Source organism: Hoplias malabaricus, chromosome 3 (genome assembly GCF_029633855.1).
Source record: "Hoplias malabaricus isolate fHopMal1 chromosome 3, fHopMal1.hap1, whole genome shotgun sequence".
Taxonomy (NCBI): domain Eukaryota; kingdom Metazoa; phylum Chordata; class Actinopteri; order Characiformes; family Erythrinidae; genus Hoplias; species Hoplias malabaricus.
Window position 1 is genome coordinate 31484839 of NC_089802.1, and position 103314 is coordinate 31588152.

A 103314-nucleotide genomic window follows, 5' to 3' on the forward strand; every position below is an offset into this window, starting at 1 on the left:
GTCACTCTCACACTCAAAACCTGTGGACAGTTTCACACGCTCACCCTGTCACTCGCACACTCAAACCTGTGGACAGTTTCACACACTCACCCTGTCACTCACACACTCAAAACCTGTGGAAAGTTTCACACACTCACCCAGACACTCTCACACTCAAAACCTGTGGACAGTTTCACACACTCACCCAGTCACTCACACCTGTGGACGGTTTCACACACTCACCCAGTCATTCACACACTAAAAACCTGTGGACAGTTTCACACACTCACCCTGTCACTCGCACACTCAAAACCTGTGGACAGTTTCACACACTCACCCTGTCACGCACACCTGTGGACGGTTTCACACACTCACACCTGTGGACAGTTTCACACACTCACCCAGTCACTCACACCCATGGACGGTTTCACACACTCACCCAGTCACTCACACACTCAAAACCTGTGGACAGTTTCACACACTCACCCTGTCACTCGCACACTCAAAACCTGTGGACAGTTTCACACACTCACCCAGTCACTCACACCCATGGACGGTTTCACACACTCACCCAGTCACTCACACACTCAAAACCTGTGGACAGTTTCACACACTCACCCTGTCACTCGCACACTCAAAACCTGTGGACAGTTTCACACACTCACCCTGTCACTCACACACTCACACCTGTGGACAGTTTCACACACTCACCCAGTCACTCACACCCATGGATGGTTTCACACACTCACCCAGTCACTCACACCTGTTAACGGTTTCACACACTCACCCAGTCACTCACACCCATGGACGGTTTCACACACTCACCCAGTCCTTCACACACTCAAAACCTGTGGACAGTTTCACACACTCACCCAGTCACTCACACCTCTGGTCACTTTCAAACACTCACACCTGTGGACAGTTTCACACACTCACCCAGTCACTCACACACTCAAAACCTGTGGACAGTTTCACACACTCACCCAGTCACTCACACCTGTGGACGGTTTCACACACTCACCCAGTCACTCACACCCATGGACGGTTTCACACTCACCCAGTCACTAACACACTCACTCCTGCAGACAGTTTCACACACTCACCAAGTCATTCACACACTCGCACCTGTGGACGGTTTCACACACTCAGCCTGCCACTCACACAGTCACTCACACAATCACTCACACACTCAAAACCTGTGGACAGTTTCAAACACTCACTCTGTCACTCACACACTCAAAACCTGTGGACCATTTCACACACTCACCCAGTCACTCACACACTCACACCTGTGGACGGTTTCACACACTCACACCTGTGGACAGTTTCACACACTCACCCAGTCACTCACACCTGTGGACGGTTTCACACACTCACCCAGTCACTCACACACTCAAAACCTGTGGAGAGTTTCACACACTCACCCTGTCACTCGCACACTCAAAACCTGTGGACAGTTTCACACACTCACCCTGTCACTCACACACTCAAAACATCTGGACAGTTTCACACACTCACCCAGTCACTCACACACTCAAAACCTGTGGACAGTTTCACACACTCACCCAGTCACTCACACCCATGGACGGTTTCACACACTCACCCAGTCACTCACACACTCAAAACCTGTGGACAGTTTCACACACTCACCCTGTCACTCGCACACTCAAAACCTGTGGACAGTTTCACACACTCACCCTGTCACTCACACACTCACACCTGTGGACAGTTTCACACACTCACCCAGTCACTCACACCCATGGACGGTTTCACACACTCACCCAGTCACTCACACCTGTTAACGGTTTCACACACTCACCCAGTCACTCACACCCATGGACGGTTTCACACACTCACCCAGTCCTTCACACACTCAAAACCTGTGGACAGTTTCACACACTCACCCAGTCACTCACACCTCTGGTCACTTTCAAACACTCACACCTGTGGACAGTTTCACACACTCACCCAGTCACTCACACACTCAAAACCTGTGGACAGTTTCACACACTCACCCAGTCACTCACACCTGTGGACGGTTTCACACACTCACCCAGTCACTCACACCCATGGACGGTTTCACACTCACCCAGTCACTAACACACTCACTCCTGCAGACAGTTTCACACACTCACCAAGTCATTCACACACTCGCACCTGTGGACGGTTTCACACACTCAGCCTGCCACTCACACAGTCACTCACACAATCACTCACACACTCAAAACCTGTGGACAGTTTCAAACACTCACTCTGTCACTCACACACTCAAAACCTGTGGACCATTTCACACACTCACCCAGTCACTCACACACTCACAACTGTGGACGGTTTCACACACTCACACCTGTGGACAGTTTCACACACTCACCCAGTCACTCACACCTGTGGACGGTTTCACACACTCACCCAGTCACTCACACACTCAAAACCTGTGGAGAGTTTCACACACTCACCCTGTCACTCGCACACTCAAAACCTGTGGACAGTTTCACACACTCACCCTGTCACTCACACACTCAAAACATCTGGACAGTTTCACACACTCACCCAGTCACTCACACACTCAAAACCTGTGGACAGTTTCACACACTCACCCAGTCACTCACACCCATGGACGGTTTCACACACTCACCAAGTCACTTACATATTCACACCCGTGGAAAATTTCACACACTCGCAGTCACACAAATTTCACACACTCACACAGTCACTCACACACTCACCCAGTCACTCACACACTCAAAAGTTGTGGACAGTTTCACACACTCACCTAGTCACTCACACACTCAAAACCTGTGGACAGTTTCACACACTCACCCAGTCACTCACACCTGTGGACGGTTTCACACACTCACCCAGTCACTCACACCCATGGACAGTTTCACACACTCACCCAGTCACTCACACACTCAAAACCTGTGGACAGTTTCACACACTCACCCTGTCACTCACACACTCAAAACCTGTGGACAGTTTCACACACTCACCCAGTCACTCTCACACTCAAAACTGTGGACAGTTTCACACACTCACCCAGTCACTCTCAACCATGGACGGTTTCACACACTCACCAAGTCACTCACATATTCACACCCGTGGACAATTCCACACACTCACACTCACACAAGTTTCACACACTCACACAGTCACTCACACACTCACACAGTCACTCACACACTCAAAAGCTGTGGACAGTTTCACACACTCACCCTGTCACTCACACACTCAAGACCTGTGGACAGTTTCACACACTCACCCAGTCACTCACATATTCTCACCCGTGGACAATTCCACACACTCACACTCACACAAGTTTCACACACTCACACAGTCACTCACACACTCACACAGTCACTCACACACTCAAAAGCTGTGGACAGTTTCACACACTCACCCTGTCACTCACACACTCAAGACCTGTGGACAGTTTCACACACTCACCCAGTCATTCACACACTCAAAACCTGTGGACAGTTTCACACACTCACCCAGTCACTCACACCTGTGGACGGTTTCACACACTCACACCTGTGGACAGTTTCACACACTCACGCAGTCACTCACACTCATGGACGGTTTCACACACTCACCCAGTCACTCACACACTCACACCTGAGGACAGTTTCACACACTCAGCAAGTCATTCACACACTCGCACCTGTGGACGATTTCACACACTCACCCTGCCACTCACACAATCACTCACACACTCAAAACCTGTGGACAGTTTCACACACTCACCCAGTCACTCACACACTCAAAACCTGTGGACAGTTTCACGCACTCACCCTGTCACTCACACACTCAAAACCTGTGGACGGTTTCACACACTCACCTAGTCACTCGCACACTCAAAACCTGTGAACAGTTTCACACACTCACCCAGTCACTCACACCTCTGAGCACTTTCACACACTCACGCAATCACTCACACACTCACACCTCTGGACACTTTCACACACTCACCCAGTCACTCACACACGCACTGCTCAGGACAGTTTCACACACTTACTCAGTCACTCACACACTCACACCTGTGGACAATTTCACATACTCACCCAGTCACTCACACACTCCCACCTGTGGACTGTTTCACACACTCACCCAGTCACTCACACCTGTGGACCGTTTCACACACTCACCCAGTCACTCACACCCATGGACGGTTTCACACATGCACCCAGTCACTCACACACTCACATCTGTGGACAGTTTCACACACTCACCAAGTCACTTACACACTCACACCTGTGGACAGTTTCACATACTCACCCAGTCGCTCACACACTCACACCTGTGGACAATTTCACAAATTCACCTGGCCACCCATACACACACATCTGTGGGCAGTCTTTTTAATACCGAAATGTGTCATATCTAGACAGAAACAGCACAGCAAAAAAACTCCTCCATCAAGTCTCAAGTTTCCCATGAAAAAAAAAAACAGACGTCAGCAGAAAGGTCTTTCTCACGCTCAGGACAAAGTGTTTTCTCAGGTTAATCTTGTTATCTACTACTTGAATCTTGTCACTTAGGTGTCTATATGAGATGTTCAGTATGAGGCTATAGTTACAAACTGGCACTGTCCCTTAGCAACTTCTTTTAAGGAAGATTCTGAATCAAAGATTTCATGATGATAAGTAGTATCGCAGTGTAGTGTCTCAGTCACACAGCTCCAGGGACCTGGAGGTTGTGGGTTCGATTCCCGCTCCGGGTGACTGTCTGTGAGGAGTTGGTGTGTTGTCCGCGTGGGTTTCCTCCGGGTGCTCCGGTTTCCTCCCACAGTCCAAAAACACACGTTGCAGGTGGATTGGCGACTCGGAAGTGAGTGAATTCCCGCCTTGCGCCCAATGATTCCAGGTAGGCTCTGGACCCCCCGCGACCCTAAATTGGATAAGAGGTTACAGATAATGGATGGATGGTTCAAGCAGCACAGTGAGGAATCACAAATATGAATTGGATGAATTTCATTTTAAGGGGACAGATTCTACATCTGTGACATGCTTTGGTTAAAATAGCACAAGTATATGAAGTCTTACTTAGACTTAGGTGAAGCAAAGCTAAACTGTCTGCACTCTGTATAAAAGTAGCACAAAATCAGAATGACTTGTTTAATCTCATGTTTTCAGACTTTGTATCATAGTTTGTGTGTTGGGAGGCTCCTGATCCCCTAAATAATGTGTAAATGCACTGAACATGTGATTATTTTTTGTTTACTTAAAAATCAACATCAAGCATACATGAATTATTCTTGCCATAATGTGTTGTAGTTTTTTGTGAGAGTGGAAGGTGAAAGGTATAACATTGGTTAATCTTCAGTGAGATCTTGCCAACTCACTGGAAATATATAATGTGGAAAAATATAATGTTTCCTTTCCAAAGCACTTTGAAAGATAACACAAAGAACACCATAAGACAAACAAAAACACAAATACAGAGAGTACAGGACAGCACAGTTAGCAATGGTGAGAGTTGGTAGCCACCAAGCCGCAGCTGCATTAGTCACTATTAGCAGCAGCTAGTAGCAGTGTCAGCAGGGTGCAAGCTGCCAAGAAGTAGCAATGAAAATAGGCTCCCTTGGACAAAATAGCAGCAGCTAGCAGCAGTAATATCAAGCTGTTAGCTGCCAAGCAATAGTAATAAAACTAGCTACCTGTGTTGACCATAGCAGCAGTGATAGTAGGCCGCTAGCCACCAAGCCGCAGCTGCCTTAGTCACAATTAGCAGTGTCTGCAGGGTGCAAGCTGCCAAGAAGTAGCAATAAAAATAGGCTTCCTTGGACAAAATAACAGCAGCTAACAGCAGTAATACAAAGTTATTTATTATACAAAGCTACTGTGTTGACAATAGCAGCAGTGATAGTAGGCCGCTAGCCACCAAGCAGAAGCAATAACAGATTCCCTCAATCAACAATGTTATTGGACAGCTCAGCACACTTGGAGGAGATCCTTGAGAGCCAGTGCTGTCATGTTAGATAACAGAAGGCTGTTTTAGCTATCAATGAGCTGAGTAAAGGGGAAGAAGGAAGACCATTCTACTAACAAATGTGCAAATGCAAATGTAAATGCAAATAAAAAATGCAAATGAAACCTCAAAGAGTGATGCCAGTCATACTCTCTTGGACTGATATGAGATCTTGATTAGTGATTAACATGACCAGGGACATGAACTAACAAAGGGACATGAAGGTTAAGAAGGGGTCATTTGTAGGTTCCCTTTGAGAGACATATTTGTGAGAAGCCAGTTTCGTGTTGGGTCCTCGAGTGATGCGGGGATATTTTATTTAGATGTCAGTATAGACTTTTTTAATGTCAGTATGGATTTAGTACCATTATTGTCTGCCCTAGATCAAAGACAAACCATGTTCCAACAGTCACCTATTATTCTCTTCATTATAAAAAAAATATGTAAAAAAAATGAAGAAGAGTTTCTGAAAACACTGAACTGTTTAAGAAAAGGGTTCTTTCGCACTGCATGGTACCTACTTGACTTGCCTCTACACACATTTTAGTCTATTGTCTCTAATGAGAATTGTGTTCTTTGGAAACCACAACAATGGCAGCAGCAACATTAAGCATTGTTTACTCATTGCATACTTGTGTGTTGTTTGTGAGTTTTTTTGTTACTTGTTGCACAGTACAGCTCTCGTTGGAGTCTTTCGGCTTTTCAAAAGACCATGGCGTAAATGAGCTGCTGTAGTGAGCCGGATAAAAACTAATGTGATCATAACTGTAATTTGGAGATATTACAAATGCTTTGTTTGTGCTGGAGGTCTGCATTCCTTTTTGATTGACAAGTCTTTGTGGTGAAGTCTTCAGGTACCAAATGTGGCTATTGGAATAGCAAAAAAACCAAAACAAAACAGCTTGAGTAAGTAACATGCAGTGGAAAAGTGCCATAAGGTCTTAACCAAAAACAATAAATAAATAAATACAAATTTGAGGATTCTTAGGACACTGAGGTCTTAAAAAGACATTAAGGACATTCTAAAGATAAAAAAAATATATATGAGGAAGATATTCCGAAGACACTGAGCTCTTCAAAAATATTATGAGGACATTCTTCAGACATGTTGGTCTTGAGACAACTAGGAAGACTAGGAAACAAGAACGGTGGATAAAAACAGGATAAGATTGATTTTGAGTGTCAGTCACCATCAGCTTAATGTGGCACATGGACAGCAGCCTCTCTCTCTCTCTTTTAAACACACATACACACACACACACACACACTCTCTCTCGCTCTCTCTCTCTCTCTCTCTCTCTCTCTCTCTCTCTCTCTCTCACTCACCCCACCCTCTCTCCCTCCCACTCTCCCTCCATCCTCTGATCCCTCCTCTCACAGTGTGTTCTCTCCACTCTAAGAGAAGCAGCTCCTCTGGATTACTCCACAAGCCCGCGGCTACGAAGAGGAAAAACGAGAAGACGTGACTAAGTGGCAGCCAGAGAGAAAAAGAGAAAGAAAGAGAGAGAGAGAGAGAGAGAGAGAGAGAGAGAGAGAGAGAGAGAGAGATAGAGAGAGTTAAGAGAGAGAAGGGAAAGGAGAGCCACCCCTAACTGGAGTGTAAGGGCTCTTGCATCTGGAACAGTATTCGGCCTGTTTTTCAGTTCTGTTTCTTTTTTTTAACCAGAAGAAATGGAGGGAGAGATGAAAGAGAGGAGGAAGATCCAGTTCTCCGTCCCCTCGGCTGTGCCCACCCAACTGGACCCCAGACAAGTGGAGATGGTAAGAGGCTGCGAAACACGAGATGGAGATTTTGAACTTGTCGCTTTCTCTGAAGAGACAACTTTGTTAAAAGAATTGAAGTTTAGGGTTTTGAAGGGTTCTCTAATAAAGGCAGTGGTTCTGTTTAGAACCAGGGTTCCAATAAAGAAACCTTTTGCATGCTAAAATAATTCATTGGATAAGACTTGTGGAGAATGAGTTGTATATGAGTTGTATGTATATGATGATGTGGGCTGTATGGAACAATTTTCGATAAAAGTGCTATATATATATATATATATATATATATATATATATATATATATATATAACCATAAACATCTGTCTGATGGTCAACCATTTCACCATGCAAATAGTTCTAGGTAGAACACATAATTATAAAAAGGACCACTTCCTACACCAAAGAGCCCTTGGTGTGGCAGGGTCTTAATTAAAAATATGTAGAGATGCTGATTTTGAAATTGTGATGTCTTAAGAAATTAAATAAAAAAGTCAAATAAAAAGAGTCAAATTTATATACATTTAAATGGCAATATTAAATATTCAAAAATTGTAAAAATTGAATTGGTGGCATTGAGGTTGTGGGTTCGATTCCCACTCCGGGTGACTGTCTGTGAGGAGTTGGTGTGTTCTCCCCGTGTCCGCATGGGTTTCCTCTGGGTGCTCCGGTTTCCTCCCACAGTCCAAAAAAACACACATTGGTAGGTGGATTGGCGACTCAAAAGTGTCCGTGTGTGTGAATGTGTGTGTGTGTGTGTGTTGCCCTGTGAAGGTCTGGCGCCCCCTCCAGGGTGCATTCCCGCCTCGCGCCCAATGATTCCAGGTAGGCTCTGGACCCACTGCGACCCTGAACTGGATAAGGGTTACAGATAATGAATGAATGAATGAATATTAGTTTATATGTTTTCATAAAATGGAAATATTTCTTCTTAAACTTTTTAGTCTCCTCCTTCTTTTTTAATAATTTTACCGTAAAATTACACCACAAAATTTTTGTGATGCTCCACTGAGCTGAAATAGGGAGAACAGAGCCTTTACCATTGCTACTCCAGGCTCGACATCACAGAAACTGCACTATGTAACTTCTGGAATTCTATGTGATTAAATGAAATGAAACTGCAGTACATTTTAAAACCAGAGAAGGGGAATTGAGTTAATGACTCAGACTCAGGTTTCCATGTTGAAATATTCATGATGTATAACTTGTGAAATTTCTGTCTGAGGGAAAACAAATAAAAAGCTAAACAAACAAACAAAAAACAGAACTGATTAATTAGAATGGCCAGTCATATACACCTCTTCTGGTGAAAATGAAGTCTGTCGGATGTTGTGTGTGTTATACGCTAGAGAAGATGCATCATGCGTAAGTTATCAAACAAAAGCAGAATTTCCAGAAAGTGAGGAATCTACAGCTGCACGTTATTTTCAATAAGAAGCTTGACAAAGATATGACTTTTCCCCAGAAAACCATATCCACTGAGGTGAATGTGCAGATTCATATAAAATTCAGATGCTTTCAGCCTGTGTACCTTGTTGCAAGCAAAGCCAGGTGAAGTCAATATGGGAGCAGCAAGTGTGTCTATTTTGTAGTTCCCCCCATTTTGCATGAAAGACTTGTGTCATTGTTTTCTGACTCTCCGCCCACTTTCCCATCTGGCTGGCGATCATGGCATAAGAAAAGTAGCTTGAGCAGAAAGTGTTCAACGTTAATTTCCACTCTGAAACCAAAATGTTGGCACAGCGGTGCAGCCACTAATACCACAGCTGCATGGCTCCAGTGGGGTTGTGAGTTAAATTCCACCCTGGGGTAACTCTTTGTGAGGATTTTGGTGGGTTCTCCCCAAGTTTGTGTGGGTTTCCTCCAGTTTCCTCCAACAGTCCAGAAACAAATGTTGGTAGGTCGACTGGCTAAGGCTCCGGAATTTCTCAATCAAGTTGATGGAAGTGTTTGCTAATAGCTGTTGTTAAATGGTATGACATGCAATGGCTATGAATCAATAAGACTAGTTTGCCCTTTAGTGTCTTCTAGTGGCACGGGGGGTGAGGTGGTCACTGTCGTTTCAGGGCACTGGAATATCAAGCAGACGCATTATGTTTTCGCTTGTGTCTGAAAGCCTCGGATCTCACTTTATCTGAGCCATGGTGTTTTTTGTCACTTGTGGTCAGGGTGTCTGGACTGGGTAAAGATTTGCCTGACAACTGATTATGTAATGATGAGTCAAACAACTCAAATGCTATATGATAGCAGTATGTAGTTAATGGTAGACCACATATTACACTGTGTAGCTGCGATAGAGTGTTTGTTCTACTGACCACAGCGGTCGTAATGACAGTTTTCCAACCTTTAGTACTGACTAAAGGTGGAACACATCAGATGTTGATTATTATTATTATTATTTTTTTTTTTGCTCCTGAAATATGAATGCTCAACGAACTCATGAATTCTAGCTATACCTGTTCCTTAACACAGAGTGATGGTAACCATATCTTTATTAGAAATAATGGTTAATAAACACAGAAAGTGATGCTATCACCATGGCAACCATTTGACTGCTGCATGTCACTGTTGGTCAAATACCATCACCAGTACTGCTATCATCGCCTACAAGCAAATGCAGCATTACAGTGAGAATAGATTTGTTTGTTGACAGTGGGCTGACTACATGATTCAGTTGCCCTCTAGTGCCTTCTAGTGGCACAGGCCAAAGTGGCAACGATTATTAATACCATGCGGTATGTTCTGTCAAGTGTCCGAGAGTTTTGGACCTCATTTTATTTGACCCGTGGTGGATTGTGTCACTTGTGGTCAGGGTGTCTGGGTGGTGCATCAGTCTGCCCAACAACAGATTATGTAACGATGTGTGGAGCCACTCTGGGAAGACAGTGTAAGACAGTGAGAAAGTAGTTCAGCGACAGTAAGCAGGTGCCATGTCACGGTTTGACCCAATTAGACTGGAGATGAAGGGAAGAGAGAAAAGGAGATGGAGAGATGGTGTAGAAGGTTTTAGATACACACACACACACACACACACACACACACACACACACACACACACACACACATATATACCCCCACACATTTTTGGCCACTCTCCATCCAAAGGACACAAAGTTAAAAGAAAATAAGGTCAGTTCTCCCTCACGGGGGTGTATCTGTATGTGTGTGTGTGTATGTGTGTGTGTTTATCTTGTCTCCCATGAACCATGAAAACATGAACATTTTGACACTGTGAGGACATTTGACTGCTCTGTGTGGTTGTGGAGGTCAATAAAATATTTTACTTGTCCAGGACAAGTACAAGACTATGACTAGATGCGGCTGAGTCAAGACAGACCCCCCCCCCCCCAAAAAAAAAAAAAAACATAATTTCTGTGTGTCAAATGAGTGGAGCTTACCACATGACTAAAGGAATCTGGATCTTCTAATTATTGCTGTTGCTTTTGTGCTGCTGATTGATTGATCCATAGGTCGTTGAAAAGCGCTGACCTGCTGACGTGTCCTCCAGTGCTAAAGTTGCACATAATATTGATATCGCCCACTAGCAGCTTGTTTTGCTTGTAAATAATACATCAGACAGTGCGATAAACAAGTCACAACACGGCAATAACTTCTTTTATCACAAAAGTGATCAATGACATTTTTTTCACTGTTTAAAAAGAACACATTTACAAGCTTTGTTTGAAAGAGAGGGCTACAATCAGATTCATAGCCTTAAATTCATTACAATTTATGCTAATGACATTTTTAATTATTTAATATTTTTAACATTTATTTTATAAAATCTTCAGCCATGGTTTTATTTCTAGTATATTTTTAATTTTATATTTTATTAATTATAATTTTTTCATTCTTGCCTTATCAGCATTTTTCAGTCCCTTATTATGTATGAAAGAACAAATATGTATGGATAATTACATTTTAGAATATGAATCAATGATAATAAAAACATGATATGATAATGTTTCTACTGGACGTTCATAAACAAGGACTGATCCAAATTAAAACCAGCAAAATGAATGATTCTTGTTATAGTTCATTTGGAACTTTCTTAAGAGCAAATTACAAAAAAAAATTACTTATAATTGAATTGACATGGGCGGCACGGTGGCGCAGCAGGTAGTGTCGCAGTCACACAGCTCCAGGGGCCTGGAGGTTGTGGGTTTGATTCCCGCTCCGGGTGACTGTCTGTGAGGAGTTGGTGTGTTCTCCCCGTGTCCGCGTGGGTTTCCTCCGGGTGCTCCAATTTCCTCCCACAGTCCAAAAACACCCGTTGCAGGTGGATTGGTGACTCGAAAGTGTCCGTAGGTGTGAGTGTGTGAGTGAATGTGTGTGTGTCTGTGTTGCCCTGTGAAGGACTGGAGTCTCCTCCAGGGTGTATTCTCGCCTTGCGCCCAATGATTCCAGGTAGGCTCTGGACCCCCTGCGACCCTACAATTGGAGGAGTAAAAATAATAATAATATAATTGAAGAGTAAAAAACTGTGACTAAATTTAGCAAAGATGAAACAGAACAACATTGAACACCATTAGCTTCTGGTAGCTACATTCTTGAGTATGTATATTCCTGAGTACATAGGAACTTTTGCTAATGTCCTTATTTACAGTATTTTCTAAACAAAATGTGATTTTATTTTCCTTGCACAGCAATTTTTATAAAACAATAAAAATAAATAAATAAATAATCCATTCAAACGCACATTGGCTAGTAGTAGGGGCAGTGAGCAAATATGCACCAGTGTGAACTAGCAACCCTTCGATCCCAATTCTGCTCCTCTAGGCTTTAAGCCACAGCTGCCCTGGTGAAAAGAAATCTTTGAACCACAAATTGCCTCTATCCATGAATAAAGTATTACATGTATTTTAAGAGGTGTACATCATTTCACTTGGTTAATTCTCTTTGCCTCCTTCCTAAGATATATTTGACACCTTGGCTTAGGGGTCTCAAACTACTGTTTATTCCATTGCTAATGAGAAACACTTGGATGTTGTCCTTTTATTTTATCCATTATTTGCTCACTCTCCACCTCTCTCCATAAGATGCTAATTCGTTAGCGACGGTGTGTCACCATTCAATTTCCACATGAAAAGGCCCCCTGTTGGGTTGGCAGGGATGAAGTGGGGTCTCCTGAAGGAGGAAAGCTGTCTGATTGGTGGGAGGACTCTCTTTTTGTTTGGAGTGGATGTTGGCTGAATGCTAATGGCTTTGTAAAGCTGCTAAGTGACCCTGGCCGCTTTATGGGAACATCGTGTGTGTGCGTGTGTGTGTATTTAGGCTGATGCTTAACATTTCCATAGAAATGAACCCTGGTTGCATAAAGAGAACAGGTTGAAGGAGGTATTTATAGAGGAGAGGGTACTTGTGTTTGTACGTTTCAAGTATATACAAAGCTAAAGTGGGTCGGTCGTGAATGGAGGACCACCTAGCATGCTATGTGTTTTGAGCATAATCAAGATATTTACTTGCCGAACAGGAAGGGTATGATCTCACTAATGTTTATGTGGTAAAACCCTCACATCAATTTTCCATTAAAGTGTGTTAAGTCGTCTCTGAATTGTAGAAAATATAACTGAATCAGTGACTTGGGGCTTAGTATGAGGTGCTCTTTTGCTCAGTGAATAATATTTGAGACCAAGAGAGCTGTTCTATTTTGCTGGCCACACACTCTATCACCTACAGGGCTGGACATTGTTGAACGAATGTTGTGCTCCTGTACACACACACACACACACACACACACACACACACACACAGCATCAACCTATGAAAATAATTCATTCATTCATTCATTCATTCATTCATTATCTGTAACCGCTTATCCAGTTCAGGTGGCCCTGCAGTGTTGAGAACGACCCCCCCCCCTCTCTCACACACACACACACAATATCTTTTCTGTGGTGGTCTTGGCCATTAATGTAAAGGGTGAAAGAGGGCTAGCAAAGTGTCCAAAACAACAAATGGATACATACGGTCAGAGGAGCCTATAAATTGTGTGAAAAAAGAGTGTAAAAATAATGTCATTTAATATTATGGGTGACTGAATGAATGTATAATTATATTTCATGGGTTTTCTGGCCTTGTTTTACACTTCTGCTGCTTTTTAGAAACTGTTCACCAATTGCAATCTGTCTCATACACACACACACACACACACACACACACACACACACACACACACACATTTTCTGCCTGTCTCATCATCTGCAAAGGTGATGAGTCAGTAAGGTGATCCAGTGTTGCTGTTTCTCCTCTTCAGCATTAGAGGATTACTGCTACTGCCGGACTCACTCTGTGAAGGCTATGATTTAAACACTGTACTCTCCCTGGCCACACTGTTTGAAACCCTGCCTCTGTAGCCTTTCTAATGTGCAGTTGTGTTCACATATATACCATTCATCCAGAATGTCATATTGTTACATCATGTAAGACCCTTACAGAAATGATATAATGTGTATTTCCCAAGGGCCCTTGTTGGTTTGCCTGAGTGGGGCAGTGAACTCCAGTCCCACATGGAGGACAGTGCTGTTTCATGCTACACTATAGAACGATTGATTCCTTTTACAGGCCAAGTTTAGTTTCAGTGTAAGAGTGAGGCACGCTATGGATTTTATTCACACATTTGACAGATACACACATTCCAGATGTGGATTGATGTAGTGTTGGGAGAATTGTGTTGTGGTTACACAAGCAGGGAATCAAACCCTTAGAGCAGTGTCACCCGTACAATACACTGCACTATACTAAACAACAGCATTTTCACTACATAGTACAAATCAAGCTTCAAGTCGTATTAACTCTCTTCTGGGAAGACTATACATTATATGTTGGAATGTTTCTGTGATTGATTTGATTGCATTCTGACATTTAAACATTAGTGAAACTAGGCAGTGATGTTGGATGAATGAACCCAACCTCAACTCATCCCAAAAATGGAATTAGTTCCAGTGTAAAATCCAGTGTCTGAAAAATACGGGCGTAATTACCAGTACATCCCCAGCAGGAATGTTTTGTTTTTCATTATTATAATGTGTCAGGAACAGGGGTGTGGACCAAGAGATGAAAGTATGAGCAGAGACACATTGCATATTGCAAATACTAAAGACATACACTACCCAGGAAAAAATAAAACACAAGCAAAAAGTAAAACACTCAGGACAAAATAAAACACCTTAGGTTTTTTCCTTAAGTATAAACCTTAAGTGATTATTTTCCCTTAGCCAAGGGAATTACTTAAGTGTGTTGCATAAAACCCCTCAGACGTTTCACTTAATTAAGGGAGAACGATAAGGGATTTACTGCAGTGACTTAGGTCTTGTTGCAGTAAAGGTCTAAAGTTGCAAATTCAATCCAACTACAGCTGCAGGGAAAAAATGTGGCAAGATATAAAGGCTGTTGGAGTTTTTTTAACGTGGCAGTCAAAATATATTAATAGTCTTATTAAGGTTTTAAGTATTATTTGAAGTGGCCATTTATTTAATGTGGAAGTCTAAATAAAATATTTTATACATTAAATTAAAATGTAAAATACATTGTTTTAAGATGGATTTTTAAGGTGGATCTTTAATGGTTTTAGGGTTTATTTGAAGTGGCCATTTATTTGAGGTGAATGTCTCAATAAAATGGACATTTTTATTAAGGTGGCAGTCTAATATTGGCAGTTTTTATAAGCTGGCTGTATTTGAAAATAGTATTGGATTAATTGTTTTACAGGGCGGCACGGTGGCGCAGCAGGTAGTGTTGCAGTCACACAGCTCCAGGGGCCTGGAGGTTGTGGGTTCGATTCCCGCTCCGGGTGACTGTCTGTGAGGAGTTGGTGTGTTGTCCGCGTGGGTTTCCTCTGGGCGCTCCGGTTTCCTCCCACAGTCCAAAAACACACGTTGCAGGTGGATTGGCGACTTGAAAGTGTCTGTAGGTGTGAGTGAATGTATGTGTGTCTGTGTTGCCCTGTGAAGGACTAGAGTCCCCACTGTATTCCCGCCTTGTGCCCGATGATTCCAGGTAGGCTCTGGACCCCCTGCAACCCTAAATTGGATAAGCGGTTACAGATGATGGATGGATGATTGTTTTACAAATTTAAAATCATAGCTATTAAAGAGTATATAAGCTAATGTTGCAACGATGTTAGCAATATGTGACAAGCCAAATTCAAAGTTCCATGAACTTTCCCTCTCTAGTTATCATTATTATTGATGGATGATAAATTATATAATGGATGCTCTTTAATAACTGTTCATCATTCAGATGTTCTAGAGGATTTTCTTAAAAAAACTTTCCTAGGTGCAAGATCATGTTAAAAAAACAGATATGTTCTTCATCTTCTGAGTGTTAAAGTGAGGTTTTGCAGGGTGTGGTTTTTAAGGGATTACTGAAGGGACATTCAATACTTCAGGGGTTATGACGATTTCCTTTAAGAAAGTCCCTAGGTGCCACACAGAAACAGTAACACAATAACAGAGTAAGTAAACTTAACAAAGGGGACAGAGGAGACAGAAGACAAATAAATACAGGACATAAGGGTGTGCAAGACAAACTCCAGATTAACCAGATACAAGAAAACACACACAAAAAACCTCCAAGGCAGAGAATAGGCTAAGCAAGAACTATTCTAAACAGGAAAGAAACAGAACTAAAGACAAGACACGGGGCCAAACTGAAAGGCAGACAACAAGTATATCAGAACATGGACTATAAAAAGACATACCAGACAAGAAACACCTGGAACAGAATTAAGATATGTGACAAAGTGCAGGATGATCACATGACAAGAAGAACACAAGCAGGAACCGAAACAAAACAAGACACAGGGAATAAAACTGAGTAAATGCTACATAATGAGGACTCCCTTGATAACATTACAGAAATGACTAAGCCTAAAACATCCTGAAGGTGTTGCTGTGTCCACAATATGATTCAGTCTTATTATGTCAGGTATATGCTATATCATAACTGGCCCAAGAGGAGCGCCATCTACCTGTCAAATTTAATGTGGATTGCACTGAGGAAGGTATCATTGACATTCATTCCAGGAATTATGTTACTCTAAATATGGTGCATTTTGCACGAAATTCAAATCTTGGAAGTGTTGTTACGGAGTGGAGAGTCAGTAATGTGTACATATGCTTGTATTGATTCTAATAAAGTGGCCAGCAAGTACAGGGTCACTGTATTGAATTGTTCTTTAAATGATTTTAGCATAAAGGTCATTATTTAATAGGACGTACTGAAGGTGATACCCTTAGCATGGTATATTTATAACACCTCCATTAGTTACATAAGCCCAGCTTCTTCGTTTTATTACACGTCCTTCATTATGAACTCTGCTTAACTGGGTCAGTTATTTAATCTGCATCTCCAATCCACTCAGCTAATCATAGTCCAGTCTATAAAGACCCTGTCTACCACTCAATTCGATTGGACCACACTTTACCTCCTCATTCTCACTGCGATTAAAATATGATCCCTTTGTGAATCCATATCATAGTCATAGTGTAGTTTTGACAAGAGGAGTGCCATGTATTTGCCATATTTGAAGTGGTTATGTGCTAGGGAAGTAAAATGGCTGTAATTAAATGCAGTCTTTTAATACAGAGGATTGCTGTGAATGGTGCATTCTGGGAGACCCAAGAGCCACCAAACAATTAAAATGTTGGATGTGACAGTAATTAGCTGCTATCTATAAGTATACTGGGAAAGTATATTTTACTTAACTTACCTGCTCAGTGTTGGTCTTTGCTAGTTTCACCAGCCAGCACTTCTTTTCAAATTTAACAGCTCACCACCCTTATAAGAGTCCACATTGGCTAATAAATGGAGGGTAATCCTTCACACCCACAAAGACCATCCCAGACCAGAAAGATCCCACCAGCTATGGTTTATTTTCCAACTGCAACTAGTGGCACTTCTTTTCACTGAATGGTACCTACTTTACTGGACTCTACTCAGCTCTGTTTGCTTTTTGGTACCCGGTCCCTAATTGGTTTTCAACTAGCACTGCTCCACCTGAAACGTAACCTGTGATATCACAATACACTGTCTCTAATGGGAACAGGCTTTGTAAACCACAACAACAGACCATTAACATTTCTCATTGTGTATATGCATATTGTTGTTGTTTGGGACTGAACACAACTCAGTGCGAATCAGTTTTTTTCTTCCTTGTTACACCATCTCACTGGATTTTTTAATCTGCCACCAATCCAAGGAGCGTTCGAACCTCCTCAGAAGACCACTGTGTAATTTAAGAAGCTGACATTGTGAGTCAAATAAAATCAAATGTCTTCATTTCTTCATGATTTATTGGCCCCTCTGGCCAGTCTGCTCTCTGCAAAGTTTACACAGCACGCTTTAGTCTCTACTCAGCTCACTTAGAGCTACAAGTAAGTGTAAGTGTAGAGTCGTGTTGAGTACAGCACTTGAAAGGTTCACATAAGCTAGCATCACACGAAGGGGTGCTAGGAAATGCAGGGCCATCCTACACACCCAGATACTCCAACCCACAGCTTCTTTTTAAACGGAAGCTAATAGAAGGTTATTCAACATATTTATATATATATTATATAAATGTATTTCAGTTGAGTGCCACAGTGCACAGTGTAAACAACCTGCAAGCAGCATACAGTATTAGAACTGTAAATTTACAACGCTATAGCAGAGAAACTGGTGTCAGTTTAAAAATGAAATTCCACAGGTATCTGGAGATGTTTTTTTTTCATAGTGCAGCTATGGCTCCTTATGTCCATCCTGGTGGGATCTTAACCGAGGTGTGAATTGGAAAATGTGGCTAATAATAGCCACAAGTGAGCTTGTGTGTGAGAGGCAGTGTGGGAATGAGCGTAGGCTCATAGTGAGGTTATATATAGAGTGGTGTTTTTCACACTCTGTACAAAGACAGGGTAAAAAAAACAATCTTGATAAAGAAACTCTCCATTCTCACTCAGTAATCCACTGTATAAATGGAATTGTTTTTCCAAGAAGGACAAATATAGACAGAATCCCAACCTGCTCTACATTCAGATCTCCAGCTGTCTGTCTTCTGTTGGGGTGTATTTTCAGGCTGGGGGAGATGTGATATAATCTAATGTACACTGTGTATTTCAATGTACATTTCAGTTTTTGACTGAAAAGTCACGAGGTCAAAATGGAAGTGGTGCAATTGCATAAATCCGAAGACTGAGCACTCATGTCCGTCTGCTACCCTCTCAGAGTCCAAGCTTTGCCAAGAATCTCCAATGACCCAAATAAAATATGGGCAACATGAGTCCTCTGTCCAGAAACTGATCCATGACAAATGGAAAGATTTTATTTACAGATGCTCAAGCATCTGCCCAGACTTATTCCAGAGTTATTTTTAACCGTTCCCAAATCTGAAGGAAGATCTCGGTGGAAAGTGATTTTGTGATAATAGCAATAAATGACCATTTTTCGAGTAAAGACTAAATCATTTTATTTTAGAAAATCCATCCATCCATCCATTATCTGTAAGAGCTTATCCAATTCAGGGTCACGGTGGGTCCAGAGCCTACCTGGAATCATTGGGCGCAAGGCGGGAATACACCCTGGAGGGGGCGCCAGTCCTTCACAGGGCAACACCCACACATTCACTCACACACTCACACCTACAGTTACTTTTGAGTGGCCAATCCACCTACCAACGTGTGTTTTTGGACTGTGGGAGGAAGGTTTTAGAAAATTTTAAAACTATTTATTAGATCTAACATCTATATAGACGTTCAGTTGTATTATGTAGAAAAAAAGTATATAAAATTTTTCATAGTTTTTTTTATAAGTGTACAAATAACCTGTACACATGAAACATAGCTGATGTTGTCACAATACACCGTCTCTAACGGGAACAGCGGTGTTTGTAAACCACAACAACAGCAGCCATAACATTAAGCCTTTCTCATTGTGTATTTGCCTGTTGTAGTTGTTTGGGACTGAACACAACTCTTCCTTTTTTCTTCCTTGTTGCACTGTCTAGTGTCAGATTATAAAACAACATTCTAACTTGATTTGCTTGTTGCCACCATCAACCTACGACTCCTAAGGCTTACCCAGGACTAACAGCTGTTCATGGATTTTGGAAAGCTGGTCATATCAAATCCAAAACCTCAGCTAATATGTGTCATTTGCTGAAGAGATTTCATGGATCTCATCTATTTTGGAATCTGAGGCCTGGTTTACGATGATAATTGTTGTCTACACAAGACTCTATTCCTATTCCCACAATCCCTTTGCCAGGTTAAATACTGTCAAAAGGAGCAAAATCACCAAACAGAATTTAACTAGGACTGAAAATGCAACAGGGATTAAGCCAAAGAGACAAAACTGAGCTTGATTAGGGGACAAGAGCAACACAGCAGCCTGTCTAATCCCTCTATCTCTGCTCTGTTTCGCCCTGACACAGGAAGTCATTACAGATTTATGTAACCCAGTGTGCCGCAAACTGTGCACTCTTCAAAATGCGTCATTCTGCTTTTCCATATTTCCTGCCTGCATTGTTACCTTGCTGACTATGATTGATGGACACATTGATTGGATTCTGCCCACACACTGCTGGTCTGGATTATGGTCTTGTGCTTATGGATAAGTGATGACGATCTGTAAGCCTGATTTGGCGACTGGGGTTTAATTCATGCCCAGGAATATTTCAATGCTCCATACAGTGACATAAACACTACATAACCTAAATCAAGCTGGAGAAATCCAGATCATTTTTATGGACTTTAGTTCTGCGATTGCTTTCAGTTTTACGTAATGTAACTTTCTGTCCACTTTACTAGAAACACCTTGTTCTTTCACCCAATTTATGAGGTCCCTTAGCTGAGTATGAGGTGTGCAAAGAGATTTTAAAGTGTATTTAATTCCCTCTATTCCTCTATCAGAACACAGAACCACTATCCTGCTATTATCTTGGTTGTGTATAATTTTTAGCCAAGAGCTTATTTGTTGTCACTAGCTACATAGCTGCATTGACATATGGGCTACAATCTGTAACTGTGCAGCTGCAAGCTGGACCTACAAAAAAATAATAAAATGGCCCACAGTAGACAGATTAAACACTTTAAAAGTATTAAAGTGATTGGCCACTAAAAGCTGAATAAACATATTGTATGTGTATTAGAATGCCCTGCAAATTTCTGGAACTGTATTGAAGTGACAGAACATTGTTCTTCCATAGGATATTCCTTCAGTTGGTGTTTTTGTAACGATAGTGTTCAGACATTGAACTGATTTGCTGTAGTTCTTACATTTAGAGTGTCGGGAGGTCCCAAAAATGGGCAACCAGGGCCTAATATGTGGTATAAAGGGCTGGGGAGAGTTGAAGAGAGGGAAGAAGAAAGAGACACAGAGAGGGTTGTGTGCAAATGCTTGCACACCCTGATTATTGGTTTTAATCACAAAATTAAATAAAACAAAAATACCCCACTGTTTATTTTTATTTCAAGAGGAGGATGCAGGCTTTTGTGGATTTTATTTTTTCATAAAAAGAGATGGTTATCACAAGACAATGGCTTATTAGATAATTTTTTTACCATGTAATACATTTACTGCTGCAATAAAAGATTATTTCTGTTTTGAAATTAGATTCGAAGGCGGAGACCAACCCCAGCCACCCTGTTCCGCCTGACCGACCACCCGTCTCCAGAGGAAGAGAATCCGAGCCATCAGGTCAGACCATCCGTGCAGCCACAGAGTTATGTAATACCTCAGGGTAAAATCTAAGTTCAGATTCTGACATATCAAAATGCTATATTGAAGATTAGGGTGTGCTTTTGGAATATATCTCAATAGGGAGATGCTCATATCTGAATTCTGGGTAACTGGCAATATTTAGATTTTTCCAAAATGTGCATAAAATTACAGTAGCATATAAATACTAATTTGTATTTGATTAAAAGAATTAATGTGAAGGAGTGTCCTCTATGTTAAAGGATACAATATATAATATATAATAATGTACAATATATAAATGAAATGTTGTGGATACCAGCTCATCCAATGTATTAATAGAAAGCATGTTCCACTTTGCTGTAGTAACAGCTTCTATTCTTCTGAGAAGGCTTTACACTAGGTACTGGAGCACTGTTGTGATGATTTAACAGCAGTGAGCCAAAACAGCAGAGGTTGGATATAAGTGAGGAGTGGTGTTTGTGATCCAGAATCATACAACACTAAACAACTCAAGTTACTAATGAGTTTCTGTGGTAATTTAAAGAGTGAAAAAACTTACAGACAAGTTAAGCTTCATCAATGTTTAAAATACAGTAATTTTATCCCCTCAAACATACTATTCCACTTAAAAGAGGTGGAACTTCTAAATGTAAACAAACCAGAGAAGAGCATCCCCCCACAATCTGAGATGTTCCCTTTAAGATCCATTACAGTTCCATGACCCCACCAGACAGACTGTGTACTATTTGAAGTGTCCACAACGGGTGCACATAAAGCAGCTGCATTCACTAGTGTTTTGGACATATAGTTTATTTAGCGTTGTTATTACTTTAAAAAATACTTATTATCATAACAGCAAGGGGCTGAATGTGTAAATATGATTTTTTTTCAGTTGGCCATTTGTGAAAATGGAGGTTTGAAGTCAAAATCTGTAAACACAGCTGTCTACCAGCCCCCATCCTTCAAAGGTAAGGATCTCTGCTAAAATGTCTTCAATATTAAACACATAGAATTAATGTCATTAAATAGTGTGTGACTTTTTTGATATACATATGTTGAACATTTATAAAGTGCTTTCAGAAATCCATAGCACTTTATATTCTTTGGAACATTAGGAACCCACCACAAACACCAATGTATAGCATAAACGATGCAGCCAATAAGTACTTGTGCCATGTGCAAATCCAACACTAGCTCCAGCAGCAGCTTGGAGCTCTCCCCCATAAATACTGGGCAGGCAAATACTTGCTTATCTTCAACTGAGCTTTATAAAATATGTCATATTTTGCACTTCATAATCCACCACATGTCCTGTGAAGGACTGGTGCCCCCTCCAGGGTGTGTTCCTGCCTTGCACCCAATGATTCCGGGTAGGCTCCGGACCCACCGTGACCCTGAACTGGATAAAGGGTTACAGATAATGAATGAGCGAAAGAGTGCACCACATGTGCCACATATTTTTAATGTGATGGCAGGTAGATGAGATTAGCACCCATGTTAACACTCTTCAGCCAGAATGTAGCTCGATGTTGTCAAGCTGAAATATTAAAAAGATGTCATTTAGAAGGCAGCACACGTTGCTTAGATATGTGTAGATATTTGTCAGTGTTAATGATGTCAGTGTGGTTCAACGGTATCTGACGCTCACAAAATAGATTTTAATGTCACTAGTTGTTGTTTTAATAATAAAAACACATTACACAATACATTACATTCCTCTTGTAGTAGAGGAATCTATGGCTTCTGTATGTCTATGTCTATGTGTGTGTGTATGTGTGTGTGTGTGTGTGTGTGTGTGTCTCAGTATGTGTGTAGGGGGATTAGGAGGGTACAGCCAGCTGTGTAGTTGAAGTGTGACTTCATGCGACTCTGGATGATCTAGGATTAGTGCAGAGCACACACAGCTGACAGCTGGTTCTAACAACCCAGACATGCATCGCTTGCACACACACACACACACACACACACACATACTAAGTGAGAGGTGGTATACTTGTATGAATGTCAGTGCAATGGTTTTCTTTAATGTATATTTTACTATAGTAAATAATACACCATAAGGTCACTAGAACAAACTGCAAACGCAGCATGCTTAATCTCCATTAAAAATGCAACAGAACATCCTGGAGCCTCTGTACATGATCCTAAGGTCACTAAGCCCTATGCCAAGTGCTGGTTACTGGGGTTTATTGCCCCAGCACTGACCTCCCAAGCAATCAGAGATTGCAAAATTATTCTGCACTTGGTGTGGCCCACATGCAGTTTGCCATGGCCATTAAGGTGGGCCAGCTCTATTTGGAGCTTTGCGGCCAATATGTGGGTGACAATTGGTTCACATCTGGTTTGACAGCACCAGCTGTGGGCCAGCAGTGCCGCATCTCTGCCAGAGGTGGCTCACATCTGCATGCTATTTGATGTGGAAATGCGTTTTCTGGAGTTTTAGGGGCTGAATGCCATCAAACCTTACAGCCATGTTCTCACAAGTCTAAAGCTTTCTCACAGAGGCAGAAGCTGTTACTGCAGTGAAGAAGAACATAGTACATAATTCCCTTAATATCAGATGAAATGATTGGTGATGACGGATTGGGACGCAACACTTGGTTTCTGGCTGATATCTGCATTGAGATATAAGTCATATGACTTATGTTTCTCAGTTGATGAATAGATGAAGTACTGAATCGCAAAATCTGCTGTGATGAATCACGGTTAATTGCACTGTCTCTTCTTAAGAATGAAGATTTAACAATGTATATTTAAATGCAATACAAAAGAATGAATATATAATCAACACAATGGAATTATAATTATATTAGTAGCGTACGTCAAAACAATACAATAAAAGTGCTGCCATTTTCAGAGGAAGATAAGTATGTAGTGTGATATGCATGACACACTAGCTGGAGGAAACCATCCTTATTTACTTTATCCTAATATCTCAGTGTAGTTTTGGTGATTTTTGAATTGGAATCTCTTAATTTGCTGAGGTAAAATTTCAGGGGGAGGACACCATTAATGGAAAAAAATGAACATTGCAGAGGTAGCAGACAAATAAGGGGCTGTGTGTGTGTGTGTGTGTGTGAGCAAGAGAGAGAGAGAGGGATAGGAAGAGCTGGAAAGGTGAGCTTGACGCTGTGTTTACATCACTAGATAAATCCACTAATATATCACTAGGCTCTGTATAAAGAGTGAATTATGATATTGTGGCTAAATTTAGTAAAATTATTATTCATTCATTCATTCATTCATTCATTATCTGTAACCGCTTATCCAGTTCAGGGTCGCGGTGTGTCCAGAGCCTACCTGGAATCATTGGGCGCAAGGCGGGAATACACCCTTGAGGGGGCGCCAGTCCTTCACAGGGCAACACAGATACACACACACATTCACTCACACACTCACACCTACGGACACTTTTGAGTCGCCAGTCCACCTACCAACGTGTGTTTTTGGACTGTGGGAGGAAACCGGAGCACCCGGAGGAAACCCACGCGGACACGGGGAGAACACACCAACTCCTCACAGACAGTCACCCGGAGCGGGAATCGAATGCCCACAACCTCCAGGTCCCTGGAGCTGTGTGACTGCGACCGTGCCGCCCGTAAAATTATTAATCAGCATTAATAAAAAACAATACGTTAAATTTGTAGGTTAACACGTTAATTTTGACAGAATTAATCTGAATATATGTATTGGCTCATATTCAGCTCCTCAGACAGTGGTGTCTATGTATTTTCTTGATCATCTGAGTCATTCTTCAAGGTGACTTTCACCAGTGTCCAGTCTCGAGGTAATAAATGAATGGGGGAAAAAAGAGGAGAGGAAGGTAAAGCTGATCTGATAGAGTGCGTTAGTGTATCAGAGGCTGAGAGCAGCTCCACTGAGAGCTGATGAAAGAAAGTGATGATAGATTTGGTATGAGACTGTAATTAATAAGGAACCAAAGTAGCTCAGCGTTTTTCTACTGACCTTTCCTCTACTGGCTTTTTTTGTATTGCTGACTCTCTCTTTCTCTCTCTCACTCTCTTTCTCTCAAAAAACTGCAAACCAAACTGCAAAAACACTGGGACAGTAGAAAATATAATCACATACAGATCAACCATAATATTACAATGCCCTCCATTTCATCAGCTCCACTGACCCTATAGTTCTACAATTACAGACTGTAGTCCCCATTTCACCCTGTTCTTCAATGGTCAGGACCCTCAATTTTAGTATGACTAAGCAGGTATGACTTTCTTTGACTTTATCTCTTCAGTGTGGACCAATGAGGTAGACGTGTATAACAGTGAGTGGACACAATGTTTACAAATGTTTGATTCACTGCTGTGTCTGATTCACTTATACCAGTGTGAGACACACTAACACACTGTCACTGCAGTGATGGGAATGTGTGTTGCACTGATATGAGTGGATCAGACACAGCAGTTGCTGCTCAAGTTTTTAAATACTGTGTCCCTTCACTATCCACTCTGTTAGACACACCTAGCATGTTGGTTCACTTTGTAGATGTAAAGTCTGAGCTCATCTGTTGCTGCACATTTTGTGTTGGGCGCCTTCTAGTATTTCATCAATGGACAACGGACACACTTCCAAAACAGCAGTGTCACTGCAGCACTGAGAATGTTTCACCACCCAAATCATACCTCTGTGGGGGTCCTGCGGGTGTACAAGCTTTAAATGTTAGTTCAAAGGTGAATTACATTGATTAATTTTACCCCTACCCCTTTGTTTTCAAGTGTTATCTAGCTAGCCCCTGTGTTACAAGATGTAGTGGTTGAAATATTTTCCCTAGGAAATGGGACAACTCATCAAGAGTCTGATACATCATCAGAACACAAAAAAGTGCTGCTGAATTTTTCCCTAGTTAAATTGCGTTCAACAATCCTATATTATCACGCACTCCTAACTCTTCTGTGATGTAAAGCTGAAAACAGCTGTTTATTTGGTGGCTTTTCATTTGAAATTTCTAGTTCCACATTAAATTTTGCAGTAGCTGCAGGTGCTAGAATATTTTTGTTTCCAAGGTGGAACTGGAAATTCAGAGGCATCGTCATACTACTAGATATGTTTTATATGTTTTAAGCTTCATAATGCATTAATGCTACATTAAAACAAGATGATACAATTTTTTGCATAATTTTTAAAGAAACCGTACTGACATTTGTGGCTTTGCCAGTGATTCACAAGGCATTCACAGTCCGATTTTGGAAGTATGCCCCTAAAAAGTCTCAATTTCAAGGGGTATATAGCCCTACCACTTGGCCCTACCACTTTTTACAAACAAGACTTGAGACACCCTACCCCTAGGCAGAGGGGTAGGGCTAAGGGGTGAAATGGGATTCACTCTAAGTCTTTGTTAATACTTTTTAAGACAGTGTGAATGAGGAGAGCAGTATCATATAGCTCATATCAAGGGGCAGTATTAATGAGGTCTGGAATACATCTTCTGCACCCATTCATGAATTATAAAAAGCAACCTGAATTGGATGGATTATATTTAGTCGTAATACATACTGAGAACAGATCGGTCTGCTTGCTTTCCCCCAAACTCGTCCTTAATGATGTTTGCTGCCACTGTGGATGAGAGATGAGGAATGAGTTCTCCTTAATAATTAACCACAGCTCGTTCCTCATTTCACACTGTGTATTTTTCCGGGTCTCAGTGGAACTATTTGAAAGAGTAGTTCTTGTCTATTTTCAGTCAGCCATATTATTAAAGCCTTCTCCTTGTTTCTACACGTTGTTAATTTCGTCAGCTCTACTGACCATTTAGTTGCACTTTGTATTTCTATGGTTAGAGACTGGAGTCTGTCTGTTTACTCTGCATAAGCTGTAAGCCCCCTTTCATCCTAATCTTTAATGGGATTGTGAAAATATCACCACAGAGCAGGTATGATTTGGTGGATCATTCTCAGCACTGCAGTGGTACTGACGTGGTCGTGGTGTGTTAGTGTGCGTTGCGCTGGTAAGAGTGGATCAGACACAGCAGGGCTGCTGGAGTTTTCAAACCCCTCAGTATCATTGCTTGACGGTGAACAAGCCACCAATAACAAATATAAAATGTTAACAGTGTCCTGTGGCCAACATCTTGTGTCCACTGATGAATGATTAGAGGACAACCAACAAAAAATGCTGTGTTTGAAATGGCTTCCTATTCACTATTCCCTATGTTACTCACTATACAATGCACTGTTGTGTATGGAACTGACTTCAGGGAATAGTGAAAGATTTCAGACACTACCTCAAGCAGGTTTTTACTGAACAGCCCAGGGGATTATGGGTTTCCAATATCCACTAATGTGGGATTGTTTGAGCGCACTAAAAAATTATCCACAATGTTTTCTCACACTAATACAGAATGGCAGAACCCCAAAATAGTGCACTATATACTGAATAGGGCACAGTTTCAGACACAGAGAGACTGTGGAACAACAGGTGAGCTACTGCCCTTGATTTTACATCTGCAAAGTTGACCAACAACAAGGTATGTGTGTCTAATTACAGTGAATGGGCACAATGTTTCAAAATTTCAGCAGCAACTGCAGTGTCTGATCCACTCGTACCAGCACAACATACGCTGAGCTATGTCCAAACAGGTAAACACACTTCAGCAGATGTAGAAAAGCTCTTAAGGAACACCACTAGACTGAGACGCAATCGGTTCCATTAACATTACTAGTCCCTTTCTGTCTCTCTGCTGCAAACACACACATGGCTACATGCCCCTGAGAGTGGACCATCGTCCAGACACTGGTCAGTAACCTGCTCCTGTTTCTGTTTGTTCTTCAGCAGTTCAAAAGTTGGTGGAAGCTCACATGCAGTCGTCAGAAAAAGGCAACGACAGCCACTCCTCAGAGTCATCTGACAATGAAGAGACTGATAGAGGTGATCTGTCTCTCTTTCTATTCATCTATCAGTCCTTCAGTTCACCCATCCAAGCACAATCAACCAATCAAATAATATTGTCATTTACAAGTCTAGTCAATCCACCAACATTCATCCACCAACTAAGCACCTACCAGTTCATTCATCTGTAGTTCCATCCATCCATTCATCGATACATCCACCCATTCATTCATACATCTAACCATTCCACCATCCATCCATGCACCATCAACCCTTCACAACCACATCAAGCCATTGATCCAAACATCCATGCATTCATCCATTCAAACATCCATAAATCTGTTAACCCTTCATCAGCTATACACCATTCATTCATTCATTCATTCATTCATTCATCTGTACATTCTTCAATCCATCAATCCACCAATCCATCCATCCATGAAACACCAACCTGTAATTTCATCAACACATCTGTTCATCCATCCACCATCTACCAATCCACTGATTTATCTATGCTTCCATTCAATCATCAATCCATCCATCCATTCATTTATGCACACTTTCATCCATCCATCAGATGGGTTACTTGGCTCAGAGAAATATCTCTCACATAAAAATTTAGATTAAAAAAATCTGTGGAATTCTTCATTCGTTTACTAAGAATGTCCAGAGAGTAAAGTTTTTAACAGAGTTTATATTGGATACTAAAAACATATTTGAACTGTTTCCAAAGACCAAAGAGACGACCCGAGATCTGACCAATCAGTGCATCATTCAGGCAGTGAGGTCTGCGATGAGGTCACAGGCTCCACCCAACAGCAGGACATTCCAGGAGAAGAGGCTGAGGAGAGGGAGGAGTCAAAAGAAGCAGGAGACAAAACTACAAAAAAAACTGGTCAAGAAAAGAGTAAGTAGAAAATAAATAATGTTTAAAATGTGAGTTATTTTTATTAGCAGATAATTTGCCTGATATCTGTATACTCGAGCTGAAATCTGTAGCAAAGTCAGATTTAGGGTAATTAAAGGCTTTCTGACATTTTAAACCCATGTGTCCTTTGCTAGGTCTGGGTCTGCCAGATGACGTCAGGTGTGAACAAACGGGACAGCACTCGGTTCCTGAAATCTCACATGAGGTCCCTGGCTCCACCCGACTGCACGAGGTTCTAGGAGAAGAAGACAAGGACACGAATGAATCAAAAGGAGGAATGGACATAAGTCCAGAGAACACAGATCATGCAGAGTGTAAGGAGAAAGGGGAAGACTGATACATGCAAATGGTGTTGAAGAATCAGATGGTGACTTATATCATGTACAAATGAAACTTAAGTGAGTTATAAGAATTTTAAGAGATGTATTTTTAAATGATGACATTTATTAGAGAGAGAGAGAGAGAGAGAGAGAGAGAGAGAGAGAGAGAGAGAGAGAGAGCAGGGCCAGGACAGGGTCACAGTGAAGGTCAGTTTATGAACAAGTGAGGAATGAAGCTATTAACACAGCCCTACTGACAGAACAAAGATGACCACAGACAATTTAATGCTCGTCCAGAATTAATTCTTCACAATTCTGTGTAAGCCAAACTCTCACTAGCATATAATCGCACTGGAGGAAATTTCCTCTCATTTTAACAATTAATTGCTTCTGTGTCTTAAGTGCCTTGATCACAACTGATGGATCAATTTCCTCTGTACATTTCCATCAAATCCCTCGCTGATAAGGAGCATGACTTGTCACAGGACAGAGTACCAAAGTGTTTCATAAGTACCCCATGAAATTAGCATCTGCGTTCTTTTTTAAGGTGCAGCTTAATCAGAAATCAGTGTGGTGTCAATGTGGTGAGGAGCTGCTTATTCAATAGGAATGAGCTGTTGATTGGGTGTGCAAAAAACAAAGCAGCTGAGAGCTGAGAGAAATTTGTGTTACAACAAAAACAGACCCATAAGAAACTGGCACATACTAACAAGCAAGCAATTCCATTTGTTTATTAGCTTCTACACACTTCATATTTATAATTCAAAACAAATCCTGTTGATGTTAATGCATGAATCTTTCATGAGTTGTCCATTCCAATGTCTATATCCTTCTGCAAAATAGTAGTTATATGAAGTCTGAAACTACTAGAACCTCCACATAATGTGAACATAAGGTGAAAGTTTTTCTAGAACCAGTTACCTGAGCCAAGCATCATTTAGGAACTCAATTTTTTTTAGCAATACCACATTTGCTAGCCACTGTTGACATTTTAAGATACTCCTTTGTTTCTTTGTTTTTCTTTTCCCTGTCTGACGTTGTCTTGTTTTCATGAAATCAACTTTCCATTCAGTGCCAGCATTATAACTAAAGTTTCATGTCTTAAAGTTAAATGACAGAAATGTCAATAACCTGAATGAGGGATCACTTTTAATACAATTGTTTCAATCTAAATTTTTTGTACATTTGATCTAGTCATAGCTTTCAATAAGTAATCTTATTCTCATATTATTAAGATGATTTAACACAAGTGGACAGTGTGCTAAATGCAGGGCAAATTTTTCAAACAGTGCCAAATGGTTTGAGAGGAAATCAGTGGTCCACAGTTCCTTACAACCAGCCTGATCTCAGTATGAATTTGTCCATTTCTCTACAAGACCTTTCCCAAATTTTATACAGTGTGTACTGCATATAGCTTGCCATTTGTTGATGTAGAGGTTACGTTGTTTTTATAAGTGTCCAGCATGAAATATCACACTTAACCCTGTCGTTAACCCTAAACCTATGCTCTTGAAGGTCAGAAGTCTCAGGATTATCTGCCCCTAGAGCAAAAATGACTTTCCCCTACAGTTCCCAACACTGTCATGGAATAACATACGTTGTGGGGATTTACTGAAACAGCACCACCAGTGGACGGGAGCTCAGAGAAGTCTACATAGATATGTTATCAGTTTCTGCGGGTCTACTTTTGGTCATACGTGTACTAATTGTCCGAGATCTTGTTGTGAATAATATGAATGTCATGTGGTAGAATGTAGACTACAATAACAGATCCTCCTGACATAACCAAACCTAAATATTTGAAGGGACATGAAAACATCCTATGCATAGTCCACAACATGTAGCATATCAAAACGGATTCTCAGAGGGCTGTGACACTGATGTTTTTACTTTACTTTATAATTACTTATTAATTTACTAAAATTCAGTTGGAACTCACTGTAAAACTGTCCTTGAATTATTTTTGTCTGTAAGAATATTACAACTGCATTGCTGCAGTTTGATTCCCATAAGCTAGGGTAAAATTAATCAGATTTAAGTAACAATTGTGCTATGTTAGCTTTTATCTTACATATAGACTAGAAAAAGTTTGAGGATTAAAGCTGAGAGTTAAATAAAGCAATCAGAGTAATATGCATACATTTAAATGTATATATATATATATATATTGTACTGTGATTTTTTTAAATAAAAAATCCATCAAATTGGTTTGTTGTTCGGAATCTGATACTCATTCAAAAGGGCCATTTTGTGCCTCTTTTTTTCGTGGCTCTTTTCGGATAAGTAGCTGGCCGAGTTGGTCCCCGGGGATCTAAAAGCAGGTCTGCACATTCGTTAGGTCTGCTCCAAATAGAACTGCCCTCATTTGTCTCATACCAAACTTCTGTCAGCTGAGTCTGGCCTCTGGGGGATTTGGGCGAGGGCTTGTGTAGATCTAAGGCTTGGTGCTGGAACATCCACAAGCTCTCCTTCTTATTTTTGCCTCTATTTCTTATCTAGAGGTTTAGTGGAAAAAATTTGTCTCAGAATGATAGGATTATGCTGCATGGTTGAGCACTGAGGTTGTTCTTTTTTGCGGCAGAGAAATCCAGGCTTTTTTAGATATAGATACATTCCAGTGCTGCTCTTATTCCTCTGAACTAATTAAACATTATTAGAGTTCCATGTAACTGGTCAAACTGTCCACAATGGGTGCACCTTAAAGGTAATGTTCACTATTTTATAAATGTATGAATTTAAACGCATACTGAAAATGCTACAAAACTAAACGGAGTTACAAATGAGTTTCTCTGGTAATCAGTAATCAGTTCAATCTGTGAAGATTTAAGCCTCGAACTGTTGGCTTCTTACTCAAACATAACCTTCCATCAGATGTAGTGCTTTTGAATTAACCACATTATTATATAGTGCAATTAGCGGCACGGTGGCGCAGCAGGTAGTGTCGCAGTCACACAGCTCCAGGGGCCTGGAGGTTGTGGGTTCGATTCCCACTCCGGGTGACTGTCTGTGAGGAGTTGGTGTGTTCTCCCCGTGTCCGCATGGGTTTCCTCCCACAGTCTAAAAACACACGTTGCAGGTGGATTGGTGACTCGAAAGTGTCCGTGAATGTGAATGTGTGTGTGTCTGTGTTACCCTGTGAAGGACTGGCGTCCCCTCCAGGGTGTATTCCCGCCTTGCGCCCGATGATTCCAGGTAGGCTCTGGACCCCCCGCGACCCTAAATTGGATAAGCGGTTACAGATAATGGATGGATTATATAGTGCAATTTTATAGGGAACTGAATACAGGCAGGTAGTGAGTTGCTGTACTCTAGTGGTCATTGGTGGTATTGCTCCATGAAGTGAGAAAACAAACAAACAAGAACACTAGCTGACTTTAACTGGGATGGACTAGTGACCTGTCCAAAATCTGTAGCTTCCTTGCGCTCAATGACTCTGTGTAGGCTGTGGACACAACACAACCCTGGTTAGGATGAAGCTTATCATAATCAGGCAGCCTTTTTCAAGTACATACTATGTAGTTACCCTACTTAGACATCATTACAGTTGCAATTTTGGTGGCTCAGCTAACTTTATTTGAAGACTACCAATAAAGGGCCTTCATAACGCATCCAGATTAATTTCTTGCAGCTAGGCTTCTAAATATAAATTATTTTATATCATAGTAGCAAAGAAACAGAGGTGAACGTTTCTATGTCTGAAGTGTAACAAACAGCCGAAGCCCACAGCACCCCCTGCTGATTTAAAATGATTTAAAATGACCTGCCAAAATAAAAGTCTGTTGTTTGCCTTTTCAGTGCAAATTTTTTATTTACAAACAGACAATGCCAAAAACGATATTACACCTTATCTTAAATGAGACACAGCGAGAACAAATACAATCAGAATTTATATAATAACAGCTTCAATGAATTAATAATAAAAAGAGAAAAATAAAATACTTACCCTGCTTTTTGATAGAATGTAGAGGCAGAAAATGTTATGTGGTGCTGTAGCAGGATTTCCCACCACTAGATGGCAGTGTTATTGCAATGTCCAGTTTTTCTTGGCGTAAAAAACATAATCAGTGAGAGGAATGAAGCCTTATAAAGAACTTATAGAGTCATATGCAAAACTTTTTAAAAATGGTTCGTTACAGCACCTTTTTCTGAGGTTTGGTACAATGTCCAGCTTGTGCTAACAGAAGAACCCCCTCTTGTGTTATAGAAACATATACTACACATTCTCAGCCTAAATAACCATTTAACTATTAAAATGCTTCTGTACAAAACTCAAGGTTCTCTCCTTTAAAAAGTGACTCAACACATTTTTTCTGAACAATCTGAAAAAAAGCCCTGTGAAGGAATGGCGCCCCCTCCAGGGTGTATTCCTGCCTTGCGCCCAATGATTCCAGGTAGGCTCTGGACCCACCGCGACCCTGAACTGGATAAGCGGTTACAGATAATGAATGAATGAATGAATAAATGAATCTGAACAAAACCTCACTCTTGATCTTAAGGGTTTGCATCAGTGACACAAGTGAAACTAGAGTTTGTAATATGCAGATAATTAAAAGGTTTTTATACAGTGTATTAGTGGTAGTCTTCTCAAAATGTGTCTTGATTAGATTTGATAATAACCCACTGTGTATTGTGTAAAAAAATACATGTGAAATTTACTGTACAGTTAGTTAGGTGTATTGCTGGTTTTGGCATGTCTTTAAATGTCCATTCATTCATTCATTCATTCATTATCTGTAACCGCTTATCCAATTCAGGGTCGCGGTGGGTCCAGAGCCTACCTGGAATCATTGGGTGCAAGGCGGGAATACACCCTGTAGGGGGCGCCAGTCCTTCACAGGGCAACACAGACACACACACATTCACACCTACGGACACTTTGGAGTCACCAATCCACCTACCAGCGTGTGTTTTTGGACTGTGGGAGGAAACTGGAGCACCCAGAGGAAACCCATGCAGACACAGGGAGAACACACCACACTCCTCAGAGACAGTCACCCGGAGGAAACCCATGCAGACACAGGAAGAACACACCACACTCCTCACAGACAGTCACCCGGAGGAAACCCACGCAGACACAGGGAGAACACACCACACTCCTCACAGACAGTCACCCGGAGGAAACCCATGCAGACACGGGGAGAACACACCACACTCCTCACAGACAGTCACCCGGAGCGGGAATCGAACCAACAACCTTCAGGTCCGTGGAGCTGTGTGACTGCGACACTACCTGCTGCGCCACAATTAAAATATTGAATTAACACTAATACAAATAGTAATAAAAAAACACAAACGCAAGGGTACTAATAACCTAGTTAAATACTTTTTTTTCTTAATATTTATGGATGTTGTATGCTTTTCAGTTACAGCTAATGTGGTTCCAGATCTGGCAGCTTCTTTATTAATTTCATAACTGGAGTGTGGCTGTTGGTGGAGCCAGCAGAGGTCGCTCTCCCAGTGTTCTGTGCGGATCCCTTTGCACCAGTGCAGCGACCAGGACATTACTAAAGAGATGACACGTTATCCTGATCTCCGTCACCAAAAAAAAAAAAAAAAAGGCTCAGTCATTGTCTCCAGTCTCTTCCACTGGTTAGATGTTGGTCCTACAAATAAATAACCTCCAGAGACAGTGATAGGTCCAGGATGGATTAAACATAAGGGCAACCCACTTGAAATTACAAACCTTTAAATTAAAACAACCCACTATGGGCACATAGGGGCCCCATATAGAGTTACACAGCCACTCATTTGTTTGATGGAGGCCTCCAATAGCCAGTTTACCAACTCAACCAGTGGCCCATGTCCAACTTAATCCAGGCTAACCCATGTTCAGTCAGTGTGGGCCCCTCATATTAACACAAAGCATGTGTAAATTATTCTGCTGCTATGTTCTGAACAAGAAGTATTTTGTTTGCTGTGGTTGAAGGACGTCCTGCGAGCCATGCTTTCCAGTAATCCCACCCTGATATACCCTACATAACAAAAGAAAAAGGCAGACAGATTTGATTACGTGCACACTTATGCAATGTGTTTCAATTCAAAGATGAAACATAAACCACACAAGCTCATAGCAAGGTCTACAAATCTCTTCAGACATCAAACAATACAATAAGGTACAAAAGGCTGCAATACCTGATACTATCAGTCACAACACGCATGCAAGCATGAAAAAAGCCATTGCCCGCCAATACATAACTCAAAAACCAAAAAGGTTACATAGGGGTATGTGATACTGGATGTGATCAGCTTAGAACAGCAATGCTTATACCTTGTTGGAGCAGCATCAGAACAAAAAGAGACAGTAGGAAGGGACCCTTGACTCTTTGACCAGGTTATCAGTGTGCACAGTAAATTCACCAGTGTTAAATCAATGCTATTAGTGTTAAATTACCACTGTTAGTATAGTAATTTAACACTCTCAGTGTTACGTTAACACTAATAGTGTTGATTTAACACTGGAGAATTTGCTGTGTGTGTAACCCCACAGAACATTGAAGCATTTGGCACACATGCGGCAGCCTTTTCAGCAGGTCTAAAATGTGCATCCACCTTATTAGACGCACCTGTCATCTGATTTAGACCTGTGGGTAATGTCCTTTGTTTCAAACAACAGTGTGTATATATGACATAAAAGATCTATTTTGTTTGATGCAAAACATCATGTTTTCTACATAATAAAAGACAGTCTTTTCCTCAGAGTCTAGAAATGTAAACCTTAGATATAAATCATTATGAGGATTATATATGTGGAGGTCATTCATAATTTGTTGTGTAGTTGTTTGAAAATATGAATGAGAAACACTGATTCACATTTTCATAAGGAATCTGATAAAAAAAAAAAGTTATTCATGAATCGACACGGGGTGCCGTATAGGGGCGTAAAATGGTGTGATTTGTACAGTAATGTACTGAAATCAGTGGGGAGTGAAAGGGTGGTTTCCAACCCTCCTCCAAATGTAGAGCAGTTTCTGCAGTGCTGAGCCCACATTAACAATGACAGAAGCCTCATTGTTCATATTACATTTCAGTGAAACATCACATTGATTTTAAATGTCCAAGGTAAAAATATGTGATGTAGTGTTCCTTTAAGTAATAGTTTAATTAGCTACTAAATGAGCTGGTGTAATATTCTCAGAAGTGTTTGTTGTGCATAAAAATCAATGCAGTAGTAAATTGAACACTTCATTTAAAACTGCTGTAATAAGGACACGTTACTTACAAAGAGTAGATGAGTATTAGACAATGTTCTTAGAAATGCATAGCGCTGAAATAAATAGATTTCAAAGCTGTATGTAATTTTCTCAAGGATAGGATACATTCTTCAGCCCAAGTCTTGCCAAAGGTAATGTTCTTAAAGGAGCTCAAGTGTCCATCCGGATCTCATGCAATTTGAACACTGTTGATGGTACAATGTGTAGCTCACTGCTCTCAAGTTCCAGCTGAACAATTACAGTCACATAAAGGTATATGAAGGCCTTTAGAGATCATATAATACAATGAGCCACAATACCAGCCAATCACAACACAAATACCAACTATCTCACCCTCATAAACACAGACATGAAAAAAGCCCATCCTACTTTCACACCATGAAAACCTCAAAAGAGAAACAGACAAAGTCTTACAGGAGAATTATCAGCTGGGTGTGTCTTTCTGTTATGTTCTTCTTGGAAGAGAGAAACTGCTAAGTTCTGGGTGAAGAGACTGAACAGAACAGATTTAAACTCCTCCAACAGTCAGAGTTATAAAGACATCAGTAGAATGAATGGAGGAACTGATAGCTGTGACAAAGCTGTAAGGTCAGGTGTCTTGATCACTTACACGGATTCTAAACTCATTGTCCATATGAGCAGCTCCATTCACTATATAGGTACAATTTGTAATTCTACAATATCACACACCATGTCAGTGTCACGGAAGGGCAGGGACAGATCCATTACCCAAATAATACCTGCACTGTGTTGGTCCTGACCTTTGAAGAACATTGTGAAATGGGGCTAGAAATGTATGCAGAGGAAGAGATTGACTACTCTCTGTAATAGTAGAAGTTCAAAGTAATACACTGTCAGAAAAACTGTGAAAGATTATCAATATTTACCTCTCTTTCTGTATTAGAGAATGTAATGTACCTTTAGGGAACACAAGCAGTCTCTAAAACCACTGTTGTACTGTTAAAGGCACATTTACACTGTTTGTAACTTTAGTGACCAATAATGTACCCCGACAGCACCTTGTTGACTGAGACTCTATGGAAAGTGAATGTAGAAACAAGGAGGTTGTTTTAATATATTGGGTAATCACATGCTAATTACACATCAGTACATCAAAGAGTATGCTTATATACTGTGACATTCATATGATTTTTTTTAATGTTGTAATGTTGCATTGAATTACACCATCTACATCCAGAGATCCAATTTGATAATGACATGTTCATCAAATTCTATCATTTTTGAGAAATGTTTTTCAGGGTGTTTGAACATCTGTCAGCTGATGGTCTGGGCAAAGCTTGTGATTGTGGGAGGGAAAAAATATGGACTTAATAACAATGATAAACAAAAACAGAATCGAAAAAATAAATAGAACAAAAAGGAGGAACCAATGATGAGAAGCAAACAAAGCCCAAGCCAGACAAAGAATATTGAAGACACAAAGCACTGAGAAACACCTGAGGCAATGTCAAAAAGGATGGGGTTACAAAGTTAACGGGCGGAGCAATGGAAGAAAAGAAGATGAGTTTGGGCATGAAGGTGTAAACAGAGAGTTTGGCTGTTTAAATAAATGTGTATTGTTAATAACCTATTCATCATATTTTTGTGTTTATTGCTTATGTGTATTTTTATGTAAATATGAACTCATTTATTCTTACAAAAAAAAATAATGTAATTGTAATGAAGATCAGAGATTCAGAAAAATTTGTTAAAGCAATGCGGAAAATACATTTGATTAATTATGTCTACTAGACCACACTAGACTCCATACACTTCAAATGTCACTAGGAAAAAAATCCAGAGGCTGGAAAATGATATTACATACTTATTACTGGTTATTAATATGTTTAAGGTGTATATGATCTCATTGTTAATTATTTATAAACAGGTATTAGCCCATTTCCAGGCCCTTTTACATGGGCAATTGTACTGTAAATTGGTACCCTCTGAAATCAAGTTGACTCAATCGACATTTTGCTCACAGTTACCACCAGTGTCCGAACTGTTGTCCACTACAGTCCAGGTAAAGTGCATTTGCTCTTTTGTAATGAACTCAGTGTTCCTGCTGTAGCATCTGGTGCATTATCTTTGTCTTGAGGCCCTCTCTCTGATAACTTGACTGGAAAATGCACGGCTAATGGCCGGTGATGGCTTCTTTTGTGTGCCTGAATGAAGGAAAGCTAGTGGTCAGATGGGACAGATAGTGGGTCAGGAAAGGCCTGGAGTGGCCCCGACTTGGAAGTAAAAAGGCCCGGCTCGATGCCATCAGTGCCCGAGGTCAGGTAGGCCTGAGTGCTCTGAGGTGAACTGCCCTTCACACACAAGTCCCATATCTCTATCTGCGGAGATAAGGCTGAGAGACAGGGAGCCTGCAGCTGCCCTTGGGTGGACACACAGGCTAATTGGGCTAACTCCAGTAATTGGGCTGACCCCACTTAGAAGCACAGGTATAAATACAGCATATCAGTGAACAGACTGCAGAGAGAGAGAGAGAGAGAGAAAGAGAGAGAGAGAGAGAGAGAGAGAGAGAGAGAGAGAGAGAGAGAGCAATGGAAGGAGAAAATGGAGGAGAGAAGGCAGTGGATGCCATGGAGACCTGCTACCAAGGCTTTGACCCAGCAGCTTACCTCCAGTACAACTATACTCCTCCAAGAGCCGATTTCAGTCGAAACGACAGCATCGTACCCTGGAAGCTCAGGTGCCTCCACAAAGCTTTCTCTGAGGGTGAGCCACTTTCCACACTTCTGTTACCTCCCACTGTCCTGGACAGATTTAACAGTTTGCAGCCAAAGAGTGTCCTCATAGGTGAGACTTCACTTATGCAAGCACGTGGGGTCACCAAAGACTTAAGATCTGCAAAGGTTTCCATCTTACAGTACGTTTTAAATGGTCTGCCATGGAGTTAGCTAAAATGTAAGAGTACAATTCAAATGAATTTACCTGCAGAGGACATCACTTGTCCGGTATACATGCACATTCATTTGTGTGGGCTGCACACAATCAGAAAAAAAAATTGACAAAATGAGCTGTTCTGATTTTGTGCTGCTTCTTATGTTAGGGGCTGAGACTTTAGAACTGTCGCCCTGCCCTTGTCAGAGTCTCTTCAATGACAGAAATACTAGCCTTGATTAAAGGGATTGAAAATATGAACGGAGAACAAAGAGAACCGAGTGAAAACGGTTAAAATCCAGAGCTCACTCCTCACTGTTGGGTTCTCACGGTGAACTGAGCTGTGGCTCATTGTCATTTAAAGGAACAGGGGCTGAAACCGTTCGCTCTGAATCGGGGCTGTCTAGACGAGCAAGAAAGCTGGTTAACACACATTAAGCTGTGAAAAAAGAATGTGTAATTTTTATGAGCTGTATTTGATCTGTAGTTGTATTTTGTTCTGCAATTTTTAGGAGCTGTATATTTTCTGGAGTTTTAACGTGCTGTAATTTTAAAAAGCTGTATTTATAATGTGCTGTAAATATGGGCTGTAGCTGTTCTGTAATTGTAATATGCACTGCAAATTTTATGAGCTGAAGTACTGTAGTTGTATTATGTGCTGTAGTTTTAAACTGTGCTGTAATTGTTATGAATTGTAGTTGCTAATGAGTGTAATGTTGTGTGGAAAGAAGCTTTTCTGCTGCCTGAGGGAAGGAGCTGAAACAGTGTGACCAGTGTGTGACAAGGCAACTATTTGGAAGCTGACACCAGTGTATATATTAACCTTCTACAGAAAAAAGGTAGCAGCTGAAAGAGCAACTAAAGTGAAAATTTATAGATAATCCAGCACCTTTCAGGAGGTACGGAGGTTTTTTTTTCATGAATAAGTTGAATTTATTAAGCTACAAATAAATACATTTATTTTTCACTTTTAGAAAATCAACAATATATGAAATGATTAGGTGTGCCTTACTTTCTTTTGAGCACCTTTTAAACTCAAGAGCAATTCAAAGTGCTTTACAGAGTCAAAATAAACATTAAAAAGCAGTTAAATTATGCGTAAAAGTGAAAAAAAAAAAATATATATATATATAATATATTTTATATATAAAACTATTAAGATTGTGCAATAAAAGAAAACACATGGTTAATAACGTTTGCCTATAACTGTTATTTCTTCTATTTGATTAAACTGTTATAAATGATAGGGCAGCATGGTGGCGCAGCAGGTAGTGTCGCAGTCACACAGCTCCAGGGACCTGGAGGTTGTGGGTTCGATTTCCGCTCCGGGTGACTGTCTGTGAGGAGTTGGTGTGTTCTCCTCGTGTCTGTGTGGGTTTCCTCCGGGTGCTCCGGTTTCCTCCCACAGTCCAAAAACACACATTGCAGGTAGATTGGCGACTCAAACGTGACCGTAGGTGTGAGTGAATGTGTGACTGTGTGTTGCCCTGTGAAGGACTGGCGTCCCCTCCAGGGTGTCTTGTGCCCAATGATTCCAGGTAGGCTCTGGACCCACCGCAACCCTGAACTGGATAAGCGGTTACAGATAATGAATGAATGTTATAAATGATCATGTCTAGTTTACATTAGCATTTTATTTTCACTCTGAGGAGTTGGGATTTGGGTCTTTGTGACTTTATTGGTCAAAACAACCATGTCAAATATTTACTCTGTGTCCTGTCCAGATGGTATAAAAGGGGAGGTTCTGGTGGACGTGGGTTCTGGTCCGACACTGTACCAGGTGATGAGCGGCTGTGAACACTTTGAACGGGTCATTCTCTCTGACTTTCTGGAGATCAACCGCAAGGAGTTGCGCAGCTGGCTGCAGGATGCCAAGAGCAGCCTCGACTGGACACCGTACCTGAAGTTTGTTTGCCAGCTGGAGGGACGTAGGTGTGAATGCTTTTTCATTTAATTTCTGTTTAAAAACAAATTACGAAGTGAAACGGTCACTGAATGAAGAGCAAAGTAGTCCCTAAATGAAGCAGTTAATTCTCCATAGGGTGGGTCTTCCACATAGGGGTGATCCTTGTTTGAAATTGTTCAAGTACAGAATCTCTGAAGCTTCCAGGCCAATATAAACCATGATAAATATATAATCATAATTTACTTTACAAACCTGCAATATATGGTCCTTTAAAGTATCTTATTCTGCTTGTCTCAAGTCCCTCAGCCTGGTCTAAAAAAGCAGAGAGGCTTCGCTCTGTTGTGACTGACGTGCTGCCCATTAATGTTCACCAACCCTGCCCCTTGCCAGCCGGATCTCTGCCCAGTTCCGGTGCTGATTGCCTGGTGTCGTCCTTCTGTCTGGAGAGTGTGAGTCCTGATCTCGCCTCCTTTACCCGGGCACTTGGTCACCTGTCCAGCCTCCTGAAGGCAGGGGGTCACCTGCTACTGATCGGGGCACTTGACGAGAGCTTTTACCTTGGAGCTCTGGACCTACGTATCCCTGTGGTGCCACTCAGTGAAGCAGAAGTCTGTAACAGCCTCAGATCTAGCGGTTTCCAACTACTGCAACTCAGTGTCTACCACCTGCCACCGGACATGAGGGTGGGAGTGGATGACGTCAGTAGTGTGTTTTTCGCCAAGGCCAGAAAACCATAGTCATGACGACAGTTATTTTTTATGCTTTTTAATACCACAGCTATTTTTGACAGTACAGTGTGACTGGTTGTAGAGTATTTTACATATTTCATCGTGTCTGCTGCTGGTAAATAACAGTAATGTCTGCTTTGTTCTGTGCTGCTGGAACTACTTCTTTTGGTGGAAGAGATTGCTAGAATTCAGAATTACAGTTTTTAAGGCCTCTTTGCTTTACTTCTTTCTTTCATTTGCCACACCTTTCTATAAATGAGATAAAAAATTCAAACTGTAGCAAAGTATTGGTTTAAAGCTATATCTGTGAGATCCTAATTTAAATAGAAATGTAAAAATATTTATGTATTCTGTGTCAATTTCTCTTGAAATATAACACTAAAAAGATTTGGATGTTTGTTAGAATTTAAGGTCTAAAATGCATTAATGTAACAATTAAGTTTAGCAATTTTTATGTTTACCATCTTTCACTAGACAAGGCGCTAGAACTATTTTTTCATGTGGAAGGATTTAACAGTATTAAAAACATAACACTGAATGGCTTTTTTGTTTACTTGTCTCTTTATTTAGAACACCAACTGCTGTGATAATCCACTGCATGCAAATCAGCCATATTTCTATTTAACTAAACACACAACCTTTTACATTTGGCATTACAGAAACATTATGCTACTCCAATGAAAGACCTTGGGCCATACACCTAACATTACATCAGCCTACGTTTGTAACACAGTTAAAACTGTAAGTTAGTTTAATTAAGAATCTCTGCCAAATCCATACAAAATAAAAAAAAGGTAGACATAGGTGGCTATAGATCAGTGGCGGATGCTGGTCTTTCAAGGAGGGGAAGCTCAATTTTGGCCTACATCATAAAATGTGTCGGTTTATTTATACGTAAATTCTACCCTCCGTTCCTTTTCAAGAAATTGATCTTTGACCCTGTCGTACCAACAAGGCGTCTTTTCCAGGGACTTGACTAGTGTCCTCTCAATGGCCAGCAGAGCTAGGCTGCTTAAACGGCCTTGGCTCATGTGAAGTGCTCCCACGCATCTTTACACCAAAGGATCGCTGATTCGCTCATTTCGCTGTCAATCAAAAAGGGATTCAACCTCTGACAGATCATCCAATCATCATGCAGAAGCTGAGCATCCGGGCCAGCCAAGGCCAGCCCACTGCCCCATAGACCCCCAGAGACGCTGAGCGTCCAATGGGCGGGACAAAGCCCAGCATTTATCCAATGGCTCGTCTCGTTTCGCTGCACTTCGCTGCTTTACTATTGAACTCTGTGGACGCTCAGCGTCTACACCGTTTAAAGGACAGTGAAACTGCGGGAAAGCCGCGTCTTTCCCAGTGATAAGAAGCTGATTCTGAACAAAAGTTGAGCGCGTTGTAGTGCATATTTATTCAATGACATGTACACACAACAGTATATATTTGATCACTTTTTTTTTATATTTTAGGGGAAGCTGAGCTTCCCTTGCAGTCTTAGAGCAATTGCCACTGCTATAGATGCAGTTTACTCAACAATCAGATGTCTTTTGAACAGCACACAGTAAAAAATGTTTTAAAACTTTTTGCAGTGCACAAAAATGGTCATTTCTACTTTTAATTTCTCACCTTAAAAGTTTCAGATTAAATGATTTGAATCTGGAAAGTACTGACATATTTAATTATTTTAATACGGTTAATTTAATTTATTAAGTTTTCATAAGGAGATATAAAAGCTAACATAATTATATCTATGAAGCAGGCAAAACTGAGACACGTGGTATTAGCACTGAGAAGAGAAAAAAAAACTTCCAAAGAGATGCAAATGTTCTTCTTCAAAGTAAGTTAATATACAGAGATTTTATTCATTGTCATTTTGGAACACCTCTTCATGTAACGTCTTTAAAATATATAGGACATCTTGTGTGTAAACACAAATAACACACACACAAAACTAATAAAGACAAGCAAACAAACAAACAAGAAAAAATGAATCAGCTAATGCACTAATTCTTTGTGGATGAGATTGATTGTTATTCAGAAGTAAGAGGTGGGAGGTTTAGTAGTAGTAGTAGTGGTAGTAGTAGTAGTAGTTGTCGTGTTGCTGCTGTGAATATGTTAATGATACCTGAAAATGTAATATTAGTATAATAAGTGACCATGGCAGTCATGTAACTTTCTGTCATAAATAGGTCAAAAACACAGTATAAAACATCATCTTTTCACACGAGCAGCGTCATTCAAACTCCAGTAAATGTTGCTGTGCCCCACTAAAACCGCAGCGCAATATATATATATATATCAATATATATATATATATATATCTGCACAATATACTAGGTAATGAGAACTCACAGTGACACATCTAGGTCCCTAGATATCAGTTGTTTCATAATGATTTTGACCTGACAACAATAATGTCTAATAATATAAATGACTAATGTTACACAATAAATATAACAAAATGAACTCTTGACTACCAATGAAAATGTAATAACTTTAATAAGAGTAGGCTTTTACTTAACATCCTTACTTTGTTGTAGTTGATGAGGTTCTACCAGTGGTAGTAGTAGTGGTGCTACCACCTGAAAATATAGCATTTGAAACCTCAAAATAATCAATAAACTATATAGCATATATATATTAACACTCACCAGATAAATCCAGCATTCATTCATTCATTGTCTTTAAGCGTTTGTTTGGTTCAGGGTCGCAGTGGGTCCGGAGCCTACCCGGAATCACTAGGCACAAGCATGAACACACCCCGGAGGGGGCAGCAGTCCTTTGCAGGGTCACACACACTCACACCTGTGGACACATTTGCATTGCCAATTCACCTACCAACGTGTAGCACTCGGAGGACACTCACGCAGACATGAGGAGAGCACACCAAACTCCTCCTGGAGTGGGGCTCGAACCCACAACCCTGGAGCTGCGCGACCTGCAGCACCACTTTGCCACTCCATACATCCAACAATGGATAATTCTTTTTAGTGGGATTGATATGTACAAGTAGCATTTAAGGGATGATGACAAATGTTTAAATTAATAACAATTCCTGATTTTTAAATATTGTTTCTGCTCAGAACAATATAGAATCTCAAGGATGTTATAATTTTTGTTTATGTAATCTCATTTTTAATAAAGGTAGCAATCTTAAAATTGAAAAAAAAAAAATATTGTGGCCACATTTCTGGGTTTTGGCTGGAGCTCTTTACTTACGTGCAGGGCTTTTTGTTGTAGTGGTTGAAGTTGTATTTGAGTTGACACCTGAATATAAAAAGTACCACATGATAACAGAGCAGTATTGGTGCTCAGGGTCTGAACAGAAATCATGAATAAAAATGGAAAATAAAGTGAACGGAAGCTGAAATATATGTATGTTTCCAAATCTGTCCTTAAGAATTTGTTCTTGGTGTTCTTGTCCTACTTGCAGGACTTTTTGTTGTAGTGATGAGGGTGGTACTTGTGTGAACAGTGGTTGTTGTTTTGGCATTAACGCCTGAAAAAGAATATTGGAGGCAGTCTTGAATGTAATCAGTAGTGCTTTCTGATACTGTCTGTAACAGAGCTGACCCCTGAACTTAAATTAGTAGATGTATACTTAACTATTTCAATATCGGTTGTTCTTTCCTACCTTGAGCACTTCTGGCTGTAGTGGAGGAAACTGGAGTTGTATGATCAGAGACTGTGATGTTCACATCTGAAAGTAAATTATTTCTGATTCAAGTTCCTACCACAGTCCTTGTTGTATATTTGATTGATTTTTCAGCACTGACCCCTGAAAATCTTGATTAGTTAATGACTAAAGGTATTTGAGTTATAAGTGTTTATAAATATTGATTATGCGGTAGTTGTCAATTTCAGGTAATAATAGCTTTACACTGGAGATTTATTTCGTACCTTCAGCACTCCTTGTTGTAGTGGAGGAAGCATGAGTTGTACATTCAGTGTGTGTGATGTTCACATCTGAAAATATATTATTATAAGTTGATTGAATCATGAAAAATAGATGGAATTACTGATGGATCAATACATTCGGATTCCAGAGTTTGAATAATTAAACCATAAGCATTTTAACAGTTACATTAAATACAACAACAGTCTTTTTTTCCAAATAAGAAAATTTGCAGCAAAATTTTATATCTGAGATTTGCAGCTGGAGTTCTTGTCCCACCTGCTGCAGTTGTTGTTGTAGTAATGTGGGTGATACACGTTTAACCAGTGGTTGATGTTTCAGCACCAACCCCTGAAAATAAAATATTGGATTGTGATATAATTCTGAATCAATATCAAGTGATCAATACTGAAATATAATATATATTTATCAGTAGTGTGTACCTGTAGAACATTTTTTCTGTGGTGATTTGGGTGGTACTTGGGTGGGACGAGTGGTTTTTTCAGTGCTGACTCCTGAAAATGAAATATTGGAGGCAGTTTTGACCGTCTGTTACTTTAGAATGCAAATTATATTTATATTTTATAGTTTTATCAGTAATTTTCACTTCATTTTAGATAAATAAAGGAGTTCTTTGGAGTGCTGTGCCTGAGATTGTGCTCTAGTCACTAAATATATCTTGGAGCCATTTTGTAGTGGGATTTGAAAACCTGGTGCAGAACTTTCAGTGCACTCAAAGAATCCCACTAATCACAGCAATAAAGAGCGTGCAACTGATATACGCTGGTGGATAGTGGATACCCAATGTACACTGTGCTGTTTGGTAGAAACCCACATGAGGAAGTGTCCGGAATGTTCACTAACCTCCTGAATTAGTTCCCTATAATAGTGCATTACATATGGATTAGTGTAGGGAATAGTAAGTAGGGAGCCATTTCAAACGGAGCTCAATTCAGATTCTGGACGTTTAGCTACTGGAATTAATAAAGTTTTAAATAATGCATAACTCACTCATTCATTATCTGTAACCGCTTATCCAGTTCAGGGTTGCAGTGGGTCCAGAGCCTACCTGGAATCATTGGGCGCAAGGCAGGAATACACCCTGGAGGGGGCACCAGTCCTTCACAGGGCAACACAGACACACAGATACACATTCAACCACACTTTTGAGTCGCCAATCCACCTACCAACGTGTGTTTTTGGACTGTGGGAGGAAACCCACGCGGACACGGGGAGAACACACCAACTCCTCACAGACAGTCACCCGGAGCGGGAATCGAACCCACAACCTCCAGGAGCTGTGTGACTGTACACCGTGCTGCCCTAATGCATAACTACAAAAGATAAATATTCATATTCCAAGTCTGAGATTTTTAACTGAAGTTCCTGTCCAACCTGTACCTGTTGTTGCAGTAGTGACATGCATAGTACTTGTTAGGTGAGTGGTTGATGTTTCAGAACCAACACCTGAACAAAAAATTAGAGCCAGTCTTGATTGTGATGTAATTCAGAAAGTGACAATGATAAAAAATAATAAAAAAATCAATATTACAAAGTCATTTCCTTCTGGAGTTAAATCAGTAGTGTGTCTGATGCAGTGGTGGATGGTCTACCTGGAGGAGCAGTGGTGGGTCTAACTACTACAATATCTGGACTTATCAGGAACAAGCTTTTATAAATACATCCCTAAAGACTGCTAACTCATTCTGAATATACCTGTAGCTGGCGTTCTTGTCGTACCTGAATCAATTGTTGTTGTAGTGATGTGGGTGGTACTTGTAGGATGAGTGGTTGATGTTTCAGCATCAACCACTGGAAATAAAATATTGGAGGATTTTGATATAATTCAGAATACTGAAATACAGTTTCCTACTGGAGCTTTATAAATAGTGTATCCTGTGTTCTTGTCCTACCTTCAGAACTTTGTGTTGTAGTAACGTGTGTGGTACTCGTGTGTCTAGTGGTTGTTTTGGAGCTGACCACTGAAAATTGGAGAAAGTATTGGAGGCAGTCTGGATTATAAGATTGATAAGAGTGTTAAAATGTCATGTAATTTCAATACAGAAATGTAATTTCAGTACTACCTGCAGGACTTTTTTTGTAGTGATCTGGGTGGTACTTGTGTGATCAGTGATCATGTTTTAGCATTAACTCCTGAAAATAAAATATTGGAGTCAGTCTTGTTTGTCAGGTGATTCAGGATGTCAAAATATCAGTGTCAATATCTACGCTGAAATACCATGTCCTACTGAAGATTTATCAGTACTGCTTTCAGGAAACAGTGGTGGTGTTGGTGGGGGGGGTCTACCTAGAGGTGCAGGGGTGGGTATAACTACTTTAATAAGGAATGCACCCTGAAAGTGTATTACGTAAAGAGGAAGTGATATAGATAGATAGATAGATAGATAGATAGATCTTTATTGTCACATACAAAATTATACAAGTACAACATTGCAGCGAAATTAGCTTCCGTCTGTACACTCACATAAACAGGGGTTAGGTGAGTGCAACAGACGCGACCGCAGCAGGTTACCCGCGCCATCGTATAGTTAGAAGAAACAGCTAGATTAACACTGGGGAAGTGGTGGTAAAAAAATGAAGGCCTAAGAAGCACAGTGTGTGATCTTGAAAAAAACAACACCTTTAGCACACAAAGCAGTACACAAAAATAGTTTCAGTGACGTAGACAAAAAGCAGTAGGAGGCATGTTCAACCGGGAAAGGGGGGGGGACCAGGTTCAGTTCGTGAAAATGTCCAGATGTAGTAGCGGTCACGTGTCCTTGAGCCCCAGCTCAGACAGGGGAGGTGCAGCAGATCTCCATGACGACCGTTCCTTCTGGAGGAGTTGAGACTATCAGCAGCCAAGGCCACTGATAGCAGGGGCAGCCAAAACAGATAAAGTTCAGCTTGTTAGAATCAGAGATGTGAGCTGAATTTTTTGCTATAGTCCCTCTGATTCAAAGTTCCAATTTTTCACTGGTCTTCCAGACGTTCAATCTTGGCGTTCAAAGCCGTTAGTAGCTCCTTGATGGAATCCAAGCTTCTACTCACAGTCCCAGTCTGTGCGCCAACGGCTCTGCCCATCCCATCAATAATGTTGGTCAGTTTCTTTGGGCTGTTTACAACTGACTCAATTCTTCTAATTTTCCGATAAACCAGGGCACCACCCAATCCAATCAGCAGAAATCCCACGATCATAAATCCAAATAGGTATACATCTTCGATGTCCTCAATGGAGAGAGGCGCCAGACACACCACGCGCCATTTCTCCCATCCATCCATGGCATATCCAGCCAGCGTCGTTCCATCAGGACAGGAGGGCTCTCCCGTGCCCAAACTTCTCCTTGAGAAGATGGTGTCAATAGCGTTGAGAGACCAGCTGATCAATTCCATTTCTAAATTGTAATTCGAAGAGCGGCGTTAGAGAGACCCTGGGTAGATAAGACAAGACCAGAGAAGCGAGCAGGAGAGATAAGGAGCGGAGAGGGAGAAAATGCGACCGCCTCCCACGAGAGCAAGAGAGAAGACTGTGCAGATATATTACATTTGCACAGAAATGTTGGAGAATTCAGGAGCCATAGTCATCTGAGATGGACTGAAAGACAGTGGAAATGTGTTTTGTGCTCAGAAGTCAGATGAGTCCAAGTTTCTGCTTGTTTTGGAGAAAAAATGACATTGAGACGTCTAAATGTCCAAAACAAAAAAGACCGTTAAGGCTGTTACCAATGCAAAAAAAAAACAAAAAACCCAAAAAACTGCATCTATAATGGCATGGGGATGCAGCATTGCCCACAGCATTGGTGATCTGCAGATATGTGAAGGTACCTTTGATGCAGAGGTTTATATCTGTATTTTGGAGAGACATATGCTGCCATCAAGGAGATGTCTTTTCCCAGTAACTCCTGTTTGTTTCAGCAGGACAATGTCAGAATGCATTGTGCACAAGTTCAACAGCGTGGCTTTGTGAACTTAGACTGTGTGTGCTTGAGTGGCCTGTCTTATTGAAAATGTATAGTGCATCATGAAGAGGAGAATCAGACAATGATGACCACGGAATGTTGAGCAGCTCAAGTCTTGTATAGCTCTGTACCTCTGTAGTGGTGGTCTTGTTAATATATTGTATACATGCAATACATCCCAAAAAAAAATAAATAAAAAATCAGAAAAAAAATGAAATACACCAATTTTATGCAGTATTTCTATTTAATAGGGAATGTTCTTCAACTAGTAGTTCTTCTGGATTAAGACATAGTGAGGATTAGTATTAGTAGCAGTAGTAACAGAAGTTGACCTTGCTGGAAGGTGCTGAAACCTGAAAATAAAATATTAGAAGGCAAACATTACCAGACGTATTTTATTGCACATAGATCAATAGGTTAAAACACATAATACAAGATAATCTTTCCAAAGGAGTAATGTTATTATGCATTATTATTATTATTATTATTATTTTATGTGAACCAGATTATGCTCTATTAATCTGACACATCCAGGCAGATAGGTGTCAGTATAATAGGCATTTTATAACAGGATTTAAAAAAAAACAATAAACAAACAATGATTTAAAAAAATCTGGATGTTTGGACCTGACAGCAATAAATTGTGATAAGAAAACCTAATTTAATATGATGTACACAAAAAATACATGGATACACATATGAATTTATAATAATGTTAATAAATGTGTGCTGTTTCTTACCACTATTACTTTGTTGTAGTATTTGAGACTCTGCTTGTTGTAATAGTAGGAGTAGTAGTAGTAGCCTTGCTAGTAGTCGTGCTGCCAACTGAAAATACAGCATTAGGAGCTTACATTATGACACTAAATTGTAAAGCATTGGTTGAAAGGTCGTTGGGCAATGTGAAAAGATGGATCAGATCATTGGAATTCTAAACTTTTCATTTATTCATTCATTGCATGTATGTGCTTATCTAGTTCAGAGTCGCAGTGGGTCCGGTGCCTACCCAGAATCACTGGGCGCAAAGTGGGAACACACACTGGAAGAGGCACTAGTCCTTCACAGGGCAATACACACTCACACACTCTCACCTATGGACACTTTTGAGTTTCCAATCCACCTAGCAATGTGTGTTTTTGGACCTTGGGAGAAACCAGAGCACCCAGAGGAAACCCATGTGGACACAGGGAGAACACACCAAACTCCTCAAAGACAGTCCCCTGGGATTGGAGCCCACAACCTCAGGATCCAGGAGCTGTGTGACTGCGACACTACCTGCTGCACCACCGTGCTGCCGAATTCTAAACTTAATCATCAGCAAATAATATGATAGAGTGTATTAATACTCATACAATAACTCCAACCATGGTTAGTTATTTCCTGCTAAGTATCAAAATGAATGATTATATCTGGAATTTTCTTAATGCTGATAACAAATTCCCTGTTATCAGCAAAAATTGTGACTTGCGTTGTACTTATAATGGTATTGTCTGTCTCTTTTATGTTTTTTATGTTCAAATTCTGTATTGTATTGTATTCAGGAAAAGTGAGGTACAAAATGCAGTGAATGTACAAAGGAACATTCAACTCTGCTAAGGATCCATTCTGTTTTAATCCTTGCAGAATGTGAATAGGCCTTGTCTTTCTCAGAAAAAGACCTGTTTTTATCATTGAGCATTAACGGTGCCTGAACAGATGTGAAAGTCACTTGTGCCATGTGCAATAATGCCCCCTTAGCATCATGGATACTGGCTTTTGAACTGTGCACTTATTGCAAGCCAGATGTTCCTTCTCCTCCAATAAGAATTTCAAAGTTTCATTTGTTTGATCAAAGGACACTTTTCCACTCCAGTCCAAGAACACAATGAACCAGAGGAGACAGCTGTGTTTCCAGATCATGTTTATATATAGTTTCTTCTTTGCATTTGTGATTTTTAACTTGTATTTGTGAATACAACTGTTTACAGACATAGAGTTTGAGCTCATGCTGTGATTTCTACTAAAAATGAATCCAATGATTAATTGAATTTAAAAAAAATCATTATGTTATCACCTACAAGGATATGATCTTACCGGAAGTAAAACTTACTACTTATAAACTTAATTTTTTTTTTCAAACCATGTTAGAGTTAATACTAGTTATAGTGGTGGAACCAATAGTTGTGCCATTGGCGTTTAAACCTATTAAATATATAATGTTAGTTTGTTTCAGCAACTTAAAGGAAAACATTAAATTCTTTCCTACCTGCAGTACTTAGAGTTATAGTGTTGGTATTTGGAGTAGGAGCAATACTTATGGTGGTTACACCTGAAAATACATTATCAAACATAGAAGAATCATGGACAGGATACTTAATGTTCCAAATGGATCAGCCAATCAAGATTGGGTTCTATGAGAATAGCAACTGGAATTAACCCAACTTAGAATTACAGAAAACACTATTAAGTCTTTAAAATATTAAAACGAATTAAAGCCTTTACTGGAAATATTCAACACTGCAGTAATATTTCATGTCTGAATCTTGATGCTGGAGTTCTTTACCGACCTGCAGTACTTTTTGTTATTGTGGAGGGGGTGGTATTTTTGGAGCAGTGGTAGGTGTTACGTAGCTGACATCTGAAATTAAAAGCAACATTTTTATACAGGTTTATGTTATTTGTCATGCAAGTTTGTTATGTACAACTGACATTTCATTTTTTCTACTGGTGTTTCAGTAATTATCCTAGATACAGAGGGAGAGGGCCTATTTGGTGGAGCAGGTGTTGGTCTAACTACTAATATTCTGATCTATTAAACTAACCTTATGTCTTTGTTCTAAGTGTTTGTAAATGTTAATAAAATGTTAGGTTGTAGTTATGTAAAGGACTGTTATGTTGTATACCATCACATTATGAAATTTAATATCTATTCCAATAGTATTCTTACTAGTGGAGTTTCCTGGAGTCATGGTGGTGGTGATGGTAATGGACCCTGAAGGAGTCTTGGTGGTTGTTACCAAGTTCACAACTGAATATAAATGGGAAAAAAGGGAACATTGCATTCTTGCACTGGAAGTTAGGATTTACAATTCATAGTTTCAGTATTTATCTTCTACCTGCAGCACTAATTATTGCAGTAACATGTCACTGCAGTAACATTTCATGCCTAAAGTTTTAAACTGGTGTTGTTTTCTCACCTACAGCACTTTTTGTTGTTGTGGTGTGGGTGGTACTAGTGGGAACAGTGGTTGATGTTATGGAGCTGACACCTGAAAATAAACTCAATTATCAGCTACTTGCAAAAATTATTATTATTTTGGAGTGTTAAAAGTAGTGCTTCAGGATACAGCAGTACTACTAAACTGCTCTGTTCAAACTGAACTAATCTTATATCTTGTTTTATGTGTTTGTAAATGTTAATTCAATGTGATGTTGTATTGGCATAAAGGACTCTTATGTTGTATTCTATCACATTATAAATTTAAAATATCCATTCCAGTAGAAATGCATAGTTTGAAAAGTCTTACGAGTGGAGCTTCCTGAAGTAGTGGTAGTGGTGGTGGAATGTGTAGGAGTGGTAGTTGTTGTTACAGAGTGGACACCTGAACATAAACCGGAATAAGTGAACACGAGTGGATTGTTGCATTTATTTCAGGTAGATACTGTCTATTTACTTGAATTTTTATACCAATCGACTACAGAAAATCTTAAAGTTTACAAAAAATGAAAAATATTAAAGATCACTAAATATAAATAATAAATAAAACCTGCAAGAACATGCCTTTAATGCAAGTTAGCTTAAACAATTCATAAACTGTATTCACTCATAAACGTGTTTCTCTCTTACCTGCAACACTTGTTGTAGTTGTGGAAGCTGGAGTTGTAGGAGCAGTGCCTGTGATGTTAAAACCTGAAAATACATTATTACAAGCAGAAGGAATCATGGGAAATGTCCATGATGATTCACCAAGTTTAGACTATCACAATATTTAAATGAAAACTTTTAAATATATAATATATACATAATATATATTATTATTTATATGGTAATGATTAATATTGCAGCAGTATTTTATATCAAATTCAAGCACCTTTTGTAGTCGTGCTGTGGGAGGTACTTGTGTGAACAGTGGTTGATGTTACGGTGCTGACACCTGAAAACAAAAAATTGGAGGCATACTTGATTGAAAGTTTTACGGGATCACTGGATTGTTTATTGAATGTAGGTAGTAAAAACTGAACATTGAATCTGAAATATACTACTGTTAATGATCTGAATAATACTTAAAACTGAAGCTGTAGGAGCAGTGTTTGAGGTGTTGAAACCTGAAAATGCATTATTATAATTAGGAATTATAGAAAAGATGTTAGTGATGGATCACGAGGTTTAAACTTTTGATGTTTAGCCATTCAAATCACACCAACTAAGTATATTACTTTATATATATTACTATATTATTTTTAAATTACATTAGTGACAAAAATCTTTTAGTGAAATGATAAACACTGAAGTAAAATGTCATGTCTGATACCTGTAGCACTTCTTGTTGTAATAGAGGGGGTGGTGCTAACGTTAACAGTGGTGGATGTTAAGGAGCTGACATCTGAAAATAATGTATTAGAGGCATACATTATTAAAATGTACTCAGAATGTGAAAAAGATCTACAGTTTTAATACTGACATATCCCTTCCTATTACAGTTTATGATTTCTGCTTCTTGATACAGTGGTGGCCTTCCTTCCTGGAGAAGCAGTGGTGGGTCTAATTACCACAATTATCTAGTCAAACTTAACTGATCTTATGTCTTTGTTCTAAGTGTCTGTAAATGTTGATTCAAGGTTATGTTGTACAGACATAAAGGACTGTTATGTTGTATTCTTATGAGTGGTGCTTCCTGGAGTAGTGGTTGTGGTGATGTAACCTATAGGAGTGGTAGTTGTTTTGAATGAGTTGACACCTGAAAATAAAATAGAAAGAGAATATCTGAACACTAGATTGTTGTACATAATTGCAACAGTTATGGTTGTACATTTAAGCTCAATTTAACTTAATACATGTTAGAGAGTATTAAATGTCATCACCTATAAAGAACATGCCTTTACTGGAACTTTACTGGAAGTTAGGATATACAATCCATAATTTCAGTATTTGTATCGATGCTGAAACATACATACTTACTGTAGTTTAATGAAGTACTTCTTGATAAAGTGGTGGACCACCTAGTGGAATAAGCCATAAGTTACTGAAAGTTCAAGTACAAAAATTCTTCTTTTTTTGTTCTTTTTTCTACCTACAGCACTTCTTGCTGAAGTGCTGGAAGCTGGAGTTGTAGGAGCAGAAGTTGATAATTTGCAGCTAATACGTGATAGTAAGAAATAATGGAAGCTTCATTTATTTTAATTAGCTTAAGTCTGCTCCTGCCATTTCCATAACAGTATTGTGAAAACGTTAATTAAAATATGCATGTAAAAGGAACTCTGAATGAGATATATGGTATCATTCATCCTCAAGCTTATTCCACAACAATGAAGAACCTCACAGAACTGGCTTGTACTTGACACACTCCAACACTCACATAGATACTTACACAGTCACTTACTTTTAAAATGTCATCAATTTAAAGGAAAGGTAGAATTGTTTTCCTACCAGAAGGGCTTCCTACAGTAGTGGTGGAGGTCATTCTTGAAAGAAGAGTAGGTGTCGTAATGTTGTTGCCATTACCTATCAAATATATACTGAAAAACATTTCTATGATTTTGGTAAATTTCTCCATTAACCCCAAAGCATATGTATTTAAGGTTAAGTGTTAAGTTTAAGGTAATATTTCAAATCTGAAGTTCCCTACCAATCATGTTATTATTGTTATTGTTGTAATGTTGGATGGTACATTTGAAGGAATAATAGCTGCCTTTATGGTGTTGACACCTGGAAATAAAATATGAGGAGCATTTTTAATGGAAGATTTTGATATACTTGTACATTAGATTTTTTAGATAGTAAATACACTGTCTTTATTTGCATTTTGTATTATGGTTACTATCTGGTTACTATCACCACCATTTTAAAGGAATCAGAGCTAGTCTTCAATTAATTATTTTAATTTACACTACACTACACTTATTGTATTGGGTTACATTTCAGTACTGAGTAAGAAATTTTAGCAAATACTACGCAGTACAATTTTCCATTTTCAGACCAATGTTTGAGATGATGCAGCTCTCCGTGTAGTGAAGAAATGTGTGGACAGACAAATGCAGAAAGACTTCCCATATATCAGCAGAATATGCAGCAGGATCTGAAAACCCATTGCAGGAAACCGTTTTACTGGGGCTCAAAAGTGTGAGACCATTAGTAAAACTGCTTACTTCTTCTACAGAAGGTTGGAGAACGGACATTGCAGAGTAGGATTAAAAAAAAAACAACAACAAAAATGCTTATTGTATACAGGACAATCCAGAAGATGAAAACCAAATAAAACTCCAGGTCAAAGGCCAAACACATCAAAACACAGTACTCAATGAGTTAATTCAAAATCGAGGTCAAAGAACATTAAACAGTTTGAGATAAAAAGACACAACAAACAAAGAATGCTTCGTATGCTTCAGAAATTCAGTGACAATACTTTGTGAAGTAGTAGTGCCAACGCGCTGTTTATATACAATTCAATTTCCAAAAGTTGAGACTTTGTGCAAAATATAAATAAATACAAAATGCAATGATGTGCAAATCTTTTAAACCCTATTTAATTTAAAATAGTACATGTTGAAATTGAGAAATATAATTGTTATTTAAAAGTGTTTCTGAGTCCTTGCTATGATCTGCCTCTCTGAGATGCTCATTTTAAATCCAATAATATCACTGACTTATTGCCAATTAACTTTTTTATAGCATTAAGTCTTTTGTTCCTCTAAATGTTTTTGGGATGTGTTGCTGGCATCAAATAAAAAATGTACATATAATGTACAAAAAAACATATTTGGAAATTCTGAAACACAGGTGCAATATATTAAAACTCAAGTTTCCAGAAGCAACATTGTTTTTCCTGATTGGCAGTAGAACAAAACATCAAGGACACGTGAATCACATTAGCATTCTGGGAGTTGGAGTCTGAGCCATGTGCAGCAATAATCTCAGTGAGCCTTACATTCACTCCTGTATTCTTTAAAAAGTTGCACAAATTCTTAGAGCAAATTTTATTTGCATGTTTAGAAACAAAAATGTTAACATGAATTTCTGAACATCAAATATTTGATATTGTGAGCTGCATCAACTTCACAAGTATGTGTAAGAAACCTGAAGATGAGAAGATCGAATTCATCTGAGAACATCAGATGCAATGGAAGAAATCAGACTCAAAGCAATAAGATTTTAAGGCACTAAATCCAGGCCTTGACTAAGAGATTAAACAGTTCCCAATAAATTTCCCTGTTGTATGTGACTTGTGTTTTGTATGCTTCAACATTTGTATGCCTATGACTTTAAGAAGGCCCCAATATTTTACAAACACAAGCACAAATATGTCAAAATGGTTCTTTGGGCACAGTATACATGCACTGTGATCAATGCATAAATCAAAACTGAGTATGTTAAACAACTTAAAGTGTCCTTACCTGTTCTCTATAGAAAACTCAGAGAGCGCTGCTAGAAGCACTTCAAGTTATTATCATATTCCCTCACCAGCCCCTCAGCATTTATGCAAGTACAAATAGATAGAGGACAGCTACGAAGAACCGGTTTTCTTTTCTTTTTTCTGTTATGAATGAGTAGCTCAGGTACAGGCTACATTATGTTTGAAGTCCAGGGCAACAGTCTATTTTATAAATGTTAAGACAAATGTATAGTAAAATAAAAATCATTGCTCCAATTCATACATTGTGAATTGATGGCCATTCAATTACATTAAAAGGAAATCAACTGTTGAATGCTGGCGAGCCTATGTATTATAGCTCTTTTCATTCTGCAGAAATGTGAAACTGAAATATGAACATCTTGTTGCTTCAAGCTAAGAGTGTACCACCCTTTGGTTGTTTTCTCATTCTTTGTTTTCATTGTCCATGCTTGTTTGTAAGATATGACAAAATAAGTGAAATTTATCCTCAATATTAATTAAGGAAATCCTTAGTATAATTCATTTTTGCCAAAGCTAACACTACACTACAAAAATATCTAGTGGCGCTTTTGCTGATCCTTGATCCTTGTCCAAGTGTAGGCGTAACCTATATATCTTGGTGAAACTGTCCAATTTGTGTGCTGCCCTAATTTACAACAAAAAGGGCAGCAAAGGTCCTAAACCTACAGATGAGTAACAACATAAACAAGACAGTTTTGCAATGTCAAGTGAAACATAAGTGAAGAGTCTTCCAAAATGTTGTACTTCATAAAGCATATAACATTAAAATACTTATAAATATGTATGTAAAATGCTGAGCAGGTCAACTTAAACATCTCTAGATCAAGAGAGGGCGGCACGGTGGCGCAGCAGGTAGTGTCGCAGTCACACAGCTCCAGGGGCCTGGAGGTTGTGGGTTCGTTTCCCACTCCGGGTGACTGTCTGTGAGGAGTTGGTGTGTTCTCCCCGTGTCCGCGTGGGTTTCCTCCGCGTGGGGTGCTCCGGTTTCCTCCCACAGTCCAAAAACACACGTTGCAGGTGGATTGGCGACTCGAAAGTGTCCGTAGGTAGGTGTGTGTGAGTGAATGTGTGTGTGTCTGTGTTGCCCTGTGAAGGACTGGCGTCCCCTCCAGGGTGTATTCCCGCCTTGCGCCTGATGATTCCAGTTAGGCTCTGGACCCCCCGCGACCCTAAATTGGATAAGCGGTTACAGATAATGGATGGATAGATCAAGAGAGCAAGATTTAACATGACATCACTTGAGCATGGATAGCAGGATGTTAGTTTGCAAGACTGATGAACTGGTCAGAATTTCAGTAGAAACGGTGACTAAAATGACATCTGCATTTAAATATAAGGTTACAAGATATCAGTGAACATTGTGTGCTTTTGACTAGAATGTCCAGCAATCAGTGAGCATGATGGATGTTTATTAGTTTAATACATAGGCAAATACAGAGTGAAAATATCAGTGAAGTATGTAATCGGAGCGCATCACCAAGATAATTTCAACTTCAACTACAGACAGAGGATTTTTGTAGTATGCACATTTGAGAGAAATGATAGACACTGATCTCAGAGATGTCCTTCTTCACCAACTCCAAAACTTGGCATGTCCAAATGCTTAACTTATACGATGACAGGATTCCAAGGTGCCACCATTCATTGGGGAACTATTGTTGCCCTGATTAGTGTCTGCCCCCTTTAAAATTATTGTCAGGATAAAACCAAGACAAATATATTTTGATTGTTCACTTTTATTCTGTTGAATCATTTCTTCTAGAGTGGGTGTCCCCATGGAACAAGGAACTACTGAAAAAAATATATTTATAAATATACACACACTGCAAAACTAATATATCACAAAGACTATAACAACGAAAAAATATGAACTTTATTGTAATATTGCTATATAGTAAAGAAAGATCTACCAGTTCTACCAGTAGTTCTTCTGGATTAAGATGTATGGTGTATAGTAGTAGTGGAAGTAGTAGTTGAAGATAAGGGACTGAAACCTGAAAATGAATAATGAGAATCACAAGTGACCATGACAGAAATGTATGAAGCTTTAAAACATGGTGTACTTAAACATCTTTACAAATGAGCAATGAGTTATTGTTCAATTATTTGCCAGAAATCAACATTTAATGAGTTGCAACACAGAGAAGGCTCCTGGGATATATATTTCTTACTTTTTCCTGTGGTAGATGGGGCTCTGCTTGATGTAGTAGTAGTTGTGCTTCCAACTGAAAATACAGTATTAGATTCTTAAGTTATGGTCATCAGTTTTAATTCTGGGTTAAACATCAGTTGGGGGTAAAATGAAAATGGGATGGGATGAGTTGGATATTTTTCCTAGAATTTAAAGTGATGTAATATATTAACACTTGTCTGATACTGTATTTGTGCTTAGGATGTTGAGACCTGAAAGTGAATTATGAATAACAGTGGAAAACTATGTGAATAAATCATGAAATACATACATTATTTTGTTCTCCATGTTGGTCTATAAATGTTTTTCAATTCCATAGATCTTTCAATGCAATACATGGCAACAATATCTAATCAGAGTTTCTGTTTTACCAGTAGAGCATTGTGTTGTGGTGCTTGTGGTGGTGGTACTTCTAGGAGTGGTAGTCGTGGTTTTTGAGGTCACACCTGAACATAAAGTAGTAGGTACATGAATGAACACTGGATTGTGGTAGCAGATGACTGACATAATATCAAATCCCTTAATGTTTACAAATTCTAAAAATGTACACTACGTGTTATTTATCACTGAATGCCATCACATACAAAAATATACTTTCTAAGTGTTTATACATTATTACAGATTTATGTGGAATTTGCAGTTAGCCTCCAACCTCAGGATAACGGAGATGAGGCTAACAGGGGCGCACCTCTGGGGGATCCATGGTTGGAGAAATCCCTCATGAGTGCCCATCAGACCCCCTAAACCCTCTACAGCTCCAGCATGTGCCCTGCGAGCAGCACAAGCTCCTGCCTCCATGGACGTCATCGCAGGTCCCCCTGCTTCCGAGGACGTCTCTGCAGGATCCCATGTTCTTGAGGACGCCATTGCAGGACGGCTTACTGCTGCTGCTCCAGTGTGCGCAGCACCTCCAATCGCTCCTGTCCCTGTGAAGGCGGCGAACCCAGCCCCTCCTGTCCCTGTGAAGGCGGCAAACCCAGCCGCTCCTGTCCCTGTGAAGGCGGCGAACCCAGCCGCTCCTGTCCCTGTGAAGGTGGCGAACCCAGCCGCTCCTGTCCCTGAGAAGGCGGCGAACCCAGCCGCTCCTGTCCCTGAGAAGCCGGCTTCCACGGCCGCTCTGGTTCCCGTGTTGGTGGCTTCCACGGACGCTTCTGTCCCCGTGTTGGCGGCAAACACCGCCGCCTGTGATGGCGGCTCCCCCGGCCGCTTCTGCACCCGTGACTGTGGCCTCGGCCGCTTCTGCACCTGTGACTGTGGCCCCGGCCGCTTCTACACCCGTGACTGTGGCCCCGGCCGCTTCTGCACATGACTGTGGCCCGGGCCGCTTCTGCACATGTGACTGTGGCCCCGGCCGCTTCTGCACCCGTGACTGTGGTGTTGTCAGTCTCTGGTCCAGTCTCCTGTTTGCGGTCCTGTCTAGTCCCCAGCTCCATTTCCTGTGTCTGTTCCTGTCTTGTCCTAAGTCCTGTCTCCAATTGGTTTCTTGTCTTGTTTTCCTTGCTACTCTCCTGCGCCAGCTCCCGGGGGTTCTAGGTTTACGCGCCCCGGGAGTTGCGCATTTTGGAGGGGCCATCTGTCACGTCCTGCTGTGTTTGTTTTCCTAGCCATGTGCTCATTTAGCACATGGCTCTGTTTATTCTTCCTGTCTCCGCCCTAGTCCCACCTTAGCTCCGCCCTCTCGTCAGAGTCTCCTTTGTAGTCCTGCCCTCTCGTTATTGTCCCCAGGTGTTCCTTGTCAGTGCTCTGTGTATATATAGTCCCTTTGTTTCAGTGTTCCCTAGTCGGTTCTTGTGTGTGTAGATGTGTTTCTTTGACTGTTTTCTTTCACATTACTGCCAGTTCACAGTTATGTTCCTGTCCTAGTTTTGTTCCTCTGAGTTCTAGTTTGTTTTCTTGCCTCCCTGCTCCTGTTAGATTTCAGTTTGTTGTGTTTGCCTTTGTTTTGTTTAAATAACTCTTCCTTGCGTGTACGTCCACCTCCTCATCCTCCTTCAACTGTGACAAATTTAAACTGTAAGTGGTGTAATAGAGTATATTAAAACTCCTCTGATATATCCAATCATGGTTAAATGATCTCCATGTTTGGTCTAAGAATGTCTGTCAGTTCCATAGATCTTTTAATGCAATACTTGGCAATGTTTAAATCAGAGTTTCTGTTTTACCACTAGGGTGTCGTGTTGTGGTGCTTGTGGTGGTCGTGGTGGTACAAACCGGATTCCAAAAAAGTTGGGACACTAAACAAATTGTGAATAAAAACTGAATGCAATGATGTGGAGGTGCCAACATTTTATGTTATTCAGAATAGAACACAAATCACAGATCAAAAGTTTAAACTGAGAGAATGTATCAGTTTAAGGGAAAAATAAGTTGTTTCAAAATTTCATGGCATCAACAAACCCCAAAAAAGTTGGGACAAGGCCATTTTTTACCACTGTGTGGCATCCCCTTTTCTTCTTACAACAGACGTCTGGGGACAGAGGAGACCAGTTTCTCAAGTTTAGAAATAGGAATGCTCTCCCATTCATGTCTAATACAGGCCTCTTACTGTTCAACCGTCTTGGGCCTTCTTTGTCACACTTTCCTCTTTATGATGTGCCAAATGTTCTCTATAGGTGAAAGATCTGGACTGCAGCCTGGCCATTTCAGTACCCCGATCCTTCTCCTACGTAGCCATGATGTTGTGTTTGCTGCAGAATGTGGTCTGGCATTATCTTGTTGAAAAATGCAGGGTCTTCCCTGCAAGAGATGATGTCTAGATGGGAGCATATGTTGTTCTAGAACCTGAACATAGTTCTCTGCATTAATGGTGCCTTTCCAGACATGCAAGCTGCCCATGCCACAAGCACTCATGCAACCCCATACCATCAGTGATGCAGGCTTCTGAACTTGGGTTATCCTTGTCCTCTCTGGTCTGGATGACATGGCGTCCCAGTGTTCCATAAAGAACTTCAAATCGTGACTCATCTGACCACAGGACAGTCTTCCATTTTGCCACACTCCATTTTTAAAGACCCCTGGTCCAGTGCAAACATCTGAGCTTGTGGAGCTTGCTTAGAAATGACTTCGTCTTTGCACTGTAGAGCTTCAGCTGGCAACAGCGAATGGCGCGGTGGATTGTGTTCACTGACAATGCTTTCTGGGAGCCCATTCTGTTATTTCCTTGACAGTGGCATTCCTGTTTGAGGTGCAGTGACGTTTAAGGGCCCGGAGATCACGAGCATCCAGTAGAGTTTTACGGCCTTGACCCTTATGATTGTTTCAGATTCTCTAAATCTTTTGATGATGTTATGCACGGTTGATGATGATAACTTAAAAGTCTTTGCTATTTTACGCTGGGTAACACCATTCTGGTATTGCTGCACTATCTTTCTGCGCAACAATAATGGAATTGGTGATCCTCTTACCATCTTGGCTTCAGAGAGACACTGACACTCTGAAAAGCTCTTTTTATACCCAATCATGTTGTCAATTGACCTAATGTTAAATTGGTTTTCCAGCTGTTCGTTATATGCTCAATTTCCTTTTTCCAGCCACTTATTGCTACTTGTCCCAACTTTTTTGGGATTTGTTGGCACTGTGAAATTTTGAATCAACATATTTTTCCTTTAAAATGTTACATTTACTAAGATTAAACTTTTGATCTGTCATCTATGTTCTATTACGAATAAAATATTAACATTTGTCATCTCCACATCATTGCATTCAGTTTTTATTCACAATTTGTTTAGTGTCCCAACTTTTTTGGAGTCCGGTTTGTACTTCTAGGAGTAGTAGCTGTCATTTTTGAGGTCACACCTGAACATAAAAAAGTAGGTGCATAAGTGAACATTGGAGAGTTGTAGCAGGATTTTAGCAATTATAATGAACTGAAGTAAGAATTTAAATCATTTAAATAATATTGCAGTTTTGAAAATAAATAATGCAATATTTTGTAATATTAGCATATTTGGTTGTCATGTGGGATGTCATGTGTTATGTGATTATTTATTCTGATTGTAGCAATTGATGTACTGGTTGGGGTTTTATCCGTTGAACCAATGATTGAACTTAGCATACATGTTTGTCATGTACCTCAGAAAGTGTAATTCCATAAATATCAACACTGAAATATCAGTTTCTAACATGGTACTTCTTGATACAGTGTTGGGCAGTATATCTGGATGTGACGTGAGGTTACTTTCTAAGTGTTTATACATTATTACAGTGTTGTGCAGAATTTACTTATAATATTTCAATTAAAGAAATTCATGAAATACATACATGACATTATTTTTAATTCCATATTTGGTCTATAAATGTTTGTCAGTTCCATAGAAGTTTCAATGCAATACTTGGCAATAATATTTAAATGAGAGTTTCTGTTTTACCAGTAGGGCGTAATGTTGTGGTGCTTGTGGTGGTGGTGGTCGCATTGGCTCAGCATAAAATGTGATTTAAAAAAAAAAAAAAAAAAAGATTTCATTATTGAAAATGTATGTAGTGTGCTGGTTCTTATATATGGTATTAAACTAAACATTTAGAAGCTGAGATTGTTATCCTAATTGTAGCACTTCTTGATGTACTGGTAGGAGTTTTATTTGTTGGACCAGTAATTGAATGTATGACACTGAGACCTGAAAACAAAATATTAAAAGCACAATGTTTTATTAATATAAGGAGTTGTTTTTTTTTCCTATTATACCTTTTTTTTACCTGTTATACTTCAAAATTGAAGGTTATTGAGATATGTGGTATATGAATGTGATGTCCATGTAATGCAATACCTGTAACCTACACTGAACACATCTGGGTGATACAGACTTCTTGAAGAATTTATATGCACAGATTTTTGTTTAACTTTAACATTACACAACAATAGGCGAAATCCCCAGCTATTAAAATCAGAACCGAAGAGGGAAGGGTGGATCAGTATATCAAACAATGATCCATGACCAAAATATACAGCATATATATAATCTCAAAGAATATATTTATATTTTCCTGGAAATAATATATATTGCAGTATTATTACACCTCAAAACATTGAAACTGGACTTCTACCACTACTGACAGCAGTTGTTAATGTAGTAGCGGATGTTGGACCAGTGCTTGACCTTACAATTGTGTAAAATATCTTTAAAAGTATTGAAAAAAAATGTTAATTAAAATGTCTAATGAAATAATAGAATGTGACCTTACCTGAGGTTAGATGATATAAAAAAATCAACATTATTTCTTTTCTACCTGAAGCACTTGTTATTTTAGTGGTGGAAAGGAGAGCTATGGGAGTACCGTTAATAATGCTCACACCTGAATATAAATAATCTCAAGTATTAGCAGTCATAGGAAAAAAAATGAATCAGCAAGTGAAACTATTTGTTTAAAAAAAATGATAGTAATGTCAATAAAAATATAATCCTGTAAAATAACTATTGCAGTAAAATTTAACGTCTGAAAATGTAAGCTGGAATTCTTGAGTGCTGTATTTGTTGATCCAGTGTTCGATGTTACAGCACTGACTCCTGAATCTAAAGTTTTTGTGGCATACTTGATTCACAAGTTCTTAGCAATTTAAATAAAATAAATTAAAATATTGAAATATAATTTAATTGATTTAAGCAGTTCTTTAAGTGGTGGTGGGCATTGTATTAAAATATCAGTGGTTGGTGTGGGTGTATTGGTGGTTGTTGGGGTGGGTGTAGTGGCATTGGTGGTTGGGGTGGGTGTGGTGGTGTTGGTGTTTGGGGTGGGTGTGGTTGTGGTTGTTGGGGTGTTTTTGTTTGTTGTTGTGGTGGTGGTGGTGTAACATCTAGTAGCATTGTTGTTATAGAATGGACACCTGAACATAAAATGGCTGGTGCATAAGTACAAACTGGATTCCAAAAAAGTTGGGACACTTTTGAAACTGAATGCAATGATGTGGAGGTGCCAACATCTAATATTTTATTCAGAATAGAACACAAATCATCAATCATTTTAAGGGAAAAATAAGTTGTTTCAAAATTTCATGGTGTCAACAAATACCCAAAAAGTTGGGACAAGGCCATTTTTTACCACTATGTGGCATCCCCCCTTCTTCTTACAACATTCAACAGACGTCTGGGGACAGAGGAGACCAGTTTCTCAAGTTTAGAAATAGGAATGCTTTCCCATTCATGTCTAATACAGGCCTCTAACTGTTCAATCGTCTTGGGCCTTCTTTGTTGCACCATCCTCTTTATGATGCGCCAAATGTTCTCTATAGGTAAAACATCTGGACTGCAGCCTGACCATTTCAGTACCCGGATCCTTCTCCTACGTAGCCATGATGTTGTGATTGCTGCAGAATGTGGTCTGGCATTATCTTGTTGAAAAATGCAGGAGCATATGTTGTTCTAGAACCTGAACATAGTTCTCTGCATTAATGGTGCCTTTCCAGACATGCAAGCTGCCCATGCCACAAGCACTCATGCAACCCAATATCATCAGTGATGCAGGCTTCTGAATGGAGCGTTGATAACAACTTGGATTATCCTTGTCCTCTCTGGTCCGGATGACATGGCGTCCCAGTGTTCTATAAAGAACTTCAAATCGTGACTCATCTGACCACAGAACAGTCTTCCATTTTGCCACACTCCATTTTTTGCCACACTCCAGTGCAAACATCTGAGCTTGTGGAGCTTGCTTAGAAATGGCTTCCTATTTGCACTGTAGAGTTTCAGCTGGCAACGGCGGATGGCACGGTGGATTGTGTTTGCTGACGATGCTTTCTGGAAGTATTCCTGAGCCCATTCTGTTATTTCCTTGACAGTGGCATTCCTGTTTGAGGTGCAGTGACGTTTAAGGGCCCGGAGATCACGAGCATCCAGTAGAGTTTTACGGCCTTGACCCTTATGCACAGCAATTGTTTCAGATTCTCTGAATCTTTTCATGATGTTATGCACGGTTGATGATGATAACTTAAAAGTCTTTGCTATTTTATGCTGGGTAACACCATTCTGGTATTGCTGAACTATCTTTCTGCGCAACAACGGTAAAATTGGAGATCCTCTTACCATCTTGGCTTCAGAGAGACACTGACACTCTGAGAAGCTCTTTTTATACCCAATCATGGTGTCAATTGACCTAATTAGTGTTAATTGGTCTTCCAGCTGTTCATTATATGCTCAATTTCCTTTTTCCAGCCACTTATTGCTACTTGTCCCAACTTTTTTGGGATTTGTTGACACAGTGAAATTTTGAATCAACATATTGTTACATTTACTCAGATTAAACTTTTGATCTTTCATCTATGTTCTATTACGAATAAAATATTAACATTTGTCATCTCCACATCATTGCATTCAGTTTTTATTCACAATTTGTTTAGAGTCCCAACTTTTTTGCAATTACACAGATGATTTCAGTTCAGACAGTTATTCCTGTATAGTGAAGCTGAAACATACAGATGAAATTCAAAAATACATTGAATTAACAATTTATATTGAAAAATTCCTACCAGTAGGGCTTCCTGGAGCACTGATGGTGGTTGTTGGGGTGGATATGGTTATTGTTGTGGTGTGTGTGGGTATTGGGTTGGTGGTTGTTGCTGGGGTGGGTGTGGTGATGTTGTTGTTTGTTGGGGTGGGTGTGGAGGTGTTTGTGGTGGTGTTGCTTGTTGTGATGTTGGTGATGGTTGGGGTGGGTGTGTTGGTGTTTGCTATGGTTGGGGTATGTGTTTTGGTGTTGGTGATTGTTGAGGTGGTTGTGGTGGTGTTAGCAGTTGTTGTGGTGGGTGAGGTGTTGTTGGTGATGGTTGAGATGGGTATGGTTGTGTTAGTGGTTTTTAGGGTGGGTGTGGAGGTGTTGGTGTTAGTTGTGTTTGGGGTGGAACTGGTGGTGTTGGTTATGGCTGGGGTGGGTATGGTAGTGTTAGCAGCTATGGTGGGTGTGATAGTGGTGTTGGTGGTAGATTGAGTGGGTTTGATGGTTGTGGTGGGTGTGGAGGTGCTGGTTGTTGTGGTGGTGGTGGTTGCTGGGGTGGGTTTGGTGGTGTTAGGGTGAGTGTGGTGATGTTGGTTGATGTGGTGTTGGTGATGGTTGGGATGGGTGTGGTGGTGTTTGTGGTAGTTGGGGTGGGTTTGGTGGTTGTTGTGGTGGGTATGGTTGTGGTGGTGGTTGTTGGAGTGGGTGTGATGGTGATGGTAGTGGTGGTGTTTGCTGTGGGAGGTGTGGAGGTGTTTATTGTGGTGTTAGTGATGGTTGGGATGGGTGTGGTGGTGTTAGCAGATGTTGTTGTGGGTGTGCTGGTTTTGGTGGGTGTGGGTATGGTAGTGTTGGTGGTGTTTGTGGTGGATGTGGTGGTGTTTGTGGTAGATGGGGTGGGTTTGGTGGATGTTGTGGTAGTGTTGGTCATTGTTGGGGTGGGTGTGGAGTTGTTGGTGTTACTGCTGTTGGCAGTTGTTGTGGTGGTGTTAGTTTTTGTGGGTGTGGTAGTGTTGGTTTTGGTGGTGGTTGGGGTGGGTGTGGTGATGTTGGTGGTTATTGGGGTGGGTGTGATGGTGGTGGTGTTGGTGGTGTTGGTGGTTGCTGGGGTGGGTTTAGTGGTGTTTGTTGGAGTGAGTGTTGTGATGTTGGCTGGTGTTGGTGATGATTGGGATGTGCGTGGTGGTGTTTGTGGTAGATGGGGTGAGTTTGGTGGTTGTTGTGTTGGGTATTTTTGTGGTGGTGGTTGTTGGAGTGGGTGTGATGATGGTAGTGGTGGTTGTTGGGGGAGGTGTGGAGGTGTTTCTTGTGGTGTTGGTGATTGTTGGGATGAGTGTGGTGGTGTTGGTGATGGTTGGGGAGGGTGTGGTGGTGTTAGCAGTTGTTGTGGTGGGTGTGGGTGTGATAGTGTTGGTGTTGGTGTTGGTCGGTGTGGTGGTGTTTGTGGTAGATGGAGTGAGTTTGGTGGTTGTTGTGGTCGTGTTGGTGGTTGTGGTGTTGGGTGTGTTGGTGATTGTTGAGGTGGGTGTGGTGGTGTTAGTGGTTGTTGGGGTTGGTGTTGGTGGTAGATGGGGTGAGTTTGATGGTTGTGGTTGTTGGGCTGAGTGTGGAGGTGTTGGTGTGAGTGGTGTTTGGTGTGTGAGTGGTGGTGTTGGTGGTTGTGTTGGTTGTGGAGGGTGTGGTGATGTTGGTTATGGTTGGGGTGGGCCTGGTGCTGTTGTTTATGATTTTGGTGGGTATGGTGGTGTTAGCAGTTGTTGTGGTGGTGTTGGTTGTTGTGGGTGTGGTAGTGTTGGTTTTGGTGGTGGTTGGGGTGGGTGTGGTGGTTGGGGTGGGTGTGGTGGTGTTGGTAATCGTTGGGGTGAGTGTGGTGATGTTGGTGGTTGTTGGGGTGGGTGCGATGGTGGTGATTGTTTTGGTGGTGTTTGTTGGTGTGAGTGTGGTGGTGTTGGTGATGGTTGGGATGGGTGTGGTGGTGTTGGTGATAATTGGGGAGGGTGTGGTGGTGTTGGTTATGGGTGAGGTGAGTATGGTGGTGTTAGCAGTTGTTGTGGTGGGTGTGGTGTTGTTGGTTGTTGTGGGTGTGGTAGTGTTGGTTTTGGTGGTGGTTGGGGTGGGTGTGGTGGTGTTGGTGATGGTTGGAGTGGGTGTGCTGGTGGTGTTGGATTTTGGGGTGGTTGTTGGGGTGGGTGTGGAGGTGTTGGTGGTTGTTGTTTTAGTTGTGGTGATGTTTGGAGTGGGTGTGGTGGTGGTGTTGTACTTTGAGTTGGTTGTGGTGGTGCTGGTGATGATTGGGGTGGGTGTGATGGCAGTGCTGGTTGTGGTGATGTTTTTGGTTGTTGGGGTGAGTGTGGTGCTGTTAGCAGTTGTTGTTGTGTGCGTGGTGGTGTTGGTGATTGTGGATGTGGTAGTGTTGGTATTGGTGGTGGTTAGGATGGGTATTGCGGTGTTTGTGATGGTTGAGGTGGGTGTTCTCATGGTGTTGGATTTTGGGGTGGGTGTGGTGATGTTGGTGGTGTTGGTGGTTGTGGGTGTGGTAGTGTTGGTTTTGGTGGTGGTTGGGGTGGGTGTGGTGGTGTTGGTGATGGTTGGGGTGGGTGTGGTGATGTTGGTGGTTGTGGTGGTGTTGGTGGTTGTGGGTGTGGTAGTGTTGGTTTTGGTGGTGGTTGGGGTGGGTGTGGTGGTTTTGGTGATGGTTGGGGTGGGTGTGGTGATGTTGGTGGTTGTGGTGGTGTTGGTGGCTGCTGGGGTGGGTTTGGTGGTGTTTGTTGGGATGAGTGTGGTGATGTTGGTTGATGTGGTGTTGGTGATGGTTGGGATGGGTGTGGTGGTGTTGGTGATGATTGGGATGGGTGTGGTGGTGTTGGTGATGGTTGGGGAGGGTGTGGCGGTGTTGGTTATGGGTGGGGTGAGTATGGTGGTGTTAGCAGATGTTGTGGTGGGTGTGGTGGTGTTGGTTGTTGTGGGTGTGGTAGTGTTGGTTTTGGTGGTGGTTGGGGTGGGTGTTGTGGTATTGGTGATGGTTGGGGTGGGTGTGCTGGTGGTGTTAGATTTTGAGGTGGTTGTGGTGGTGGTTGTTGTGGTGGTGTTGGTGGTTGTTGGGGTGGGTGTGGTGTTGTTGGGTATGGTTGGGGTGGGTGTGGTGCTGTTAGCAGTTGTTGTGGTGGGCGTGGTGGTGTTGGTGGTTGTGGATGTGGTAGTGTTGGTTTTGGTGGTGGTTGGGGTGTGTGTGTTGGTGATGGTTGGGGTGGGTGTGCTGGTGGTGTTGGATTTTGGGGTGGTGGTGGTTGTTGTGGTGGGTGTGGAGGTGTTGGTGTTAGTGGTGTTTGGGGTGGGAGTGGTGGTGTTGGTGGTTGTTGTGTTGGTTTTGGTGGTGTTGCTGATGTTTGGGGTGGGTGTGGTGGTGGTATTGGATTTTGAGGTGGTTGTGGTGGTGTTGGTGAGGGTTGGGGTGGGTGTGATGATGTTGGTGGTGGTTGGGGTGGGTGTGATTGTTTTGGTGACTGGTGGGGTGGGTTTGGTGGTGTTTATTGGTGGTGTTTATTTAGTGTGGTGATACTGGTTGATATGGTGTTGGTGATGGTTGGGATGGGTGTAGTGGTGTTGGTTGGGGTGTGTGTGGTGGTGTTGGTGTTAGTTGGGGAGGGTGTGGTGGTGTTGGTTATGGGTAGGGTGAGTATGGTGGTGTTAGCAGTTGTTGTGGCGGTGGTGTTGGTTGTTGTCGGTGTGGTAGTGTTGGTTTTGGTGGTGGTTGAAGTGTGTGTGGTGGTGTTGGTGATGGTTGGGGTTGGTGTGGTAGTGTTGGTAATGGTTGAGGAGGGTGTGGCGGTGTTGGTTATGGGTGGGGTGAGTATGGTGGTGTTAGTTGTTGTGGGTGTGGTAGTGTTGGTTTTGGTGGTGGTTGGGGTGGGTGTGGTGATGTTGGTTGTTATTGGGGTGGGTGTGATGGTGGTGGTTGTTGTGGTGGGTGTGATGGTGGTGGTTGTTGTGGTGGGTGTGATGGTGGTGGTTATTGTGGTGGGTATGATGATGGTGGTTGTTGTGGTTGTGTTGGTGGTTGCTGGGATGGGTTTGGTGGTGTTTGTTGGGGTGAGTGTTGTGATGTTGGCTGATGTGGTGTTGGTGATGGTTTGGATGGACGTGGTGGTGTTTGTGGTAGATGGGGTGCATTTGGTGGTTATTGTGATGGGTATGGTTGTGGTGGTGGTTGTTGGAGAGTGTGCGATGGTGGTGGTGATAGTGGTTGTGGTGGTGTTTGTTGGGGGAGGTGTGGAGGTGTTTCTTGTGGTGTTGGTGATTGTTAGGGTGAGTGTGGTGTTGTTCGTGATGTTTGGGGAGGGTGTGGTGGTGTTAGCAGTTTTTGTGGTGGTGTTGGTGGTTGTGGGTGTGGTGGTGTTGGTTTTGGTCGGTGTGGTGATGTTTGTGGTAGATGGGGTGAGTTTGGTGGTTGTTGTGGTGGTGTTGGTGGTGTTGGTGGTTGTGGTGTTGGGTGTGTTGGTGATTGTTGAGGTGGGTGTGGTGGTGTTAGTGGTTGTTGGGGTTGGTGTGTTGGTGGTAGACGGGGTGGGTTTGGTGGTTGTGGTTGGTGGGCTGAGTGTGGAGGTGTTGGTGTGAGTGGTGTTTGGGGTGGGAGTGGTGGTGTTGGTGGTTGTTGTGTTGGTTGTGGAGGGTGTGGTGGTGTTGGTTATGGTTGGGGTGGGTATGGTGGTGTTGGTTATGGTTTGGGTGGGTATGGTAGTGTTGGTTTTGGTGGTGGTTGGAGTGTGTGTGGTGGTAGTGATGGTTGGGGTGGGTGTGCTGGTGGTGTTGTATTTTGGGGTGGTTGTTGGGGTGGGTGTGGAGGTGTTGGTGTTAGTGGTGTTTGGGGTGGGAGTGGTGGTGTTGTTGGCTGTGGTGGTGTTGGTGATGTTTAGGGTGGGTGTGGTGATGTTGGTGGTTGTTGGGGTGGTGTTGGTGGCTGCTGGGGTGGGTTTGGTGATGTTTGTTAGGTTGAGTGTGGTGATGTTGGTTGATGTGGTGTTGGTGATGGTTGGGATGGGTGTGGTGGTGTTGGTGATGGTTGTTGTGGGTGTGGTAGAGTTGGTTTTGGTGGTGGTTGGAGTGTGTGTGGTGGTGTTGGTGATGGTTTTGGTGGGTGTGCTGGTTGTTATGTATTTTGGGGTGGTGGTGGCGGTGGTTGTTGGGGTGGGTGTGGAGGTGTTGGTGTTAGTGGTGTTTGGGGTGGGAGTGGTGATGTTGGTGGTTGTTGGGGTGGGTGTGATGTTGGTGGTTGTTGGGGTGGGTATGATGTTGGTGGTGGGTGTGGTGCTGTTAGCAGTTGTTGTGGTGGGCGTGTTGGTGGTTGTGGATGTGGTAGTGTTTCTGCTGGTGGTGGTTGGGATGGGTATGGTGGTGTTTGTGATGGTTGAGGTGGGTGTTCTCGTGGTGTTGGATTTTGGGGTGATTGTGGTGGCGTTGGTGATGGTTGGGGTGGGTGTGGTGATGTTGATTATGTTTGGGGTGGGTGTGTTGGTGTTGGTGGTTCTTGTGGTGGTATTGGTGGTTATGTTGGTGGTTGTTGGGGTGGGTGTGGTGGTGTTAGTGGTTATTGGGTTGGTTGTGGTAGTGTTGGTGGTAGATGGGGTGGGCTTGGTTGTTGTGGTTGTGGTGGTGGTTGTTGGGGTGGATGTGGAAGTGTCGGTGGTTGTTGGAATGGGTGTGGTTGTGGCGGAACTTCTGGTGGTTGTTGTTATAGATTGGACTCCTGAACAAAAAATGGTTGGTGCATAAGTGAACAATTGATTCAACTTCAGACAAATTACTAAAGTAGTGTAAAAATGTGAATTATAATCATGCTTACATCATACAGAGTGTGACCTTATTTGAAGCTATTTGTAACAATCAATGATAACATTAGTTTGTTCTGACCTGCACCATTTGTTGTAGTGGTAGAAGTTGTAGGAATACTGCTAATAAAGTTCACACCTGAAAATAAAAAAATCACACGTAGATGAAGTCATAGAAGTAAATCACAACAACACTGTTATATCATCAATTTCACATTCTATATGTTTAGCAATAAATTACCAAAATATTTGATTAAAGGAAATAACAGTTTTCTCCTGAAATTTAAAATTTAAAATAAAAAAGATTTTATGTCAGAAATTAGAAGAAGTTATTGATATTTATGTGCTTTGCAGGAGAATTGGGCTAATGTTTTAAGTCAAAGAATCTGTACATTTCATTAGTGTTAAGTTGAATGTATTTGGTATTGTAGTCCATCATGTTTTGAAATTCAAACATACACTAACAAAAACTTATATTCAGACAATTCCCAGCAGTAGTGTTTCCTGGAGTACTGGTGGTGAAATTCGTAGGGGCGGTCCTAGTTTTTACAGAGTTGACGCCTGAACATAAATTAGTATGTGCAGAAGCAAAAATTAGATTGAAGTGTTAACTTTAGAAACTGCACAGTGGAGCAGAAATATATTGACTGAAAATTTTGAGTTTAATATTTAATAGTTTAATAGTTTAGTATTTAATCGCTTAATAAAATGTATGGAAAATTTCAAGTATTAAGGACTTGATTATTATTACATTTCATCATCAACACAGACAATACATTACTCATTCATTTATTCATTATCTGTAACTGCTTATCCAGTTCAGGGTCACGATGGGTCCGGAGCCTACCTGGAATCATTGGGCGCAAGGCAGGAATACACCCTGGAGGGGGCGCCAGTCCTTTACAGGGCAACACACACACTCACACTTTTGAGTCGCCAATCCACCTACCAGCATGTGGTTTTTGGACTGTGGGAGGGAACTAGAGCACCCGGAGGAAACCCACGCGGACACAAGGAGAACACAGCAAACTCCTCACAGACAATCACCCAGAGTAGGATTCAAATCCACAACCTCCAAGTCCCTGGAGCTGTTTGACTGCGACACTAGCTGCTGCGCCACCGAGCCGCCTTATAATACATTACTGGATGTTAGAATTTCAATTTATTGACTCATTACTTCTTTCTGACCTGCAGCACTTGTTGTTGTGGTGGAGGAAGCTGGAGTTGTAGGGCCATTGCTAATGATTTTTACACCTGAAAGTAAATAATTACCATTAGAAGGAAGCATGGAATGGATCCATAGCTTTACTGATAAGTCACGAACGTCAGATTCAAACATTTTAGCTTATTGAATGAAACCTGAATGTTTCTTGATGCAGTGGAGGAGGGTAAATTAAAAGACCAGTGGTTTATCTACTTACTACAATATCTACACTAATCAACTCAAGCTGTCCTTTTGATTATGAATGTTTTTACAGCTTCATTTATGATGACATTTTACGATGTGATGTGTCTGTGTTATTAAGGATCTGTGTTATTGAGTAAAGTATTCTTAGTATAAGAAATGAAAATATTAATATCTCATATTGAAAATATAGTTTTGATACACTGCATTCATTGAACTTGATGAAAGCGTAAATATTTCATTTTTAGAACAATCTTAACAATAGGGATTCCTGGAGTACTGGTGGTGGTTGTTAGGCTGGGTGTGGTGGTGGTGGTTGAACTAGGAGCAGTCGTTGTTGTTATGGACTGCATAAGTAAGGCTGTACAATAATTCAACGTTAATATATATCACAATATAAAAATATTTTCAATATTTTAATATATATTATTTACAGCATCTGTAACTGACATTCATTACATGGCACTTCCTGGATAACGACAAGAGGTTTATGTTTCATGATGATGTCATATTTCTTGTGTGTTCTTAATTTTCTGTGATTCTTATTTTGTTTACATCAATATCACATTTGTTTACATAATATTACATGGATTGACTGAAATTTAGAAATACACCATGGTATAAATATTGGACATATTATCCAGCTCTATGCATAAGTGAATATTAGATTGTTGATTTCGCTTCAATTATTCCTTTACAGTGTAGCTGAAACACACTGACCAATGACTTCAAATAATATCCAATTACTTAAAGTACTGTAAACAAAATGTTTGTCAATTATCTTTACATCTTGTCTAATACAAGAATGTTACCTCTTTGGAAACCATTTGCTACAGTTAATAATCACGCAGTGGTTGTTGGGGTTGGTGTGGTGGTTTTGGTTGTTGTTGGGGTTGTGATGGTGGTGGGTGAGGTGGATTTTGGAGTGGGTGTAGTGGTTGTTGGGGTGGTGGTTGTTGGGGTGGGTGTGGTGGTTTTGGTTGTTGTTGGGGTTGTGATGGTGGTGGGTGCGGTGGATTTAGGTATAGTGGTGGGTATAGTGGTTGTTGGAGTGGGTGAGGTTAAGGTGGTGGGTGTAGTGGTTGTTGGGGTGGGTGTGATGGTTTTGGTTGTTGTTGGGGTTGTGATGGTGGTGGGTGTGGTGGATTTTGGGGTGGGAGTGGTGGTTGTTGGGGTGGTGGTTGTGGTAGTGATTGTGATGGTTGGTATAGTTGTTGTTGGGGTGAGTGTGGTTGTGGTGGTGGGTGTAGTGGTTGTTGAGGTGGCTGTGGTGGTTTTTGGACTGGGTGTAGTGGTGGCCAGAGTGGTTGTTGCGGTAGGTGTGGTTGTGGTGGTGGGTATAGTGGTTGTTGGTGTGGGTGTAGTGGTGGATTTTGAAGTGGGTGTAGTTGTGGCTGTAGTGGGTGTTGTGGTGGGCGTGTTTGTGGTGGTGCTGGGTGTGGTGGATTTTGGGTTTGGTGTGGTGGTTGTGGTGGGTATAGTTGTGGTTGTTGTTGGGGTTGTGGTTGTGGTGGTGGTGGAACTTCTAGGAGCAGTGTTTGTTGTTATAGACTGGAAACCTGCACATAAAATGGTTGGTGCATGAGTGAACATTAGATTGCTGATTTCACTTCAGACAGTTATTCCTGTATAGTGGAAATGAAACAAACTGACCCATTACTTAAAATAAAATAAAATTACTTAAAGTACTGTAAATAAAAATTGTTAATTATCTTTACATGTCCTCTAATACCAGGATATTTATTGGAAGCTCTTTGTTACAATTTATAATCACATTATTTTGTTCTTACCTGCAGCACTTGTTGTAGTGGTAGAAGGCAGAGTTGTAGTACTGCTAATAATGTTCACACCTGAAAAAATCATAGAAAAATCATTTTAAAAAATCATAGAACAATCACAACAACACTGCTGGTATTGTATTCCATCATGTTTTGAAATTCAAACATACAGTGCATCAAAAATTTGCATTTGGAAAATTCCCCCCAGTAGCATTTCCTGGAGTACTGGTGGTAGAATTTGTATGGGCCATCGCAGTTGATGCCCGAATATAAATTAGTAGAAGTGAAACTTCGGTGTAGTATTAACTTTAGAAATTGATACTGTACAGTGGAGCAGAAACATATTGACTGAAGATTTTGACTTTGTATTAAATTGTTCAAGATTTAAGGGCTTACATTTCATTGTAAGAGCGATAGTTGCTGTTGCATAATGTAGTAGGTACATAAAGGATCTATAAACTCTCTTTAAAATCCATTTCAAGGATAAGCTTTTACACAAAATGACAATTTATGAACACAACATTTATTTCAAATCTGCAGTATTTATTTTTGAAATGGTAAATATAGAATCATGTTCCCTGGAGACATTGTTTATGTAGTGTTGCTGGCTGTACTTTTTGGGCTAGTGTTTGAGTTGTGTTATGGGGCTGACTCCTTTAAATAGTATTAGAAATGTATATGAGACTGTCAGATTATTTAGAATGAAAAAAATACAGGATATCAGGATTGAACTATAATCAAAATGTTCACACTTTAATATAAACCATTCAGTGTAGAAGGAATCATTCAAAAATCCATAAAATTAGGTTATTAAAAAAACTATTAAAAAAGTTTGGTTGTGAAAAGCGGTTCGTGTCAAGATGAGGCTTGCGTGTGACGGGTCTGAAGATGGCGAAGGAGTAGTTTGAATGGACTGAGTAGGGACAGTTTGAACAGATATACAGGGGTGGTTCTGCCAAACTGGTCGGTTTTGCTGTGTTTTATAGTGAAGATCAATGTAGTGGCGTCGAAGATTTGAGGATCCAATTTCCGTGAATTCGGAGCAGTGGAGGAAGCCAAAGAAGGCTAGGAGGAACATGGCTTCGAGTGTTGAAAAGATATTGGGGAAATACCGTCCTGAGCGTAGCGTGGATAGGCAACATGCAAAGATGTATGAAGTAATAGGCTGGCTCGAGGGTGAAAACTGGGTTCATTTTCGGAGGAGCATGGTGACCTGATGGTGGTGGAAATAAGGATGTGGAGAACCGTGGATGAGTTTGTGGAAAAAAATTTAAGGCTGCTAGGTAGACTTTGATGATTGATGACCGGATAGAGAAGTGTAAGCTGGCAAAAGTGATGAACGAGGTTGTGGTTTGAAAGTCAAAGCATGGAAACGGAATGTTCTGAAGTTGGTAGAAACGTCTCAAGTTTAGCCAGCCGGTACAGTATGTAGAGAGGGAGTGGGGTGCTACGGCCTGGAGGATGAGGTCTTGCGAGATAATTAAAAGATGGCACAGCCAGGAAGGTGATTTCTGAAAATGGAGGCATCTGCGTGGGATGAAGGTCCGATTGAGGTGCCAATGCTCTGAATCTCTGAAATTGAAAATGAGAGAGTGAGTCGACTATTGGATTGGAATGGTCAGGGATGTGAGTAGCCTTTAAAATGAACTGGTGCATAACTGAATGCCAAATGAGACGGCAGAGAAAGAACATGAGTGGTAGTGACTTTTAACACCCTTTGTTAATTATGTTTATGACTGATGCGTTGTCTGAATAAATGATAAAGGCATGACGAGCCCATTCGTGCCCCCAAAAAATGGCAGCGGCCACGATGGGGTACAACTTATGAAACACAATTGAGTCGCCGGCGTCAATTGAAAAGGAGGAGAGTTCTGGGACTGAAGGTTTTCTCTGCTGAGACGGGAACACCTAGACGGCGGGAGGCAGAGTCAAGTTGCAGTGTGCTGGCGGGGAGGAAGGGATGTCGAGCAACAGGAAGTTGTCGAGGAGGTGGATGATGTAGGGCAGGTGATAGGCGTTCAGCAATATCAAATATAGGGCCTCTGCAAAGGAGTCAAAAATCTTGGGGCTGCTCTTACAACCGAAGGTCAGCCGGACTGCAAAATAATATGAGCCTCGACAGTGCACCCAAAATCGGGATAAAGTGGGAGGATTTTAAAAGCGGAGACAATGTCTGCCTTGGTCAACCAGGTGCCGTGTCCAATGACCTCGATGGGTGAAATAGTGTCCTCAACTCGAGTATAGGAGAGGGAAAAATCCGTGCTGGGGATGAGACTATTGATGGATGGCACGGAGGAGCTGTGGGGAGCCGAGAGGTCTGTGATGAGGTGTTTCTTGCCTGAATACTTTCAGGTGGCGACGCGGATAGGGTGATGCGGAAGGAAGAGAAGGGAGGCGTGGAGAACGGGCCAATCATGAAACCATCTGAGACCTCCTTGTCTACAAGTGATGAAACGACATAGGGTTCAGCTTCGGCTGATGGCAGATTGCAATCGGAGAAGGAGGAGTTGGGGAGGACTAGCAGGCTGGGAGAAAAGCCAAAGAGAAGGCCATCGAGAAGGAAACGGGCGAAGTCGTGATGACGGGAGAGGCAGGTGGCAAATTCCGGCACGTTGATGGGAGTGGAAAGGAACTGAAGCAGTCACATGCTGCCGAATCTAGGTGGTCTAAGGGTCGTGCGTAAGCTGGGTCGGGCGTGAGCCTGGCCACAGTATGTGCAGGAATCTACATGAGGATGCGAAACATCCACCTGAGTTAAAGTTGTTACAAATCATCTGGCCGTTGAGGTAGGACAGGCGTCGTCCGCAGCTATCGAGAGAACTGGAAGTAGTAACACGTGGTCCAATGGTGGCTATGGATGAAGTGGGGGCAAGTGAAGAAGTGTGAGAAGTGAACATGATGTAGCAGGATGGGATGGGTTGCCACGCGCGTCGCATAAAAGGGTGATGTGACCGGCAAAGACACAGTAGTAGAGTTCTAGATCCGGAGTGCCCTGGTAGCGAGCGATGTTCCATTGCTGCAGGCGGGCAGTGGCCCGGGCAGAGAATTTCCGATGGTATTCATAAAAGGCAGAACCCTGAAGCGGATGACGAGATCGAGGATGATGGATAGGTAATCGTTGAGTTCCTGCTGACTGATCGGAAAGCCAGTGCGAATTCTGAAACTGTCAGGATCTTCGATGGTTGTGGTTCAGCAACCTTGAGTGTACAGGAAAGGTCCCCTATGTCGATGGTACGAGGGGCCACAGGGGCTGAACAAGGGCGCAGTAAGGCTGAAAGATCGATGTCCACACCTTGCAGTCGACGAGAGCGATATCCATGGTGACAGAAAATGGGTGGGTGAGAGACATAACGCAATGCGATGTTGTTCGACACAAATAATATAAATAAATAAATAGAGCTGTGGAGAGGTAATGTGTGTGTATATATATATATATATATATATATATATATATATATATATATATATATTTTTTTTTTTTTTTTTTTTTAAATATAGCATCAATGACAAACTATTTGCAGGACATTATTGCAGTCGTACATGTCTGAAATGTGAAGCTGGATTATATTCCAACTAGTTTGAATCATCATTAGCTAATGGGGTTTTGTATTCAGTACTACAGTGTCTATTTAAAGTGCTTGGTCTATTTGGTGTAATGAACAGTTGTCATGACTCAGCATAAATCTTTGATGAATACATTGTGTAAAAATTTAAATAATGTTATCATTAACATTACATTATCATTTCATTTTCATTAACATCAGTGGAGAATGTATACCTGGTAGTGCCATTTAGGCTCTCTAGAGAAACCTGTGTTTATGGCATTCATAATTGACATGTTCTTGGACATGCTGGTGCACTTTGTGATTGCTTGATGACATCCTTATTTATTCACCCAGCTTCATCACTCATGTAACCCATGTATGCCAAGTCCTCAAATGGCTATTGGAGAGCCATTTATATGTCAAAAGTCAAAGTGTGAATTCCGCTGACCAAAGCTATATAGTATATATGAGTACACTAAGTGTGTTTTGAGAATTCTCTGCCTACGTGCTAATCATATTGATTATTCAGAATCTGAATAACCACATCCTGTACAAATTCAACTTTTGTTAAAATATATGACATTTTTTACATAGTTTTCATGGACATTATGAAACTGAAATTCTTTTCAGTAGATCTTCATGGAGTCCAGGTGGTGGAATTGTAGGTAGATTTTGTAGGAACTGACACATGATCATTGTTTCAATGTTGGAAAAACTGACATTATTTCAACACACCCACACATTGGCACGCATACACACAAACACGTGTATGGGTCAGAGGCAACATATGTGAGTCAGTCAGTGAGTGAGTGAGAAGGTATGTGTGTGAGAGTAAATCTTAAGGCTTTTTGCATTACCATGGTAGCATAAAGAAGAATGTTCACTAGTGAACATGAGGGCTGTCAGACATATGTGTTCATTAGAATATTAAGATCACAACTACTGATAATACTGATAATTTTTACTGATAATATTTCAATTTCTTGAATGACCATATTGTAGTGGAGTATGGACCAAAGATAGATTTGGACAGATCGAAATGAAGAAATGAAAAGTTTTGAATTAAAACTTTTCCATTCTGAAGAAGACTTTTCGTCTGCAACATAGCAGCCCCACACACATGCACACACCCAATCTAAAACATCAAAGAACCCTTTAAAGTAACACATGGCCCCAACACCCCCCTTCTCTCTTTTAACTAACAGGAACACAGAACAAAGAAGAGAGCTTTTACGGCCCGTTTTTATGACAATGGCACCTAAATGTCTATCCTTATCTCGAGCCCACTAAACAGGGCCAACAAATGTTTAAACCAAAAGTGACCTCGAGTGAACCCCATTGACAACCTACACATGGATCAACAGCGACCCCAAATGGACACTGGCGAAACTACGCCTCGCTCGGAGTCGCCGAAACCATAACGGAAAATAGTCGAACTCTGAATTATTCGTGTATAAATAAATGTATTAATGTCACTTTCTGTACCCTCAGATGAATGCCTACCTCCTAATGAAATGTTGTATATTGTGGATTGTTTCTATCATGAAGAGAAATCCTACCTCTGAATAGTATTAAACGAATTAATATTCTTTCCCAGCATAGCATCATAAATGGGACGTAAAGATGGAACCTTATGTAAACGTTTGATATTAATAATCCAGTGTACTCATTGTTATATGTCGATAACAGGTATAAGAATTTCGATACGCAAAATTCATATTCTTTATGTGTGAATCAATGATTCAAACCCCCTTTGACTCTCTCCCCCTCGCGAGAGTCACGTGAGACTGAATTTGTGTCCAATCAGAAAGAGGACACCTCCCGTTAAGGCGTGACCGCGCCAGCCTTGAAAACACAGAGCAGCAAGACAGAGTTCAGTTCGAAGTTCAACAGAGTTACGAGAATTCAGTCCCGAGAGCTCGACAGAAGTAACGAACCACGAAAGAAAGCGGAAAAGAGAGGACGCCGACGACAACAACAACGAGGAGATCCGAGAAACTTTGAAACAACAAAGAAACGCTTTCGTCTCCACGCCGACAACGAAACAAAGGAAAACCTCAGAGACTTCATTGAAAGCTTACGAGAGACGTCTCGAAATTAGCTAAGAGTATGAAGTTTTACTAATACGTCGAGTAATTTGAATATCTTCTTTTCTTTTAATCTTGTTTATGTTGTTACCCATCGAAGTGTGATCTCACGAGTGATCAAAGCGGGTGAAACTTATTTGCGGCCAGAATAAGATATCAACCTTTTGATTTGTCGATAGCAGATATATTAACATTATAAACTGATTCCTGAAGACATTACTCCTGGAAAACTGAACAACGAGAAGAGCTAATACTCGGAGAAAGCCGCTCCATTCCGGTGGAAAACCAGCCACGACTGCGAAACTCCAAAGAGGGGAAATCTTGATCGACGCAGCTCAGCTTGAAGCCGAAAGTTTTCAACTCAACCGAAAGAGATCTTCCCATAAGCGGGCCTGCCTCTCACCACGTGGGAACGACGAGAACAACCCCAGAGCACGGAGATTAAACAGCAGGGCGCGACGGCTCGGTGAAACGGCGAACGAGTAAGCTAGCGTATCTCAAACCTTTTCCAGGAGCTAATGTCTAAAGTAAACCCTTCTTTATAATTTACCCTTTATTAACCTTAGTTAGCAACAATTTAATCACAAGACAGTAGACGGTTTTCCCTGTTGTGATACCGTGAGATTATAAGGCTACGCTATGTTAATTAAATATCTTCTCTTTATTAATAAAACTCTTATTTGAAATCACAGTGTTTGCAATTTGTTCATTATTTTCCTGAAAATCCTGACGTACTCACTTAGCGTGATTATTATTCACTCTCAAACTAATTAGTAATGTTTTAATTGCCTAAGCCAATTATAAACTTTAATTAATATCATTAAGTCAAATATCAGAGATTAGAGGAGTTTGAATAAGGTCAACGCTATAAAACTATAAATATAAATATAGAAATATATTTATATTTTTCAGTGTACCTTACTACACTACAATATTGAAACAACCCAACTGAGAATTTAATTTAATAACTTTTAAAAGCATTCAAATAATGACCGTGTCAAATTTGTTCTGGAAATGAAAATAAACGTCATTCCAGCCTTAAGGACTTCATTTTTGTAGGGGTGGAAGTTAGAGTTTTAGAAGCAATGATTTTTGTTGTTGAAGCCTGAAGTTGAAAGAGCCATTAAATATGGAGCACTAAGTATGACGAATCAGGATATCTTTCCTACCTGTGACGCATAAATAAACCATAAATGATACAATAGCATATAATATCAGAACTTAATATATTTTAATAATCTTATAGGTTTCCCACAGAGTGTTTCATAAAATGTGTAATTGTGCAGCTGTTTTAAGTGAATATATTCATGCAAAAAAGAATTAAATATATGATATAAGCAATCACCAAGTTTGGTCAACAACAAACAGTTATGTTTGGACGTGAAGCACCTCAAGGAACTGGTTTGTAACTATCTCACTCACTCCCATAGATACATGCATTCTCACTCAATCTCATGCATATCTCCCCTAACTTTCTCTCACTCGCATATATTCTCACTCACTCACATACAGTATTTCTCTTTCATACACATACTCTCTTACATACTTACGCATGCATGGTTAGTTATTGCACCAAAAGGGGTGGTACTTCTAGTATAGTTAATTATATTACGGGAGAGTTTCATATAAACAATACTTTGTATTTTTATTTACAAAGCCCAGTTGTATTCTGGGTTTCTTAATGTAGTGGTGGAGCTCGTTCTTGGTAGAACAGTAGTTGTGGCAATGTTGCTGACACCTAATTAATAAATATTAGATGCAATTATATGGTTTTGATGGATCATCAAATTTCAAATCAATAATCTGAATAAACTTTTTTGGAATGTGATGCTGGAATCAAATTCAAAATGGTCAAATATATTTATAATATATCTATTAAACTTTCTCACTTTGTACATTTACACAGTTGTCTTTGTAGGTTCAAATAAATTAAATTGAACCTCGATTGACACATTGCACATAATTTTGTTTTGTTTTTATTTATGATTTGCACAGCACTTCAACTTTTTGTTTACATTAAGGCAAATACATTATTCAAACATTTTGAAAAAAGTGTTCTCACAAGGAACATGCTAATGCTAATGCTATATATGACAAATTTTAAAAGGTGGTGAAATGTGATGAAAAAGAAAGTGTAACTTACCATGTGTCAGCAGCAGTGCTGACACACACAGCAGGACCTGAAGACCCATTCCACTTAACCAATGTGAATTTGTCTGAAATTTAATGTATATTATAATTAATATTAATTATATGTTACAACCCAACCCATATTACCAGCTGTTCCTTTCACTCAAGTTACTCTGCCATTGGTCCTGTTCACTACTGTCCTTTCCAACATAGTCCCTCTGTCATTGGTCCTAGCCATTAACCCAGACATCATTATATGCCCTCTCTATCTATCGTTAAACTTCTGTCGTTACACTTATACCTTTCTAGATACCCAAGGAAGCTTTACAATCCACACTGCTCAGAACACTCAATCCACACACACACTGGCGATAAGCGGTAGCCAAACGCGCACAACGTACTCTCGACCAGGAACAACCGCCCACCTGGAGGACTGCATGGGGCACTAGGATTTCACCCAGGATAAAGTGCCAATCCATATCTGGGCACACACACACTCATTCTCTATAAATAAATAGAGGGGATAGAGAGGGATCTGGACCTCTCCCTGGTCCAGATCCCCTCTCTCTGCCAGGGGCCTTGTTTCAATGTTAATACACACATTCCTAGGATCAAAAATGTATTTTTAACATGCTAAGAGGAATTTCTAAATGTCTTTAGCATTTCATGTATAAGAGGTTCTTGTGAAAACCCACTTATGAGAAAATCAAAGTTGCATCTTACTTGCTTTTGAAGGCTTAAACACTAAAGTGTTTATGCATATTAATTTAACATTTAAACCCCAAATATTTTCCAAATCCTCAGAATATGCCAAAAATGTTCAAGCTGTATTCATAGTGGCATTACAACACAAAACAGAACTGATTATTTCAAAACATATTTAAATATCCTTACCTGTTTAAAACTGGATACTGTCAGGTACGGCTACTTCTAGTGATTACCATAGCCTCTGGTTCTCAGCATTTCTGTAAGTATAAATAGGTACGCCACAACCATGAATAACCTGTTTTTTTTTTTTTTTTGTCATGAATGTATTCCTCTGGAGGAAAAACCATTAGGTGTGCATTACTGACATGCAGAGAGTGTTATAGATCAGCAGACACTGTAATGTTAAAAAGTGTTTGCATTTAAACTGAAAAGATAAAAATATAAATTAGCTGGTGGATCCCGGAAATCCTTTGAATCATCTTTTTTTTTCTATTTTGGTGTAACAAAACTTACTGCTGTGTTATTTAGCTATTGTTATATTTTCATGTATTGTAATTTATTCTTATTTATTTATTTAGTTATTTATTTACTTTCCAAAAAAGTTATGACACCAAACAAATTGTGAATAAAAACTGAATGCAATGATGTGGAGATGGCAAATGTCAATATTTTATTCAGAATAGAACACAGATGACAGGTCAAAAGTTTAATCTGAGTAAATGTAACATTTGTTGAAAAATATGTTGATTCAAAATTTCACATGGCGCATCATAAAGAGGAAGGTGCGACAAAGAAGGCCCAAGACGATTGAACAGTTAGAGGCCTGTATTAGACATGAATGGGAGAGCATTCCTATTTCTAAACTTGAAAAACTGGTCTCCTCTGTCCCCAGACGTCTGTTGAGTGTTGTAAGAAGTGGGGATGCCACACAGTGGTAAAAAATGCCCTTGTCCCAACTTTTTTGGGATTTGTTGACGCCATGAAATTTTGAAACAACATATTTTTCCCTTAAAATGATACATTCTCTCAGTTTAAACTTTTGATCTGTGATTTGTGTTCTATTCTGAATATAATATTAGATGTTGGCATCTCCACATCATTGCATTCAGTTTTTATTCACAATTTGTTAAGTGTCCCAAATTTTTTGGAATCCGGTTTGTATTTATAGTCTTAAGTTAACTAAATATTTTCCTCTGATTTTTAGAAATGTTTTAGTAGTTATATTCTTTCTCTTACACTCATTGATTTATTACATTTGTGCTGTATTTTAATGTATTTATTTACTATTGTTTTTATAGTGATACTTTACATTTTTCTTGCACATTACATGCAATCAGAGAGCATGGAGGTTTTGAGATTGCGTGATGTATAATTAAACACAGAATAGAATTGGTTGTCCAGCTGACGAAGAATTTCAGTGTAGGATGTGCTCAACAACAAGAAGAGTTCATCAAATAGAACAGAGGAGGATATATATTTTGAGGGAAACCATAGACACTGATATACAGAAATGAAAAAAGGGACACAGACAATTCAGGATAATTCAGTCATGACCATAATCTCCAAAATTGGGAGAGTGAATGTCTAATGGTCCATGTACATTCTGGCCAAAGCTTTTCGTTTTCAGATAAAGTGTTGGGAAAACAAAAAAGAAGTCCCATTTCTTAATCCAGTTTCATGTTATTCACTCATGAAACAGAAATCTCGTGAAAATTCCTACACTGAGACGCTTTGTGAATACAGGCCCAGAACTAAACAAGTGTTCTGTAGACATAGGAATGTTTGGACACTTTCAACCTAAATCACCTTTGTTGACTGAGTTTGCAAATAAGGAAGTCGTGATTGATTGTGTCTGTAGTTTGCAAGCTGTTCTTGCATAAAAAGTGTCAAATAAAATTCTTTCCCATGATCAACTCAGACTTGGTCCCATAATCCACAGGACTGAACAGCCAGTCTACAACAAAACAAGGGCAGTCATCAGTGGGATTAATGAATCCATAGCCAATTTAACTGACAACTTTTTTACTATATTAAATAGCTTTTAAGACCACACAGTGAAATAGCTGTGGTTAGTAGAGTGAGCCTGTTGCATTATTCATATCAATTTGTAATAAAATAATGGCAGATTATCTGTATACTTCTCCATATATTGTGAGGCTATTCTTTACAGGCATTGTGGAATACCCCACAATGGACGCCGACGACGAGCATGCCCTCCTCCTCCTGCGGCCCCCAGTTGGGTCCCCGTGGATCCGTCTTGATGTGGACCAGAGGAGTCCCTAGAACTGCGCCCTCTGGGAAAAAGGTTGGAGGAACCCGCGGAGGGACTCCTCACACGCCTCTGAGGCCGGCCTCTCGGTCTGGGGCCAGGCTTCTCTGGATGTCGTTCATGGAAGTCCTCCTTAAGGCCAGGATCCAACACATCTCCGGCGGGTACCCAACTACACTCCTCCGATCCATAGCCCTCCCAATCCACTAGATATTGGAGATTACCTCTCCTTCTCCTGGAATCTAGCAACCGTCGGACGGCATACACAGGAGACCCCACCCCCCGAGACCAGCTGGAGGCGGAGGCACGCTGTCAGGCGTAGACTCGTCTAACGGACCGGGGTTCACCGGTTTTAAGAGGGAGACATGAAATGTATTAGACACATGATACTGAACAGGTAAGTGAAGTTTATAGGTCACTTCATTGACTCTCCAAATTATTTTAAAAGGACCAATGAACTTGGGCAACAACTTCTTACTCCCCTCTGAAGATATGAAATCCCTAGTAGAGAGCCACACAGGGTCTCCTGGGAGATACACGGGTGTCTCGCCGCGACGGTTGTCTGCCTGTCTTATGACGACGTATAACTTCCTTGATTCGCTGATGAGTTTGCTCCCACACCCGTTCACTACGCTGCATCCAATCATCCACTGCAGGTACCTCAGAGGGAGAAGCTGTCCAAGGCATAAGCGGGGGTTGGAAGCCTAGAATACACTCAAAAGGAGTTAAACCAATAACCGAGCTCGTTAGAGAGTTCTGAGCAATCTCCGCCCATGGCAAGAACTGGGACCAGTCAGCCTGATTTTCAAAACAATAAATTCTTAGAAATGTTCCTAATTCTTGGTTCATACGCTCACACTGGCCATTAGACTGGGGGTGATACCCCGACGTGAGGCTAACTCACTCCAAGCATCTCAAAAAAGGCTGACCACACTCGAGAGGTAAACTGGGGTCCTCTATCTGACACTACATCTTCAGGGATACCATAGAGACGGAAGACCTGGTTAAACAATGTCTCAGTGGTTTGGAAAGCTGTAGGGAGGTTAGGAAAAGGGATGAACCGGACTGCTCGTGAGAACCTGTCTATTATTGTAAGTATAACTGTGTGACCTTGTGACAATGGCAATTCAGTGACAAAATCGACAGCAATGTGTGACCAGGGGCGAGATGGGACTGGTAAGGGCATAAGCTTGCCTGCAGGGAGTGTTCTAGGTATTTTACACTGAGAGCACGTGGAGCAAGAAGAAACAAAGCGATGCACATCAGAAGACATGTTCTCCCACCAATATCTACCCTTGATTAACTGCATGGTGCGAGTCTCCCCTGGATGGCCAGAAGTGAGGGCTGAGTGGGCCCAAGTAATAAGCTTGTCCCTACACTGCATAGGTACAAATTTTTTCCCCCTAGGACATTGAGGAGGAATACTACTCTGGGAAAGTGCCTGATCTATCTCCCAACGAACAGGGGAAACCGACGGTGGTAACACCCGTTGGGGAGTAGTGGCCACCTCAGAAGGCATGTATATTCGAGATAGGGCCTCTGCCTTAATATTACGGGTGCCCGGGAGATAGGATATGGAGAAATTAAAACGAGAGAAAAATAGAGACCAACGAGCCTGACGAGGATTCAGTCTTTTAGCAGATTTCAAATATTCTAGATTTTTGTGGTCTGTAAGCACCACAAAAGGGTGCAACGCCCCCTCCAGCCAATGGCGCCACTCCTCTAAAGCTAATTTAATGGCTAGGAGCTCTGTCACCAATACCATAATTACGTTCAGCGGAAGACATTTTGTGTGAATAAAAGGCTATGGGATGCAATCTCTTGGGTTCACCAACCCTTTGTGATAAAATGGCTCCAACTCCCACTTCCGAGGCATCTACCTCAACAACAAAGGGCTGAGAGGGGTCCGGATGTTTTAAAATGGGGGCGGTAGTAAACATCTCCTTTAAATTCTCAAATACCCCCTGAGCCTCCGTATTCCAGATCAACCTTTTAGGATTACCCTTTAGCAAATTAGTCAAGGGCGAGGCCTTGCTGCTAAAATTTCGTATAAAACGGCGATAGAAATTTGCAAACCCTAAGAACCTCTGTAGATCCTTGATGGAAGTTGGAGTCGGCCAGTTTAAAATAGCATCAATTTTATGATCGTCCATTACAATCCCCTCGGAGCTGATAATGTAACCTAAGAATGATACAGAAGAACGATGAAATTCACACTTCTCTCCCTTCGCATACAACTGATGTTCCAGGAGGTGTGTAAGCACATTTCTCACATGTTGAATGTGACTCTCCTTATTCGGGGAGTAAATGAGTATATCATCGATATACGCAATAACATATACACCAAGCATCTCCCTTAAAACATCAGTGGTAATAAAGGCCGTCTTCCACTCGTCACCTTCACGTATTCGGATTAAGTTGTAGGCACTACGGAGATCTAATTTAGAAAAGATAGTAGCATCACGAAGCTGTTCTAAGGCGACTGGGACTAGAGGCAAAGGATAAGAATAGGCTCTAGATATCTGATTAAGCCCACGGTAGTCTATACAAGGTCAAAGCCCCCCGTCCCTCTTTTTAACAAAGAAAAACCCGGCTGCAACAGGAGAGGTGGAAGGCCGTATAAAACCCTGTTCTAAAGCCTCCTTGATATACTCCTCCATAGCTCTCTCCTCACCCTGAGTTAAGGGATATACCCGGGACTTGGGTAGAATAGCACCCTCTATCAGGTCTATAGCACAGTCATATTCTCAGTGAGGAGGAAGCTGGGTGGCCTTAGTTTTACTGAACACTTCTATAAGATCATTGTACTCTGAGTGAAGATCAACAGGGGTAAGAGTATTTGGACTCTCTATGGTGGTGGACTGAACTTTAACTGAGGGGAATTTAAGACAGAGGTAATGACAATAAGTTGACCAGGATATGATTTCCCTCTCTGTCCAGGAAATAACAGGATTATGTCTCTGAAGCCAGGGTAACCCCAAGATTATTTCATAATCAGTTGAGTTAATGACAAAAAAACAAAAAAAAAACACATTCTCTCTCTGTGGAGAGCACTAACAGAAACAGGTCTGGTGATTAGAGAGACAACTCCTTCTCCCACTGGATCCCCATCCACGGCCGACAGTCTCATTGGCGTGTCAAGATGTACAACAGGGATCTGGAGCTGCTCCACCAGCCTGGAATTTCCCTCCACTCCAGAATCGATTAAGGCTGAAAACACAGCAAGAGACGTAGAGCAGTCAAACATCACAGGGAGGAAAAAGGACTTGGATACCAACCCCAACGTGGGTATACTCACCACATTAGCGCGCGGAATAGATTCCACGCGCTTTCCTGGGGTCGGTGCCATGGTTCTACGAGGGCAACTCCTACACTCCCGTATCACATGACCGGGAATCCCACAGTACAGGCACAGACCTCTCTGCAGACGATGGAGCCTCTCCTCTGGAGACAGGCGAAACCCATCCCATTGCATAGGTTGGGGTGGCTCTGGATCTGGGTGAGAGTCCTCAGAGCGATCCCGATGCACAGGGACAATCCGACGTGGAGAGCTGACGGCTGAATTAGACGTAGGGAGTCTCCGAGAACCTCGACCATGTCTCAATTGATCGAGCCGAATAGCCAGAGAAATTATCTCGTCTAATGACAAGCCATCATCCTTACAAGCCATCTCAGACAAAATGTCAGAATTTAATCCATTACGGAAGGCTATGATCAAGGCAGGGTTGTTCCAACCACTACCGGCTGCAAGAGTCCTTAATCTTAGCGCATACTCCGACACGGATTGAGTACCCTGTTTAAGTTGCAACAGTAGTTCCCCTAAAGAGCGTCCCTCATGCGGGTGATCAAACACAGTTTTGAATTCCTGGATAAATTTCTCGTACGTGTAAGACTGAACGGTGGACCAAACGGCCGTAGCCCAATCTAACGCCTTGCCTGTTAACCGAGAAATCAAAAACAAAATGCGCTGTTGACCCGAGCTAGGAGGAGAATTGGTAAAAAAGAGAGAACACTGTAACAAAAAACCCTTGCATTGATTAGGGGAACCGTTAAACATCTCTGGTTTACTGACCAAGAAAGGACTTTGCTCAATTGTAACAGGGGAAGAAGGGGGATGAGCAGGAAAGCTCGTAGGATTCTGTTGTCGAAACTGAGAAACAAGTTGTCCCATATTATTTGTCAAAGCCGTTAGTTGTTCCTGCTGCACACACTGATGTTCAGTAAGAGTGTCAAGGGACTGTGGTGGAAGTTTTACCCTGAAAATATCAGACAGGCAGTTCTTGTGTAAAGTAACAAAAAGATTTATTAAGAGTAAGGGAGAGCGTGCGTTGTTGGATGAAACCAGCGGGCACACTCACACTGAGAGAAGGTTGCACACAGTTTTGTCTTTTCCTGACGATGACGTAAGGACAGTGAAACAGAGCTTGCTCAATGTTCTGTAGCCTTGTTCTCCTGTCTTATCAGCTTTAGCAACCTTGTAAGCTTGGTTCTGTAGCCTTGGTTGTGAGTACGCGATGTTCATGTTGCAAGGTGCAACTGTCAGTTTAATCTGATGAATGTGAGCACATGCTGGTCACTTCTTCACGTCAAACGCCAAGGTACATTTTGCTCAGTATCAATCATAAATGAGTTTGTCATTACAGGACTTATTTAGCGAATCCAGAAGTTGGTGGTGTTGACCCAGTAATTGTCCCTGGGTACTAACGACGGTATGAATCCCGTCGGTATCCGCCGTCTGCATAATTGGGCGAAGTATTACTGTAACGACACCGAAATGCGGCAGACGCTTGCAGATGAAGACAGGATTTATTCACACAGGGAAGAACATATACGAGGCAGAACCTAACATACAAGATAACTGATAACACGAACGCACAGTCACAGTAACGGAAGCCAGAAGACACCGAAAAACATAAACACGAAAGGAGCAAGGTAAACGAAGTCCGAAAATAGCAGCTCAGTATAGCAATGTAACCGAAGGCAATACTTCGCAATGAGCATAAAACAGTCTGTCCTAATATACCCTCATGCTGAGTTATCCAGGTGACACAGATTAGAACTCCGGGGATGATGAACGAGAAAGCCCTCCCTGATTGGCTGACTGTGGGCATGTGACAGGAACTTGAGACAGAGTGGGATCCTGGGAATTGAAGTCCAACCTGTCCTGAGGGTTACTAGAGAGGTAGGGAGACTCGTTAGGTATGACACACTCACTTCTGAAGACTTTTAGACGACAGATACACTGTCATTAATTTGCAGCCAAAAGTTGATCCCGTCTGTGTAAAAGAATAAAATAATAAGACTCATTAGATGTGACAGAACAAACACACGGGTCTCTTCATAACACTTACAAAAATTTACTATGGTTTTACCATGATATCCATGATATCAATGTTACTATGGCATATATACCATGGTTTTCCCCAAAATATGTTTTTTTTTTTTGTTAAATGGCATATTTACTATGTTATCTCTACTTCTATTGCTAAACCATGGTTATACTACCATGGTTTATCTATTGTTGCTATATTATTATAGTATATCAACCATGGTATTATACTATGCATCAGTGTTTGTGTTTTTTTCAGTTTATCATGCATTTACACTGAGAAACTTACTTTGGGGGGAGGGGGTGGGGGGTAAAATTATGGCAGTATGAACGTAATTACCATAAGTTACCATAACAGATGACTTTAATTTATGGATAACTATATAGTAACCATAGTAACTATAATGCACCATAATAAAACCATAACAGAATCAAAGTATAAACATAGTTGCCATAAGACACCATCGTTCATGGTAGATTCATGGTTAACTATGCTACACTAAAACATAGTGACTATGAATTGCATTAGTAAAATCTTGGTTCATTTTTGTAAGGGAAAAGCTTTATGGAACCAGCTAAACAGCTGTGGCCACAGCCAACTCAAAATGTTCGTCTGTGACAGTCCTCTTCAGCAACCCGTGCTCTGAACGAAATCTACAGACACACCGTTCAGATGCAACACTCTGAAGTCCTTCAGAAAGTAAATAATGCGCTACTTCAGCGTCTGTCGCTCTGTGTTCTGACATACTACAAATAACCTCGTAGTCGAGTGCTGGAGTACCCATGTTTGAGTACTCTGCAATTTCATGCTTTGAACAAAGGAAACTACTAAATTTGGCTAAGGAAAGTTATTGCTTTTTCAGAATCAGTCTGTTTTTATACTGTATATTTTATACAGTACGCTGCAAAGTAAATAAAACAATAAACCGGACTTCTTTTTAATTTTCCCAACACTTTATCTGAAAATGAAAATGCATTGGCCGGAATGTACACGGACCTCTAACCTCATTACTTTACTTAGTTTAGTTTAGTTACATTCTAAAAGCCATACGCACACAAATAAAGTCAATGAAGAAATCAGTACAAGAATGTTATGTATGTGAAATGACACTGTTTCTTTCTATAGTTCCATAGTTAATGTTACTGTTTTGTCTGACAATAAGCCTTTATGTGTTTAAGCAATATAAAATAGTCTGTTGTGTGGTCAAAATAATGTGAATATAAAGCATGTTCCTATGTATTACAAATGAATTTACAAACGTAAAATCTTCATAAATAAAGTTACAAAATCTTCAAGGGGCTCTTTTTAAACTTGCAGAAATTACACAGAAAACATGTTAGGAAATGGTAATAATGTTTTTGCAATTATATTTTATATAATGAGAAATGAAAGTAACACAGTCTTTATTAGATCTACTGCTGATCCAGAATATCTAGAGCTTGTATTTTTAAGTATGGTGGTATACATTTGGTGTTTTTAATGATGGCAGTGGAGAGCTTTGTTTCAAAATCTGGTTCGAGATCTGCTGACTGTGAAAGTCATAACTTAGAATGCTCACCATTTTTATGACCAGACACTGAGTGTGTCTAAACACTGCACTAAGTCACTTGCAGTAAAGATATTCTACAGTTCTGAAGTGACAAGCATTGACAAATGAATACAAAACTTAGTTGGTATTCAAACTAAATGAAACAAAAATCCATGGAGAGAAAGGCTTCTTTCAGTTTAGATGTATCAAAAGATTGGCACCTGAGGAAGGGTGTGGTGAATTCTTAAGCAATTGGGCACATAGAGCATTCTATACAAAATGTGTTTACATGATATGTGCATGGAAAATTCCAATTTTTATCTACATTCTCATGAGGGAATTATGTATAAGAATTGGTGTGGACAACACAAAAGGTTAATAAAACATTTGTTCAAATGACCAATTTTATATAGCTCACTGTGACAGGTTTTGCATCTGTCAACCTCTACCTATCAGAAAACATGTGCAGGTGCAGTTTTGGTCACAAAAGGAGAATTGTCAATGCACAGGGTGAGTCAAATGTTGCAGGACACCCTTTTATTTTTATGATATGCTACAAGACCACATTGCCTTCGGAAGAAACCTGTGAGGAAGCCAGAGCACATGGTGGAAACACATACTGACATAGGAGTGTCTCAGTCACACAGCTTCTGGTACCTGGAGATTGTGGGTTCAAGCCCCACTTGATGTGTTCTCTCTGTGACTCATGGGTTTCCTCCGTGTGCTCCGGTTTCCTCCCACGGTCCAAAAACACACGTTGGTAGGTGGATTGGCGACTCAAAAGTGTGTATAGGAGTATGTGAGTGAATGTATGACTGTGTGTCACCCTGTGTAGGACTGTCGCCCCCTCCAGGGTGTGTTTCTGCCTTGCGCCTAGTGATTCTGGGTAGGCTCCGGACCCACCATGACCCTGAACTGGATAAGCACTTACAGATAATAAATAAATAAAGCACAATACTTTAATAAACAGAAAAGTACAATGTAATTAAATAATTAAATAAGAAGTAACTAATCAAAAACAAAATACAGTGTAAAACTTTAAAGCAAAATTGTAAAAGTTCTAATTCAAACAATCTAAACATTGCACACTGTCAGTCAGTCACAATGTTCCAGATACTTTGCACATTTGCTGAATGTGAAATTGGAGACACACATTTAAATATTCTACAATAAGATCATGGTATTAAATTGGATGCTCTAAAGCAGCTGCACACAAGCTTTGCTCTACTAACAGTATTCTTGTTCCTGTATTTTAAAATATTTGTTCGTGCATGAGATATTAGCCAATCAGGTACTGATGCTGGATGATTTGTGCTGGATCAAAAAAAAAAACACTTCAACTTATCAAAAAATTATTGGATCATGTGCTATCACTCCAGAGAACACCGCTGAATTAGGCTCCTCTAGACCATGGAAATCTAAGACTCAAATGCAGCTGATGCAGAATATCCCATCTTATTGACAAAGATTTTCTACCGAGATATGGGTAATCAACAAATTTGGACATACAGACTATATGTTATTTACACCCCATGGTTGGAACATGCCAGTGTTGTTGCTGTCACAACAATATCAGCTCATACTTATAACAGCAATAGGATGCTGTGTTAAGGGACCCAGGAGGAACCCACTGTTGACAACACAGTCACTTAAAAAAACATTAGATTACCATAATCTAAGAAACCATAATCCATCAGCTATGAATCCTGTAACAAAGCTCTGTGTACAAAGCAGACTAAAATATATCTTCTTAGAAAAACATATACTGTTTACAGAAGCAAAAAGGAGGCCTTCAAAGCAAAGAACATGCTACTTACAGTCAGTTGTTCCTATTGTTTTAATGCAAACAAAAACAATAATATGTATGTATCAAAGTGTTTTTAACTGAAACAATTTTCTGGAATAAGTCCAGCAGAGTCTTAATGTTTGGCCATGACTGGATTTAAGAAAAGGACATTGTTGTCATCAGCAGTGCGGATGTCAAAATGGATAGTGCTCCAACAAAATGGTTTAATCTAAGCAAAGATTAGTGTTTGCTAAAACATGACAAGCACACACACACACACACACAAAACATATATATATATATATATATATATATATGCTTCTTGGATCGCCACCTTAACGTGGTGGAGGGGTTTGCGTGCCTGTGTGAGCCTAGGAGCTATGTTGTCGGGGGCAATAACCCCTGGTAGGGTCTCCCAAGGCAAATTGGTCCTAGGTGATGGGCCAGACAAAGAGTGATCCATAAAGACAAGGATGAATAAGTCAAGAACACGGACACAGCCTCCCTTGCCCAGAGTAGGGTTACACCCTCACCCTGGAGCCAGGCCTGGGAGAGGGGCTCCTTGGTGAGCGCCTGGTGGCCGGACTTTCACTCATGGGGTCCGGCTGGGCTTAGCCCGAAGGAGTTACATGGGTCCACTCTCCCATGGGCTCACCACCTGTGGGAGAGGTAGTAATCCGGGTCTGGTGCATTGTGGATCGGGTGGCAGTCGGGGTTGGGGGCCCTGGCGTTCGGATCCTCGGTTACTGAAACTGGATTTTGGGACATGGAACGTAACCTCTCTAGTGGGAAAAGAGCCTGAGCTGGTGCGCGAGGTTGAGAGGTACCGGCTAGATATAGTTGGGCTCACCTCGACACACAGTGTGGGCTCTGGAAACTTTTCCTCCTTTAGAGAGGGTGAGAGGCGTAAGGCAGGAGTGGGCTTACTCATAGCCCCCTGTCTTAGCGACCGTGTGCTCTGTGGGGGGGGGGTGCTCTGGGTGTATGGGGTACTGGGCTCTTTGCTACGAGCTATCCAGTCCCTGTACAAACAGAGCAGGAGTCTGGTTCGTATGGCTGGCAGTAAGTCCGACTGGTTTCCATTCGGAGTTGGACTACGTCAGGGCTGTCCGTTGTCACTGGTTCTGTTCATAATTTTTATGGACAGAATTTCTCGGCATAGCCAAGTGGCGGAGGGTATCCGTTTTGGTGGTCTCAGGATTCCATGTCTGCTTTTTGCGGATGATGTGGTCTTCATCGAGCTTCATCGAGCCGGAACCTCCAGCTCTTGCTGGACCAGTTTGCAGCCGAGTGTGAAGTGGTAGGGATGAGGATCAGCACCTCCAAATCCGAGTCCATGGTACTCAGTTGGAAAAGGGTGGAGTGCTCTCTCCAGGTTGGAAGTGAGATCCTGCCTTAAGTGGAGGAGTTTAAATACCTCGGGGTCTTGTTCACAAGTGAGGGAAAGATGGAGCGTGAAATTGACAGGCGGATTGGTGCAGCGTCAGCAGTAATGCGTGCTCTGTACTGGTCCGTTGTGGTGAAGAGAAAGCTGAGCAGAAAAGCAAAGCTCTTGATTTACCGTTCAATCTACGTCCCAACCCTCACCTATGGTCACGACCTTTGGGTAGTGACCGAAAGAACGGGATCGCAGGTACAAGCGGCTGAAATGAGTTTTCTCCGCAGGGTGTCTGGAGTCTCCCTTAGAGACAGGGTTAGGAGCTCGAACATCCGGGAAAGACTCAGAGTGGAGCCGCTGCTCCTCCATTTCGAGAGGAGCCAGTTGAGGTGGTTCGGGCATCTGGTCTGGATGCCTCCTGGACGCCTTCCTGGTGAGATGTTCCGGGCATGTCCAAAGGGGAGGAGGCCCCGGGGCAGACCAAGAACATGCTGGAGAGACTACATGTCTCGACTGGCCTGGGAATGCCTCGGTATACCCCCGAAGGAGCTGGAGGCGGTGGCTGGGGAGAGGGAGGTCAGGGTTTCTTTGCTCTGACTGCTTCCCCCGCGACCCGGATAAGCGGTGGATAATGGATGGACAGATATATATATATATACAGTATACCACAGTATGGTGGTTCTGATCATTGGAGAACAAAGTAAAAAGGAGCTAAAGCATTGTAATGGCAATAACCAGTTAAAAGAACTTCCAAGATTGTTTTTAAATTATAACTAATATTAATTAGAAGACGATATGGTTTTGTGACCATTGATTTGACCAGTGATAAGGGGAAGTTAAGGTCCTTCCAGCTAAGAATAGGGCTATCTAGGGTTTTGTGTTCACTGGGCATTTGATGGTTATGGCATCACTGGGGATCAAATTGGTTTCCCAATGTTAGGGCCAGACTATCAAACAATTTCATGTTCATGACCACATTAATAATAATAATAATAATAAGTTAGATTTATATAGTGCCTTTCTAATATACCCAAGGTCGCTTTACACAAAGAGGAGGGGGAGAGAAGGGGGAGAAAAAAACCAAATTAAATAAAATAAAATAATGATAATAATAATTATAATAATAAAAATAAAAATATAGAGGAATACACTTATGCCTGCAGAGTGCAGAAGTACTGAGAGAAGAAATAGGTCTTTAGCTGGGTTTTAAAGGCAGAAAATGAGGAGCAGAGACGAAGACTTTGTGGTAATGAATTCCATAGCTTGGGTGCCATCACGCTGAATGATCTACCACCAGCGATAACCAATTTAAATTTTGGTACTGACAAAAGACCACTTTCAGAGGACCTCAGTGACCTTGTAGGACAGTAGGAGTGTAAAAGTTCAGAAAGGTAAGCTGGCGCCAGACCATGCAGAGCTTTGTATGTGAGCAGGAGAACTTTAAACTGAATACGGAGTGAGACAGGTAAACAGTAGAGCTGATGAAGAACAGGGGTGATATGAGCTGATTTTTTAGAATAAGAGAGGACCCGAGCAGCAGAGTTCTGAACACACTGAAGGGAGTGTATGGTCGTAGAAGGAAGGCCAATGAAGAGAGAATTACAATAGTCTAAACGGGAGGAAATGAAAGCATGGACCAGAATTTCAGCGTCCTTAACAGAAAGCAGGGGACGAAGGCGAGCAATATTACGTAGATGGAAGAAGGATGTTTTGGTTAGGGCCTTAATATGAGGTTTGAAGGACAGGGAGGAGTCAAGAAGTACACCTTTTAGGCGCCACGGCCATAAAACTGGATTATAACTGTCCACTTTGTTTGTTCTTCTTTTTCTTAAAAGCATCATAAAAATGGGTTTGTTATCTGGCCGTAACCAGGCGTCCTTTGATGTAGACTTTAGGTGAGTTTGTGTGTGTGTGTGTGTGTGTGTGAAACAGGGTCTGTGCACACACATACAATCCTGTGGAATATTGGATTCTGTTGCAAAACGAAAATCCTTGTTAGAGTGGAGAGTTTTTCACTCAGAATTCTTCATTTCTCGATCCATACTCCACTACAGAGTGGACTTGGGGCCAGTGAGCAAGACTTCAGTTTTTTCTGTGTTGAGTTTCAAAAAGTTGGCATGCAACCAGTGTCTCAGATCCTGAACGCAGGAAATAAGGGCAGAGGAGGGCAGAGTGGAAGTATTTTTGGTGCTCACGTATATTTGAGTGTCGTCTGCATAACAATGATATTTAAGACCATGGCTGTGGATGATCTGACCAAGTGGCAGCATGTATATGATGAATAGTATAGGGCCTAGGACTGAACCTTGGGGAACACCTTGTGTAACAGTACTAGGGGAAGATCTGTGTGTACCAAGAGCAACAAAGTGAGATCTATTGGTAAAGTAAGAGATGAACCAGGAAATTGCTGTGTCAGTTATGCCAATAGCTGAGAGATGAGTGATGAGTATGCTGTGATTAAGTGTCAAATGCTGCCCTCAAATCTAAGAGAAGAAGGATACTGAGTGCACCAGAATCAGTAGCGAGTAGGATATCGTTTAAAACCCGCAAAAGGGCTGTCTCAGTACTGTGTTTTGTGCGGAAGCCAGACTGAAAAGGCTCAAAAAGATTATTGTCCATCAGGAATGACTCTTAACTGAATGGCCACTACCCTTTCTTACAGCTTAGCTAAAAAGGGGAGGTTAGAAATAGGTCGGAAATTATCAAGGTTGTCTGTGTTCAGACCAGGTTTTTTGAGAATGGGTGTGATGGCAGATGTTTTAAGGCCTATGGGGACATAACTAGAGGCAAGAGACATATTAACGAGATGGGAAATGGGGCTGGATATGATGGCGGAATATTTTTTAAGAAGTGGGGTAGGAGCAGCATCGAGTAGACAGGTACAAGCGTTGGAATTGACTGTAAGCTCTGATATAAGCTCTGGATCAATGGGAGAGAAATTAGCCAGGGGTTTATGAGCTGGGCTCAAATGGAAACAATGCTCAGGTGAAGAAGGAGATGAGAGGAGCTGATGGTAGATTTTAGCAATCTTGTCATTAAAAAATCTATGGAAAACTTCACATTGCTCAGCAGTGTTAAAGTTCTTGATTGTTTGTGGCTGAATGAGTTAACTACTACTACTACTAACAGTAGTAAAAGTGTTTTGGGCTTGTTACCAGAATTATTAATAAGAGCTGAAATGTGTGCAGAACGGGCAGATTTTAAAGCAGTATTATAAGAAATCATGTGGTCAGTATAAGCCATTAAGTGCACAGTAAGACCAGAATTCTTGAAGCGGTGCTCCAGACGCCTACCAGTGGTTTTTAAAGCACGGAGTTCAGGAGTGAACCAAGGGGACAAGTAACCAGCAGGGACCTGTCTAGTCTTTAAGGGGGCCAATTGGTCTAGTACATCAGAAACAGTGTCATTAAGTGACGTTGCTTAAGCATGAGTAGCAGGATATTATTTAGCACGACTGATGAACTGTTTAATTTCTCAGTAGAAACTGTGACTAAAAGGACATCTGCATTTGAATACAAGATAAAACGGTCACTGAATATTTGTGTGCTTTTGACCAGAATTTCCAGCAATCAGTGACAATGATTTATGTTTATTAGTTTAATACATTCAGTCTGAAAATGTCAGTGAAGTACAGTGGTATGAAAACCTTTGGGCACTCCTGATAATTTTCAGGTATTTTCATTTATAAATCATTGGCTATTCGGATCAGCAATTTCAGTTAAATATATCATATAACAGACGAACATCATGATATTTGAGAAGTGAAATGAAGTTTATAGGATTTACAGAAAGTGTGCAATAATTATTTAAACAAAATTAGGCAGGGGCATAAATATCGCAGAAATAACAGCTTCTTAATGCTTCCTATAGCTTTCAATGAGAGTGTGGATTTTTTTAAGGATAAAACGTCTTTTTTATCTTACCCTTCAGGGCTTCTGTAGGTTTAGCATCAGTTACAGTATCAGAATTGAGAAATTTAATTCAAAGTACACATACTATGACACTGGATGCAGACAATATTGGAGATTGAAGCATTGAAAACAATCTGAAAGGTAACTCTAATATTAAATGTAAAATGAAGTAGTTTTAAGATAAGACAGTATGTCTTAAAAGTTAATTGCAGCCCCTTGTCAAGAGAATTCAGGGTATATTTATAACTTTTTATATTTTGTAAATCTTTTAAAATCTAAAAGTTAAAGTGATTGTCAAGACATTATAGTAAATCATTAACATAAAAAATATAATAGAATAGGTTACAATTAGGTTTCCTAACTAAATTGTTAACGGTCAGCCAATTTATATTTTAGGAGTGTATGGTGTGCAGAGAATCGCTGGATGAGGAGCATAAAAACCCACCCCCTTTTCCTGGCCAGTCCTGCATTTCCTAAACTTTACATCGTGTAAATCCTAAACTTTAAATCACTATAAACCATAAAACAATAAATAAAATGGTCAGTAAGTGTTCAAAACAAAGGAAAGCTCCCTGAGTGTGTGTGTGTGTGTATATATATATATATATATATATATATATATATATACACACACACACACACACTGAAAGACTAACATATCAATTACACACCAATAAACTGAGACACTGGAACCTGAAAATGAATTATGAGAATCACAAATGACCATGACAAAAATGTATGATGTTGTTCATAGTTCAAAAGCTTTGAAAAAAGGTGTACATAATCAGCTTTACAAAAGAGCTTTACAAAAGAGCAATAAGTTATTTTTCATTATTTACCAGAAATCAAGATTTAATGAGTTGCAACACAGAGAAGTTAATTAAAAGAGTTTAATCACAGAATGCCTGATGTCTCCAGGGTGCTAAGTCAGTATAATGGTTCATAATGTGAAGAAAAATTATAGAGAATGATAAATATATAAGATTGAAATACATAATTTTGTCCAGAAAGCTATTACTTTTAGTATAATTTTAGATACAAACTGTACTAGACTTGAATACAAATGTGAATTTAAATGTGGGATGTGTCTTACTTTTCTTTGTAGTAGTTGGGGCTCTTGTTGTAGTAGTAGCTATTCTGCCAACTGAAAATACAACATTAGATTCTTGAGTTATGGTCATAAATGATTAATTCTGGATGAAACATCAGTTGGGGGTAAAATGAAAATGTGATGGGATGGGTTGGATAAATCCTAGAATTTGAAGTTAATCAGAAAGTGATGTAATATATTAACGCTCGTCCAATTCTTTGTGCCTAGAATGTTGAGATCTGAAATTGAATTATTAATAAAAGTGGAAAACTATGTGAAATAAATCATGAAATACATACATGGCATGATGTTTTACTTCCATTTTTGGTCTATAAATGTTTGTCAATTCCATAGATCTTTCAGTGCAATACATGGCAATGATATTTAAATCAGAGTTTCTGTTTTACCAGTAGGGCGTCATGTTCTGGTGCTTGTGGTGGTGGTACTTATAGGAGTAGTAGCTGTTGTTTTTGAGGTCACACCTGAATATAAAATAGTAGGTAATAGAATGAACACTGGATTGTTTTAGCGGATGTCTGTCATCATATCAAATCCCTGAATGTTTACAAAAAAATCTAAACCTTTACTGTGGGTTAATTATCACTCAGTGTCATCACATAAAATAATATGCAGTAACTGGAAGTAAAGCAACAGTGTAGTGGCCTGAGAACATGTAGGGGCAATGCTTATCAAAATAGTTCTTGATACAGTTTTGGGTGGTAACATGAGGTTACTTTCTAAGTATACATTATTACAATGTTATGTGGAATTTGTTTAAAATACTGTTAATTATATTTCATAATAAATATATTAAAAGTCCTCTGATATATCCAGTCATAGTTACATGATCTCCATGTTTGGTCACAATAACATTTAAATCAGAGATTTTAAATCAGAGTGCTGGTACTTCTAGAAGTAGTAGCTATTGTTTTTGAGGTCAGACCTGAACATAGACGTGTAGGTGCATATGTGAACATTGGAGTGTTGTAGCAGAGTTTTAGGAAATATTTATAATAGAAAATAGATTTTAGTTTTGGTATTTTATTAAATTAATATATTTAATTAATTTAGTATTGAAAATTAATGTAGTGTGCTGGTAATTAAAAATATTATATATAAATAAGAAATTTGAAGCTGGGATACTTTTTTTCTAGTTGTAGTACTCGTTGATGTACTGGTGGAGAACTGAGCATACATGTTTGTCATGTACGTCTGAAAGTGTAATTCATAAATATCAACTCATTTTTTAAGATGTTTCTAAAGTACTTC

General features: G+C 40.6%; 4 protein-coding genes and 1 long non-coding RNA gene across 5 annotated transcripts; 2 read left to right on the forward strand and 3 right to left on the reverse strand.

Moving 5' to 3' along the window:
* The first annotated feature begins 7392 nt into the window (after positions 1 to 7392).
* Positions 7393 to 31607, forward strand: LOC136692553 (protein phosphatase 1 regulatory subunit 1B-like). The gene is made up of 6 exons (XM_066666068.1): positions 7393 to 7707; positions 21293 to 21376; positions 22272 to 22347; positions 28169 to 28264; positions 28959 to 29132; positions 29288 to 31607. Exons 1-6 carry the CDS (start codon positions 7618 to 7620, stop codon positions 29488 to 29490), a joined length of 723 nt encoding a protein of 240 aa, XP_066522165.1. The 5' UTR covers positions 7393 to 7617; the 3' UTR covers positions 29491 to 31607.
* Positions 31608 to 39233: 7626 nt separating this feature from the next.
* On the forward strand, positions 39234 to 42306 carry LOC136691405 (phenylethanolamine N-methyltransferase). The gene is made up of 3 exons (XM_066663967.1): positions 39234 to 39408; positions 41298 to 41505; positions 41778 to 42306. Exons 1-3 carry the CDS (start codon positions 39234 to 39236, stop codon positions 42214 to 42216), a joined length of 822 nt encoding a protein of 273 aa, XP_066520064.1. The 3' UTR covers positions 42217 to 42306.
* Positions 42307 to 59103: 16797 nt separating this feature from the next.
* Positions 59104 to 67440, reverse strand: LOC136690769 (uncharacterized). The gene is made up of 4 exons (XR_010801780.1): positions 67310 to 67440; positions 60125 to 60299; positions 59834 to 59887; positions 59104 to 59656 (listed from the first exon to the last, which is right to left on the reverse strand). It is a non-coding gene; the product is annotated as an uncharacterized lncRNA (long non-coding RNA).
* A 1371-nt stretch (positions 67441 to 68811) lies between these two features.
* Positions 68812 to 74858, reverse strand: LOC136691406 (mucin-2-like). The gene is made up of 4 exons (XM_066663968.1): positions 74786 to 74858; positions 73183 to 73239; positions 70835 to 73018; positions 68812 to 70778 (listed from the first exon to the last, which is right to left on the reverse strand). Exons 1-4 carry the CDS (start codon positions 74856 to 74858, stop codon positions 68812 to 68814), a joined length of 4281 nt encoding a protein of 1426 aa, XP_066520065.1.
* Positions 74859 to 75348: 490 nt separating this feature from the next.
* Positions 75349 to 77361, reverse strand: LOC136691407 (hepatitis A virus cellular receptor 1-like). The gene is made up of 3 exons (XM_066663969.1): positions 77226 to 77361; positions 76296 to 76355; positions 75349 to 76064 (listed from the first exon to the last, which is right to left on the reverse strand). Exons 1-3 carry the CDS (start codon positions 77359 to 77361, stop codon positions 75349 to 75351), a joined length of 912 nt encoding a protein of 303 aa, XP_066520066.1.
* Between the last annotated feature and the right edge of the window lie 25953 nt (positions 77362 to 103314).

What these genes read in the sequence shown, in the direction of transcription:
- LOC136692553 (XM_066666068.1), top strand. Translation starts at nt 7,618, where the DNA reads ATGGAGGGAGAGATGAAAGAGAGGAGGAAGATCCAGTTCTCCGTCCCC. An exon ending in AAGAGAATCCGAGCCATCAG is followed by an intron (nt 21,377 to 22,271) that starts GTCAGACCATCC and finishes ATTTTTTTTCAG; the next exon opens with TTGGCCATTTGTGAAAATGG. An exon ending in AAAAACTGGTCAAGAAAAGA is followed by an intron (nt 29,133 to 29,287) that starts GTAAGTAGAAAA and finishes GTCCTTTGCTAG; the next exon opens with GTCTGGGTCTGCCAGATGAC.
- LOC136691405 (XM_066663967.1), top strand. Translation starts at nt 39,234, where the DNA reads ATGGAAGGAGAAAATGGAGGAGAGAAGGCAGTGGATGCCATGGAGACC. An exon ending in CCACAAAGCTTTCTCTGAGG is followed by an intron (nt 39,409 to 41,297) that starts GTGAGCCACTTT and finishes TGTCCTGTCCAG; the next exon opens with ATGGTATAAAAGGGGAGGTT. An exon ending in TGCCAGCTGGAGGGACGTAG is followed by an intron (nt 41,506 to 41,777) that starts GTGTGAATGCTT and finishes GCTTGTCTCAAG; the next exon opens with TCCCTCAGCCTGGTCTAAAA.
- LOC136691406 (XM_066663968.1), bottom strand. Translation starts at nt 74,858, where the DNA reads ATGCAGTCCATAACAACAACGACTGCTCCTAGTTCAACCACCACCACC. An exon ending in CACTACAACAAATGGTGCAG is followed by an intron (nt 73,019 to 73,182) that starts GTCAGAACAAAC and finishes TTTTTTGTTCAG; the next exon opens with GAGTCCAATCTATAACAACA. An exon ending in CACCAACACCATATCAACCA is followed by an intron (nt 70,779 to 70,834) that starts GTATCACCACAC and finishes CCACCCCACCAG; the next exon opens with TCACCAAAACAATCACACCC.
- LOC136691407 (XM_066663969.1), bottom strand. Translation starts at nt 77,361, where the DNA reads ATGTTCCTCCTAGCCTTCTTTGGCTTCCTCCACTGCTCCGAATTCACG. An exon ending in AGTTTGGCAGAACCACCCCT is followed by an intron (nt 76,356 to 77,225) that starts GTATATCTGTTC and finishes TGATTTTTTCAG; the next exon opens with GTGTGAACATTATTAGCAGT. An exon ending in CACTACAACAAGTGCTGCAG is followed by an intron (nt 76,065 to 76,295) that starts GTAAGAACAAAA and finishes TTTTATGTGCAG; the next exon opens with GTTTCCAGTCTATAACAACA.